At 36.9% G+C, this 144,179-nt stretch overlaps 1 protein-coding gene across 3 annotated transcripts; it reads left to right on the top strand.

Annotated features, from left to right (window-relative positions):
- Positions 1–40,417: 40,417 nt before the first annotated feature.
- FLRT2 (fibronectin leucine rich transmembrane protein 2) lies at positions 40,418–103,279 on the top strand. 3 transcript variants are annotated; one of them, XM_053981069.1, is made up of 3 exons: positions 43,252–43,265; positions 71,125–71,176; positions 94,625–103,279. In XM_053981069.1, exon 3 carries the CDS (start codon positions 95,035–95,037, stop codon positions 97,018–97,020), a length of 1,986 nt encoding a protein of 661 aa, XP_053837044.1. In that variant the 5' UTR covers positions 43,252–43,265; positions 71,125–71,176; positions 94,625–95,034; the 3' UTR covers positions 97,021–103,279. The 3 variants fall into 3 exon arrangements, with proteins under 3 accessions (XP_053837046.1, XP_053837044.1, XP_053837045.1); XM_053981071.1 differs by lacking the exons at positions 43,252–43,265; positions 71,125–71,176 and adding an exon at positions 40,418–40,461; XM_053981070.1 differs by lacking the exons at positions 43,252–43,265; positions 71,125–71,176 and adding an exon at positions 43,510–43,563.
- The last annotated feature ends 40,900 nt before the right edge of the window (positions 103,280–144,179 follow it).

Genomic DNA, 144,179 nt, shown 5'->3' with positions numbered 1-144,179 from the left:
AGATTTAGACACAACAGGACTGACACAAACAAGGTTAGCCTGTTCTGAGGCATACATATTCATTCCACCCCCTTTTCACTGCTGTGGAGGCAGAAATTGGATTAAAGTCAATCCATCCTGCACCTCCAGCAAAAATATTTGTCCCCTGGCTGGCATAAATGGAACATAACTCTTAATCATCTGTTTCTTGTCTCTGTTATAGGAACTGGTTAAGAGCACAACCCAAAGCTTTAATTACCTCCTAAATGTACAAATCATTTTAGAGAGCAACAGAAAAACTGGAATTATTGAAACTTTTCCATGTGGTAGGCCAGGGCCTTAACATATATGGGGTTGAGTTGCAGAAGAGCTGAACCCCATCTGCCCCTGAAACTGGTAGAAACAGCTTTTGGTGTCTTGAGAATTAAGTTACGGCACTGTAAGTTATCATGTAATCCTTGATTATTTAAGAAAAATGATTCTTCCTTTCCTGCTCAAGACTAAAGTGATGCACTAAACAGTGGTCTGAAGGAAAACATTTCCCAGAACATATCCCTGTCTTCCAGAGCACTGCATGGGGATCAAATGACATATATGCACTGCACCTCAGGGAACAGCAAGGACCACTGTCCTCTTAGCAGCTGAGTGCAAAGGGGAGCAGGAGCACAACACAACAGACAGAACCAGTGCTGGCAACAGGAACCACCAGTATGACAAGGAGAAAACCCAGTCAGTGACAAAAAACACTTGGGACAGAGGGAGTGCTAGAGACAACACAACACACTTAAACAAGGGGTTGAACAGGACTGACATGTTCACATCAAAAAAAGACTAAATTCACAAACCTGAGCTTAAATGAGACCATTTCAGGGGTGAATGCCTCAGGGGGCCAGTAAAACCTATTAACATGTTCTGGGCTCTAAGATATTGTTGCTGCCTTTTGCTGCAATGAGAAGGGAAGGATTTTGGAAAAAAAAATCAACAACAAATAAATCAAAAAACCTCATTTCTGTGTCTGTTTCCTCTTAAGCTTAAAGCTCTGTATTGTTCATCTTCTCTCTGCTGAGGACACAAGGTCTACAGCTCTTAGAGAAATTAAAATAAAAACATAGACTTAGTCCTTTAAAAAAGCAAAACTCAAATGAAAATAGTCCTGCAGGTCATCTCCCTAATGCCTAAATTATTTGAAGAGCTGTATATCAAAGCTAACAGAATTGTCTCCTTTAGTTAGCTGTGAATTGTTTTAGGCAGAAGTCTGAAAATGTCAAAACATCTTATATTTAGTCAATACAAGTGTAGATTCAATGGTATGTATGGGGAAAATATTTCTTAATTTCTCTCTACAGCAACTGCATGCACAGCAGCTTTTCCTCTACTTGGATTTTTTGACAATTAATTCCCAGTGGGAATAGTTTAACTGGTGATAACATCAATGAGAATGGCATTGTTGTCAAGGGTTCAGGAGCTTACAGTCTCATATTTTATGTCTGACTGGGTATGAGTAGTCTCAGGTTACAGTTTAACTGTAGTTATGGACTGTATAGCTTCAGCTTTAAGCATGAGTTCAGGCCATCACTAATTTTTCCAGCACCATCATTGCTACATGGGATTCTTGGAAGAACATGTAGAACATGAGACAGTTCACCATACTGTAAAGATGACAAATATTATCATAGGTGCTAAGATTTAAAAGACGTTTCAGGTGTGTTTTGGTTTTGATGTGTTTTCCTCTTCTAACATTCCATTTATAGCCCAGATCAAATTAGAAATACTGGCCATAACCCTTGCTTGAAATCAAAGAAACAAATACTATGATTATGCCTTTTAAAGGAGAGATCTTGGTGTAGTACTGTGTTCTCCTTTCATGAAAAACAGCCAAATGATGCCAGATCCCCAGTAATGGATCTGTAAGAGAGATTGATTGCCAGGGAGAGATGATAAAAGTGTCTGCCACTTTCCGTGAGGTGGCAAGCACCTCTGCCACCTCTTCATAACTAGTTTATTGGGTAGTACTGAAGCAGAAAAAAGCAAAATTATATTTGCCATCTTTACTTTGAAGATTTTGACATAGCCAAAGAAAGAACTCACATCTGTTGTAGCCATTCTTTGAATAACAAGAAAATTTCTGCCATTTTCTCACCTCCATGGTTCAAACCAGTTACACTCTGGCATTAAAGAATCACAGAACCACTGAATATTCTGAGCTGGGAAGGGACTCACAAGGATCAGTGAAGTCCAACTCCTGCATGAGACAGTCCAAAGAATCACACCATGTGACTGAGAACATTGTCCAAATGCTTTTTAAACTTTGTCAGTCTTGGCGCTGTGACCACTTCCCTGGGGAACCCGCTCCAGTGCCCAGCTACCATCTGGGTGAAGATATCTTTTGGGTATCTTCTGGGTGAAGATACCTTTTCTTGATATCCAAACTAAATCTCCCCCGACACGAGTACAGCCCGTTCCCTCACATCCTGTCACTGGTCACCAAAGAGAGGAGATCAGTGTCTGCTTCTCTTTTCCCCTCACCAGGAAGTTGTAACTGCAGTGAGGTTTCCTCTTCTCCAGGGTGAACAGACCAAGTGACCTCAGCTACTCTTCATGAGGCTTCCCCTCCAAAGCCTCCTCATCATTCTCCTCTAACAGTTCAATGCCTTTCTTATATTGTGGTGCCCAAAACTGCACACAGGACTCGAGGTGAGACTGCCCCAGTGCAGAGCAGAGGGGAACAATGCCCTCCCTTGCCTGGCTGGCAATGCTGTGTCTGGTGCCCCCAGGACACTCTTGTCCCTCCTGGCTGCCAGGACACTGCAGACTCATGTTCAACTTTCCACTGACCAGATCCTCCCTGTCCCTTTCTGCAGTGCTGCTCTCCAGCCTCTCCCTCCCCAGCCTGTCATACATCCAGGGTGCCCCATTTCAGATGCAGAATCTGTCACTTGTCTTTGTTAAGCTTCATACAGTTGGCAATTGCCCAGACCTCTGATTTGTTGAAATCTCTTTGCAGGGCCTCTCTTTAAGAAAGTCAGCAGCTCTTCCTAATTTTACATTTATAACAAACTTGCTTAGTATCCCTTTGAGTCCTGCATTCAATTTGTTAATGAAGATATTGAAGAGAGCTGGGCCTAAGATGGAGGCCTGCAGAACCCCACTAGTGCCTGGATGGCAGCAGCACCTATTCAGTGTAACCCTTTGCACTCAACCCATGAGCCACTTGTTCACCCATCACATGATGTTTTTGTGCAGCTGAAGGCTGGACATTTTGTCCAGGAGGATATCATGAGAAACAATATCAAAAGCTTTGCTGAAATTCAAGAGTGCATCAACTGGCTTCCCTTGATCAGCTAGGTGGGTTACCTTGTCATAAAAGGAAATCAGGTTTGATAAGGAGGACTTTCCCCTCATGAAGCTGTGCTGACTGGTGACATTGTCCTTCAGGCATTTTTCAATACCCCCCAGAATAATCTTCTCCATAACTTTACCAGGCACTGAGATGAGACTAACAGGCCTGTAAAAATAAAACCCATCTGATTTTTTCCTCTGCTGTGCACTATGACTCAGAAGTCAACCCCCAAAATATTTCATAGACTCAAAGAGAAAGATATAGGCTGCAATTTGAAGGAAATGTAAATATAATTCTTCATTATCTTTATTCACACAAAATGATCTGTTCATAATGAGATAACAAAAATAAGGACAGAGCAATGAAGAAAAATGTAGCAAGATAGAAATATCCTTTCAATTTCTAAGGAACTCCTTCCCTTCCCTTCCCTTCCCTTCCCTTCCCTTCCCTTCCCTTCCCTTCCCTTCCCTTCCCTTCCCTTCCCTTCCCTTCCCTTCCCTTCCCTTCCCTTCCCTTCCCTTCCCTTCCCTTCCCTTCCCTTCCCTTCCCTTCCCTTCCCTTCCCTTCCCTTCCCTTCCCTTCCCTTCCCTTCCCTTCCCTTCCCTTCCCTTCCCTTCCCTTCCCTTCCCTTCCCTTCCCTTCCCTTCCCTTCCCTTCTATTTTAGGACAGGACAGAATTCTCAGACTTCTCCTGTATATGCTTTTCCCCTCCTAAAAAAGCTGCAATTCGTAAAATTCAGTATGACTCCAGAAAATGTTAGGACAACTAGCAGATGTCATAAAGTCTTAAGAGTATGTGTCAGTGGATTCATGAGAAACCAAGTAGCTTATAGGGAAAGATTTTCCTGCCTAAGTAGAAGATGGTGTAGGGAGTTGTGTGACATGAGGTCCAGCATGTTGGTGGGCAGTTCCACTTCAAAGGAAGGAGGCTTGAATCAAATAAGGCAAAGACCCACTTGATTCTTAAATGAACTGACAAAAATTTGTCTTGCCTTGAAGATCATCTTAATAGTTTTCCTAAATTTTTTATATACTGCATTCATATCACTTTCATGTTACTTTTATGAAACACAAGTGATAAACTTGTTTTTTTGCTCTTCAGAAGTACTTTTGTGTCCAATTAATTTGGTACCACACTTTGTTCTAATCAGCCTGGAAATCTGCATCATAGTTAATTGCACTGTGCACCATTCGAGAGCCTGGAAATAATTAAATATGTTTTCATTACTCAACTGGCCTGGATAAAGTATACACATTTCAAGCACTAGTCCTGAAATGCGCTTTCAGATGCTGGCAGTCAGTTACAACAAAACTTTCAAAAAAGCATGAATATGTTGTCAGAAATACACAGCAACAGTGAGCCATATGAAGTAATGTAAAATTTATTCTTTCCTTAAAGGAATCATATATCCTTGTGGAACATCAAACAAAGAAAAAAACCCAAGAGACCATGTGAAAAATATAAATTTAATAGCTGTGAAGTATACTTAACATAAATAATAGTATATAAGTGGTGAAGTTAATTGAAACAATAAATACAGAAAACTTTGAAAATCAAACTAGCAATTTTTTTTTTTCAGAATTGTCAAGTAATTAAAATTCAACAGTTTTACGACAAAATAGTTCACTGTGATATCTGAACAGGAGATTATCTTTGCTAAACAACTTCATTTTTGATAGTCCTGCCCTAAATGTCCTCTGACTCAGTTGAAATTTTATTTTTACCACAGGCCTGTGTCTACAAAGGATTTAGGTGAGTAAAAAATGGGTGCACAGGTTCCTTTGCAGGGAGCATTCAGACAGCCAGAGCCCCTACAGCAGCACACTAAAAGGCAATCATGGGGCCTGGAACCCCTCAGTGTTCCCCAGCTCAGCAATCACTGGATAATAATTAGCCAAGAGGGAGACTCTGTGGTCAGGAGCATGCCAGAAATGTCACTCACACCTATGTCCCAGTGGCATGTACCTGCCATATCTCACCTCCAGCCCTGAGCATCCTCCTGGAGGGAAAATCAGTTTGCTGCTTTCTCTGAATCACAGAAAGGGCAAGGCTGGGAGGGACCATGGGGGGGGGGGTCATGTAGTCCAACCACACTTTCTTTACACTGAGGTGGACAGATTTCATGTTTTACTTTAAAAATAACCCACAGAGCCAGGTCACCACTATGGATATGTAAGCATTTCAGATTGGAGAGCCAGTTCTGTCCTAAATTTCCTGAGATGTATACCTACAACCTCCTCAGTTGGTCTGTTCACCTCTACTGCAGGGGCACCAAGCATTGGACACTTTGAGAGAGCCTCTTGTAGAATTATCACTCTTTTACATGAAATCTGAATCAACCAATAAAGAGCTTTTAGTAAATCAACCCTTAGAGCTGTGGAGGGGCTGGAAGTTCCATTCTGGGAAAAAAAAAAATTCAATGTATAACAAATCTTACAGACTCCAAACCCTCCAGGAAGGTAAGTTTTAATAGGGTTGACATAAGGGAAGGAAAATTCCTGTGGTTGGTTAAACTTTTAAAGTGTTGTAATTTACAGAGTGTGGAAAACCCCCAAAATAGAAATCAAAAATGTAAGTAGTAAAATGAGCAGCAAAATTTAATTGTTAAGAAAATGGTATCATGAGATGTTTTTAGCATTGTGGTGATATTTTTCCCCCTCAAAATGAAATTTTGCAAATTGCATCCCATATATAAGAAATGTACTCTTGGAAGAATCATTAATTTCACCCAAATATGATTCCCTCAAGATTTTTTTGATCTGGACTATTTCTTAGCTCTTTCAAGAGAATCATTCTGTAAAGACACAAAATTTACATTTAGGCCTGAATTTTTTCAGAGCATTTAGAAAGGTTATCAGGTGAAACAGAGAACTAGAAAAAAAGCTCTTTCTTCATCATGGACTTCAAACTAGCTTTTAAAACCTATGCTCTGCAATGGTTTGGGAAACCAGGAGATACTGTTACTGTGAGCATCAGCAGGGAACAGTTTGTTTCAGCTTGCCTTTACAAATGAAGCAAATCAGATACAAAATTTGTTGCTCATGGATTTGCAAATTTGAACTAATCCATTCCTTTTTTGAAGCTATGACAAATGAAATTTGACCATCTTATAAAATATTTTTCTCTTTAAAAACATTATTTGTATGATCTGACTTTTTCTCGTGACTTGACAGCTGTATTAAACAAAGAGAAATTTAAACCTGAAGCAAATATGCCTTCATTGTTGTAATTTAAACTTCAACCAGTAACAAATTCAAATGTCAACAAAGAAATGTATTCAACCTAAAACAATATCAAGATTAGAAGAGGCATTTTTTTCCTGTTCATTATGTTAATTTTAATTTCTAAACATGATTGTTTCAAATTATTGACTTACACAAATTAAACATATTTTTACTTAATTGAAGCCATTCATGAGCCACCAAACTCTTTTTTGAAATTATGCAGGGAGGAAAAAAGTTTTAAGTAAATTCTTGTTTCTATTTTACTGCAATGAGAGTGAAGCTGTGTAAAAGCCTCCTGAACCAAACCAAGCAAGTTTTGGTTAGCACATGAAAGCAACGTTGTCATGCCTTAAGGATGGTACCTTTAGCTGTAAATACTTTTGTTTATTTCTGCAGTTGAAATACACATCTGTGGTGAATAGCTACATAATACCCAGAATCTAACTGAAAAGCCCACTGAACTTGTTAACATTCTTTTCTTTGACCCCAAAGGGTCAATGCAGTCTGATGGCCTAACCTGTTGATATTCAACTGTGTTTGCTTTCACATGCCCATTTATAGCTATGGGAACATGCAACAGATTGAACAGAAGCTGCTTTACTTTTAAATGGAATAAGTAGCAGCTCATTTATGTGTACTGGATATATATCAGCTGTTCTTTCTCTGCCCATTGATATATAGCAGAATTAATAGAAAAAATAGAGATGATAGTGTCATTATTGTAGATTTTCTATCTCAATAATGATGGTGTGATTTACAATAGCAAAACCATAAACATGCTATTTGGTGATTTCCTCTTAAAACTATAACTTAACTTGACAGCAATGCTAGATGAGCTAGATATAATAAAAATCAGCCCACTACATTGGTTTCTGTCATATTATATTTAAAAAAGCCTCCATGTGACAAGAAAAATAAAAGGCTATCATGTTCTAATTGCTCCTGCACTGAAGGCACTTGACAAAACTTGCGACTTCCTGACCCAGTCCAATAGTGTCAAGCACAGCTGATTGGCAACTTTACTGAATGTCCACATTTCCCTTAATGAAAAAAAGATGAGGGTAAACTGAACATCATATTAATACATTCTAGTCCAGCAGCTCTATGCAAAGATGAAAACTTCAGGAAGGAGAGGTTCATACTTTGACCTTAGGCTGCAGGTCAGAAATTTTTTACCACCTTGGAGTCCACAGAAACAAAGGAAATTTCTGACATAAAGTCCTAGGTAAACAACAAAACTTTAACAATTCAGCCTTAAAAGAGTATTTTTCAACCCTTATTTTACTCTTAAATGTAAATAACAGTCACATAAAATTTCATCTCTTTTTTTCTCTATGTGAGGTTTAGGCTAACAGACTTCTCTCTGCTGGGAGACTGAATAGAGTGTTATTGATTTCAAGCAGTTTGGAGTGTGAGAGGCTGCTGAACTGAGGCCTCTGCAACAGCAGAAGGTGGTGTTGGTGTTGTGACAAGTAATACAGTAGCAGAAATTTAATGGAGCATTTCCTTCTGTACATTAGTTAAAAATTAATTTAGAACCTGGGAGCCTGATTCTAATTTCAAGAAAATCAATGTTTAAACACCCACTGAATTGTACAAGTGAGAGATAAACTTCCAAATTATTGACTGGTGCTGCTTATGTCATCTGTTTGCAGTTCAGGTGTCTGGTTTCTTAAGGGATTTTAGCAAGATTCAAAGTCTTTCCTTATCTCAAACACTGAACAAACTCAGACAGACTCAGACATAATCGGTACCACAGAAGGACCAGTCTGACAAGCCAATGCGATGCATCACTCCCATGACACTCTGGATTTTAGAACACACGGAATTACACTAAATAGCTGACGCTTCACCTTTGCTCTCCCAGCTGTTCAGAGCAAGCAGATCCAGTTCCAACTGTGCTAGATAATCACAGCTTCTCCAAACTATTAACAGAAGGATATCTTACCTAGACAAATAGCCATGGCTCCAGCTTCTCAGTCCTCTCTCAGTTTGCTGGTCTTTCAGGACCTCCTTATTTCAGTAGCATGATCACAGACATGATTGCTTAAGGCTAGGAAAAATCAAGATTTTGTAGGAAGAGGAAATATTTTTCATTGAAATGAATGATAGTCCAGGTTTCTGAGACAGAAAGGAAAAGGTTTCTTTTTAAAGTAAAAAAGAAAAAGTCCCAGTTTCTGTGTAACACTTGTATGCTTTTTCCAACTGCAGCTGGTTTAGATTCAGATAGTTTAACAAAATTGCTTCTCCTTAAGGGTGGATGGTCACACCTAGGTAAAATCCAGATTTTTCAAAACAAATGTGGTAATATTAGCATAAATATGAACTATTATAGCTAGGGCTTTCTAGATGTCATGTGAAATCAAATTTGCAGAATTAGAGCACCATCTTTAAAGGCAATAAAGTCAGTTTTGTTTCTCACAGTCTGAAGATCTGTGCTTTAATGTTTTTTTCTTATTTATTTCCTTTTGGTGTGATATTAGGATTAGATGTGCCCCTGTTTAATAGATCAGGGTAGTTCTGTATCAATCACCAGAAAAGACAGGCTTTTGCTTACTAAGACTTTGAAGGAGATTAGGCAATTAACTGCAAAGCATGAGCAGAAGAGATAATTTCTTTTCAGAGCTGACCATAATAAAAATTAACCTACTTTGTTTTATTAAAATATACAACTTCTAAATTGTTTTTTTAGATGACTGGATGGTGAAAGATAGGTAAACTGACTGAGGCAAGGAAAATAACAAAATAATCCCAAAATAAAATGTCACAAAAAAAATAGGAAGGGATTCTCTAATTTTTTCAGTGGAGTTGGTCCAAAACTCATAATAAAATTTTAAACAGAGTCCAATATAAAACAAGCCAAACTTTTGTATTATCTTATTCTGCCTATTTTACTACTTTAGCTGCTATATTTCTATGTAATTATATGCTTAAGTATCCTCACCAGCAGTATGTTCTTACCTGTAATGACTGCAAATAGATATGAGTAGATGTGGGAGGAAAATGAGATTTTCTGTTTTGTAAATAGGTAGTTTGCTTTTTTACTGTTTCTTTTTAACCTTAATTCACTGAAACCTGGCCAACATTTTTCTGACAATCAAAATATTTAGTTTTGCTAAATTTTGGATGTTTGTTCAGGTTTTTTGAACTCCAGAAGAAATGTAATTTTTTGGAGTAGAACAAAACTTACATGTGGTTTTTTGCTTTCGGGATTGATCAAGGGAAATGCAAGAAGAGTAGTTCCTCTACTGAACAGTACAGAAACGCAGCAAAACTTATTAAAGACCTACTTTCCTAGTACAATCTACCAGCTTCTTCTGATCTGAAGTTCAAGGTCTTCCTGAATAGCAGGTTTTAACTTATATTTATTCGCCTTTCAAAGATTATTCTTCTTTGAGTCTGCTTAATGAGTTTTTAAATTTATTTAAATTTTTGGCATTGGCAAATACTGTAGCAACAAGTTACACAGATTAATACTTTTTTAATGTAGGAAAAAACCAAAGCATGTTGTTTGGTTTGAGCCTACTATATGAAAACATAATTTGATTTCCATTGTTTCCTGTATTTAGAGAAGCAGTGAATAGTCATTGCATATAAACATGTCTTCCCCAGGCAAATAATGCTGCTTCAGATCTCTGTAATTTCCCCCTTGTTTGTGTCTTTCTGTCTTGTATAATCTTCATATATTTGTATGTACTTAATATAGAAACAATTTGTTTCCTTAATCAGCCTTCTCTCCTTTCAATTCACTTTGTCTTTTTTACTATATCCCATTTTAGGTTAAAATTATCAGAAATTACTTAAATGTTTAATCTTTTGTCACTTAAACAACATGCTAATATGGTAATACAATTATATTTTCCTTTTCATATTCAGTCCCTTTCCTAATACTTTCTAGCATTCAAATTATTTACATTTTTTGGTTTTATTTAATATCAGAACTTAACAAGATTAAATATGTCAAGACTTATAAAAGATCTTCTTTGCTTTCTAGGGAGGAGACGAGGGAAAAAGTTTAACATAAAATATTTAAAATTTAAATCTACTAGTTCTCAAAGTAAAAAAAAACACCCCAATTTTGTCAAATTAGAATCTTGCTATAAACTGAGTTATCTAAATAAATGCAAACAATAAATAAGTATTATATTTAGTTAAATTATTGAAAAGAGTTGAAAAACACTGTCTAAAATGCCCTGTGCAGAATCCCTTCCTCACACTGGCATTTTCAGGCTGACTTTTCCTATCAATATTGGATTGGATATATTTTTTCAGTTCTCATAGGAAGTTACTGTAAACAATAAACAAGAAAAAAAGCCTTTTGTGGACTCCAATCCCCCATTTTGGAGAATGGAGCTAGATGAATTAGCTCGTGCCAGCATTCCCATGTCTTTGCTGGGAAAAAACTATCTATCTCACTACCTGGCTCTCTGGAGTGCCCACTTGGCTCCTGTTCTGCCCTTCCCCACTGTGGAATTTGCACCACCAGCCTGTGCACAGGGGAGCATCACCCAGGATATCAAAGGTGCTCACATCACCCCCACACACAGCCCAACCCTGCCTTCCCGGCCATTTGCCTCTCCACACCCAAAAGCAAGAAGGAAGCATTGGCCCTTTTGACTAATCATAAATGTGACTCCTTTTTTTGAAATAACTGATGCTTTTAAAAGGATTTTTTTTTCCTTCAAAGTTTCACTCTGAACACTCTGACTTTGTGAATCCTATTTGCATGAGCGATATTTAAAAAGAACTGCAAATTGTCTTTCCATTCTTATTTGGACCACACATTTAGATGAAAATAATAAGAAGATTTTTCAATTAAAAATAGAGCGAAATTAGTTAGGTGACACTCAAGAGTTTTATCAGGTCTTCAGTGATCTGTAAAAAGTTAAATATTTATTTTCCAAAGTAAATTCCACAGCACATTCATCACCAGTGTTCAGCTCTATGAGATAAAATTCAGCTGTGGGAGCACAAGGCAGAAGTCAGGGCTCTGGCATAACGTTGAAAAATACAGGTGCTGAATCTCCTTCTGACCTAGAAAATGTCACTCTAAATCCTTCACCTACCAGATTTAAATAGACAACAATTATTGTTACCTCTATCAAAAGGAGCTTGTGGAAATCATGTTTTACCTGGCTAATATGAGGGTGTGCAAAGGAAATGGAGATGTACTATTGTTTTCCCCCAGCCTCAGCATGTTTACTCATATGACAGGGAGAGCAAATATGGTAAATGCTCATCTGCAATAGTTATTATGATTGTTATCTCTGCAGCAAGAGCACATTTTAATGCAAACTGGAATGGGACTGACTGCATTTTTGTTTTAACATAGTAGCACAAACTGAAATTGCTGGTAGAGGTACTGACTTTGGACTTGACAGCTGTTTCCCTGTCCCTTCCACCATATCACAGCCAGCATGCACATGCCTTTTTCCAAAGAAAGGGCCAGATACACCTACTTTGCTATCATCCCCTTGGAGAGGGTCTCTGCTGTTGCTGGCCGCCTAAAGGAAGGATATAGTTGTACACACACACCCACACCCACACAGAGCTGCTGAAGACAGGGTGTGTTTGAGTTCTGGGGAGACTGAAGTAGATATTTCCCTTGCACAGTCAGGGTTACCCAGTAAAGGTAAAAGATGTTTTACCTCCATGATCTTTCTGAGAGGGAAATCTCTAAAATCGGTGAACCAAGTTCTTAATGGAACAAGCTGGCTTTAGTTTGTGTTCATCCTAAAGCCTCAGCATGCTGTTGCAGCAGCATAAAAGACTATAAAATTCAAATAGGTTATATTTACAGCCACTATAAGGCCTCTTTACAGTGTGCAAGTGATAAAAACAAGAAGCAGGTATGCCTGCAAAGTACTTTGAAGGGAGCCTTCTTTTATAAATTGGAAAGCATCATAATCTTTCAACACACTGTCTCAAGAAGGTTTTTTTCAGCCTTTTCTCCTTTTGTTGTGAGGAAAGGTTTGGCTGCAATCACTTTACACTTATGGTTGACAAGAATATATGGCACTGCCACCCATGACAGTATCCTTACTAACCTGATGAGCATGCTGGGGAGGCTTGCTCTCGCCAGATCTTTCACCACCCCAAGGGCTGTCAAGTCTGTTGTCACTCACGTGTTTTGGAATGTAGCAGATCCAGCATGGGGGTTGTGTATGTGGGAAGCTGAAAAGTTACAAGAAAAGGGCATAAATTAGGAAAAGAAAGGGAAAAAATAGGATATAAGGAGGTATTTCTTAATGGTGGTATACAGTAAACTATAAACAATGATCCACAGTGTGCTAAAACTCTCTGATAAAGATATTACAAATTCTGTTGCAATGAACAGTTATGCTTCAAGCATATCTCTAACTTCCTTAGGCCAGCTTTTAAATTCTTTATTCAGTCATTAGTGCAGGTCTTGAAACTGAAATTATTTTTTTTCTTTACTCCAGATAAAGAATTGTAAATTTGGCCTTTTGTGTCTGTATGATTCATTCCAGCAATGTCAAACTGAAATCTTTAATGTTTGGGTTTGATAACCTATTGTATACAAGCAATTTATCAAAAGTGTTATTAAATTAAAGGCTAGCTGATTACAAAAGATTTTTCTCTTTGATTTACCTAAAGTGACACAATAACCAAACACACATACTCTGTTGTGTGCAATTCATCTATATGACAATTTTATCTCAAAAAAAGGAACAGAAAAGGGATAAATAGGTCAGACACTGAGCTCTACTTTCCCATCAAAAGTTAAACTGAAGTGTTGCATATGGAATGAAGAAGTGCTCATGCAAATCTCTGGCATGACAGACTTTAATCTCTTCTCACCAAAATCACTACAAATTAGAGGGCAGCTCAGGAAAGCCAGTACTCCAGTATCAAAGACTACAGAAGAAAGCCACTCCCAGAGTCCTAGTTATGTAAAAAGCAGGGCGCTATTTAGATGCCTCACCCATAGAGGAAATCTGATATGTATAAATTAACTTTCTTAAGAGAAAAGAACCTTGATAACTCTGTCAAGGAGGGCTGTAGATCTAGATGTTGGAAATAGGAAGCAAGGGTGGCTGAAACACCACAGTACAGTGGTTCACACTTCATGTTTAACCAAACCTATTTTAAGTTTCTTAAACAAGGATATGTAGCATCCAGAAGATTATATGCCCACAAATTGTTAAAAAGGCTACAGAAAAAGCCTATAAAGAGGAGGCTGAAGTCTCTTAATTTACCAAGTCACTAAGGTACTAAGATTCTACTTATAGCCACGATATTCAAGCTAAAAATCAGTCATGCATTCTCAGTCATTACCACTGGAACTTGTTGTTGTTTCATGGGCCCAGAGCACCACAGCATTGAATGTTCCCTACCAGTGGTACACCTATTTAACACTTTGCATGAATTCTGCTCCTCCAGTTTTCATTTAAAAGATCCTGATACATATTTTACTCAAGCCTTGCAAGAGAAATCAAGGGAAAAACAGCAAAATGAAAATGAATTAGATATGCAAACCTAGATTTTCTAAAATTATATAAAGATTATATATACTAAGATAATTTTCCTTCAGAAGATATGAAAGCATGATCTTGCCCTTGCTGCCATTAAACTCCATGGTCCACTGGACTAAAAATATACCATAAAGTGCCTGTAACCTTGTGGGTATTCTCAACTCAGTCAGAGAGAAAGAGAAAGGTTTTCTAACCAGGCGAGAGCCTGGGAAGCAGTTGGGAAAGAATGTAAATAATTCTCTAATCCATCTTGTTATTCACATTGTTTATAGATATGCTCTGCCACTGTGCATCATTCACTGCACACCAATGGTGTGACATGTTTTTACTGTAAGACCAATGAAATTAGTCTGCTCGATGTTCTCTATATATAGAGTGGTGCATTTGAAATAAAGAGAGTTCATTTTCTTAGCCTTCTGATGTGGAGTTCTCTGTTCCTGTCCTGCTCAACGGCGTCATAACCTTATCGTTCTGTACCCCTGGTTTTGTGCTGCTGTTGATTTCAGAGAAGTTCGTCCTTATTTCTGACCATATTGAGATGGCAAAACCTAACAGCTTTTGTCCAGAATTTCACTAATGAGCTATTCCAAGGGAGAGAACCTGAAGGGAAGTTAAAGAGAACACAGACTTGAGATAACTACATACAACCAGCTGTCCAGTGAAGCAAAAGTCCTGAGGTATAAATTGATTAAACTTTCTTGGCTTGGAGGAGAAAGGATATTTGCAGTATGGGATCACACGACCCTCTCTCTGAGCAACAGGTATCTTCCTAGGAAATCTGTGACTATGCAAAGATAGAACAGCAGCAAAAAAGCAGGTAACTTTCAGAGGACATACCTTTTAATAACTATAAAATCTTTCCCTACTGTACTTTTTGTGAGCCACAGCTCATTACTTTTTTTCAAGCCCAGTTACAAAATTATAGTGTTATTAGTTACTAAATGTTGAGCTAACGTTGAATGCACGCTAGCACAGTTTAGGAGGGTGATTCCTAGAAGACCTTCTCTGGGAGATAAGAGTAACCAGAGCTATTTAATAGCAAAATGAAGCAAGCAGGTGAAATAATTTATATAAATATCTTTTATATAATTGTCTCACTATGCTGAGGTGCTTGATAAGTTGATATTTTCTGCCTGTCTCTCTTTATCTATGCCACTGTGCCAAAAGGAGCAACATTAATATCTAATAGCTATATCCTCAAAGGTACTAAAGCAATTTTCTTCTCTTTTGTACTTCAGAATATAGTCAGAGATATGTAGAAAAGCAGAGTGGTTTATTCCTAAGCTTTGTTTAAACGTAGTATTCAGATCCCATTTTTTTACTCGTGGGCACAAAATAGAAAATTTTCTCTAGAGAAAAGATAGTGCAGAAATGGTTCTTTGGATATTACTTATAGCTTAGGAGTTCAGCAGTGCTAGGAAGAACATTATCTCTATGGGATCAGAAGTTCAGAGCAAAGTTCAAGAGACAGCTTTTGCTGGACAGAAATTTGGAGCTTATTTCATTCTTTCAGTACTTACTCACTGTCATGAGAACGTGACATGAGAGCAAAGCCATTGTCTGGGTAAGGAATAGTGACTAGAATCCCTATTTCCATCTATCTGTGGTGTCCCTTACAACTGATACCCTTTTAAATTATCCCTAGACCCAGAAACTGATGTTGCTGTGCCCATAATTAACATGTGTAGACATGCTAAGCATTGCTCAAAGACACAACAGCAAAATAAAACATTCATAGCCATAGTTTGTTTAGGAAGAATACAAAGATACTGTACTAAGAAGGCAGAAATAAAAATATGAGAAATACACAGGGCACAGAGATTATTAACCTTTCAGGAGTTTTATAAATGTGTCAGGTCTTCAAAATGGAGTTATGAGTTCTCTTTGGAAAAATTCTAATGAACAAATTTATAAATGTATTTCTAACTTCTTCCTGGAACTTATGAATTATTTCTCCATTTTTCACAGATGCGAACACTGATGAAATGGCTAATGTAGTTTGGTCTATAAAACACAACTGGAAAAATCATTGTTGCAACAGTGTAATATCTCTTTAATTTTTCTTTCCTCCTTCTCCAAGTTAATTCTTATTAACTTCACCCCAAAGAGAGAGAGTTTCAATGCTCCTGAAACTGCTGTGGCTGTTCCTGTCACAGCATATGCCTTGTGCTAGCTGTTGTCTGCTTGCATCCTTGGTAAGGGAATTTTACACTTATCCTGTCATCTTTCTGAGGCAGCTGAAAACATACTAAGAGGCAAAAATCAGAGTTCAAATCCAAGTCAAGCCAAACTCCGAACTAATGATTATCCAAAGTGGATAAACAAGGAAAGATGTCACCACTGATACTCACATCATCCCATTTAATCTTATCCAAATAGTCAAGAAGGGAAACAGAAAATAAAATAAGGACCTCCTTATATTCTATTCTTTCCTCCCCTTTATCTGGATGACCAGGTTACACCCTGAAGACAGTGACAGCATTCCGAATGGATGGCTGCCATGAGTGCTGTCAGGGTGGGATACCAGGCTACACCAACAGTCAGGCTGTACTCTGTGGTTTCCGAGGTTCTCAACCACAGCTTGAGATCTGATTTACTTGACTAGCCCACCAAATGTCTTTACATGGAATTCTGAGGATTAGAATGTGAGTTTTAATGGTGAAATGTAATGCATTTTATTTTATGTTTTGCAGATTGGTGTCACCTAGTCTTTTAATTTACTAATGCACTTATTCTTGAACGTGCAAGTTACTAGATTCATTTAACGAAATTATTCTTAAGGCTGTATTTTTTTTCCTGTGGTAACAGAGAGGTCCAAACTTCAGTCTTAAGCACCATAATCTGGATCAAATAAAACCAAAGTATGGTCTCAGAATCATGCCACAATTTGGGATAGAAAGAACATCCAGAGTCCACTAGTCTAGTCTTGCTGTGAAATCAGTGTTCCTGTAGGGAGTCAGTCACTGACATAAGGGGGGATTTGTCTGTGGTTCCATACATGTGAGATCTTTTGTTGAAAGTGCTTTGATCGACTTTGATTGTTCCTTTTAATTTTGTTTAGTAAAACAATACAGATGGAGCTCTACAAACAATGAAAAATTGCTCTTCTCTGTGCCTAAGTGAAAAATACTCTATGGAGTTTTTAATGGGATTAGCTAATGCATGTAGAAAATAGATCTTTACTGAGGACCATGTCATATATTTCAAGCACATATTACAGGCACAAGGAAAAGGGAGCTGGAGAAACTGATGTTCTTCTCAGTAGTGTATAGTTGTCCTTTGTTGCTTGAGATATCAGATAAGAGAAGAGAAGTTCAGCAAGATCATAAGTGGAATGGGCCCAAACCCAAAACACAGCCATCACAGACACGGAAAAAGATGGAGAGTAGGGAACTCAGGATATGACAGACTCATAGACTATTTCATTTCCTTTGAAACACAGACTTTTTCTGCTTTTCATTAAAGATCTCAATGAGTATTTCTACTCTGAGCAATGTTCATGAGCTCTCCTTTTGTGTGGGACAATTGATAACTTTCAATCTATTAGACTAGACCTTAGAAAAGCTCCTCTCTTCCTGGCTTGCTGTGACTATGGTCTAGGCATTTCCTAAGTAAATACGCTTCAATACACTTCTATTCTAATAGTACCAATAATGACCTTTAGAGCTGAAGCCAAAAACAGTTGGTGAGATATAACATTAATACTGCTACAGTGGATTACCTTATCTCATTCTATAGTATCAAATATGAATTTATGTGATGAACAAAATAGCAAAAACTTGACCCAAAAGAGACTTGTCAATGATCAGGGAATATGCTGTTTTCAATACAGGTAACGTCATAAAATCAGAAATAACTCTGCTTAATATAAAGATTGAGAGAACATAAACTATTCATGAACCAATCAAAAAGGTTGTAGTGTGAATTGTTCACTGATTCATATGCCATTTTTGATTTTGCTCTGCATTAGATACCTCTATCTGCTATTTTTAATTCTTGGTTGAGAAAACTGCTCACTCAAATTTCATGTGCTTCCAAAGCCAAATAAAGATATGAATTTCTATGGATTTTAGACATATGTATGGTGTTAAAATTCACAGTGATGCATGTTAAGGAAGGATCCTGTTCTCATTTCACACTTATGACAATCTGGAGCACCTCTTTTTACTTCAGTGAAGATACAGTAGTTCAGTCATAAGAGAATGTGGGTCCTAGATTTCAGTATAGCTTTGTACCTTTGAAGGTGTATTTTTCTTCACCCTAAAAATATGCATCCCCTGAACAAAAGCTTTATACACCAATCTGCCCTTTAAAACCAAACAAGAACAAAAAGTTGGGATTATGTCAATGTATAAACCTCAGGCATCAGACTTAATAAAATATTTCAAATCCTAAAAGTGAAGAACTACCTTAGAAAGATGAGGTATCTTTGACAATACTGTAGCAATTAATCTGCTCTTTAAAAACAGTTCTCAAGTAATTCAGAATCACAGTCAATAAGCAACTATGTGATAACCATCTACAAATAGCTATGCACTCTCTTTATAAGAAAGAATCCTAGCTGAAGCAAGTAGATGGATTTGGCTAATGTTGCATGTTTTTGCATATCTAGGAACTTCTTAAATATAAGGGTAATGTTTGAAGAAAATGCCTAATTTACCCATGCAAGAGCTATTAAGGCTTCTACAAAGCAGAAAATTAGTTAATGCACGCAAAACCTTGTTGTTCTTAAATTACGTAGCATTGCTAACAGTTTAAAGGCAGTTATTCAGGTTTACAATTCTTCCCATGCCTGATATCAGTGCAGATGAATTTAGTGAAAAACTGTTGAAGATGATTGCTAAAACTGTGGGGAGATGAAGGTGTTCAAATAGCTTTTCATTTTGTTTGGTGAATTCTTGTATCTTCAAATTTAATTAGTCAAAGTCTGTCAAATGGAAATGAATGAAAACCTCACCCGACAATTCAGATAGAATTTTAGTCAAAACTTCCCTAGATAATTGATTAAATGAAGCAGAAGAATTACTAAAAATTACTAAAACTAGGTAATGAATTCTTTACAAAGTATTCTTAGGGCATCATCTTACAAAAGTTCATAGCCTAAATCTACTTCCTGAGCTCCTATGTTAATATGTGTCTGGGTGGATCTATATCTCCAATGACTGTATGAAATAAATTCTATCATTCTGATTTATTTTCTGTCTTTTCTCATGTTAATTGTGAATCTTAGGGACACAATGTGGTATCCCCAGGTATCCAGTAAATAGCAAAAGTGCAGGAAGGCAAAGAAATGTAAAATGTCTCCTTCTGTACTCAGAAGAACCATGGCAAGAGAAGCATCTCCTTGGGCCACTGTCATTATCCCAGTTCTACAGCTGGCATCAAAATAGCACAGTAACTGGAGATACATAAATATCATAGATAATTATATTCCTTTAAGTTAATTCCAAAACCACAGCCATACTTTTCAAATGTCACAGTGGTGCTGGCAAATCAACACTTCCACGCATTTGACTGTGCTATGACGAGTTCTCAGGTCAGCCAGGGCTACCCTGCGCCTGGCCCCAGTCCCACCCTGCCCCAAGTGATCCTGCTGATCACAGCCACTGAAAGAGCCCCTGTGGGGGCAGGCTGCTGGCTCCTTTAACTTCATTTACACACACAAACTCCTTCTGATGCCTTGCTGGTTCACAGAAAATTGTCTCACTGACATTTGCTGTAGCTATCTGCTTTGCTGAGTCAGTTTCCCTTATGATAAAGATTTGTTCACATGAACATCAGCAGTAAGTCCAAGTGGCCTCATATTCATTATCCTCTTTGGGGATATACTATGTAAGTAAGCTAGGAGATTTTCTCTTTCTTCTAAATTTATTCCTTGTACTTCATATTTCTTTTCTAACAAAAAATAATAAACCCTTATTTCCTATTTAGTTACAGGATCTCCCAAACTTCATTTTATTTTTAAACTCAGTGCCATATTTAGCCTCAATTCTATTTTTTTCTTTTAAAACACTTGTTTTAAGATATAATGTTAACTATTTTGAAACAGAAACAGGCAGTATATTCCTTTAATTATTAATTAGGTAAATATTTGGGGGTTTTGGGGGGTACAGTTTAACAATGAGCTGAAAATGGATCATAACTGTAGCCATCAATTAGGCAAAATTTTTGATGACTTCATGACTTTATTATTGAAAGAAGGACTTAAAAGATGAGTTAGGTGACATTAATGTTCATCATTTTAGAATGAATATTACTATCTGGGAGACGTGCATGCATTAATTCAAGGTTGGTTGCAAGACTTAATTTAGAAACAAGTGAAAAAAAGGATGAAAATTATAATTCCAATCAAGAGGAAGCTAATTGTACAGAAAGTGAGTTGAATTTATCCTAGAACACATGATCATTATAGTATGTAATAAAAATTATTTTCTTAGTCTTGACTCCAGTTTGAGAAAGCATGAGCTGGATTTAGTCCTGCACCAAAAAAGCTTTTGGCTGTACTGCAAAATCTTCTTAGTATAAATCGAGATTTTAATGCAAACTGAAATAGCAATTTAATCCTAGAGTAGGTTTACTTTTTGTGGTTAGCTACCTATTTACAGTTTAGTTGTAAGAAAAACAAAATGGAATTAAAAACACATACCATACGTAAAAATTGTTGCTCATATAATGGCTAAATTCATTCTCTCTATAAAATTTAACTTTACCAATATCTAATACTAATATACTCTGCAAAAAGCTTACATATAGGTCATACCCATATGAATACCTTTATCCTCTTGTGGAATTAAATATATAACTACAATAATGATTTGATGAAGGCTTTCTATCAAAATGTGGAATTAAAGAAAAAAAAAACAAAAGAAAAGAAATGAAGAAAAAGAAATTAAAAAGCCAGTGTTAGATTTTTGAGCAAAATTAACAAAATTTGCTGAAGTATTTTTTGACCAGAACAATTGCATTTGGTTTTGTCAGCAAAGCAAAAGCTGGATACATTTCTTTGTTTTGGTTTTTTTCACACTTTATCTATATATGCTCCAAAACTTTCAGAGGAGCCCAGGCTAAAGTCTTCCCAAAGTCTTTATTAAGATAGCTTATATCTCCATTACTTCTCTTCCTTTGTTCTTTATGCTTTATCCCATTATTTTCTTTATACTTCAGATTAACTTGAAACTTGAGTCTCACTTATGTTATAACCATGATCTAAGGCTAAATATTTTGGTCAGGTTTTGGGGTTTTTTTTAATTATTAAATTGGTGTACAATCAGGAGAGGTTTTAAGGCAGTAGAAACTGAGATTAATAGGCTTATGGTTCTTTATCCTGCAGGAATTGCCTCTGTACTGGTAGTGTTTCAACAGACATGTTTCAAGTGGTACAATTCTGGGAGCTGACAAGATTTTACATAGCTCACTTGGCAAAAGAGCAACTTACCGCAGGGCATGAGTGTGAAATTACAGCAACCTGGTAACTGCCAGGTGCATGTTCTTATCCCACAGAAAATATGGTGGAGCTTTCCTCTTACCTGCCAGCTTGTCAAACAAGGCATCAGGGCAAAACATGCAGCGTGCACTGGAGGTAAAAATCTCTCCGATAGAAAGCAGAGCAAGAGCCATAGATGAGAACAATCATTACAAGTAACTACAGAACTGCTGGTTTTACAGCTTACTACAAAGAGGGATGGGAAGTGTAGCCTTTATTACTTATTTAGAAACCCCACACTCACTCCTCAGCACATAGCTTTTATCACGCTTCTTCCATTTCATCAGTGCCTTCGGCCCAGCAAGTCTCAAAGAATGCACAGGATTAAGCAGTCACACACAGACATCTTTACTCAGAGGTACAGAGGAGTAGCAAGAAAACCAGCTGAACACTAGAAAGTGCTCATACAAAGCCTATTCCCTCCTATAGGTAATACCTTCTCACTCTGCCAGTTCGTCCACATGTAAATCACATCAATTTACACTCTATTTCACTGACTTATACTCTAGTAAGTGAGTGTAAGTAGGTCTTAAGGTGTCTAACTGAGCATAGAGGACTCTAAATTACACATTTTATGCATCACCTCTGAACTTAGCCCATAGGTTTTAAACAAAAGGAGAGTAATAAATCGATAGTTTGGAGGAGGGAGGACATGAAATGTGTGTCCATTTTGTCTTCTTGAGGTTATCACTGTATTTCATCAAAACTAATAAAAAGATCCTGCCTTTTTACTTGAAGCACTATTAAATTCAAATTTAGATATGCACCAAATTCTTTAAGCAATTATTTAAGCGGGTAAAAATAAAATAGAAAAACACGAGGACATTAAATAAATCAGGATTTAGCTTGGTTTTTTGTTGGTGGTTTGTTTTCTGGTTTGTTTTTTTTTTTCATATCTCACTTTTCAGCGGTCCCTAAAAACTCTCAGAGAAATGCATGTTATTTTCTGTTTTGCACCGTGCTCGGAAATCTCTATTGTTAAACTTCGTTCTACAATGTTCTGTAGAACAGAATGGAATATGCATTTAAAGTAAATTGCTAATGAGATTTGTGGCAAAGCTATGAGGCTATGAATAGCATCTCAGAGTCAGTAAAAGAGTATTTAGAAACAGTGGAATCTATTTATTACCAAATTACTTACTCCTGAGGTCAATTATTGCTACAAACATTTAATTAAATGGTGATCTAAATTTGATGAGCCTACTCAATACAAACAAAGCCTGTTCTGCATTTTGAAAAGATGAATAACAGATCTGTCCTTCCATCATTCCAGTTAAAATTAATTGGTCCCCTGGAAGTCTAGTTATAGAAAATATGCAAACTCTCTAGTTCATCTTCCCCAGAATCTCATCTCCATTAACTTAAAAAAGTACTAAGATGAGGTTTCTCAAAGCAGAATAAAAGAACAATGTACGTTGATAATAGAAAAAATCCTGAGGGTTATATCTTGCTATGGAGGGGTTTTTTGGTATTTGTTTTTTGTTTCCTTTTTTCCTCCTGCGGTAGGGGGAGGATTTCTTTAAGGTACAGTGTAGAGCTGGAAGGGAAAGAGTAAAGCTAAGAAAGCTTTTATTATTAGTGCTCTGCCTCCACAGTTTTAAAACAGATCCTGGCACTTACGAAAATGGGGAATGGCATTGCTCTGTGACTTCCTCCCTGATAACAAGTTAATTAGATGCCAAGTGCTAAATACTGGATTCTATGCATTCAAAGAGACACTTAGGAAAAGAAAAGAATTTGGCATCTAAATCGCCTGTGTTTGCTTCTGGAAACATTTATTTATTTTAAGACTCCAAAATAATGACAATCCATAGAATATAGCACTCACATTTTAGAGTACATATTTCATCACAAAGATCTTTTATTTCAATTTGTTCTTAGAAGTGATAATTATACACTAAGGTTACCCTCAAAGTACTGTACAGCTATGAAAATCAAAAGACTCTCTTTTATGCATTTGCTGAACCAGAGATTTTCTTGAAATCCCTTTGTTGAAAGAATGCCCAGTATGATGAATGACACAATCTTTTGGTCTTCATTCAGACAACATTTTCATTGAAATAAAAGACATTTTCTGGTGTAGAGCCCATCAATTTGCCCTTGTTTCAGCTGGTCAGATTTAAGAACAGTTAGGAGGGAGACTTGTGAGTGTCAGAACCAGAAAGACAGAGTGAACTACTTGAATTCTTGAAACACTAATGTTGCATTACATATGTGTCTTGTTTAGTGTTTCTAACAATAAACTGAAGGAGATGATGAAGTGCCCTTTCTCAAGTCTGCAGGTGACAACCAGGAGGAGAGGAACAGTCAATACAATTGAGGGTGGAGGGACCCAGACTTGCTGAAGGAATGGGGTGAACAGGAGCTTTATCAAATTCAGCAAAGACAAAGGTAAAAACATGGGAAGCAGAGTCTTTTGCAATGTTACAGGCTGGGATGGATTGGTTCCAGGCAGTTCTGCTGGAAAATTCCTGAAGTTTGCAGTGGTTAGCAAGCTGAGCATGAGCCATCAGTGTGTACCTGCAACAGAAACGGCTAACTGTGTTCTGAGCTGTAGGAACAAGAGGAGAGCACATTCAAGAAGCCAAGACAATTGTTTATTCCCATTTACATGCCACTCTTTAGAATGCCATAAAGCAATTTTGTCCAGTTTTAGCCAACTGCATCTTGTAAAGACATTGAGAAAGAGCATCATAGAATCATTGAATCATAGAATGCTTTGGTTTGCAAGAGACCATGAATATCATCTAGTTCCAAGCCCTGCTGTGAGCAGGGATGTCACCCACTATATCAGGTTGTGCATTCAATCTGGCCTTGAACACTGCCAGGTATGGGGCATCTACAACTTCTCAACACAACCTTCTCCTGTACCTCACCACCCTCACAGTAAAGAATTTCTTCTAAACATCTAAGATCTCTCCTCATTTTGTTTAAAACCATTTCCACTTGTCCTATCACTATGCCTTCTATTTTATAAGCACCCTTCAAGTACCTAAAGGCTACATCATGCTCTCCCCCCAGACTTCTTTTCTCCAGGGAAATCTACTCCAGCTGTCTTATCCAGTCTCCATAGGAGAGATGCTCGACCCCTCTGATCAGCTTAATGGCACTCCTCTGGACCCGCTCCAACAGGTCCATGTCTTTTCTGTGCCGAGGACCCCAAAGATGGATGCAGCACTGCAGGTGGGGTCTCATGAGAGCAGAGTAGAGGAGAAGAATCACCTCCTTCAACCTGCTAGCCACTCCTCTTTTGATGTAGCTCGGGATATGGTTGCCTTTCAGGGCTGTAAGCACACACTTCAGGCTCATGTCCACCAGAAACTCTAAGTTTTTCTCCTCAAGCTGTTCTCCAGAACTTTGTCTCCCAGTCTGTGCTCATGTCTGGGATTGCCCCAGCCTAGGTGCAGCACCCTGCACATGAACTTGTTGAACATCAATATGTTCTTCTGAGTCCACTTCTCAAGTTTTTTCCAAGTCCCTGTGGATGACTTTCCATCTTTTTGTTTTGTCACCCCCACCACTCAGCTTCTTGTCATCTGCAAACTTGCTGAGTGTGTTCTTAATCTCACAGTCTGTGTCATTCACAAAGATATTAGAGTTCTGGTCCCAAGATGAGCTCTGAAGGACACAACTCATCACCAGCCTCCCAGGCACAGAGGTGAGGCTCACCATTTTGTAGTTCCCAGGGTCTTCCTTTTTACATTTTTTAAAAAAATTATAGTGGTGGTTCTCTTTTTTCCAGTCACCATAGGCTCTACCTGAGCACCTTGACATCTCATAATATAGGGAAAAACTTCTTCCCAGTGAAAGAAGTCAAGACTAAATGGATTGCCAAGAGTACAATTTGCATCCTTGGAAGTTTTAAAGCTCTGAGAGGATAAGGTGCATCTGAAAATGAGATGAACCTAATTTCAGCAATGTATTGAACCAGGTTAAACAGTACTGTAGTAACAGTGAGAAGAAAACCCCTGGAAAAGAAAAGATATTCTGCATATCAAGTTGTCTTGTTGAGGATTTTGTTCTGAATGACCATGTCTCTCTCTAGCACCTGTACAAGATACTACTAGAATTGATACACATCATTCTGAGTAAAATCTTCTTTTTCATACTTATATGCCAAGAAGGAAAATAAACTACTCCAGTCACATCACATTTCAGAGTGACCATGTCACAGGCATGTGTGCCAGTCAATCTGTAAATATTGACCATGCACTTCTTAATATATCTGTCCATCAGAAACATATTTCACAAATACTTGTGATCTCTGGTCTCAAGAGATATGGTTCAGTGGATCCACATTAAATATACCTCTTTCTCTCTGGTTTTATTGCATTTTAAGTGAGAGTTATCTTAAAATTTTATTTATCTTTAGATAAGTAAGCAAATTAAATTAAAGCGTTACTTATGACTCTTCATCCCGTTTCCATTAGAATCAAAGGGGACACTATTAAAGAGGTTAGCTAGTAATTGCTGAAAATTCCTATCTAGCAGCATGAGTCTCACGCATAAATATACACAAGAGACTCATTTAAATGTCCTTAATTGTAATTATCCCATTTACCCCTTAATACTATGAAAGTATCTTTGGAATGCTTTAAGAAATACATTTTATTCACCCAGTAGGCTCTGGAACCATTATTCTACATTGTGTAAATAGATATCCAGTCACATAATGATATTCTTCTATCATTATATATTTAACAGTTTTTTTGAGATCTGTTTACTTTTCAGCTACAAGTCCAGCATACCTATGAAAAGCAATGGTAAAAAAACCTGGATATGTGCACAAACGTCCAGTTGGCACACAACCACTGGATCTGCAGAGATCACTGCAGCAACTTGCTCATAATTCAGCTTTCTCTTACCAGTACCAAAACTCATCTGCATGTTTTCATGCAAGTTTTTAAAACTAATACAGTTGCTATCAATGTAAACCCTTTACTGAGATGTGGAGGATGCAGAAAATCTGCCATCTACTTTGCAACAGGTATAACCGAAACCAAGGATTACATCAGTGAGAACAACTGCTTTCTTAACAGAAATCCAGAATGAAAGGGTGAAGGACCATTCCTGAGAAAACATCAAACCTTTTGCAATATCATTTGTAAGGCTTTTTCAACTTTTAAAAGATGTTATCATCACCTGCTCTGAAAATAACTACTGCTCTTAAGTTAGAAGCAAAACATGGCAAAAGCAAGCCGACAGTCAGACTTTTATGACTTAAGAGTTTATGACTTAAGACTTTTATGACTTAAGACCTTGTAAGAAAACAAATTTTTTGAGGTTACAACGCAGTAAGACACCTACTGCCAGCCATAATGACTTGTGATTTGTATGGATCCTTTTGAAAGACTGGAGTCCATGAATATTTACCTTTAGCTAATTATATTCTTCTGAGAAGAGAGAAGAATTTCTGTCCTGATAATACCAAAGGACTCCTTCTACACCCAGCATTCAGTGATTAGCCACCAAACAAGACATCCAGAGTAGGTGCTCTGTGATTTACACTGGCTTAAAAAGGGCATTGCTCTTTCATTACTGCCCCACTAGATTTGGGGTTTGTAAAAGACTGACACACAATTTGAAAACTTCCACTAATATGAGTGGGAAACAGTCCTGTGGTGACAGGCTCCATTCTCAGAGCACTAACACCAGGTAAGCAATCAAAAAGAGCATGTTGACATGTTCATCTGGAGTAGAACACATGCCAGGAAGTGATGTTTTGTCTTCTTCACACTTCCAAAATCATCTCCCAGATGTACGGTCTGTGCAGGGTTGGAATGAAGAGTCAGATCTTTTATTAGTGTGCCAGTTTTGCTTAGTTGGCAGCTGGGGTTAAACCATGACAATTAGAAAGCTGCAGACTTGTTTAATCCAAACACACTAGAATTATATGGAGAGACAAGTTGTATAAATGTTGAATTTGGCTTAAAGATTGTATCAGTAAAGACAGATCCCTAGCTATGTAAATATATTTATTTGTGTATACATTGCACTTGTGCACTATACACTGTATATATTAAGATCTCTGCCTGTGTTAGAAAGAACTAAGGAAAAATTATTTTCTCAAAATACTATGTTGGAAAAGGTAATAAAGCAAAAACCTTAATTTGCATTTAACACTGAAAAGTGATTGGTTTGCCATGGATTTTCATGGTTTGAGAAATACATCCAAGTGAAAAAAAAAAAAAAAAAGCGGCAGGCTGCATTCAATATATTAACATATTGAATCTAAATTATAGGAAACAGCATTCAGATACCCACTGCTTCTAAACTTGCCTCCATCCCTACCTCACATATTCAGTTTTCATAACTTTTACTTTCTTTTCAGCCTCCTCACTTTCACTGAAGTGTACAAATAGTGTAAATTATCGAGTTCCCTGCATCTTTTTCTTTAAGGAGCTCTTTTTGCAAATATCTTTCAAATCACGTATGATGCTATGAGCCATCTTGTCACTCTTTCACTCTGGATAGAGGAGCTGATGAGAAGTGAGAGGTCACAGACATACAGAAAATACAACATAAGGCAGATATATTATTTGGATGTGGGAGGTGATTAATTTTAGAGGGTCATCATAATCCTTCCTCAAAACATACCCAAAATATTGCCACTGCATTCCCAAAATGTAAAACAAGTCACAAACTTCTTTTTTTTCCAAAATGCTTTTGTGCTCTGGCAGATGACCAGAAGGTATCTACTGAGTTTCAGAGACAACAGAAACCAATTGTTTACCGAAAAATAGGGAAGGACTTGGGATATGTGGCCTAAAACACTGCTGGAACCAGTTAAAAATTCTATCATCTCAATTTGACTCATGAAGAACACTTTCAGTGACAACTACGTAGAGCAGTAGACCCTCTTCTTGATCAGGAATTGTGCCACAAGGTCCCAAATATAGCTAGTCACCCTCTGGTTCTATACCTCTTCAACTTACAGCTCTCTCAGGCCTGTTATTCTCATGAACTTCCCTGGCAGTTGTGTGGCAGGAGTAGGAAAGCCAGAAACCGCTGAATTTGAGCAGTTATGGTCAGGTGGAAAGGCTGAGCAATAACTAGTTGAGCAGACAGTAGCTCTAAATTATGTTGTCAGATATTCAAGAGAAGAGAGTTTTTGCTTTCACCTGCCATTACTAAGCAGACCTGAGAATGTGGACTGCAGTTTTTCCTTGTATACCATGTGCTGTGTTTAGATGCAAAAAAACATTGGTGGTAATACATGAGGGAAAAAATTTAAAAGCTATAGCCTGTGGGGAGGAAAAAAAAAAAAACAAAACCATGTATATATCATTTCTAGATGATGTCTATGTGGTAGGGTCATTTCATCTTCCACTTCATATTGTCTCTGCCTATAAGCAGGTTGGGATGGAGTTGAAAGTTGGCATCTTTTGCTATCTGTCCTACAGGGGCAGAAACAGCTGTATAAAATGCAAGAGCAGAGATTAATGGGGGCATTTTCCCTGACCCTTTTTCATTTTCTTTTGTAAGTTATAACAGCATAGCCACTTGTGCTTATTACATTGCACTTTGTGATTTAGGGCTTGAGATTCTGTGCTAAGATAAAAGGAGGTTAAGAAATGAAACTGTAGGGGAACGAAGGAGGGAAGAGGAGTACAAGAAGAGAAAATCAGGCAAGAGGAGAAGAGTTATGTCCTTTGAAGCAATAAATAAGTCCAAGTTAGGAATTAATAGAAATAGTTAATCCACAGCATACTTCAGCTGTTTTATTCAGATGAATAAAACAACAGCCTCAATGACACAAGTGGCAGCAGTAGCACAGCCAATCTATTGGCAGAAAGGAGGTGTAAGGTAGCAAAGGGGATTAAATAGCAATGAAGAAGAGACAATAGGCCTGACTATAGCATTTAACCACACAAATTATATAGCAGGAGAAAGCAAGCTGAACAAAACAGTTAAAGACTTTTCCACAGAACACCAGAGAAGCAGAGAACATGGGAAGTCAGATATAAAGTCTCGTGTGTGGCCCTGAAGAAGAGAAAAATGGAGTTCCTTCTAACTGGTTAAGCTGGAATTTGGTTTTTCACCAGTTGCTCATGAAAAAACTATGAACTTGTTTCTATTCACATTGTGTTACTAGCTGTTTCTAGTTGAAGAGCCATGTTATATTCTATGTTGATGAAGATCACAAAATAGACTAGAAATAGAATTCCTCAATGTTTCAAACACAGGTGGCTGCCAGGAGCCTTGGATAAGTACCTATTTCTTGATTGTTTCTTGAGAATGAATGGCAGCATTGATAACAGGTGATGTATTCTGGTGTTTTGGAAGGAAAATGAGAGAGTAGCAGCTGGGATGTGTGGGTGGGTGATGCTGTAGTTGACAAGGAACCGGTAACCAACAAAAGAGTGGAGAAGAGGAAAAAAGATTTTGTTACTAAAGGAAGTTAAGGCAATTATTCCATTTTGTTTGTGATGAGAAGGTTCATATGTCATAATCTGTAGTAAGGTACAATAGCTGAAAATTCAACGTAGACAAACTCAAACATACAATTGGCATTGAAGATAAATATCATCATGATGGATTATATCATGTTTCCAAGCTATATGTTCTTCTTCAGTTAAAATTTACTAGCTTAATAAAAACATTTAAAATTCAAATTAGGCATACTCTAGGAATGCTTCATAGACCCCTTAGATGATTCCATTGCTAATTCAAAAATATAGCACCTGTTAAAGATTAGCTTAATTTCATAGTACAGTGCATGTAAAGTATTTCTAGTATTTATAAAATCAATTGAAATTAAAATAACATATGAAAAGTTAAGAAGGCTGGTGAAGTACTTGTCCCTTCTGATCTCGCTTCTGCTCTTTTTATTAAAATTATTTAATAGTTTGAACACACTATCAGAAATTTCACTTTTGGTAAAAGTAGAAAAATTAATTACAGAGAGATATTAATGTAAACTGAGTTTCAGCAGATTTCTTGTGACCTGTTATTATTTCTAGTCTAAAGAATTACCAAACACAAAATAGTGTTTTGTTCAGCTGAGCTCAAGTAAATAAAGTTCCTAGGCTTCTGAAACCTGTCTACATGAGGTAATGATACCACTGTTAATCTATCTGACTCTGCTAAATGCAAAAACAAATGAGCAAACCCATCCACATTTGTTTTCATTTTATATAAACTGCCATAGTTTCATTGACTCCATTATACCAATGTGCCTCAGTTAAGAGTCTGAAATATAAAGTATATACTATTTTATCCTTCTACAGTAGCCTTCTGTCTGATAACCTTCACCTTCTCATAAAAAGGAATTCCTTGTGAAGGAAAGGATGCTTATTTGTCCCATTTTACAGATAAGGAACACAGTATCCGTACAGCTCAAAATTAATGTTTCCACATTAATTTCTTTCAAAGCAGCCCACTGAAATTTGAGTTCTTTGTCTAATTTTTAAAACACCTTCTGTAACCCAGTTTTGTCAGGTCTTTTAAAATAAGATATAGTAAAGATGATGAGACAGGTGCCTAAAAGGAAAAGGACAAGCATAAGCAGTTGTATGAGAGGAAAAAAAAAAAAAAAGAGGGAATATTTTAATTAACTAAATAAAATATGATGCATGATAAAACCAAGAAGAAATGAAAATCATCAGTAACAGTCCTTATCTCCTTTTGGTCACCTATCTAATATTTATCAGCTGACGATTTCATAGAAATTACTTACAATAACTGCTTTTGAGTTTTAGGCTATGTCAAGGATAATGTCGAGTATAAAAGATAGATTAAGAAAAGGTGTGGAGGTTGTTGTGGTGTATAACATATCCTCAATACTGAGATTTATCCTGCTTTGCTGGAGCACCTTAGTCTTTTAGATAAATAGTAGTGTTGACTACAAATTCTTGCTAAATGAAAAAAAAAAAAAAAAAAAAAAAAGCATTACCAATATTTCTGGGTTGAAACTGCTAGAAAATTACAAAAACACCTGGTAATTAAAACAAGTAAAAGCAGAAATCAGCTAGCAAGGAGTAATGGATGGTCCAGGTGAAGTAAATGAGGAAGAATGCAGACAAGTGCAGAAAGATGTATAGAGCGTTCAAAATGCTAACAGATGACAGACAGTTCAGTGCAGATAAATGAAGTGCAATTATGACTTTGATGAGCCTTCGTGATACAAGACTACTCTTTGTTCGAGATAAAATATGAGGAATATAGATGAAAACAGATAAAAAAATGAGAGACAAGTCATTGTGCATCATTAATAAGAGTTAAGAAACAGAAAAAAATAGTCAAATCAGTGCATTTAATGAATCTTAATAGTCCAATTGTCTATGTCTCTGGATTAGTACGTGCATGCTTCATAAAATATGATCATTTAGAAAAAACTGAGAAACAAAAGGGAGCTTCTTCATGTTCTGTTAAATACAAGGTGTCTAAATAAGCACTCAACTAGAAAAAGATCATCAGTTTCCCTGACTTCTGCTTCTTCATCCATAACTTTTTTAATCAAGATATGTAACTTGAACAATTGGCCAGGTGGTTTAGGAATTTTTTTCACGTTTCTTTGAAGTGTCAAATAACGGCATGGCCAGAAGTAGCAGGGTGTTGGCACAGCTATACCAATTCTCTGATTCATTGCATCAAAAGTTGTGCAGTCAGTGTGATCTGACACAGCTGACTCAATAGAGTTTGCCCTGCAACAGCAGGAGACACTTTTTGTCCATTTATCTCCAAGTATAGAATTCCAGATTTGTGATAGTAACCAAATGGGTAGAAAGCAATTTAATGATCTGTCTCTTAGTACAACTACAGAAAAGATGTTCCCAAAGGATCTACTTCACATGTCTCCAAGAACAGATTTCCTAGAAATGATAAATTTAATATCATCCCCTGCAAACCTGAAATAAACCTAGCCAAGCCAAATAATTATATCAGAGAATATGGAAGGTGACAGTAGACAACAGCCTGAGGCTACAGGCAATGAAGAGTTCACAGGTACTCACTGCAACTGACTGCTCCTTAGCTCAGGTATCACATGGCACAAACATTATTCAGCATTTCTGCGCAGTTTAAAATATAGAATAAAAAGGGAGGAGAAATCAAAACAAACAATCCAATAAATGCAACTTTAGCAGTAACAAAAAGTGAAATAAAACTAGAACTGCTAACTCCAATATTTTCATAGTCGCAAAATTGAAAATCATGATATTTAAAACCTGCATTTGTAATAGAAATCATGACAGCAATCTATGACATGATGTGGAATTCTAACCCACTATTCACTAGGAATTCCTTTCTTCCAATAATTATCTCATTCACTTACTTTGTCTTGGTTTGTTAATTGGTTTGGGTTTTTTTTGACTTTTTTCTAGTTTGAGGATTTGCGTGCTTGAAAGATAGAGATTTTTTTTTTTAAATCTTTAAATTAGAGCTGTGACTATTACTCATTTGCAGTGGGGAATCAACACTGATTAAAGTTATTGCCTCCCCCAGTTGTCCACCCATCCCTTTCCTCATTTTCCCTCAACAGGAAGAGCTTTTTTAGACTGGCATCATCCCTTGATAGTTATCAGTTTACAGCCTAGCAAAAAAAAAAAAAGGAAGCTGGAAATCAACCCTGGTCAGTGCTAGTACACATTTTGCTGTCATCTGCAGAGGTTCAAGAATACATCTGAGTAATAACTGCTGCAAAAAATGTACTTGCAGGAGCACAGCAGAAAGTTTTGATCAACAATTGCTTAAATCTCCTCAGATCAGATGACTTTAAAAATCTGTGTGTCTCATGTATTAGCCTTACCCTATTATTGGGGTATTATTGGAAATTATCTCCATCACATTATCATCAATTATAAGAAAAATTATAAGACAACTATTCAAAATTACAACAGTGTATCTCCTCTCTGACTGTCCAATCTTATGCACAAAAATGAAAAGACTAAGAAAAGAGAAGCACTGATAGCATCTGAAAAGTAAGCTCTTTCTTACATGTAGATTAAATATTCTATCTTTCAAATACATAGCACAATAGACTATTCAGTATGGATTGCTAAAACTAACTGTTGTCGGAGGAAAGAGCTTGATCTTTTTTGTGACTTTATGAAACGGCCCTTCAGAGAACTGATGTTATGTATTCATCAAGTATTACATGTTTTCAGTCAGTCAGGTGTGCAGTTACTGGTGGCTTGTGTCATAAATCCAGAGTCCTGGGGGAACACTTGGGCCCTGACTAGATCCATCCTTCCCTGGGAACCCCCTCCTCACTCCTTCTCTCCAACTCTGCTCTGGTGCTGGGGCTTTGTGCCACCTTGGGGGTGACCAGATGCAGTCACTACTGGGTGTGTGCAACCTCCAGTCCTCTCGTCTGGATGACATTGGACAGGCATGATAGTCTTCTTTCCAGTCTTGTCTCCAGCCCTCGGTGAACACTGAACCTGAATCTCCATCCTGGCATGCCTGGGGATATTAATGAACCCTGCACCAAGCCCCGTTATTTGTCCACCCCTGTCTCCCTTCTGCGGGACTGGCTGAGGGCACTGAATTTTTCTGGGATCACCCTTGACTTCCAGCTCATCCTCCCTTTTTCTTGCTGTTCCCTACACCAAGTCCAGCAATAAGCTGAAAATTATAAGAATTCTAAGACTGGCCATAACAGTGTTCAATAGCCACAGAGAAATCCAAGGACAATGAGAATAGAAGTATATAGTTAGCCTATTTTGTTCAATAGTTGCTAAGACTATTTGTGTTTGACAAATGCAAGAAACAAACACCAAAGATGTTCCTACATCTGCAAGCTGCTCTGAGCTTGCAGAAATCCGTCTTTCTGATGAACAAATGCTGACAAATATGCATATGCTTCAAAAATAAAAAAGAAAGAGCCAAAACCTGAAAACTCTTCTTTCCCTAACTCATTGTTTGGACTTACTAAAGTTCACCAATAAATGATTGCACACTCAAGCTGTTTCATTTTCTCCAGGGAGGATTTCACTGTCTTGTCTAACCCTACCAAAAAGAATATTTTAACTTCTTAGCATTCTTTTTTTCCTGAGGCACAGAAAGGAGGATCATTTTATGATGCAAGTAAAAAGTTCAGTTTATCCTGGGGGTATATTCCTAGCTCTTCTTCATAACTACTCCACCTAGGACACTTTAATTGTGGTATATTTAACTAAATAATCTCATGGTAGATTTCAAGTGCATTTTGTCACCACCAAGTAAGCAGAATTAACTAAACAGAAATTCACCATGGACTGAGGAAGGGTTTGTTTGAGTTCAAAGCAAAGAAGAAGCAGACCTCAATTACTTAGTTATAAATTTTGCAAGACAATTCAATATATATGTATACACATGATCCAGAAAAAGAATTTTCCATGTGCTGTTATCTTTGTAAATAGCTGGGGTTTTATATCTAATTGTCAGTACTCTCTCAGAGGTTGAATGTATATCATATATATAAAAGTCAAAACTGGTCTTTCCTCATGGATTGTTCAAGGTCTTGAGAATTGTAAAGACTGCTGAATGGAAAACACAATTCCACAACAAGAATGGAATTGCCTAACAATGACTCCTAGCTGAATTAAGTTCACCCTAAATTTGCAGCCCTGGTGCAATTCTACAGATGGGCTTTCTCACCAGAAGGTTCCTTCAGCATCCCATCAGTGAAGCAAATTTAGGGTGAACTTAATTCAGCTAGGATTAATTCAGCACTGGCACTATGCATCATATTCTTCATAACATCCATTAGTAAGCAGCCTCATAACTTTTAGCACTGCATTTCTACTTCAACGTTACGTGTCACTCATAGGTGTACATCCCTTCTCTTTCTTTCAGTAGGCCATGGTTACTTGGATGGGTACCTTTCACTGGTTCAGTAGATCTAATCAGAGATCCCTGTTCCTCCTAACAACATTTCCCTTAAGTCTAAAAGGCAGTGCCTTCCTGCTCATAAAGAGATTACTGAAGTGACACAGAATCTCTTTTACCAAATCCTAAGAAAAGTTTTTGGTCTGAACAAAATTAATCTGGTGCCCTATGTTTTAAATAGTTGAAGTCGTTGACTGCTGTGACAACCTTCCTATCCCCCTCAGTCCACAAATCTGTGATGTGGGTGCTTTGCACTGCTAAAGAGCAAGACAAATGGTTTCACAAGATATTTTCACTGCCTCAAAATCCTCTTGAAGACCTGAAAGCTTACTGCCAATATATCAGGATTCAAAACAGATACCATCTGCCTAGTCTTTTTTTTTTTTTTTCCAGGTAATCGGTCTGTACCATGGTGACATATTTTTCTGCCCTCTAGGTCCCCAGGAAAGGGGACCTCTTGGTGCACCAGCATGCCAAGATTATTGCTCATTTATTTCTGAGTTGGAGGTGTAATCATGTAGCCTCTGCTTCTTGACCCTCATGGTCAGGGTAACATTTTTATAGCTTTTTCTTTAGGTAATTGAAACCAATTTCCCTTTTCATCTATCCTTTTTAAAACAATATGTTCTAAAATAAATAAACAGAAAAGACCAGAAAAAGCTTTACCAAATGATGCTACCAGTTTATCAGAATCTAGTGACTAATCCAGAAAAGGAAAAAATCAATACATTTCAATAGAAAATTTGCATTCTCCATTGTATCCTATTACACATAATTTGCTGACACTGGAATTGAAGGAGAGTTAACAGTTGTCAGATAGAGCTCGAAATATTTTGAAATACTGTAGATCAAAGTTTGCTAACCTTGTGTAAAGTGATGCATGGAAATCAAGCAAATATAAAGCTAAAGATATGCCATGAGCCTTGGGGGTCTATATTATAAACTGTAGCATTTTAATGTTCTCTCTTTAAATAATATTGAGACATTTTGATCAGGCTAATCTTTTAAAAATAATGTTCTCCTGTCCAACATCTATACATTCTCATAATTCTAATGTTCATCCATGTTTATTGGGCTGAAAGAAAACTGGCTCTTTTTCCTGGTTTAGGGCAAATCCCGGAGGAAACTTCCAAAGAGGTTCCTCTAGAAGGCAGATTCAAGTGACCCTTCCCCCTGCTGGTTCAGAAAAGGATTTCTTTGGTGAAAAGTGGAAAAAAACAGTTTCTTTAACAAGCAAAGTATTATGGAAGTTCACTTTCTGAAAACAAACTCCACTCTTCTTCTCCTCCCATCACTCTTGAAACCAGTCTTAAAGGTGCAGAACTTAATATCCAGCATAAACAGAACAGACAAATGGGGACACAGGCATCATAAAGTCACCCTAGGACACTCTTCTTTGATCATTTAGAGGCACTCGGTCATAATTATAATTACATGTATATGGAAACTGTTATGCTGTACTTCACAAAAAATAAAGCCATGTATTCATTCTACGCAAGAAGAACATCTCAGGGTGTTAGCATTTTGGCAGTAGTCACAGCTTACTTCTGTGTAAGAAACATTAGTTAACGTAGTGCTTAAACTGAACCATGGCTATTCAGTTTATAACATAGCTATGGTGATCCACATGCTATTCTACCTGATCCATGGGCACTCTGCTAGGTCTCTGCTACATCCTCTAGAAAATACAAAATTTACAGAAATTGATTTGACAGAAATAAAAGTGAAAGAATGATCTGAGCTTCCCAAACCTGTGGATAAGAAAGTACAAATAAATTTGATTTTTTTTAATCAGTAGGAAATTAGAATGAGTGAGCTCTTGAACTCCCATGGGAGACTGGAAGGATAGCCTTGCGATCAGAAAAAGATGTTTTCCCTGCAGTAGATTGATAGTCTGCCTTCTAGGTTTCTCCACTTAGAATAAAAGAAGAGCACTGAATGCAGAAGGGGCAACTTAATGAATGCTGTGTGACTTTCACTGAGGTGTTTCGGCTTCATATAGTGAAGCAAGAGTTTGTCTGATGGAAGGGTGTGGATTATTTTTTCCAGAAACATAAAGGCACAGTGACAGAACCAGAGATGGAAGATATTCCTTTATTTTAAAAGCTGACTATGACAATGAAAAGGACCTTAATGATCATACTTAGAAAATGTGAAAGAAAAAACTTATGTTGGCTATTTGTATGTTATTCAGATGGTTTTATTTATGCCTTCCACTCACTGTGGTAGGTAGTTAGGTCAATCATAAATTAATTATGTTTTTCATATAGGTGTTGATTTCAGTTTTTCTCATTATTCTATTTTCCCTTGAATTGCTTACACATCAAAAAAACAAATAACATCACAAAGAAACAACGCATAACAATGTTTAATGACTGCTGGATTCTTATATCATGATTTAGCCACTTTAATTACATTAATTTTATCAAATTCAACTAAATGTTTGTTGGATTGATCTACATTTGTGCAACTGTCGTCAGCATGAAAACTTCGGTAAGAAACATCAATATTCTATAACTATGTCTACCTGGTTCCCTTCCCCTTCCCCTTCCTTTCTGCCCCTTTCCTTCTTTTTCCATCCCTTTCCTTTCTCTTTCCTTTCCCATCCCCTTTCCTTTCCCTTTCTTTCCTCAAAACCTTTTTTAATAAGCTGATTTTCCAAAATTTGATGAAGAATATATTTAGTGATTTTTTCCCTTCTGTCAGCTGCATGAATTTAAGGCCTGAAGTAAAATTCTACATTACTGACAAAACTGAGATTATTCAGTATGATTTAGACCAACCTCTCAGTTACAAAATTATTTCCATTTCCTTTTACCCTCTTTCTTGCAAGCTGCAGAAATCAATCTAACAATATAGCTGGAAGAAAAAAAATATTAAAAAATACACTTTCATTTTTATAACATTTCTTAATGTTATCCCATCTTACATTTTCTATAAAATAAGTGAGGTTGTATTATGGATCAGTGGACCATCACTCCAGGCTCCCTCTTGTATGATCACAGATAATTTAAAGAGAATACACTTCCTTTTAGTTTCCTTTCCTTTTAGTTTACAGCTTTTCAACCATGCAAAGCAGTTTGCTAGCAAATAAATAAATAAATACATCCTTGACACATTTATAGTCTGGTGATGGTGAGGGGAAAATTGTTTAAAGTCCAAGTAATCAGACTATTACAAGATTACGTGGAGAGGGGAGGAAGAGGGGGAAGGGGTGTGCAGCAGTTTAAACAGAGCGTGTTGGAAGGAGTGAAGGGGGGGAAGTGTCCATCCTACCGCTGTGCTCTGCTGCCACCTTGGCCGCGCCGCGGGACGTGCAGGCGGCCCCGCTCCGCGCCCGCGGAGCTCCCGCTGCGCACCTGCGGCCGCGCTTCCGCTCCTGCCTGCGAAACCTCCCTCGGCCAGAGCTATTCACGGCCCCACTCGCGTCACCTGCTGTTACAAACTGGACAGGATATATGTGATGTCTAAAGGGTCAGTTTTGGGGGAGTTTGGGGTGGGGGGGGTGGTTGAGTGTGGCTGGGGGTTGCTCTTCAAATGAGGTTTATTTGCCTGCCGTGCTTAAAATCGGAAATTAGAAATGTGGATGGGAGGAGAATATTTTTTTTTTTTCTTGTCCTTTTGCTTACTGTAGGATTCATCTCCTCCCTTGTCCAGCCGTATCTTACACATTTAATGAAGAAAGCACTGAAATTCCTATTCATACACATCTACCTGCCCCTCCATCCTTCCTACAGCATGACCACAGGGGCTCTGAAAGGACCTCCCGGAATACCAGCTGCAGTCAGAGGTCCTGTGTCTCCCTCTCCTTTTTTTTTTTTTTTCTTTGGGCAGGGGGAGGTAGGGTCAGACAAGGGTGACAGAAATATCATAATGTACTGAAAATATATATAAATGAATACTAGGCAACCAATAGAGTTTGTTAATCTTGTTTCCCTGTTGTCTTGATGTTGTCTTGACATCGGGCTCTGGGCTGGTGGCACACACTTTGGAAAGCTTTCAAGCACTTCATTTCATCTTTGAATTGCACATGCTTTTCTCTCAGTTTTAAGGTTTCTTGTGCTTAGGAGAAAACGTGCTCTGACATGCTGGAGTTTGGTGATGGTAAATATTTCCTTTGAGTACAAAGTGCATGTGTGAAAAAGGCTTTTTTTCCTTTCTTTCCTGAAAATATGTTTCTTTCTCACTTGCTCCTTTCTCTGTTGTAGTTAATAACCTGTAAAAGAGCTGATTCTGGAGATCTGAGTGAAATGGCACTTTTGGAATTGTACTTTTAACCACACCACGCTGGGGAAAGTGCAGAAGCTCTGTATATGTGCATATGAGAGGAATTTGTGCCATGCAGATGAGTTTGCAGACACGGTGACAGAGAGGGACCACAGGTGAGTCCCCAGCGATCTGCTTTGCCAAGAGGATTTTTCCAGCCCCTAATCACAGAAAAGCCCTCCAATCTGCTCCCCAGAGTTGGCGGTTCTCATCTGTTTCAAGTGAAAATAACCAAGAATATAAAATGGCAGGTAAAAAAGAATTCCCAGCCAAGTAGCCGTGTTGTCCTGCATTCCCCCCAACCAGTATTCCCCGGTGCTGGCTTTCCGGTCCCTGGGCGAGTGAAAGAGCTGCAAAGGGTTAAGCCACTGACTTTCTTGCTAGGCAAAGTTTGAGGAAGAATATGTCTGAGGCTGGATACGCTGCAGCCCCGCGTTTGAAATCTGTCACCCTCACTTAGGAGCGCTGCATCTCTGCTTGTCACCGGTGAATAATGATCGCACGGCGATAAGATCGCTCGGCGGCGGTGCGCCGGGGTCGCCTGGGGGAAGAGAAGACAGGAAATTGCGAGGCGTTTAGCCGCTTCAGCGGGGTGTTCTTCAGTGTCATCGGTGGGTGTCAGGGTCAAATGACCGGCTGGAGAGCAGTTTGAGAAGATAATTTCTTTCCTCCTTTCCTTGAGAGCAACCTTGGGTGTTGGTGACCATTGGCATCTATGGAAAACAGAGACCTCGGTGGTGATCCTTAAAACAGTACCATGCTGGAGCCCAGCTGTGCGGCCACTTTCTCCCCTTTCAACCTGCCGGACCCGGTGGGCTTTGGGTGACCTACCGAGAAGGAACCCACTTCCGCAGGAGCAGGTAACGCCTGATTAAGTCACTTTCTGGATTGACACAATTGACCAAAACTTGTCCTGAGTATCATTCACTGATTTGAAGTATAGGCTGGTTGAGGGTCCAGGGACAGGGAGAGGAACAGGAATAATTTCGCCTAATCCCTCTGAGACTGCAGAGCAGGGCAACTGCCTGAAGCCTTGCAGAAGTTTTTAACATTCCCACTTTCCTCCCTGATTTGGGGCACAGAGGGCAGAAATACCTGTGATCGACAATGGCCAGCTCTGCCTTCTGTGCTGACGACAGGTTGCTAGTATCGGGGACGTGGAAAACAGAGGGACAGGTGGATTACACATGAGAAAGAAAGGGTTTTTTTCACCAGAAAATGCGCTGGCTGTCCATCAGCTTCATGAAGGAGATATAAATCATGCTCAAATAAGAACGCAGAAAAGTATGCAGAGGCTAAGAAAGAAAGAAAGATCTTAAAAAGAAAAAAAATACCTAGAATATTAGCCTTTGTACTCTACAGGGCTCCTGATCCTTTCATCCCTCGGGACCAGCTGGCAGCTGCGAGCAGACTCGACTACAGAGCAGCCCCTGCTCCGAGAAGGGGATGCAGACTCTGACCGCAGGACTGTTCGGCGTCACACCCTCTTCTTCCCGGCCGGCTGGGACCCGCGGAGGGCCCCAGGCTGCCTCCCCTCCATCCTGGGGCGTAAAGCAGGGAAAGAAGCGGGGTCTCGTCCTTAACTCCCTTCCTCTTGCTGAGTCCCCTGAGAAATACTGGCTACCTGCGCTCCCCCGTCCGTGCTCGCTCCCCATCCCCATCACTCCGCGTAGGTGAGGGCACAAGTCCTTCTCCGAGCGAGCGAGCAGGCGGCGCGGCTCGGCTCGGCTCCATACGCGGGGACTCTCCGAAGCCCCCTTGGAGGGCAGGAGGTGGAGGGCAGGGCGAGTGCGGGGGCAGGAGCTGCACCGAGCGCACGGCGGCTGGGCTGACCCTCGCCGGGGCTCCTCGGTGTGGCTTTATTGAGCCTTTGAAGTCGTGAGTGGTTTAGCCCCCCCAAGCGAAGGGCGAAGGAGGCGCGGAGCTAATAGCGAGTGATTCAGCTTTTGAGGTACGGCCGAGCAAATAGAAGCCACTGAGCAGCCAGGGGTGAGGGGGAAGCCAACCCCGAGGCATTTCGGTTCTCTTTTCTGTTTCCTCGACACATGGCATTGATCAGCTCCCTCTCCTCCATCCTTCCTCAGCCCGTTTCTTAAAGTAACTCACAGCAAAAACTGTGCTGTGCGTTTTCTTTACTAATGTAGGAGTTTGAGGCAAATTCTCTTCGTACACCCCGCGTCCTACCCTAAAGGCTCTATCCTATCGCTCAAGTGCTTCTCGGTATTAAATAGCCTTGTCATTAAGTGGACTTTCCAGGACAAGGCAGTAGCCTACTAGGGAGCTGGACGGCGGGGGAAGGGTTACTCCGAAACAAGCGCAGCCAGCCCGGCATGCACATGCACACACACACACACACACACACACACACACACACTCCTATGTACACGCACTGAATATGTACAGGAGAAATAGGGCGGTGGGGGGGGGGGGGGGGAGTGGGTGTTGTTACCGCTTTAGGGCAAAAGGCGGTTTCTCCAGAGGTTTTTAAGTCTTTATGACTGATGATGAAAATCAGACATAATACTAGAGGAGGTCCTTCTCTTCCCTGAGGGTTGGAGATTCTTTTATTCTGTGTTATATTTGTTGAATACTGGTGCTGTGTATCTAAAAGTTCGCAAGGGAGGAAGGAGAGGAAAAGAAGGGGGTGGGGGAGGCGGGCTTGTCGGCGGCTGCACATGAAATATCGCCATGTTGGTGGAGAGCACGGCTGTAATTATTGCTAGCGAGGGCATCTCCCAGAACCGCCGCTCGGGGAGTTTTTCAGCTCGCCTCCCGGCTTCCCTTCCGATACGCTCCGATACACTCCGAGAGTCCCGGGAGCAGCGGTGCGGGGAAGTCCCGCCGGGAAGGACGGCCAAACGCGCACCTTCCTCTCCCGCAGCGCCGGCCCGGCGGGCTCGGCGGTGAGGCAGGGCGGGGATCGGGGTCTCTGCAGCCCGTACGTCCCCCGGCAGCGCCGCCCGCTTGGTTCCCTTCGCTGAAAGCGGGGGAGAGGGGGAGTCCAAACAGATGAAACTCGCTAAATTGTCCTCAGCAACCCAGGAGTTAAAAGCAGCCGGGGGGGACGGGGGACGGGGAGGGAAATAAGGAAAGAAGAAAAAGAGAAAATCTAGCCTGACTTTGCCTCTTGGAAAGCTTTAGGTTGCAGCCCTGCCTTCCAAGCATTCTTTAAACCAGAAATGTGGGAGGGACTCCAGGAGAGAGAGAGAGAGATGGCTATCAACTGAATTCATTACTGTAAACATCTCCCTGGGGTGTCAGGCAGGGAGGAAAAAAAGGCACGACTTACATTAGCAGGGAATAGTGAGATGTGAGGCATCACTACTGCTAAGATCATCCTGCAATCCCGGCTGGAGGCAGGCGCAGGACTTGGAGAGAGCCAGACACACGCTCACACATATACTCACATACATGTGTCCGATGCCTTCTCCGACTTACGAGGGTCCTGGGTCGCTGTGCCTGCTCCTCATGTGATCTTTTCATCATTTCCAGAGGACAAAAAGAGGAAAAAAAACCAAAGCAAACAACCAAAAAAAAAAAAAAAAAAAAAAAAGAAACAGAAAGAAACCCCAAGACCAAGCGTAGCCGCGGTCCCCTCTCGTTTATTTTTTTACCGGAGAAGGAGGAACGGCGAGGGAAAGAGAGAGCGAATCGAGGAGAGAAAGTGCGTTGGGAATGCCAGAGCCGTGGGCTGCGCGCCGGAGGAGGAGGTGGCGGAGCAGGGGGTAGGACGATGCCGCCGCCTCGTAAGGGCGGAGGAAGGCGCGGGAGGCGCGGGGGTCGCTCGGAGCGGCGGCGGCCGGCGGGGAACGGGCCCGCGGGGCCGGCCGGGAGCGGCGCCGGGCGGAGGGCGGCGGCGGCTACTACCGAGGAGCGGCGGCGGCAAAGTTTTGGTGTGGGGGGCCAGACGCGCTGAGGGGGATTACGATCGGTGCCGGCGAGGGATTCCCAGACACCGCCAGGTACAGTTGGGATTCATTTCTTACTCTTTTCCTTTCTGGTAATTCTAGCCCCGGGCGATCTAAAGCCGCGGTGCCCTTTGCCCGCTCCCAGATGGCAAAGTTGAGGAGCCGTGATCAGGCTGTGTCAGAAATACCGCCTTCGCCACGTTAGAGCCCCGTGTCCGCGGCGCCGGGCGCACACAAGTAGGATTTATGAATGGCCGGCGGCAAGTGCTAGCAGGGTCCCCGGGCTGTTTTACGGCAGCGTGTGGCTCTAGGAGCGGGACTCGGTACTGGCAGCTGCAGCGAGGTCCCGGGTCCCCGGTCGCGTTTCACCGCCGAGCAGGAGGGTGCCGAGCCTGGCCCCCACCCCGAGGGGAGGGGAGAGCCGAGGACTACCCCTGCGACAGGGGCACCGGCAGAGCGCCCGTGTGAGCACCACCAGCGGCTCTCTTTGGGAGGTGGTTCGGAGAAACGGGACCTTTAGAGGTGAGCCTTGCTTGGCAGAGGTAGTCGGCTTAATTTGGCGCTGCCGAGTGTTGAGGAATCCACGGGGAGAGTCGGGAGCTGCGCCCGGCAGGAGGATCCATCCGATCCCCATCAGCAGCCTCCGGAGCGGGGCTGGCGGTGAGTGGGTGGGGGAGAGGTTAAGAGAATCGGATCAAGACTTGGGAATACAAAGGAGCCGCTCAGAGACCTGACGAGTTAGACGGGGATCTGACAAAATAAGAATAAATACTGCGGGGGGCCGGGTGCGTGGGGATGGTGTGTGAGCAAAAAATAGGAGATGGCAAAAGGAAGTCAAACAGCTGAAAAGACCTCTCTTGAATATGATATAAAACCCCATAAAAGATAAACAAACAATCATTAAAGTTAAGACAATAAGATTATCCACCTTCTTTTCGGAGTGGGAAGCACTCAACAGGAGCTTTTAATTAATTTTAATGGAGGAAATCTGTTTTAAGGCTTACAATAAGCTAATAAATCCAAGGCACAAATCCGTGTAAATTCCTGCACTGTGTGTGGAAGGTACTGATTATATTTCTTCAGATACTGCCTTTTGTAATGCAGCGTTAAGCCAAATAGAAAGGGAGAGGTTCCTTACACGAGGAGCAGGAAAAGATATTAAAAGCAAGTCAGACCTCTCCCTCTTTACCTCCCTCTCCCTCTCTCATTCCTTCCCTCTCCCTCTCCCCCCCGACCTCTCTCTGTGAAAGTCAGGGTGTGTGTTAGAGAGAGGTTTATTTACTGTAACTAACTTTATAGTGCTTGCAGGGAAATTAAGCCAGTTTAGAGGTTGAGATTGATTAGTTCTTGGGTTTAATAAACCCAACTAACCATACAAAAGCCCCCACAAATTTCCATGGACTAAATTCCTTGCTTCATTCACTGACATGGTCTTTCTCCAATGAAAGGCCTTTATATATTTGTAGTTTAAGACAAAGCTAATGAATTGATTTTTGATATATGTATTTTTGGAAGGAGAAAAGTTCATCCTGGCATTTTTTTCAAAACTCTTAAAAGGTACTGAACCTATATCTCTATTCAGCTTTCTTTCCTGTCTTCTTTGAAAGAGTCAGTATATGCAATGCTATCACTGAGACATAAACTTAGCATAAGTTAGAAGAGCTAAACATTGCATAATAAAAAAGACATAACAGAGGTGATTCTAAAGGCATTATTTCTATGTGACAAAAGTGATGTCAGAATGTTAGTGTTGATCTTGTTTCTGAAAATGATGTGAGGAGAGATTTCAAGAAGCTATTTCAATGGTTGTTCTGTGTGTTGATATGGTAGCGAGGCAGTTAAGAGAGTTCAGGCCTGGAGTACTGTAGGTAAAACAAGTCAGAGCACTGTGCAAATGCAGTGTCTATAAAACTACCTGTGACTAGAACAGTCATCAGTGTTTTCCAAAGTCCAAGGCTTTAGCAAGAAGTGGAGCTGGAATGCACCCAGCATTCCTAAGAGCTGCTCCTCACACACACGTACACCCTATATTTTGTATAAGGTGATGTTATCTGTGTTTGGCTTGGGGAAGTCTGGATCTAATTTGAGCCACTGTTAAAGTTACATTTATATCCTCCTGGCCTGCTGGATAGCTTGATTTAGGATGTAGGCATATCTCCTTTGCGCAACCCTACACCCTTCCAGTTGGAATCTGCATTACATAGGCCATGCTTTCCTTCAAGAATCAAGAATGCGCTTGCGTTCAACTGCTTAAAATAGCAGTATCTAAAACGTGGGATGTCATTAGGGCTGGCTTCCCTACCCTTCCCGCAGCAAAGGAGGAGAGACATAGTTTTCCCAAGTGAAGAAAACAAAAAAACAGTTAAAACAAGTACAACAATCAGGCTTTTCCTGTACTGAACTTTCTATTTAAAGGACTAGAAAGAAGACACACTTAAGATAATACTGTTTCCAGGAAGGTGAGAGCTTTATTTCTTAATCATTTCTGTTACCACTTTAATCTCAAAATGAGTTCATTTTTGTCTAGGATACTTTCATGTAACTTTCAGGTTTTCACTAGGCAGATTCAAATCTAGTCCATTAGTGACCTCTATCTGCGAGAAGGGTGTAGTCAATGATGAATTTTTCCCTTCTCCATAGTGGATAGGAAGCACAGACTAGAAATTGTTTTAGTCCTTTATACCTGCAAATCACCTAGTTTTTTTAGGTTATCAATCTTATATTCGTTGCAAACAATGTGTTTTTCAATTATTTTAAGCAGGAAAACAAAACCAAACCCCAGTTCCAAGCATGAAAGCGTTTTTAATCTGTTTCAGCTATTCCAGTGATAGTATGATAAATATTTGCAAAAATCAGAAAAACAAGAAGTAACCAGTGCTGTTGAACATCAGTGCTAAAGGAATTGCATCTATATTTGTCTGATGTTATAATACTTACTCTAAAGCAGGCTGAACCTGTGTGAAATTTTATTGCCCTCAGTGCTTACATAATTTAAACTTGAGGGAAACACTCAGATGATATATACTATGAGTAGAGTTTATAGTAGCAGGGTGTTTAAAAAAATGTAAGAAAAAAAATCCAGTGCTGTCTATATTAGGAATACATGTCAGAGATCAAGGAAAAAGGGGTCTTTATAAAACAGATGGACTCTTTTAGATGATTATTAAACCCAGCTTCCCAATACTAATTTGCCGCTTGTTTATATCCACAACTATATTCCATATTTTAGTTAGTGATTGTAAATGGCAGTTAAGAACTTGACCAGCAAAATCTTTGAGTAGATGAATACCACTGTTTGACATTTCTCAGATTGAAGCTGATTACCTCAGCGCTTGGTAATGTGATGTTTTAAGGTGTTTCCTTTCCTCCCCTTTGGGCAATTTTTTTAGGAGTCTTTCTGCAAAGCTTTTAATTTATTTCCTCAAGAAACCAAAAGAGTTGGAACTTGCCCCAGAGGTATAAAAATTGGTTTTTCTTTTCTAATTTTTTATTTTCTATTTTTTAAACAAATATTTTAATTTTTTTCTCTTATTAAAAAAAGTAGAAAAGAATAATATATAGTTGTTATTTTTTTAAAAGAAGACTAATTTGACATACACTGAAGATATGAGCCTCAGTTTCCCTACAGCTATGTGTAACCCACGCGTTTCAAGTAATTGGCTTATTTTAAAGAAAAACAACCACAAAAAGATCATAATTAAAATGATGACATGTTTTATTCATTTATTTTAAACATACCGAAACATTAATCCATAGATGATACTCAGGAAAGAAGTGTTTGAAATAAAAGCTCTTCTCTGTTTAACAAATTATATTCTAATCACATCAAATAATATGCCCCAGGAAAACTACAATTTAATCTGATATTTTCAGCCCCTGGTGAAAGGTGTTGGGACCTTCTTATACCTTTTCTTTTTTTTAATTGATGGTTTTCCCAGTTAACAGTTTGGTTGTTTGGTTTTTTTCTGTCTTTGAGTCCTTCTTCTGATGTAGCCCCTTGAACTGTATCAAAATTAAATACTAGCAGCAACTTAAATCCATCATGCTCTATTCAGCATTCCTGAAAACTTAATGATGCAGAACAAGGTCTGTAAAGTTTCCCTTTTTAAAAGAAGTCTTGTGTTTCAATTCTACCTAGAAACAGTCTTCTGTATATTTTACTTCAAGCTATGACTGCTTTATTTGGTTTGGGTTTCTGTTTTATAAACCTTTTCTAGCCTAGTTTAATGCAAGGATGTATTTTAAAAAGCATATGACACAGAAAATTGTTTATCCTTCAGAGGTCTTGTCTTTGAAACTGCTTAAGTCCTTTCAGGAAAAAAAAAAAAAAACAGATTTGGTCCTGCAAAGTGATGGCTTTACTTTGGCCCCAGGTGAGAGATGACTTGCTTCCAACAGGCCCCAGTCAGTAGATTACTGTGATGGTTTGCAATGTGTTTTTGCAAATCCTGACCCAGGCAGAGACATACTTTGAGCCACAGAATTCAGTACTTACTTTCTTTTATCATTTATTTTTGAATATATCACAGTGAAAATGTTTGGATGAAGTGACACAAGTTCTGCTCTTTGGCCAAAGTTCTTTATTGTGTCCATGTTGTCATTGGTAATCTAATTATCTTAAAAATATCATATAGATATCAAGCTAGTTCCTTCTCAATTGCTAAATTAATTTAAAGCAATTCCAAAAATTCTCTTCAGACAAAATTTTCAAGATTTTTTTAATGACTGAGATCTTGTGGGATCATTACAAACAAAGGATTTTGAAATTCCATGTCTGATTTATTAGACATTCATTGTCATGTACATCTGGGTTCAGGAAAACCAGGGCAGGCTGAAGCTACACACTTTTCTTGTAGTAAATGCTGTAAACAATATGGAAGTACTACATGACCTTTCGAGAATAGAGAAGGTGAGAGCTCTGAATGAAAAGCCTCATCAGCACCTCCCAAAAACAGAAATCAGTGTGCTGCAGTGTTACTCTCAGTTCTCACTGGCAGCTTCTGCCATTCCTTCACAAAACCAACAGGTCAAATTAAACTAAAGAGTAGAGTTTTTCTTCCAGTGCTGCACCGCATATCTGCACTAGCAGCTCATAACCTGGCCAAGCTGTTCCATAAGAGCTTGCCAAGAGACATCATCTTTAAAGGGTTGTCTGTGTGGGAAAGTGCTCCAGCAGCATATCCTTAGAGTGCTGAGGGGCTTTAGTGATGCTCACACACAGTCTTCAATCTTCACACAGGTTACAGAGGATAAAACATGGTCAAACTGGAGTCATAGGGTCATCAGCTGCAGACCTGTAGGTTCAGAGTACAAATATTTCTTTCTCTTAAGATGTCCTGTATGTTTTTCCTGTAGAGAATAAGACAATCTTTATAATGTCATTGGAAACTACTGCCAAAAAATATTTTATATCAATATCATACTGACAGAACAAGAGATGCAGTTTTGAAAAAGAAATGTAGGTTATATATATGTACGTGCACATATATAGTTTTTGTATGTGATACATATATAGGTGACTGTGACTGTCTAGTCATAGAGGACTCCCTCAGAACTTTCAAAGCATATATAATTAATATGAATTAAAAATTAAGTTTGTTGGTGAACTGTAAATCAAATTAAACAATAAGAAAAAAGGTATATTTTTCATCCAGTGTGTTGGAAATTTCTATACTGGGTAAAAAAGCTGAGGTGTGCCCAAGAGGTATTGCTCCCGAAATCAACAGAAAGAGTCCACCGTAAACCTACCTGTGCTTATGAAATGCAACTTCACAGCTGAAGAACTGCATTTTAAAATATTGTACTTGATTCCAGACTCAATCCTTCTCTCTTTCATTGGCAAGTTAATTTCACAGACACTCTTCTCATTATTAGGTAATTCTCATGTGAGTAATGATTTAAATACCCCAACGTGATGTCATTTAGCTGTAATTGAAGATGATACAACCCCAACAGCATGTCTCTGATTATACTAATATATATATGCTTTCAGTAGGAGTTCCTTCACATATGTATAGGAAAATAAGCTATGTAGGTAAAAGTAATTTAAGTTACTAGAATTATGTCTTTATTAGGACTGAAGCTGTATTTTTGTTTGTCACAGGCACAGAATACATAGGCATACTTCTGTAAAAACTATCTGCAGACCAGACATCATGTGTGCATATCATTTAATGAATTAGGGTTTTGGTAAGTGAAGGAGTTTTAGTGAGCCTGTTTCATGCCTTAAATGCTAACTGAAACCATGTCAGGTGTCTCTAAATGAAGGAGTATGTGTTAGCCAAACCTTATAATTTCATTTGTGATCTAGGAAGTTTTTCCTAGGTGGTGCTTCTTGTGTCACTGAGAGATTTGCATCCAACTAAATGCACCCTATTTAAGAGTCTTGTTTGGCTGGTTTCACAGGCCATCTCATTGGCTCTTCTAGGTTTAACCTTATTCTTATCTTTAACCACTTAGCTTTGGAGTTAATCACAAATGCTCCAAAACTACACATTATTTCTTGAGCCATATTGGTTGATAACTTGCTCTTCAGTTTCATCATTTGTTATGAAAAAAAAAAAAAAAACAAAAAACACAAAAACAAAAACAAAAACAAAAAAAAACAAAAACAAAAACAAAAACAAAACAAAAAACAACAAAAAAAAACCAAAAACACCCAAGCAAAACAAAAAATAAAAAATCCAAATAATTTTGATACCTGAATTGGTGTTATCTTAGATCCGGTGATTGTAGGACTCCCATTAAATATATTACTGTTCTATGTGCATATTGCATCATTTTATACAGATCCATTACTGTAAGCCCCCACATTATTAATTGGAGAAGAGAAAGTGGAGGCAGAAAAGACAGGAAGGGCTAACCAACAGCTCACACTTCTGTCTCTAGTATGCTCATAACATTTTCTTTATTAATTTAAACTTTTTCAATACTTCATAATTTTATGCTTTCAACTGCCCATTGAAAATTTATTTCCAAATCAAAATAAGTAAACTAAGCAAATAAAATGTGCTCTTATCCAGCCTGATAAAATTCTCCTCCTTTAAAACAGATTTAGTTGTCTAAGAATAAATTTTCTCACATTGAAGATGAGTATACAGTAAGGGACTGTTAAAATTTAACAGAACATGGTCATATACAGACAGTCATTCTCATCTGTATTGCTAAATCCTGTGTATCAAATTGGTATGTGTCTAACAGTGATTTTTGAAATAGCTCATTCTGGCCCTCTGCCATGCTGCTCAAGTGAAGAGCTGCTTCTTGAACAGTTCAACAGTAAATTGTAAAATGCATTTTGCCAGAAGTCTTTTTTTTATATTTGAGAAATTACTTTCACTGTTCAACAAAACTAATTTCAAAACCTTATTATTTAACAGTGGTGCAGCAGAATTACAATCTTTACTCACGGAGAGAAATGCCTACCACTATAGCTTTGAAAATACTTAGGAAAAAAAGAAGCATAATGGACACCTCTCATTCTTTTAAGAATGTGCACTTTGAATGCCACAGACAGAGCCAAGTCCCTTATAATTACCCAGAGATGCCTAAGCATCTGTGGCAAAGCATCTGACAGTAATGTTACTTTAGTTCCTTTATCCATGTTGAGACCCAGAAAAATATCCTTTTAATTTTTTTTTATTCATGAGGTATTATGTATTTAAAATTATAAAAATGTAAATACGTGCATGTGGGGACACACACACATAGTATAGAAAAGAAAACAAACAAAAAAGATTTTCAAGATAATTAGAGTAGCAAAAGATCATTTAACAAAATCTATTTCCTTCTGGAGCTTAGTTAGCATCTTCCTTTTTTGTTATTTAACTAGGTAGTGGGGCAAACAGTGATACTGAAGAACTTTGAAATGGAAACTGTTACATGAGTTTTTCTAGTTTGTTTGGTTTTCTACTGTAGTGCTTTCCCTCTACAGTTAATTCTGAACAGTTTTCACAAGTACTACTCCATTCAATACAGTCTTAAGAAAAATGTTGAAATTTGATTTAATTTTAAATTCTGGATACGGGGTTCTGTATCCCTTCTTGTGTGATAACCTAGAACCTTAGTTTTTAGTTATGTATAGTTCCAGTAAAATGCTGTCACTGAAAGCTAAAGACCAAATAAACAACCAAAACCCATTGGAACAAATCCAAAAGCAAAGCCAAAGGACATCCAAGACCACAATTCAGGAGCTGTGGAAATCTCAGTACTAACAAGATGGCTGTTTTCTGTTCCACACTGGATAATCTTATCAGTATCTATTTAACTTTATATTTCGTACCACCTACAGGTTTGTCTATTATCACAGAATTCAAACACTCAGCTCTATTCTGAGATCAGCACAGTGGATCTTTATAAATCTGGAATAAATGAGATGTTAGAGTTGCTGCCAGCAGCTCTGGCAACAGAACTGTTGATCTACCCAGATTCTCTTTCCTGCAAAATGTCTTATCAGCAGATCCACACATCCTACGTGGTGTGACTGTGGATTTACAGATAAGAGGACAGAATGACTGAAAGTGGATGGATGACATGATCATAAATAGGTCATGAGTTGCCAACTGTGGAGCTTGATCCTGAGCACCAGGAGAGGCAATTATAAATTTTAGAGCCCTTCAAAGAATAAGGAGATCTCTAGGTAAAAGAGTTTAACTCTTCACCCTTCATTTGTCCAAAATTGAAAGTACATAAATCAGTCCATACGAGCAGAGATGACTCTGAAATTTATAACCACTCATCTCTGTGACATTGATGGAAACTCTATTGAATCAAATGCATAGATATTCTAATTATGAACCTCAGATATTCAGAACTTCCCTTAGGCCATCAATATCTCATGTGCAATCATATTTTACAAGCTGCCGAGTGATTGTCTGGTTGTGCATGTGCTGACCCAGAGAAGGCATCCTCTAGTATAGCCAACCAGCTGCAGAAAGATGATCCTTTTTGAGCTCTAGGAGAATAAACACTTTTAAATTTCAGATAACATCAGTGTCAGTTCACAGGCTGCTTAAGTCTTGTGAAGAAATACTTGGCAATCTTGGGAAGGGGTATTTAAATATAGTGCTGTATATTGTTTTGTATTGATTGATAGCCAATGCTTGCCGAAATACATTCTTTTTAACTCTTTCACTGCAAAGCTAAAAGATTATCTCCTATTTAATACAATAGGAAATAAAAAAAGACCTGGAGCCTTGCTATGAAATTTGCCTTCCCACAGTCTGGGGTACTGTTATTGACATGGGTTTGTATTTTGGTAGCAGCATACTACTCTCTTATTTGTCTCTTTCACAGTCTTTTTTTTTAAATACACGTAGCAGCATAGGCTGAATCAGAATTTTTAGTTGGCTCTTCAGATAAGAAGGATCTTTCTTTTAAGCTGGAGTTCATCCTCTTATGCCTGTCATGTCAGGTGCATTGAGGACAAGTATCCTAAAGATACGATCACAACTAATAATAATGATCACGGAAGTTTTTATTTTCATTCAAATACTTCTCATATCATTTTTGAAAGTCAAGTATTGAAGCATTGTGACAAGGGAAGATAAAAGCTGGAGGGGGAAAGTAACTAGAAAATAACTGAAAAACAGGATGGAAGTGAGTAATCAAAATTGTCCGGACTAAATGAAGTCCGTAGATAAACAAGTTTATGTGCAACAGAAAATCAGAATGTCCTAGTTCTCACAGTTTTAACCACCTAAGCTGTTATTCATCTGCGAAGAAAATGAACTGCTATGAGAGGCAGAAGTAGGACAGTGCACCTTCTAGGACAAGCTAAGACAGGACAAAAGGATCTGTTGCATTCCCCTAATTGTTTCTGTGGTGGGCATGGCACATTTGAATTGTCACACAGTTAATGTTCTCTCAGAGTGTGTTACCTCTAGAACAGAACCCTTGCTGGTTTTGTGAGTCTGTTCTTTAGCCTATTAATATTATTCTATGTTCTCATTTTTGTGTCTTTAGAAACTATGCAATTTAATCATAAGAAAAAACAGATACAGAGTAAAGATGGGATGGATAAAGCAATTAGTGGGAAACTAGTCCTAAATTTTCCTCTCAGGAATGGTTTATTCACAGGAAGTGTGTTTACGTGGATAAATCAAAGGGGAATAATTAATATTATATGTTATTTAAAGTATATAATATAAATCCTGACAGCTTTTATTGTTAGACATCCCATCTGAAAGAGATTAGAGATCCCTTATATGACAAAAAAAAAGACTGAATTAGGGGAGCAATGGGGACAGTACCAAGAGAGCAAATGACACCAAAGTGGGTCTTTATTACTGTTGTTTATGAGAAACCTGCTGAAGGAAATGTTCACTGTGCACTATAACATTCAGAATTGTGATGCTATCTCTGCATCATCAGTGCATTCATGCTGTCCTGTTGATTAAATCACTGGTCAAACACTGATCAAACTCTGTACTATGGTCTGCAGTATGCTTTTGCCACTTGCAGCTGAACATAGGGCAGAATTCAGCGTGGATTCTGCAGTCAGGGGACAATGAGTGGTACAGACTGAGGACTAAACCAGCAATGGCTGCAGAAACTCCTTGTGCATGTACATATAGGAGGGTTGGCATTTCTCTTCCCCCAGGCACCCCAAATGCCCACAATCAGCATCAGCACCAAGTCTGAGCCCTTAATATGAAGGAAGGAGATAATTCATGGTAAAGGCTATACTAAAGATGTATGTCCTTGCTTTGTTAGTGAGGCTGTGCAATTTTTTTTAATGTGTCAGCCTTCTCCATGAGTGTTGTCGTAGCAATAATATTTGGAACTACATGCAATTCTAGTTATTTGCTTACTTATTATCTTGAAAAAAGTCCAGTAAAGAATCTGACTAGAATCCAGTTACTGTAACTGTAAAAGAGAAAAAAAAAAGCTCAGTGGAAAAATGGCACAGTATGAGTTAACATGTTAGCCCTTCATTCTTTCAGATCAAGCTTCCTGTGAGTAATAAAACACAAGGCAGATGAATTTGGCTGGTCTCAGTCAAGCCTCTCATGGATACTTGCCCACACGGGAATAACTACTGCATAGATTAGCTCTGTGAATAGTTCCAGGACAGGTGTGGGACTGAACTGCTTTGGCAGAACTGTGCCAGGGAACTTGTGTGTGATGATTCGCTCAGTGGTATCTGCCTTTCCTTTTCATGAGCACTAAAATTTAGCCAAACATGTTTTTAAGTAATTGATTTTAGGAAATTGGAGAAAACTCAAATTTTGTCAGATTAGCAAATACTTCATTGGACAATACAAATTAAGTACAAGTGGAAATTAGAATACCCTTACTATGGTAAGAAATTGTCAACATGCCATTCCTGAAAACAGAAACAGTGTTATGGTTTCTGATTCATCTTTCCTAACAGACTAAAAGAAATAACAAAAAAGTCAAATATTTAAAAGCTTACAAGGGGAGTAAATGGCACAGGGTTATTCTTGTTGAATACAAAATCTTTTTATTACTATTTGAAATCCAGGCATAGTCTTTGGTGATCTATATGAAATGAAAGGGGGACTCAGGTAAACCCACTGCTATTTACAGCCTTGTTTTCCAGTCCCTGTCAGAAGTGAAAAGATTTGTTAGGTAAGGAAGAAAAACTGTGCTTTGACTTCCATATGCTCTTCTTCCTCTCTTCTTACAAAGCAGATGTGAGCCTCAGTCACACTGTACAAGTCCTCATAAAAAGCACATTATCAGAAACAAACTCTACATTATTTTTCCTGACATAAAAAGAGGGAATGTAAACATAAGATAGGAGGAAGAGTAAAGAACAGCATTTGATCAATGAATTCTGATGCACAAGCAGATTCACAAAGCGGCTTGATATTAGATGTGTAGTAGCACTTGCGTAAATCAGGGCTCGACCAGTTTACAGCTGAATTTTCCTCAACATAAAACCGAAAACTTCTCTATTGAGCTCCTTGTTAGAGCCATGACTGTAGGCAAGCCTTCCTTCTTAAATAATAAGGGGAAAGGATTGCAGTCTGGTAGCTGACACTGCTGTTTGTGCCCTGGCTTCCTCAGAATCAATAGAGGACCCTGCTCTTCAAATCTCTCACACAAAGTAAATATTTTTTTTCTTGATTTAACTGGAAATGCTTGGGCATGCAATTGCCTAAGCTCAGGTTTACAGCACTGCTCTAGTTATTTGCCACACAGTTTGGAGTTTCAGAGTCATCTGTGGAGTAATTTATAGAGGCATCTATTTTATATTGCAGTTATGATCCTTATATCCGTCTCATAGCAATTGCTCTTCCCATTGTGACTGACATGTTTTCCATTACATTTTTCGTGCATTCCACCATTGCTATAACTAATGTAGCTTGATTTTCACAGGCATGTGACCATTTTGGTCATGTAATATGGCTTTAAAAAATTTATCGGCCTAATTGTCATCTCCTTGTGCTAGAGGACTAGAGCATAATGGCTTTATCAATGCAACAGTGGACTTTTGCCACTTGCAGTAAATTTCAGATTTACCAGTTTTAATTAATTAAATAATTTCTCCTGCTGCAGGAGCTCTATTGCAGGAGTAGGGAGAACAATGACAGAGGTCCTCTATCCATTTGCTATTTTTAAGTTTCAGTTAGCCTTATAGTTGTGCATATTCTGATGGTGGTGTTGTCTAAGAAAGATAGGAACAGCATGAGACAACTGCTGTAATGTTACTGGAGAAAATTCAGTATTGCTGCGTTGCAGTGAATATTTATCTCCAGATTTTACAGTAAGACTTTGCTATCTGGTAACCACTGATGTTTATTCATTCAGGATTTAGTGGCCTTTTTCCAGTACAAATTTCAGTAGTACCCCAGAGGCTGTTAATGGCTAATAATAAATGTGTCCTTTCGTTAGTCATTGTTTCCTTTATAGAAACTAGTACAATATTTTGCAACTAGATATAAAACAAAGTGAATAATAATGAGCTACATTGCATTCTGTTGTATGTGATCTTATTCTGCTCATCACTGTATTAACCTATTGCCAATATGTAAAGCTTTAATGAAATCTGCCATTATAAAAGTGTTCTGCGATGTTCAATAATATTACATGTCTTTATATAATGCAGAGAATTATAAATACGCAACATGAGACCTGGTCAGTCAGAATTGAAAATCTTTAAATTCCCTTCTGATCATGAAATTCAGGGCAGTGGTTTGTACACACAGTAATTTATGGGTGCATTGATCATGTTTATAACTCCACTGACTTGATACACATGCACAATCTAGATAAGTAATTAGCAAAATGACGTCAATGGTGCTGCATATTCCAACTGCAAATAACAATGTGGCAAAAATTACTCCCAATGCACTGTTCTTCTAGAAATGTTATACACAGCATTTCTCTCTCAATCCCTGCTCTCTTGCTCTCTCCCTCTCCCTCACTTTGTCCTTCTATTGTAACCTTTAATGCCTAGAGCTCTAGACGTGCTGAAACCTAGGTCTTCCCAGCAAGATTAAAGGGTTGTGTTTTCATGGTACTATGATTCCATCTATTTTAACATCTCCTATCAGAGAGGACGGAGTCCACAGGTTCACTAATAGGTATCAGTACAAAGCTGTCATTTTAGGCTGTGGAAAAATGAGATTAGAGTTGATCTGACAAGAAACAAATCTCCTCTTCCTTTCTCTCAGGTAATTACACAGGTTGAATTCATGATCCCAGTGTATTTCTTGCTCTTCAGGCAATTTCCAGGAGGAAGATTCTCCTTGTTATAAATAAGTACCCATAATCTATAATTGCTGACAGTCATTTGGGGAAGTTTTCCCTTCTATTCATTGCTATGCTACAAATAAAAAAAAAAGTGAAATAAATATCATATCTCATATTACTGCTCTTAAATAGAGAGGGATCTTACTGATAATTTTTCACTCTGTAAGTCTTCTTGTGATGTATCATTACCAATAAGGGAAAAGGAATTGTAAAACCTGAAATAGCAAAAAACTAAAGTGTAACTGGTCACACTTTCACTACAGATATTTCTCTAGTATAAATATAGGTTCATTCCTCTAAAATCTGGAATTACGTTGCATCTACATAAATGTAAATGAAGAGACTTACTCCTTGTTTCAAGTCTTTACCTGTAGGATAAAGCAGAAAGAAGATGAACATCCTTGTATCAGACATATTGACAGTGTCACAGCAAAACATATTTGGAGCTGTAAATAATCAGAAGAACAGTGCATGTACAAACCTGAAATGCCTGAAGTAAAGTAGAGAGTGCTCGTGGTTTATGAATCAATGTATAGATGTCAGTACATTGACAAATCAAATAGGCAACTACAGTCATCTGCCTGTTGTGCATGCTACCTATATCCATAGTGGTTTAAAAAGCAATTGCAAAAATCCACAACACTTTTGAAAACAGAAAACAGAATGAAAAGCACTATGTTTAGTCCAAAAGGGCATGTTCAAAAATTCATTTGTAAAAGTGTGTTAGATTTTCATTAAAAACACTAAGTAATAGGGAAATGTAAAAGAATCCTCTGGTTTTTAATACAAACTTTAAATGGCATTCCACAAACAGCAAAATTTTCACACAGTTTGAACAGAGCTTCTTGATTTATTTTGATAATTAGTATGCTATCCGGTAGAGAAACTCATGCATGTGCTTAGTATATATTGCCATTTTGTTATGTGAAGGGTCTGGGAGAATAATAAAAATAAACCCAGCAAAACAATTGTCTGCTTCCAGCCCAAGTACAAGCATTAAAAATGTTACTATAATCACATGATTCCTAATGAAGCTGCAGCTTCAAAATGTCTGATTTTTCTATATAAAGAAGTGAATTTGGAGTAAATAGGTGAAGGAGATTGTAAGGTTCTCTGTAAAGTATAGCAAAAATCTGAAGAATACTGTAACAAAGAGACCATAACTGCAATATATGCATATATATCACTTTTTACAGATATCTCTAGGCAGAAATGGCTGACTTCTAGGGGCTTTGCTCCTGGGACAATTAACTCCACATTACTTGTTTAAAAATTATTTACTTAAAAACATTACTTACTCAGCAGTATCTTTGATTGTTTTTTTTCCCCCATAGCTTAAGAATAATGCAGCTGTACTGCAGTCATTTCATGCTAAAACAATAGAAAATTTTTAGATTTCTCCTCTACCTTCCCACTCTCTTCTAAAAGTGACAAAGATATTATTCCCGTGAAATGCAGGCCTCTATTTCATGCTGGCTCCTTCTGTTTCCAGTTAGATCAAAAATAAATTTGAGAAGCAGTATCCTTTTCACAGCTGAGGTCAAGTCCTTCAGAATTCTGCATACTTTCAATCCCAGTAAAAGTCAATAAGTTTTGAACATGATAACCATTTTGCAAGGTCTCCACACATACTTAAACACATCTATTTTGGTGGAAATTTCTTTCAACTTATCTCCATTGGAAGGACCAAGAAGAACCATCTTTATATTTTTATGTTTTTGAGTGAAAAAGATTTCATTTCAAAATGTAGTATGGCCTAAAATATGAATCTGAGACAGTTTGAAATGAAAGCTCTTTATGAAGATCAAGTTTTCTCATGGTGACTTTTTTTTTTTTTTTTTTTTAATTTAAATTGTAACAATATTGCCTGCAAAGTCCACAAAACAACAGCAATAAGTAATAAAAGTAATAAGAATAGGCAGCAGGTTGTCTGGCATGCAATGAGAATTTGAGCAAAGACCAATCTCCCTTGGTACATGTTGATGTGAATAATTAAATGAAACAGAGGCAAAATACAGTCTGTCAAAACCAGTTTTCTTCTAGAGACCTAGGTGGAATTATGATTTATTTCAAGGGAAAGCTTTTATGCATGTCTCCAAAACCTTGGTTTGCACAACGTGTCTCTGTGCTAAAACTTCCCAAACTAATTTCCTTAATAAAGAATGTTGGAATAATTTTTTGCAATATGCAGTATATCCTAGCAATTTCTCATATTTATATGGAATTTTCATTGCCAATTGTTTCCTGAAGAGAAAATACTGCAACATCATACTGGGCGAGCTTCAGTGGGCTGAAATGTGGCATCCAGTTACTGATTCAATATTCAGTGTATCTGATGATGCTAGAATATATACTCTGTTTTCTGAACATGCAGCTCTGCTCATCAGTTGGTCTATACTGACATAATTTTCTTAGATTAGTTATGCTAGTTCAGGATTTGAACAGAAGAATGAACCATCAACTATATTATCTGATCTGATTAGCTTTCCAGAATAAAACAGAATATTATTCCAGAATAACAAAAAATTAAAGAGAATGTAACATATTAATGAGGGATCCATTCCTCCTAAATTTAATACAGTCATAAGTTTTCTTGCCCGTATTATGTCCAGAATTGACTGAAAATTTTAGAAATATTTAAATAAATTTCAAATAAAACATTTGGTGGAACAATGTATCTAAAGTGATGCAGAATTAGTTACTTGGTGTCCCAAACACAAATTTGAGCTCATAAACTCCTGAAATGTAATACCAGCCCATTGTGACAGGTAATTGATTAATTTGGATGTAGTCTATTTTTAGGTATTTGTGTGGCATAATAGCACTGTTATAGCTATATCTCTGTTTTAATATAAGTGACTGAAGTTCCTGGAGTAACAGACGTAGGTGATGATTTGTCCTTCAGCAAAATCAATAGAAATAGCTCCCACTGACATAAAAGAAGCAGGGTAACTTCTGATTACCCTCTCCATGTCCCTTATGGTTAATTAAAACTTCATTCAAGCACTTCATTGAGTAGTTGCTAAAACTCTTAATATGTTTTTTGAGGTCTTTATGCTTTCCCTGTCATGTAGAGGACCATCCATTCAATAAATGGCCCCATGTAAAAGCTTAAGTTGTGATTTGATTACTAGATTTATCTCTACTGTCAAGTCCTACAAGCCACCTGGAAAAAGATGTATTCCTTTTCTTCTTGTCTCAATTGAAAATGAGCACTGAGACAAGAATGCACCACAAAGGGAGATAAAAATTTATTATATGAGCACCTAGAATGTAAGCTAATACACAGGAATTCTGAGTATGATTCACGCTCAGTACTGCATCTTAGCATTTTTCATCAAAACCGTGTAAAAATTAGATTGAACCTAAATGATCTAAAGAAACTTTGTAAAATCAGGATCCGATACATCTATATGTATTTTCCATATATGCTTGCAACATTCAGGCTTGAATTCTTCACAGACCTAATAAGCTGCCTTTCTGAAACGTGTTTGTTTCCAGATATCATCCAAAAAAAGAGTGAGACATGCTGAGCATTTTTTGAGAAACTGAAAATCATTACACTTGTCTCAATGGCTGGAATGACATCTTTATTCTTTTAGCCTTTTTCTCAAATAAACAGAACATCAGGATATTTTTCTAAAAGCAAAAATTAGTACATAGTCTCCAATAAATTATGTAAGCCTCATTTCTAGGCACACGTGGAATTAACTTTGACAAAGCACTGATGTATTAGTGTTGAAAATATGTCTGCAGTGACAGAGCAGGCACTGCTGGCATAAGGAAACCTCAGTACTTAAGATAAATTAATTAACCATGTTTGGTCATTTGGAATAGCAAAATTGATTGATCAGAGTTGAGCCATACCATAGGATTCATATCTTCCCTTTTGACAGAGAGACTGCACTGACTACATCGTCTTCAATTGGAGCCTTGGGTAATTAAGAACTCGAGTCACTGAAATAATAGTACGAATCAATTGAACACTGGAAGAGTTTTTGTCCAGGCACTTATTCATAAGATCTGTTACGTATATCTTCCAGATATTATGTCATTAGGCCTTAATTGCTAAACCCCTAAAAATGTGTAAATTTCCATTCACATCAGGAAACCACATTCATGCAGGAGAAGGACCTACAGTGCAGCCAGTAGCCGAAATCACACTCTGTGAGAATCTGTAGCAAGATACTTTGTAACTTATGTTATTAACACTGAGTGCATTTGGGTCTCCTTTCTTTTCCCCGTCCTCCCTTACTCCCCTTGTGCTTCTCCTCAATCTCGTTTCCCTTTCTGACGGAAATCAGTGCAATATATCAGTTTAAAATAAAACATTGCAATAGGAGCAATGCCTTGCTGACATAAACTGCTACATGCACATTGCACACATGACAGGCAGGTATATTTCTATTTGGATACTTTCAGTGGATACTTTCGGTGGCATTAATAACAACAATATTTATATTACCATAAGGTCAGCTTGCACTAGAGTGTAATTTATATAGTGTTATGTTTCCTGCAAGGGTTCTTCCTGTCACAATAATTTCTGGCTTTTTGAAGGTAAACATGCAGGACAACTAAGCCAAGTGTATGGAATTACCAGTATTTTTAATGTTATAACTATTAAAATAATGACCTTTATGCAGCCATCTGTGGCTCTACACAACCTCTTCAAACTCAGAGGTTCTTAGAGATTATTAATAGCAATAACCTTATCTCAGCAATGTGAGAACTGTAGCTGTCCAGATTGAATGTCATTGGTAAAATTGCATCGGAAAATATTTCCATCTGAATTGGTTAAAAATATAAGTACTAAATCAAAGAATCACTACTTTGATTTCAGATATTTCTGAAGCATATTGAGCAAAATTCTGGACAGTCACTATCATCAGCAAATTAAAATTTTCAAGAAAGTATTGAAGGTGTCAAAGCTAAGCTTCCACTAATTTTTGAGTGTTGCTGCAAAAAGACTAAAGCAATTTGTCATTTACAAATTTTTGTGATAAATTTATCAAGTATAGTAATGATAAAAAAAAAAAGTTATTTTAAGGAAATATCTGAATTGCTATTTTGCTGTTGAAAGAAGAAAAAATTATTCTGATGGGCTATTCAAGGTTCTCCAGACTGCTCGAACATACAATAGTGTTGGTTTATTTTATTTTCTTTTTTTCACAGTTTCCATATATTTATGACAGAAAATGTTACCATTACCATAGTTCTGTACATGTAAACAAAAGTAGCTAAAGTGTATCTATATCAAGTTCACAAATATGGTACATTGCCATCATGTTCTTTGGTGCAAATAGCCTGACTGACATGAGATCTATCTTTCTTCAGAAGTTTTATTTATAGTTTATTTTATTCAATTTTTGCATTATGCTGTCATTCTCAATAATAAGTTAATGCTATGCTGGAACTATTTAAAGGGATTATAGTGTCAGTAAATTTTAAATCAAGATACTTCCCTAACTTATATTACTGGAATAATGATTGATGAGCACTTTAGTAAAATCATGTGAAATCAAGTACATGAGAGGGCAAAAAATATCACCAGCAACACCATCAAAACAGCCTTTAAAAGTTTAGTGACTGAAGAGCCACTTAAAGCCATTGTGCTTTAGTGATTAGAGGAGGCAGAAACATATTATAGAAACTGAAGTGAAATCCTGGCTAAGCAAAAAATGTTTCAAAAATTATACTGACCTCAAAAAAGATCAAATTTCACTCCTGGGGCTTATTCTTTCTGACTCTGCTGCTGAGTCACTGAGCTTATTTGGTCAAGTAATTTAACCTTTGGTCCTAGCTGGTTAAAAATTATGATCAGTCCCAGAAATTTTGTTTAGAGCTGTGTCGTCTTTTGTCTCTAAAACACTTAAAGATGATGTAGTGAAGGATTATCTTAGTATGAAATGTCCCATAAAAATCTAAATATCTCAAATTCTTCAGAATTGAAGTCAACAGTAAGAGAGAGATTTTTCTTGTTTTATTGCTTTTATTTTTTTTTTCATGCATTTTTTCACAATATAATCTGTTGCAATTGTAAGGAGACATTCACAAAATAGAAGTATTTAGCTCAGAAGGGAGATGATATTACAAAAGCTACTAGGTAGATAAAGAGAATATTCTTAAGGGTTTTTTTCCTTAGATCAAGGGTCTGGAAGTCACTTCTTAAAGTGATTGTATTCTCTATAGTTAGGAGCTATCCTGCTGAAGTAAGTGCTGCAGAATTTATGATCAGAATAAGTACAAGCTGTTGATATGGATTACAAGACATTCTTGTAATGTTAGGGGAAAAAAAAAGTGATTCTATGTGTTCTTGTATGGGAGTGAATACGACAGCAATTAATCATTCAGGAACTAGGCAGAAGCTCAGAAACTTGTTTACAAATGTGAGCAATTAAGAGTTTAGGATCTATGTCACTTTAATCTTCAGGACCTTCTGAAGCCTTTGGTGATGGCCACTGCTTTTGACTAGTCTGTCTTGCCCTTTTTCTCACTTATGTGATGTATAGCATATGTTTTCCATATCAAACAATTATTTCTCTACTCAGAATTGTGCCATTTACCATATGGTTAAAGAAGTTATACTATCTTCTTTTTCATGTATTTTTTAACACTTATCTTCCATTCTGTCTACTACTGTGTGCCTTTCAAACATTTACTTGCCAGGTTAGTTCTGATTAATCTGCATATATCTAAGATGCCAGCCTATGTTGCTAAGCTCTGTTTTATAAAGATGTTTTACACATAATACTTTCTATGCAACTTGTATTTCTGATTATAATTTTCAGCCTATGCAGCAACTTCTTATTCTCATTTACTGTAATGAATTATGAAGTTATTATAATAAAACAGTAGTAATTTTTGACAATGTAGGATTAGTCTGTAACAATAGTAATATTATAATAACTTACTATCACAGCACAACAGTGAATATATGGACTGCGATGATTTAATCTGGATGGACTCCTAGAAAATACCTAATGTGAGAGTTTTTCATTCAGAACAACTTGCAAGGATCCCAAAAGAGTACATTTGGACACTTAGAAAAGGAGATTGTCATTCACTGGAGATACAATTGTGGATTTAAATACTGGGGTTTATTTCTAAATCAACATATAAATACATGCAAAACAAGTGTGCTCTGAAAAATTTCATTATCCCTATTTCAGGGAAACAGATGAGATATTTTTTTATAACTCATTCCAAAGAAGTTAAATTAAGTCTTAGGCTCAGGGTTAGAACTCTGTCACTGAATTTTTAGTGGGGATGACACTAAAAAATGCGAAGGCAGAGAGAAAAGCTATCAGAGCATGTATTTAAAAACTAATATTTCTTCATCTGAGAATGCAGCAAGTATTACTTGGATGTGTAAATTTCACCTTGGAGATTTGAAACAGTAAGTCCTGTGGCATTCTTCACTAATTGGAGAAGATATGAAAAGGAAGAAGAAGGAAGAGATCATCTTTGCTAGTGTGGCTAGAGGTTCTTTTCGCTTTTCATATGCAAAGATTTAAAAACATTTTAAGACAAATGTTTAAAAATATAAATGTCAGTGTAAAATGGGATGGAGTACAATTTGCATCAACCAGAGATATAGGGGGAGTGATGCTAGGCTAGCCTGGTAGCTATGTTTAACAAGATAACTGATTTTCTTGAAGAAAACGATAATGAACTTTTTCTATCTAGACTTCAAAAGAACATCTGATCTGGTGAAATTCTTTAGCATGAGGAGGAAAGTTAGAGACTTAGAGACTGGAAGCAATTTTTTAAGTGTAAAAGAACAAAAAGGAAGAGAACTAAAAAATGCAGTAACTTGTCTCAATAGATATTATTATTATTATTATTATTATTATTATTATTGCTATGACTATCACTATTATTGTTATTAATATTATTAATATTATTATTATTACCATAGATAATATCCATAGATATTATTATTAGAATTCCTCTAATCTTATCTTTGGTTCTGACAATTGTCAGCATTTGCATCTAGAAATTTAGTTTACTAGAATAAAATTAATCAATGGCACATATATAAGATGAACTCTCATGAGAGTACTGCCATAATATCTGAAAACGCTTTCACTGCTCTAAAATAGAATTATGTTGAAATTATTAAAATACTGAAACATTTTAAGTATTGGTGCATTTATATTGTTATGTAACAAAAGTTTTAGCTTTTAGTTTTAGTTTTAGTAGGCTGGGACAACAACAGCTGGGAAGGGAGACTTGAATGTGTGAGTCAATCACAAAACACTTGAGTGGCTTTGCCAAGACGGAGGGAGGGAGGGAGGGAGGGAGGGAGGAAGGAAGGAAGGAAGGAAGGAAGGAAGGAAGGAAGGAAGGAAGGAAGGAAGGAAGGAAGGAAGGAAGGAAGGAAGGAAGGAAGGAAGGAAGGAAGGAAGGAAGGAAGGAAGGAAGGAAGGAAGGAAGGAAGGAAGGAAGGAAGGAAGGAAGGAAGGAAGGAAGGAAGGAAGGAAGGAAGGAAGGAAGGAAGGAAGGAAGGAAGGAAGGAAGGAAGGAAGGAAGGAAGGAAGGAAGGAAGGAAGGAAGGAAGGAAGGACAGATTAGTATGCTTGAAGTATCTCCAGTAGGTAATGAAATTTTGATCATTAGTATAAGAAGGGTTAAAACTATTTAGAGCATTGAAGAGAGTATTAAAAAACACCATGTTTGAACTGGAGCAGGTACATAGGCCAGCTGCTATGATAACTAGAGGAATGAAGAAGCTGCTTTACATGAGAGGACTGAAAGAGCTGGATTTAGCCTAGCAAAATAATAGCTGAGAAAAAGTATGATTGCCTTCTATAAATAAATGGGGGCAGAAGGAAGATGAGTTATTTTTGCTAAAGGACAAGGTTACACAAGAACAAATGAATATAAACCAGCTATGAATGCGTTTATTCCACAAATTCATAAAAAGGGTTTTAAGATGGAGCTCAAATGAGATGAATGGGATTATATGACATGATTATTTATGATAGCAGGGAATTGGATTCATTGACCCAGGATGCCTCCTCTAGTTCTACAGCATGTGCTTGTACAAATCACAGTTCTGTTCTCTGACTAGTAGATCACCTATTTCTGTGATTAGCTACTTCCTTTGCTGACATCTTGTAAAACTTTGATTTTTGTTTCCAGCAGTGATGCTGTCAAGCAGTTGGGTTTAGACCCACCCCCCACCCCCCCCCCCCCCCCGGCCCCCCACTTTTTTCCCCCCCTTTTTTTTAATATATAAGAGAAATAATGTTATGCTTCTGCATTTTCCAGTATTTTTGGCAAAAAATCAGATCAGGGTAAGTGGAGGCAAGAAATTATATGAAATGTAGGTGGTAAACTTTCTGAGCAGGAATTATGTATGAGTAGGTATGAACAGGTAAAACAACTAGTTTTACGCCACTCTTTTTCAAATACAAGCATTTCAAATATAAACATGCATGTTACATAATAATGTTGGTATAAAAGGTATTAACAGTTGCTTTTTTTTAACATTAAAGAAGTGTTTTATTTTTACAGACATGTAGGAAATTCAAATACAGACATGTATTTCCCTGTAGTTTTTTTTTCTAAGTTCCACTGGCTCCACAGAAATTTCTTGCTCTGTCAGATCATCAAGCTGATTTTGTGAGTGACCTGATGCCTTGAAGGGCCACATTTGCTTAGGGTGACCTAATTGGCTCAGGTGACTGAGGTGCATCTGCTTATCTTGGTTACTCACATTCCTTTCTTGATAAGTTGGATAGACAGAATTATCTTTTCAAGAACATGCATTGTTGGTAATTTGCCTAGAAGGCCATGTGTGTAAGTACCTCTATAGTCATTGGCTATGATGTTGCAAGAACTTGTTAGCCAAAGAAAATGGTAAGCAACTGGTAAAGTGGTATACAAAATAAAAATCTTTAGTAGACAGAAAGTTTCTCTTTGTCTTTTATTTTTGTTTTGAAAAATAAGTACATATATTATTGCAGTACAGCTGAGTGATTTGGGGAAGTGGTAACAGAAAGAAAGAAAATTTTGGGAAGACTTAAATGCTAAATTTTTTATTCATCCACTGTGAGTTGTGAGGGCTGTTAGTCAGACAAAATGGCTCATCAGTCATAATGTTCAGAATTTTTCTCTGGTACTGAGCATGTGCCGGATCTGACTGTGATATTATCAGGCATGCTAAGCAAATATTAAGGAGTGTGAGAGCAGCAATGCAGAAAAATTCAAACTAGTGTTGCATTATGCCCTGTCAGTCACAGTGAATGTGGCCTGACACAGCATGGTATTTGTGCCCAGATGGTCTCAAGGGCTTAAAATTCTTAAAAGGAAAGTTTCTTGTGAGCTAGGTTATTAAGAGTTTCATCTGAATAAGGAATGAAGGTTGTGGTCCTTTAGAAAAACTGTGTCCCAAGAGATTCCTATATTTTTGTCAATTGAAAATGATGGCAAGCAGTGGCATCATATTTTTTGTATAGCAATATTTATATTAATAGCCATCACATAACAGCTGAAAAACATTCCTTTTCTATCTGGGCATGTCGCCTCAGTATATTAGCAAGGGTTCAAGAACAGAAGATGACAGGCTTTCGTAGAGAATCATGCTGTTAAAATAACATTCTCTCCTGTGCCATAGCTTCTGGCACTGGAACCCACCATCCTGCTGTAAATTGCTGACATCAGTGTAGTACAGCATTAATATTATAATTTTAACCCTTTTGAAACTGTTTCTCTGGTAAGCCTTTATCATATTTAGAACGAAGAGTAGAAACTTTTGTAGGAAAACATACACATACACCTATACAGTGTATTTCCTATTGACAGATTTCAGAAAAAAGACTTCAGATTTTCTTTAGAACTCTCACTGTTTTTTCAAAATGATGGCATTAATGATGATGGCCCTTTAATTTATAAGTGAAAGAAAAACGAGATTCTGTATATTTAAAATGTTGTCTTTCAGAAATTCCTGATAAACTCTGTCAGCATCAATGTATTAATTTCAATAACTGAAGAGTGAGAAAGAGGGAAAAGGGGGAGAGGGAGAAGCACTGAGCTGTTTCAATGGCGTTCTCGTTTTGTTTTGGTGACTTTAACTCCTTTCAATATATCAATCATAAATCACAGTTCTTCTCCATTTAATGCTATGCAACTTTTAGATTACATCTGTTACTGTGAAACATGGCCTTTGTGATTTTTTGTACACATTTTGCTCTGATGTTTCTTTATTCATAAAGAAATAATCTAACTATAGATATGTCTGAATGCAAAATCAGAAGGCAAAATGGGCATCCAGTTAACCAAGGCTTCTTGATCTGCAAGAGGGAAAAAGCATTTGCAGCATCAATTTACAAGTTGTAGATAAATTTCTGAACTTCACTACAGAGAAACTGAAGTAGAAACAAACTGTGATTAGTGATTTGAATAAGTGCAGAAGGGTTTTGTACATTTTTGGAAACAGGCATCACACAAATGCTGACCAAATAACACAAATACTAACCAAATCTGAGCTTCTTAACAGAATCACAGTGTGAATTACAATTTGGAGAAGTCTCTTATATTTTAAATTAATACCTAAATTTAATTCTTTCTGTTAACTCCTTAAGAAATTGGCCTTTTCCTAGGACACATGGTAGATGAAATCTTTACTCATTTTGCCTACCCTGCATAAGTACTCTGTTCTGCAGCAAAACTCTTCCAGGTGTAAGAAATACTTTCTCACCCCACATACTAGAGATTCCCAGCTACACTGGGTCAGACTGCTTTAAATTCAACTTCTTTTCTGCCTTTCAAACAGCTATCTAATTTAAAATATGTATATATATATATATATATATATCTTTGCAGCCCCTCATGGCATGAAAATGAAACCTTCTGTCATTTGTTTGTCTGCAGTCAAATAAAAGGTGATAACAAAGTGAAAAAGTTTATTAGATTTTCTGCTCCTGTGATGACCTTCATTGGCAGAAATTCTGTTATATAGAGTTTGACCCAAAAGTATTCTTGGTATAATTCCTTTAAATCTAGTTTTCTGTTTCCATCAAATTCTACTAGTTTGTAGGGGGTCTGATTTCATGTGGAATTTAACTTACAAGATGTGGGATAAGAGAACAGAAGTTGATAAAAGGTACAACAGCTTAGATTGCCAAAATTGACATATTCATCCCTGAATGTGTCTCTTTTTTTTCAATGCCCTTACAGTGTGTAGAGACAGAGGAAAACTGAAAGAATGAACTTTTATGCTGCAAAATTGTGTTTAATATACAGACAGCTATAACGAGCTCATCTGGTTTAAAGTATTATTTTGAGGTTTTTTTGCTTGGAAAAGCACTGAGTTGTTCATATATATCTTCTTCCTTGTTGCCTTTGCTGAAGCAAGGACAGACACACTTCTTCCCATGAAGCTAATTACCCACTAACAAAACAATGCACAAACAGAAAGTATCACTTTGATTCATCCCTGGAAAATACCTTATCTTCCAACCTGCATCATCATAGAGGCATATCCCACTATTTGTGGAGGTGATGATAGGCTAGTGAGGTTCCTAAGCTTCTTGGACTTCTGTCACTCCTCTTCACACCAGCTCTATTTTTACCTCTTCATGACCCTAAATCCAGCAACCCCATTCCTCTGCAAACTATGAATTTCTGCAGTGGTTTTGCTGTCCCACGTTGCAATTCCTGTTACTGTTTGAGTTCAGCTGATTTTTTTTTTAATTTTTTTTTTTTTTTTTTTTTTTTTTTTTTTTTGTTATTTCTTATGTCTTATTCCACCATCTTTTTAGTTCTTGACTAAATTATTAAGTGTAGGTGTCTGCTGCAGGGCTTAGGGATTTAGCTAAAAGCTCTCATTAATGTTAATGGAGGTCATACATAAATCTATGTTCAACATAGAGAATTTTTTTCCCTTCTTTTTTTGGTGAAGGGTGAAATGAGTGTGATCAATTTTTCTTTGATACTATATGAAGAAGGTTGAGAATAAAGGCATTTAAATTACTTCTCAATTTGATGCAGAGTGGAAAATACACTAACATGCCTGTAGATTGTACTGTATTTTCCCATCCTGTCATTTCAGTGAGTAGAAAAAATTTAGTTTCAACTTTTTCAATTATTAATTGTTGTAGTGCCGGTTTATCAGACTGAAAGTCTCAAACAATGAATGTCTCTATTCAAAGAAGAAATACAGCAGAGGTGCTATGGAAGTATGAGCCATGCTTTCATCCTCCTTTTACACATACACATAATCTGATTCTGTCCCTCATCTTATCTCAGAGGGACCTTTCTAGGGAATAACTGGGTAGTTTCATCTCCATTACTGTTTGGGGATTTTTGGCGTCCCAAGGGCACAGTTACTGCAAATGGGAATTGTGGTTTTGGCTGTAGCCAGTGGTCGCTGCACTGGAATCTGATTCCTTATGTCACACTGCCTTATTTCAGAACTGCCATCAAGCTGGTGACAGTTGTTGGGTCCAGTTGAGATTAATTTGAAATATCATGCCAAAGTTTGAGGGATTTTGTAGTCTATTTTCAAAGTTTTCAACCAAATATTTCCTCATATATTAATTTAATACCATGTCTACAATCTGTGCTATTTTCTGGACACTCTTTCCAATCTAAACCTTTATAGGCTGAAGCTAGGAGCAAGTCATGCAGAAACTCATATAGATCTGTCTGACTTTGATGTGGAAGCTAGGGCTAATTGCATTTGACCCTTACTGCTTTGGGGTGAATCTAAACTATCCCAGCTCTAAATCCTGATTATTTTTTATTTGTAACTCAAAAACCCATGTAAAAAGGAGAACTATGTTGGATTTTATAATTTTAAAATATTTTTTTTTCTCTAATAGTAATAACAAATAGAACTCTTGATATTTTCCAAAGCATCTTACCTCAGCTTTAATAATTTTTTTCCAGATTTACCAGATACTTAATGCTATTGGTAACTATGAGACCTGAACTAGGCAATGTGAGTATGACCATGGCACTTTTTTTTTTTTTTTTTTTTTCAGAATATATGCCCAGAATATATGTTAATCCACATCTGTGTAAATCCAAATCCACCTTTACTACCTTCCTGACTCCAAGGAGCCAGGGCAATTGGTGGGAACTTGGCCAAGCAAAGGTGCGATTATCTGTTCTCTCTGTGAAAAATTGTGAGACTGATTGAAATCAACCCTCAGAGTTCAGTGGTCCCACTTCAGTAGTAGGAGGATACCGGTTTGCATGAGCACTGAAAATATCAGCAATGTCTAAATAGTACTCAAACCCAAATTGCAATTAAAAATTTAATTATAGCAATGCAGTACAAAGCTTTTTAATGTCATTGATTCAGAACTTTTCACCAGAAAATATGCACTGATGAAAAGTACATACCAATCGAGTGCTAGACATCTAAAATCCTATTAGAAACCTTGTGGTTGCTTAAAATCTTCCAAATACAGCTATTCACTTTTCTGCTTCAGCTAGTTGTTCTATAGCATTTATCTAGCCTACAGAAATGTTTGGTGAATTGTTCATGTTTACGACATGTAAATCAAGTGTCCCTGTTACTCATGCACTGCTAACAGCTCTTAGTCTGAAAAACTTCCTGATCTCACTCAGAGCTTGCCTGCCATACCTCTAAGCTTCATTAATTTTTGACAGTTCTTCATGGGTTAAGATCTTACTTTCTTTGTGTAATCATGGTGTCTAAATGGTAGGTATAATAATTTGCCATTTAGAAAGCACTCACATGTGAACATTATTAGGATTATATTCTTGAAAATGGGGAACATTAGTAAAATATTCAAACAAATATTCAAATGTAGTCCTAGCATTAGTTATATCTGTATTTTTAATCAATATAACTACAAAATTTGATTTCTTATGTCTGGTATTCCCATCTGGGTTTTGACTCAATAATTATAGTAGTAGCTAATTGCAAATTCTATATTTAAGTTGGCTAGGAATTTCTTTACAAAGGATTACATTGAGCTCTTCTTTCAGAAACTTCCATATCTGTCTTTTTTACAGCAGAAATCTGATATTAGTTAAGAGATAACCCTGTGATTTTTTTCCCAAACAATTCAATTTCTGATTTGGTTTTAATACAAAGTGTTAAACATTGCAATTTCTGTTCTCTTTTTTATATCACCAGTAAGTACACACCTTTTCTAATCTATCTGAAGCTGCTGGTAAGGTTTTGAGGACATTCTTCACTTTTGACAGCGTTTAGAATAGTTGCAGTGGGGATGAAGGCCAGAGCCTCCCCATGGACACGTGCTTTCATCCCCATTAATCCAAGAAGAGCCAGGTGTGCTGAGCACCCGTCACTGAGACTGGGGACACACTGGACATATGTCCCCATCCTGTTCTGCTCCCACTGTCAGTGAAGCAAGTGAGGTAGGAGCTCCTGCATGGCTCTAGTAATGCCTCGATGATTTTTCACGAACATATTGTTTCCCCTGTAGAGGTATGTTCTGAACTTGTCTTCCAGTCCAGCTTTTCTCTGGCAGAGAAAAATCAAGTGCCTCTAAATTTTGCAAGTACCAGAGTTACCTTAAAGTAACAGGTCAGGCATTATAGTAGAGCAGAGATATCAGAGCCTAGGTCACGTGAGGTCCAGGGATTTACAAAGCCTTTGTGGCAGCATTATGTTCAGTAGAGGTGTGAGGAGAGTATTGATTCTGCATTGGTATTGTTAGCATTGATAGAAAAATACCAGAAGGAGCTTTGCAACCATTCACACTGGTTGTTTTGCCTACTATTATAAGCTGCAGGCTAGGAAATTTGTTTTAAAGCCCAGTTTAAGATGAAAAGTCAAAACAATTCTGGCAACACAAGTAATATGGGGTTCACAAGTAAGAGCAGCTTCTTACTTGTGAATTTATTAAAGGAAACTCCCCACGTGGTCCCCCGTGTGAGCATAGAGAATAGAATACACACTAAGGAGGAAAACAATGCCTTCTCTCCAAATATAAGTGGAGAGAGAAAATGGGTTAAAACCCAAGCCCGACAATAGATTTAACTGAAAGCATTTTTTTCATCCTTGCTGAGTGTGTACTTGAGACTGTGTTGCTCCAAGGAACACAGAAGAGTGCTAAGTAAAAGAGAAGATGCATCCATTCCTTTTCCCCTTCACAACTGTTGTCCAGCAGTTAATAGTAGAAAATGTCCTAAACCCAGAATTTTTCACCTTATCCGAAGGGCAAATATATACAATAGGAGACCATCAAAACCTTTGAAACAAATTTAATGCAATCAAGAAATGTAATGTTTTCAAACCTGTGTAGGTAGTAATATACTAGATAATCAGGATTCTTATCACAAGTTTATCCTGGTTTTCTGTAGAATTTGACTATTCTTTTTTGAGACCTTATTGATGTACAATTTATCTTCTCTGTTTTGTGCATTTTTGCATTGGTCCTAATTACAGAAGGGAAGTCTACCTGAAGATATTTCACTTGTAACCATAAAAGATGTCTCATGATATGCTGCTCTTTCCATACTTTTTGAGTCCTTCATTACTTTTTAATTCCCGATTCCTGGACTCATCATCTGCAGTACTTTTTCAGTAAATTATCACTTAACAATATTTAATTGTCAATTTAGTTGATGTTTTTGCTCAACTCATTGCAAGCCAATATATTTATGTGGTGTTTACTTCCAGGTATTCCTACTCCTTTGACACCTAGCCTCCCCAAACTTCAACTTTTAACTTTAAAGAAACATTGAAACACATGTTTTATTAAAATCAATAGGTCAAGAGAACCTTTGCACATGTGGCCTTCAGGAGGGAAGTGTCTGCTAGATACTATTGTACTTAGAGATGAAATGGAGTCAGACCAAATATAATGAACTGTCCTAGCTGCATGTCAGTGATTTTATAGGTTTTCTAATATTCATTTCTTCTTGATTATGCATTTGCTGGTCTTCTTTTGGAATGGAGCATCATTACCTAATGTTTCTACTATATTTGAGAGGTGAAAAGTAATTTAGCACGGAAGTACATTTACTGTTAAGTGTTAAATGCTCTTGCTGTTTCCTATGGGTAGAGCCTGGACATCCTTAAATCCATTTATTTAGCAGAGACCTCTTTCAAGAAAGATGTATTTATTTCCATGTTTCTTTCATTAATGCTGTTTTGGAAAGATATCCGCACACTAAAGGAAACAAAATGTTCAGCTCACAAATCTAAGGGGAGCTTGGAGCTGCTGAGAAAAAAATTACTTTGATATTTAAGAGGGGTAAAAAAACCCCTTAGAAATTCTGTTTTGAAAAATTAAGAATAAAAGAAGTATTCACTTTCCAACCAAATACAATTCTTTCAGAAATCCAAATGCCATTTAGTTTATGTAAGTCATGGGAGGGAGAGAATATCAGTCAGAAGCCCGTCCACGCTTGCTGAAATCCACAGAAACCTCCTGGAGTGGATTGTGCTTCATGTTGGGGAGTGCAGAGATGAGGGAGGAAGAATGTTGAACAAATGTGCAGCAGAGAAAAAGGGAATGAAAAGGTGGAAATACAGACGTGTGTGTGTGTGAACTTAGGTCATTGCCACACAACAGGGGAAAGAACATCCAGTACAGGGTTCCAGTTGGGTTCTTCCTTGGCATCGTGCTGATACCAATGAGAGCTTCAGGGTGAGGGAGGTGGAGAGGGCATTGATTTTTTTAGAAGGATGTGTGTAAAAGTAAAATACAACAATGCCTGGAATGAGTTAAAGTTTTGGCTGGCATTAATTAGTGAGACTGCTGTTAATACACAGTGGTGTTTTTATCTCTGCTTCCAATTAAATCAAACCATGGCAGTGAGATTTTACATGGTGCAGGATGGTGCACTGCATCACCAGATGAAATTTTAGGATAAATTTTCATTTTAAAAAGTGAATTACACCCTTAAATATCCCATGAAACTGATAGAGCCCATTATCTTGTTTATTATTCAGGTCTTTAAAAAATCCCTTGATGCAGCAATAATTGCTTTCCTGAATCAACTGAATTTATGTAAAACAAAGTTTCAGCTACTTTCTTGAAAATATTTCTTTCAAGCCTATTACACTAAATGTTGTTCAGAATAGTCCCAAGAAACTTGGAGAAAATTGCCTTTTTGCTATTTTTCCCTAACACACTGAAACTACTCTCTTGCAGTTTTATGTCCTTGTCATTCCACAAAGTATTAACTGTGTTTTCCTACTGAGCCGCCACTGTTAGCAGTATAACTATTGCATAAGCTGCACAACTACATATCTCGAATTATAAAGTGGGGTGGAGAAGTCAAGTCAAGATATTGGCATTCTATGCAGTTAACAGAATATAGCACTATAAGTGATGATATTTGGACCAGCCCTCCAGGCTCATTTACTTCAGTAATTCTTTCTGTTCATGGGCATAAAAATTCTCTCAAGGTCACACCCAAGGTTAAATCATGGGAACTTCAAAATGGGAAACCTTAAAAAATACTTCTGAAAATAAAACAAAGGGCTTACTGAAACTAATGGGAAATTTTCCATTGACTTCAAAGGCATTAGAATAGAATCAGAGCCATGAAGCTTCATACATGGGAAAGGAATCCATGACTATGATTTTGTAGTAGTTTCTCAAAATTATACATTTCCTATGGACCACCTTCTTTTACCAATTTTAATAATTTCTGGCCTCTCTTGAATTAAATAACATAGTCTTGCAACCTAATGCAAATAAACCTACTTCAAAAATAGAAAATATGAGAAATAGAGCATTATAGAACTTGAATATTCAAAATTAAGCAATAAAATAACTCCCAGTAAAGTCTTTTTAACACCCTATTAAAAACACCAATATTAATTTTGTTGAGAAAACATGCAGATGACAGATGTTATGATGACATATTAGCACATGACATTGGGAAGAAAGTTATAATGGAGAGTGTTTTCTGTTGTTTTTTGGTTTGGTTTGGTTTGAGTTTTTTTAGGTTTTTTTTAAGAGAGAAAGAACATTCACATTCTCAAACTTCATTATCACATTGTGGCATCTGTTTTAAAAAAATAAATATTTATACACAACTCTTAGATAAGTTTAGAAATAAACCTGAAAACAAAAGAAAAAAAAAAAACCAAAAATACTTTTACAACTTCTTTTTACTGTTTTCTTCAAATATATGTGCCATACCTTAGTCAGACTTCAGTTTGAAGTGTCAAAATATTATGCAGTATGTTCTCAACCAGACAAGCACAATAAAATGGCTATTTTCTTCACAGGAGAATTTGGCCCTGGAAGCAGAAATTCCTGAAAATGGGAGTGATATATTTGCATTCATTTTTCCTTGCTTTTTGGGCACATTTACATGAGTCTTGAGAAGAACCTTAGCAGTGAATTGTAAGCTGTTGTGTTGAGTTTGTCTTACACCACTTTCTATGGGCATTTCCACCAGAAAAGTCAATCCTAGAAATTCTGAGCATTGAACATGAACCCAAAAACTCTTCATGTGACTAATACGACCAACTGCAATTAATGACACTTCCAATAATAAGCTGTCTCATAGCTGTAATTTGCAGACTTTATCGTACAATTCAAAATCATCCATATATTTTAGAAAATCATAATATTTGAATCAAGAGCACTCTAGGAACAGAATAAAAGGTGATTTTTTTTTGCTATTGCAATTTTTTGTCTCCGTCTGAGGTCTAAAATTGCTCATCCAATGAATAGTAAAAAGAGTTGCAAGAAGTGGTGAAAGACAGAAAGATTATTTAACTTTGTCACAAAGTTGTCCACATAGCAGAGTTGAATCAAGGATTTGGGGTAATCTGCAGCATTAGCAACATGAGGTTAATTTTTTTTCCTAATGTAGTAAAATAATTGCCATGAATTCTACCATGTCTTATTCAGGCCACATTAAAACCTGCATGCTGTATAATCCAGGCACTTTAATCCATATAATTCTCAATATGCCAAGTTTATATTTCTTTTTCTTTCTTCCGTTCATATTTGATATGTGCAAATATTCCTTCCGGCTTTCACTCTGCATAGTTACTCAAAAGCCAAGACAAATTCCTTCTGCAATTCAGAAAAGGCAGACTTGCAACTTTTCAGCATTTAAAAAGCCTTTTGTCACATACTGTCAGAAAGAACAAGGTAAAACCAGCATGGTCACTTTAATAGTTGGTGCTTAAAACAAAGATGGATTTGAATAGTTGCCTTGCTTTTCTGCAGTGTATGTTTGTGCTGTTCTCTGCACGGCACTATAGTTTCCAAGCTGTCTTAACCACAACATCAGGGGAAGTTGTGTGCTTGTTTCCCTGTATCCTTGTAAATCATACTGTCTATTTACATGCTTTCAAGAAACAAAAAAAAATTTTGAGTGCTTGTATTAAATTGAGTTCCCCACTGTGACACTGGTCTTCTTCCCTCTACTTGCTTTGAGTGACTCTGTCTGAGGTTGGTAGTAAAGGCTAAAAGGAAAAAAACAAACCAAAACAACAAAGCTGAAACAGTCAAACCTCAGGCCATTAAGGGCCATGTCTTCAAAGTCATATGTCTAAGCAGAGAGGACATGTGGTTTCATCGATTGAATGTAGACTGAGAGACAGGAACTTGTAACTTTTAATTTTACTTGTGCTCCCGTCTCACTTTGCAACCCTTAAGCAAGTTTATTCAACTCTGCCAAAGATCTAGCATTGTCTTTTGTGGAGTCACAACACCAGTCCCAAAGGCCAAGGCAGATTTAGGCCACACTTTGAGTTGTACTCATTCTGGTCTACTCCAAGGGAGCAAGAAGCCATCCTGAAGGTAGGTCAGAATAACCGCCCAAGCTAGTACAATTATGTGCACTAAATCGCAAGCTTTCATGTTATCCTCAAGCTCTTGGCCTTAGTCTGCTATATCCCATATACTGGGTCTTATTCTGTATTTCTTGGGAAAGTCTGAGCTGCTTTTGATTCCAGCTGTGCAATTGAGCAATTTCTGTATGCAGTTCGCAGCTGAACCCAGAACACACCTGTGTCTCAGTTTCTCAATCTAAACTAAAAAATAAAAATGCTTTTTGAATTCCAGGAGGAGGATAATGATGCCTGTCATGCCATGACTTTGTGAGGGATCTTTAGCTAACCCTGGGAACAAAAGCAGCTGAAGCACATACTCTTACCTCCTTGGAGAAAATAGGGTGGGATTCGCAGCAGGAAGAGCAAACCACACATCAGCTCCTGGCCAAGGTGTTGCTTTCAGTGGCAGGGCTGCCTGCGAGAGCAGGAGTCTGGGCTCTGGCCCAGGAGGTCAGCTCCAGGACCCCGTTGCCATTGCCTATGGATGAACCGGGGAATTAGCTCCACTCCTGCTGACAGCCATCTGGTCCGAAGCAAGGCCAGTGCTGCTGCTCCAGGACAGAGCTTGCAAACCCCAAACTGACATGAGTAAATGAGCACTAGGGTGAATATAACTGACTGTAGCTGCTATTAGCAATAAAAATACTTCACAAAGCCAGCACATAACCATATGAGGCCAGATCTTTTGATTCCTTACTTTGAGGAGGGAAATCGAAAACCTTAAAGTTTTCAAAAAAAGTAACAGGGGAGGAAAATGTCCTCTGTTTCTACCATGATACTGGCTAAATTAAGTCTGTGGTACTGCTCCAGATGCTGTTTCTTTGCCTGTTGAACACAAGCAGCAGAGAACACTTCATCTTGTGAATTTTTGTTACTTTTTTAGTGAGATATCTGGGACATTCTACCCACACAACTTGACAGAGAATGCTGCTTTCAGGTGCTTAGCTTCATTTACCTTTTATTATGCTCGGGAGAGATAGAGTTGTCATAAATATTTAAGTGGGAAGCTACGTAGGATAATTGAATTAATCAGTCATTTTTTTACTTAATGCTCATACTGAGTTTAAGAAACACATCCACTGGTGTTATGTCTGATTATAGGTTCTGACTTGCAACCTGATTTTACTGTGAATCTTAATATGCTTGTCATGTCTTTTATGGCATCTTCTCCTTGAACCAGTGGGTCCAGAAGTACTTAACCTTGTCTTTCCTGAGATGCAAGACTTTGTGATTATAGGTATGAGAATAAGGATTGCAAATGTAAATTATAAGGGATGTCCAGGCCACCATAGCATTTCTTAGAAAAATTAATGACTTCATTGATTAAACAGCACCATTTAGAGGTGCAGGGGTATTCTACTTGCCAAACATTAGAAGGATGGTGTCATTTTCCATCCTGTCTTTATCTACTGCTTCTAACTGTAAGGTCATTCTCATCCAAAGAGCTTGTCATAGAAGAAATCAGTGTCTACCAACAAGAGAAACTGAAGACTGGAGATTTTTTCTGTCAGTGGAGTGACACTCCAAGCTCCCCTTTTAGAGACCTGCCTGTCTGCTTCTGGCTCAGTATTTAATCAAAGGTTTGCCATCAGGAAAAAGAAACCATCGCGCAAGCATTGCCTCCTCTTCACTCCACTTTGGACTCCACTTCTCCTAAGGAATAGCCTTAAGCTGCCACCTCATTTTTCACCATACTGATGGTGACTGATGGCTGGACACTACTGTCCTAGTCTGGGTTAGAAAGGATGATGAGAAAGGTGAATAATGTTGTATACAATGACAAGTATGACTGTGCCCAACAGATCCTGGGATATAATTATGGTTTAGGAATAAAGCAGTGTTTGAACTCTCACAGCTGTGTTAACATTCTGGGATGATATTTACTATGTCCTGCAGTAATTGATGCAAAAGCTGACCTGACTCCCTGAGAGAGAGGTTGCAAATATAAAATGGAAAGAAAATCATCTTCTGGGATTACAAATTTTGACTTTATTTTTTAGAGAAGAAAATAAGCAATCTTTGTTGGCTGTTACCAAGCATTTACTAAGTGCCAGTACCACAACTGCCAAGAAAGAATGTCTGGATTTTATTTATTTATTTTTAGGACATTCAAACAGGAGGAAAATAGTGATTGTTTAGAAAACAGACTTTAAATGTTATGATTGTTATTGCTTAGGTTAACAATGGCAGAGAGTAGTGGAAGTTTTTGAAGTGTTCATCCACAAAAAGGGGAAAGTCATTGATCAGGATGGATGTTGGTGTATTATGGGTGGTGATAGAATGGAATCGACTGCAGTATCAGAAGAAAAGATGTGGTTATCCTCTGCTTTTGTTTCTTTTTATCACTATATTTATTCTGAAATTTTATTTGTGATAAGTGTCTCATTTAGAAAGGGAGACATTTTTTCTAAACTGTCCTTACACTGAAACACAAGTAAAGTTACAGATTCTGTATGTTAGTGGAAGATGAGGATATTTCTAAATATCTACCTCAAAGGAGGTGAAGTGAGATGGTGAGCAAGTCTTCCTTCAAAGGATTGTGTTTGACAACCTTCCCAGCAGTCAAAAAGGAAACGACATAACCTAGAAAGTTCACAGACTTCATATAGAGTTTATATAGCAGCTGATTGGATGACCTCTTTCACCAAAGTTTCACTGAGAAGAAAGATCCCATTTATATAATACAAAGAATACAAAGGGAATGGAAAAATAAAAAAGACATTTATACAAAAATTAGCTAAATGAAAATTACAGGTGTGTTCTAACTGAAACACTCGATTCAAAACAGTCTGAATTTCAAGTCAATGCAATTCTATATACAGATATTTTGGCTTGGCTGGGTTTTTCTATATAGGAAAGGTGCAGAGGTCATTGAAGGAAATTGTATAAAACATGATGATATGTTTCAGTTCCTTCTGTGGTCACTACTTCACTCCTTACAGTTTCCAGTCCTCTAAAGCTAAAGCAGAACATTTCTATTTAGGGAACCAGAACTTAGCCCTGGAAGCACATTTTTCCATCATCATTTTACCATTTTATTTTCTTACATGCCTTAAAAACTCATGGTCTTAAAAGCAAAATAGACCAGTAAAGTCACCTTCCTTGTTGCTTTTGAAATGCTCCTGAGAATACATTATTTGGTCAGTTTAGGTTTAACATTATATTTATGGTCATTAGCAACTATCCAGAATTTCAAAATGCAGAATTTGAGCTGTTTCAATGACTTTTAAGCTATCAGATACATTATGGGATAGCACCATATCTAATTTCTGTCTCAAATACTCTGGGAATGTAATGGACAGGTCCATGCATGCTGCATATCTGTTGCTGTGCTCAGTCCCTAGTTCAGAGCATAAGATATGATTGACCAAAACAAAAAATTCTCAGTTGAGACAGACCAACAGTCCATCTATCTCAGTGCTTTGTCTCCAATGAAGACAGGATATTATTGGAGTTGCTTTTTGCCATCCAGTTTCCCCCTGTACACATCCAGAAGTGCCTAAAATACTGGAACTAGACATATTAGAGGGTGCATCCCTTTCTTGTCTTTTTAAGGGAACCTATTAAAGACCAATAAATTGTGGAACCATTTCCACAGAAATTTTCACTTCACTATCTATTGTGTAAAGAAATATTTTTTGTTACCTGTTTTACAGATACCTTACTAATTTTAATGAATCACAGTTTCTCTTGGTATTCAAAATAGATTTTTTATGCAATAATTTTCCTAATTCCATGCTTCTTATGAGGCAGTGTGAGTCAGAAGCTTCCCAGGTGGAGAGTGGTATTTGCAGTTCATATGCTGCAGGTACCTATTCAAATCACCTCATATTTTCTTTTGTTCCAGTGCAGCTCAGTGATTTGTGGGAAGTGAACTCAGAAAGTGACCAGAACAGCCACAGTGAATGTGTTTAAACATTGACATGTGCTTAGTCAGTCCTTATCTGTGCTTTAAAAGTAGTTGTTATTAATAATAGTAATAAACACTATTGCTTTGACAAGATTTCTTCCTTCATATAAGCCCTAAGCAGAAGATTTGATTATTTTTTTTTTAAAGGGGGCTAATACTTGAAATATTTTCAGAATATTTCAAGATTTTTTTTCCTCTTGAATAGAGGATGGTTTTCTGTTTCACTGGAGCAGAGGAGGGCAATATCTCCCAAGAGACTTAAAGGCCTTGAAGGTAGTTGCTGCCAGGGTGGGTTTGTTTGAGCATGTGTTTGGATAGAGCATGTAGCAGCATCTCTCACGATGTGTGTTATTAGGAAATGCAGTTTATTTTAATCCAAATAGGAAGGAAAGAATTTTTAAAATAATACTTTACAGTAAACAAACTCAGCTGTTTTGGGCTGAACTCTTATGAGTCAATAAGTCTTATCCATTGGAATAACTGTAACTGTTTTATTTTTTGTCCTTTACTACTTCACACTACTTCTTGAATTATGGTCAGCTGTTTGCTGTAATGGGTCAGACATGTCTAGATAGACTTAAAGTGAAATGTCTGAGAAATTCTTGCCAAATCCAAACTGAAGGCATATGGGGTGGTGGTGGTGGTGATGGGTGAAGCCTCAGATGACTTCCCCCCTTCATATTTATTCTAATCACCAGTGCCTCTCTGTCGTCTAAGCTGTGTATTCTACATAACACAACACAAATGCAGTAGCCCAGAGAAAGAGGTGGAATAAAAAGGGATTTGCACTAAAAGAAAATTTCCTTTGAGCAATCAAAGCAACATCTGCAGTTAGACAAGTTCTCAAAATCCTTTTTCCAGGCTGCTTATAGGCTCTTCTGCCATTCATGTCTTCATATAAAGCAGATTTTGATATTTTTCCTCATCTGCTCTTCTTCCACATACACATGTATGTATCCAGTGTATGCAATGAAACAGGAAGGTGCAAGCCCATGCCTGCTCTTTTGCATATAGCAACAGCAATATTTCCATGGCTGTCAAAGTTGATTTGCATTTAAATTATCTTAATTTATAACCTCCTATAAAAAAGAGCATGTAGATGTCAGAGCAGATGAGCAGAGGTAATTTTGCTGAAAATACCATGGATTGCATGTACTGTCTTTGTACCCTACATCAATGGGTTATGCCAGCTATGTGCCTTATTAGCAGAAGTGTGAAGAAGAACCTGTGCATTTGGTATGTAAAATTTTGGTGTAGACATAAATCAAAATCCAAGATTTCCCATACTTACAAAGATACTTGCATTAGAGACCTACCTCAGTTTTTCATACAAAAAAAAACCCATCAGCAAATTCCCAAATCCTGTAGCAGATCTTTATATGTAGTTCATTTAAAGTACCCAGAGGTCTGCACAGAAAACATGAGTGTCTTCTTATTTGATTCATGCAGTGACCTGAAAAAATAGAGTCCTTACAAACAAAAGAAAACAATAATTGCATTTTTGAGCAGGCATATTTTGCTGCCTGCAGAATAGCTTGTAACTCTATCTCACCTTTTCTTTATATATTTCCCCCTCTGGCTCTCTCTCAGGTTTTATTGTTGTGCACTGCCTCTCTGCCTTTCTGAACTCATTTGAGAGGTCCAGTTTTGTATAATCACAAAATGCTGATAATATTTGTGATTCCTTGCAATAACAACTCTGCTGAAAAGTAGCACAAGGACACATATTGATAAGGACTCTGCTGCCTGGAATAATTTGGCACATGTCAGATGGAATTTACATTTGAGCTGGAGGCCAACTCCAGGCTTCTGCACCTCTTAGGACCCACTTAAAAGCTACTAAGAGAGTTTAAGTGGTTTGCAAGTCTCTTGTTGGCTGTCTGCACGTGGCTAAAAATCACCTACCATGAAGCATTAATAGCAGAGGACTATGGTCTTTGCTTTACTGTTGGTATGTGTCATTTTTGAGCGTCCTGGCGATTTTGATCAACTGATGCAGCTACACACAGACCTCAAAGATAAAGGGGAGAAGTGGAAAAACAAAGCAGAATTGCTTTCTGTGTTCTTTTCCATCTTTGTCAGGATCGTTCAACATAAAGGCTTTGAACTTTACAGTTGAAATAAGCTTAGATAAGCTCTTTTAAAAATGTTTTAGAGAAGTTATTTAGAAAATATAATGATAGAAGCTTCAGGAGAGAATAGCAGAGCTTTATTCTGTTCTGAGCTGCTTCTTCATAAATGCACAAAGATGGCAGACTCTTTGCTGTGTATGCACTCTGTACATTGTGGACAAAATTAGATCTATTGCCATTACTGGGTCCTCCTTTCTTGGTTCATGGTCGGAAGACTTGTGATTTGGTATATCAGGTGAAAGTATTCATACAGAATATTCAGTTCTACAGTCATCAGCATGGGGCAAAAAAAAAATTGGCTGGAGCAACACATCCAGATTCTGGAAATTATGTCTGTTTGGCTCTGCTTTGTCTTTGAGCACCTTCTGTGTTGGCAGCATCTCTGCTCCTTCAAGGAAATAGTATACCGGAAGGAAGACTGAAAAGTGACTTAAATCACAACTGCAGATGTAAACACCATTTCTTCTGCTGCTCTGTCTCTTCTTCCCCAGGGAACTGAGCTGCTGCCAGAAATTAAAGGCAGATAGTAGTTTCTTGGTTGATGTGAACTGTTGCAGTCAGTGTTTAAACATATAATCGGCACTCCTTCATCCTGCAGGCTGGCTAACACTGCCTGTATGTATTATTTTGTGATCCCTTAAGAGTTCTCAGGAGATTCTTGTGGTTTTAATTCCACAAGCTGAGAATCATTGGGTTAGAAATGTCTATTTACTATTTCTAGCTTGCTCTTATTTCTACTTAGAGCTAAAACTGAAGCTGCCCCATGTTAAATTCTGTCCCATGCAGCCTTCTTTCCTCAAAGAACTTTCAAGGTTAAATGGGAGGTCTGAATGGCTCTTGGGGAAAGGGAGTAGTGTAGCCTTTCACTAAATCAGAACCAAATCAGAGCAAAGTGACAAAAATTTTGCTATCTGTCAGAATCAGGACCTGAGGAGGACTCACATCCCCATTGCTACAAAGAAATTCTTTAATATTATCATCTTTTCTTCAATCCTTTTAATCCTCAGATGTATACATTCTTAGGATATGTGCTTGAACAGCAACACTAAAAAGAGACAACAGGACTCTCTCATTGAAAATAGTTATTATTTTCTGGAATCTTGAATGACAATTCAAGATTGGAATCTTGGATGACAATTAGCAAAAAAAAATAGCAGAACCAAACAAAAGTAAGTGAGGTAAAAAGATCTGTTGATGGTCTGTACCCTTGGTAAACTCTTCTCTCCTACTGCCTCTGGTGTTTCTTTCCTCTCTGTACTCAGAAAATCAGTGGGTTTACTGGTGTCTAGATAACCAGTGTCTGGATGTTTTTGTTTTGCTATAAGGCAGTTACAGTTGCAGCTATACCTTCAGTGTTTAACATTACTGATTTTTTTTTCTGATGAAATGTAGGAGCACAAGTTGTTTCCTGTATGAATTGTGTCGTATCTGGTGCAGTGAGATTATTGCACTTTCTCCACCTGTGCATACAGAAAAGTGCAATTGGATCACTGGGAAACGATAACAAATCCAGATCCCCAGGCTCTTGTCAGGCACTGTTGATGCTGAAATATTGTACAGTTGATAAATAATTCAGCTATTTAGCTGAACGGGATTTCAGAGGCTTAGCTGTACATTCTTCATCCATCATCTTAATATCTTTCCCCTTTACTGATAACTGACCATCTGATGGCAATGATTTAAGAATTTTGTTTGATAACCTTCTATTTGCCTGTTACAGGGAGTGTCATATAAGCAAGATTTTTTTCTATATCTGGGGAACATTTTTTGTTCACTGGCCCCATAAGTGACTATACCATACATGACAGATTCTTTGAAGCAGAAGTTAAGACTGCAAACAACTTTAATAATCCTTCTTTATAGCTCCTAAGTGTTTATGGAGTAGTTCTTAGAGCTGTGAAGGAGCAGCATGCTAAGTAATATTAAAATAGGAAGGAGAGACCTCCATCTGCCTTTGTTGGAAAGATGAACATATGATGACACTTTCAACTTTATTTATATTGAGGTGTCTAAGAAGTTGAGGGGCAGCTCCTTCCACATTTTTTTTTCCAGGCCATATGCTACAAATATAAAATACAAGAATATCACAGCCCACACCCATTTGCCTGAGATCCTAAACAAAAAATACCCCACAAGGTGAAGTGACGCCGTAGAGGATCTCATCAATGATGTAGCACCATGCAACACATTAAAAATGTGTCAAAATGTTGTCTCCAAAGCAGCAATGCTTAGCCACTTAGGTCACTAAAAGCAGCTTTCTCAAATTCTCCACAGATGTTTTGCCAGGCTGGCCACATATCTCTAGATAAAAGCAAACTGTTTGCTTCACAGTGTAGAATAATTTATGGGTACGGACCAATTTGTTTGCAAAGAAACAGCAGGTTGCCATCAGTTTTTCTTAGTACAAAATGCATTATGCTAACCACAGTACAGAATGCATGTGTTCCAAAAGGGGAATTATTTGAAATTAGTTTAGTATTAATAGTTTTTCTCAAACAGTCGTGTCCAGTTTTATCAAGGAAAGCTGTAAGCCTTCTGAAAAATGGTCAAGAAGGCAAAGAAAAATTATCTTTCTATTTCTTTCACTTAAGTGCAGCTGTCCAGAGGCAGATAATTCCACAACAATTTTCATGGGTTTAAATTGTGGAATGTAAACACTATTTTACAAATGCTTTTATGAGGTAGAATTGTGTCCAAATTTATGTTTTTGGGTAAAAAAGTATTTTTTTTATTCTTCCCCTATTGTTTTTTCTCTCTCTGTCTCTGGTCACAATGGATCAGAAAACATTAGACCTCAGGCACATTTCCCATTGAAAACATTATCAAACCTGACAAATCTACATGCAGGTTTTTTGCTTCAGTAAAATAATATATTTTAATGAAAATGTATTTTGTTGAAACATTCGGGGTAGCTCCTCATGTGAGATTCATCTGCCATTTCCAGCTTTCTCAAACCAACTTCACATCATCACAGGGTACATTCCTTGGTGAGTTTATGGAGTTCTAGATGAGATCCATCAAAACTATTTCACTTAAGATATGAGAACAGCTTTTGGGGATGAAAGACTAGGGTTTTAATATACTGCCATACTAAATAGATCATTCTCACTGTTTGACAAATTTGTTAAGTTTGGAAACACTGCGGCATTAGACTGGTGAAAAATTAAAGTAGGCCTTGGGGCAAGGTTAATAAAGACACCAATAACCTTTTTGCTATTAGGTGCAATACTCCATTTAATATGAGTCCTGAAGGTGATCATCTGTTCATCTTTGCCCACTGGAGTGAAAATATCATGATGGTCACCATCTGGAGTAGTTTTTCAGCAATCAGCAATTTTATAATGAAGGCAGGGATATTTCCCTATAAAAATATGCTTGGGCTATCAATGACTTTTGGCTGCCTTGAAGTCCTACACAACTCAGAAGCTCGCCTTGGTTAAAAACCTGGAATTCTGCACCTTTTCTTCTTCCTTGTGTTCTGCGAGGGAGTCCTGTCTGCTCATGTATAGGCAATTAAAGATTTTGCTTTTTAATTTGCCATGTGTGTCCTTATTAACTTTTATTCTAACAACTACAATTAGTTGTAATACTAGGCTTGGATGTTTCCTACATTAGAATTCAGGACTCAACAGGCAGGATATTCTTGGTGGCAGTTTTCTATTTCTAGCACTCCTAAGATGAAATTATCAATATAAATAGGTCCATGTAAGATTAATTCATGCAGACAGTCATTCAGATAAGACTGGGTGGTATGACAAACCAAAACATGAATTTGGATGGATATGTCTTCCAGTAGACCTTCTACAGTATTTCATTTATGGGTTTTATTACTAAAAAAGTCTTATTTTTAAAACTATTTAATAACTAAATTTGTATTTACCTATGTGTGTGCAAGCAAGGATTTTTCTTTTTTTTTTTTTTTTTTTTGCCACAGGCTGCAAACACAGTTGTTTCTGGGCTCAGAAGTTTGTTTGTTTTCACAGATGAGGTAGTCTTGATGAAGTTGTGCAGTGTCAAATTTTCAGAATAACTTCCTTCTATTACAATTCAGTAACTGTTAAACACAAGAATGAAGATAACATTAGTCTAGGCAGTCTCCACACCTGAACTTTGGCACTTCGACACCCATTTATGGAGAAGTGTGAGGAGCTGAGCAGGGTGTGTCGTACAGCACAGTGCCTGGCAGGGTGACTGGCAGCCTTGAATTCATGGCCCCACCACTAATGCTATTGATCTTGTAGCTGTTTCAGCTCTGCTTCCTGGAGTACTGCAGTCACTCTAGTGATTATGTCTTGTAGTAGGATCTCTCTCTTGACCTGTTACTGGATCCTGTTACTGCAAGGAAAAAATCTGTTCTACCTGAGCTTTTTCCCCCCAAAACCTATCTATTTTCCATTATTTGTTCTCTTTTCTCTCCCTCCCTCTTACATGACTCCTCATGCCTATGAAGTAATTTCACTTTGTAGTAACTCACAAGTAAAAAAGTCTTGAACAATGAAGCTGGGAATAGTGCTTTTATAAGAATACATGAACATTAATTTTCCCAGTAACAAAGTCCTGTACAACTCAGTTTGTCAGGTATGTAACAAAGATGCCATCAAACAAGTCAGTAGTCACAGACAACTTTGAGGAAGAAGTGTGTGCATGTGTGTGAGGACAGACAAAGTGGGAAGAACACAAGTCCCACATTTATTTATTTATTTGTTTATTCAGGGGAGAGAAAGTTTCCTGCTGGCTTAGCTCCCTCTCCTGGCAGTCAGGAATTGGGCTGCATCAGAGTCCTGTTGAACCTGTACACTACCCAAATTTCCAAAGACAAAGCTCTTGTTCACTATAATAGCATGACTTTTAAAAAGGGATTTCCTGAAGCCTGCATCCTTCTGGGCAATGTGTCCACATAATAATTTGCAGGAATGTAGCTAGAAAGAGAAAAAAAGCTTGGATGATCAGAAGATTACAGAAGAACCAGAAGGAGAAGGACAGCAAATGATATCTTTACACCCATTGTTGCAAGATGTACCACTCTCTAAATTTTCTCCTGTCTCCACCAAGGCAGATCCAAATAAATTTCACTGCATCCTCAGGCTGCCTGATCTGAGGTTTTGAGAATAATTATAAATGCAAATTGAGAAGTAAAACCAGAAACATCCTGATCAGAATAGAAAAAAGCACAAGAGTTCAGATGTGTACATTTGCTGAACCATTTTGCTAACAATATTGCAAAGACAGTAATGCCCTTCTCTGCCAAAATCGGTTCATATAGACTTCATGTGTCTGTAACAGTGTACAGAGACACTCTAAGGGTTCCTTCTTATACTAGCTACTCATCATTATCCTATTATCAATACTCATTCTAGAAGAGGGCACCATGGATGTTTTTTCCTCTCTCTTTTTCTTCAGCTCTTTTTCTTCCTCCTTACCTCTTCTTCTTACATAATACACACTCATAGCTATGAAGCAGCCAGAACAGCAGGCATGCAAAACAGCTTCCTATGAAAGCATTTTGATTCCTTTGGGTCATTTTCCCTATGCCTTTAATGCAAAGATTATAGACTCTTATTAAAATATGAGCACAAAGTTCAAACCCAAGTAACTCATAGAGAAATATATACAGCAAACTATCACCCAAGGCTCCTAATCACTTCAAAAAAAACAAACCAAAAAATCCCCCAAAAAACCAAAACACCAGGAAATTCATTAGTGTATGCACTCACAGATGTGAACATTACTTGCATGGAAAAAAGGCACATGTCAGGTGTTATTCTGTAATTTTTCTTGTTACCAGTTGATACACAGGGATATTTTTCTTAAGAACAAGGAACTCTGTACTAGATTTCATATGAAAAGAATTAGATTTGTTTTCTGTTTGTCATTCAATTCCAGACATAATACCCTTGTACTTACTGTGTATTATAATTATGTAGAGTAAGATTATATGACTTGATTATAACCCTGGTCTGCAGTACAGCCAAGAAAATTTATGCCAAATGGTTTAGTGCTAAATAAGAGTCACTGACTAGTAATAGTGAAAAGAGTAAGTATGACTGTTTGGTTTTGGTCTTGCTTGCCTTTCAATTTATGTTGCATGGCATTCAGGTCCAGATAAACAGATGGACTGCTGGGAAAAGTGATGCTAACTGGTTAGACTATCAGAGAAAAAAAGGCCTTGGATTCCTTTGACCTATTTTTTATTATTTTCAGTATTCCTTGAAGGAAAGAATAGTCAAGTATTCTTAATTTTATTATCTCTGAAAAATTTATAGCCTCAATGTAAACCAGGACTAGGCTAATGAAGACAGACAGCCTGGCTTTAGGAACACTTCAAAATTCTGAGCTTATAACATAGGGTTGCAAGTGTTCCAATGCAGGCTTGGTTCCATATGTTATCTTCTCTATTCTCTGTTATCTTTCCTGAATATCACTAGGTTCTCAGGTAGCCACAGAGGCCTTGACTGCATGTTTGGAAGACTGCAGAATGAAAAATGGGAAAGATGACTGCAGAATGAAAAATGGGAACGATGATTCTAAGAGCAGCTTTGGAGATTCTTTAGACAATGTAGGCAGAGCCACTGAGGCAGTATATCAGTCAGTGAGGTAGGAAGAAGTTCCACAAGCAGACTACTAGTGAGTTGATTTTTTTTTTTTCCCCCTACATGTCACAAATTTATAATTGAATATCACTTTCAGTAATATAGTAATTATTTCATGGCTATGCACAGCAGTGTGACAAAAGCTGGAAGTTGTATGGAGGATTCTGGCCAGTAAAGGTACGATTAATAAAAAACTTTCACCTTTCCAACTTGGAGCCAGATGTTTCAACCTTTAAAATATCTTTATATTTTATCCAGTACATAAAGCCAGAATTTTTCTTTTCCAGCTAGCATCAGTTATGCCAAAAGGGAATTTAAGCAAGGCAGGTTTGAAAAAAGACAGTGGGATAAAAATGTTGATCAGAAATGCATTGTAAGTTATGAAAGCAAACATTTCCATTGATTGCAGGAACTACTAAGGCAAATTTTCAGGCTTGACCACCTAAAACGTGATATTTTCTCATCTATTTCAATGCAGTTTTCTTAACTTCGTTGTATCATTCCTTAAATTCTAATGGTGTTTAATATCCTGGCTGCAGTAAGGCAGGAAATGTCTTAAACACATGGAAGATACAACTTGTGTCTAAGGAGGACATAGTGAGAAATAATAGAAACCAAGTGAACAGGGGAAGAAATAGAAACAAAAATTACCAAATTGTTGATGGACAGATGTGTTATTATTGAGACATTTGCTTGATGATTTCTTAAATTTTAAGTTAATTGTGACACTTGCCTTTTTTTCTACCTAGACTGGTTTATAGAACTTTCTGACTTCAAAAGTTACTGCCACCTGCAGCTTCTCAATCAACTCCCAAGATTTACAATCACAATAGCTAAGGAATGCCTTTAATTCCTCCACTTCCAAATTTCTACTTCTGAAAAAATCCACAAATTTGCAGAGACACTCAATTTAGTATTTGCAGTCATATTGGAGACAGAGCTTGCTTTAGGAAGCCAGAATGCCAGGAATGGTGGGGAGAGGGGAATGGAGGGGAAGCTGAATGACTCTACCTGCCTTCAGTTTTGGCAGTTTACTGAAGAAAAAACTGTTTACACTTTTCTAGCCTTTTGGAGTTTACACACAATTGTTTTCCTTCAAAAAGTTTCTTTTTTTATTAATCAAGCAGGTTTTCAACTCATCAATCTTTTTAATGTCTTTGGCCCAGAGATTTCTGACATGGAGACAGAACTCACTTTTGCATTAGGGTCCCTGAGATATGCTGAAAAGTACAACAACTATGAGCCCTATTTTAAGTTAGTATTAAGCAGTTGTAAAAGACTACTAAAGTAAAACCCTTCCCAAAAAAGTTATTTAAATACATTCAGTTTTATTCTTGCTTCCTCATTCTTTACCTCTGCCACACCACAGTCAGCTGTGAAGTCATAAATATCTAGTTAGATATGTCCTTGTGCTCTTGCTTAGTACAATCAAGAGTAGTCCCAAGTACATATAATCTGTACTGATTTTTATTGTATCAGTTTATTATGGACTGATATCTAGAGTTTAGGATACTGGCATTAATAAGAGGACTACCTTTCTTTCCATCACGAGTTAAGAAAACATTAGGAAAGTTTTAACAGATTTCTAATAACAAAATCCATGTAACAAAAAAAGGAGAGAAACTCCACAATCTGATTAAGTAACTGTCTAATCAAAGCTCTTTTTCTTGTAATATCTAATGAGAAATGCTGTGTGCTTGACCTAATTTGTTTGAATCATTACTGAAACCTTTAATTCAGGTGCCACACCTACTTAGGTGAGAGGTACACTGGGCAGAGTACTCAAATGAGGTGAATGCATAAATAATTTTTAATATGACAGTCCCTTTTTAGGAGATTCCCAACAAACCAGGAACTGCAGCTGCCTGTGGCTGCATGTTCTCAGCTGGGCTTTCTATTATACCTGGGAGTGAAATAAAGCTTAATCAGTGACTGGACTTAGAATCAGAAGCGGGCTGAGTGCAGGGTATTGGATCTGTTAGGAGGGACAGGCTGTCTCTCTCTGATGATGACGGGAAAGTGAGAGAACAACTATTATTACTCTCTGTGGTCCCAAGCAACTCAGAGGATGTTCTGCATATCCATTCTCATTTTAAAAGAAAGTGTCATGACGGATCAGAGCACTGTGATCTAGATGGGAGCCAGGCCATATTAAAGGCGGATAAACTGTCATACTCAGGCTCATGTTAGAATGTAATCCTGTTAAGAGTTTCTCTACAGCATCACGTCATCTGGCATAATTGAAAAGAAATCAGTCTTGACTGAAATATGCATGTGAAATAGAAAACCATGAACAGTGGGATACTTAACTTTACTGTTTTTATAAAAGGACAGTACATTATAGGCTGTAATACATTATTACATTTACATATCTTTAAAATTTGAATTCATACTGATAAACAGGATTTTTCAAGGTCTCACTTTTTTATCTCCAGCTGTTTGAACCTTGAGGCTGATACCTGATGATGCTCTAGATAAATACAGTACTCTGCAAGTGCAATGTTGAAGGATTATATCAGTTTGACTCCTAAGGATGCTTTCTAAACTACCAGTCCATAAGATTCCTAAAAGTAGCATCAGGGACATGTTATAAACTGCACAGCTGTATCAGACGAACAAGGTTTTATGTACCACAAAGTAATTTTTTTTTTTTTTTTTTCTGAATGACCTGGATGTTCTTAATTTGTTTAAATAAATATAAATATCATAATAAAAAAATTAAAAAGCAACCACCATTAAGAAACAGGATTTTTGTTCGCTAAAATTCTATTTTCTTGAAATCCTAGCCTGAGCTTTGATCTGGATAAACAAAATCTGGAAAATTACTGTGCTTATGTCACTGCAATTGAAGACCCTGAGATCTGCACATGCTTTGTACTTGCCAAGGTTGATATTATTAGGTCCAACTGTGCATATGGGGTGTGGGGGGGTGACAATCATTGGAAACAACATATAATAAGACAACATCAAACAACACAGTACCTTTCATTGCATGCTTTAGAGAGTGGGAATGTTTGGTTATAGAGCTGAATAATAAATAGTAGCTGGGAACATAAAAAGTATGCTTACCAGCTGAAAATACACATTAAAGAACTCAGCTACACTAAAGTTAATACACTTCTTTATGTAGCCATTCACAGATAACTGTGTAGCAAAATTAAAAGCCATATCTAACCTTTACGGTTTCAAAGGAAGTGTTCCGCAAAACTGCCATAGTTTGAGCTGATCTCTTAAAACAATAACTTAGCAGATGTGAGCTTGTTTCATTTAGTGGAAAGCAAGTTGTGAAATCTACTGACAGCACAGTTCGCATCAGAACCAATATCAGGATGACAGTTTTAGCAAGTACATATCTTACAGCAGGGTATCTTACTTTCATGGACTACCATACTTGTTTAAAAGACTCTCCTCATAAGTCTCTAATTCACTAGAGCGAGGCAAAATAATCAGGCAGTGTGTATTAATTTGGACAATATATGTAACAGTATTACAGAAATAGAAGCAGAATATTCCAGACTCTGGTAGAAAATGAAGAAAACATAGACTGTGATTAAAGAATACAGCCCAGAGTCTACTCTGTCAGACATCAGTGAATAGTAGTCATTGAAGTCAGTGGTTCTGCAAAAGAAAAATATTTACCTGAGCAAAAATTTCCCGTTAAATGGTTCAGTTTTTTGGGTTGTTTTTTGTTCTAAAATTTTAAACAGACTGTGAGAGGACAAAGACTGGAAGTATAGTATGCAAATGAAAGTAATAGATCTAGCCTTCACTGAAGTCACTGAAAGTCCTTCAGTCATTGCAATGACTTTGTATCTAATCTATTTCAAGACTATTTAGCAGTAATATTAAGCTAATGTTTAATATTAATGCCTTTTTTTTCTCTTTTTTTTTTTCCCTGAAATCCATAAAGAGCTCAGACTTAGAATAGTCTTCTAATGGGCTTGATCTTCCCTATTAAACATTTCATGATATTCAGCTTTTTCTTTTCTCTTTCCTTTTACAGGCAGACCAGATCTGGCAGATAGTGAATATGAGGACTTTGCTGACTTCAGAAAGCTGACAGAAGCCAGCAGACTTCAGTGAAATACTCCTCCAAGCACAGAGACTTTTGGTAGCTTTAAAGTAACCTGTTCTTCATTTGCAAAGACATGGCTACTGGCTCTTTCAGCGCACATGGAGGAAAGCAACAAACATTGTAATCCTGGCTAATAAGACTGTGTTTTCCTTATCAGAAGTAGGAGGTAGGCTTATTATAAAAGGATTATTTTATGCTTAGCCTCCAGGACTTTAACTCTGGCCTGAACACTGGACATAAATAGAAGCCAATTTTAACGACCTGAGATTTCATTACCTGTGCATTATTATTGTTACCAGTTCTTAAACACTTTGTTACTTTATTTCTTTAAATTAGAAATGGGTTTGTGGACTAAAATGTGGCCCGCAGATTGGGCTGTTCTCATGAAATCATGGCTTATCTTTTCCCTGGGGCTCTACATACAGGTCTCCAAAACTTTGGCTTGCCCAAAAGTTTGCCGCTGTGACCGAAACTTTGTCTACTGTAATGAACGAAGCTTGACCTCAGTGCCTCTTGGGATACCGGAGGGTGTAACCGTCCTCTACCTCCATAATAACCAAATTAATAATGCTGGATTTCCTGCAGAGCTGCACAATGTCCAGTCTGTGCACACAGTCTACCTGTATGGCAATCAATTGGATGAATTCCCCATGAACCTGCCCAAGAATGTCAGGGTTCTCCACCTGCAGGAAAACAACATTCAGACCATTTCACGTGCTGCTCTTGCTCAGCTTTTGAAGCTGGAAGAACTGCACCTGGATGACAACTCCATCTCCACTGTTGGCGTTGAGGATGGGGCATTCCAGGAAGCCATCAGCCTCAAGCTTCTGTTCTTGTCCAAGAATCACTTAAGCAGCGTGCCAGTAGGCCTTCCGCTGGACTTACAAGAACTTCGTGTAGATGAAAATCGAATTGCCGTCATTTCAGACCTAGCCTTCCAGAATCTTACAAGTCTGGAGCGTCTGATTGTGGATGGCAATCTCCTCACTAATAAAGGCATAGCTGAAGGCACTTTTAGCCACCTCTCCAAGCTCAAGGAATTCTCAATAGTTCGGAATTCACTGACTTACCCTCCTCCCGATCTTCCAGGTACACATCTGCTAAGACTTTACTTGCAGGACAACCAGATAACCCATATACCACTTACAGCCTTTTCAAACCTCCGCAAACTGGAACGTCTTGATATTTCCAACAATCAACTTCGGATGTTGGCAAAGGGAGTATTTGATAATCTCCATAACCTGAGACAACTCACTGTAAGGAATAATCCCTGGTTATGTGACTGCAGCATTAAGTGGGTCACTGAATGGCTCAAATTTATTCCTGCTTCCATCAATGTACGTGGTTTTATGTGCCAGGGACCAGAGCAGGTCCGAGGTATGGCAGTCAGGGAGCTCAATATGAATATGTTATCATGCCCCACCACCACCCCTGGTCTACCACTTATCATCACTCCAGTCCCAGCTACAACCATGCCGACTACATTAGTTCCCAGCCCATCATTTCCTCCCTCAAGTAGTAAATATAATCCTCTCACTCCCATCATAGCCACACTCCCCACTGTGCCTGACAGGGAGGACAGAGAAAGGGTGACACCTCCTTTGTCTGAATGGATTCAGCTCTCCATCCATTTTGTGAATGACACTTGCATCCAAGTCAACTGGATGTCACTTTTTACCGTGATGGCATATAAACTCACATGGGTTAAAATGGGCCATAGTCTGGTAGGAGGAATTGTTCATGAACGAATAATTAGTGGTGAGAAGCAGCAATCAAGCTTGGTAAATCTGGAGCCCAAATCCACTTACCGGATTTGTTTGGTTCCACTGGATACTTATAACAACTACCGAACTGGAGAAGATACTGTCTGTTCAGAAGCCACAACCAAGGCTTCCTTTTTCAATGGCAGCAACATCCCTTCCAGCCATGAACAGACAACTTCTCAGAACCTAGGCTCCCCATTTCTGCTGGCAGGGTTGATTGGGGGTGCAGTGATACTTGTCCTCGTGGTCTTGCTCAGCATTTTTTGCTGGCACATGCACAAAAAAGGTCGTTACACCTCCCAGAAGTGGAAATATAACCGGGGCCGTCGGAAAGATGACTACTGTGAGGCAGGGACCAAGAAGGACAACTCCATCCTGGAGATGACGGAAACCAGCTTCCAGATTGTCTCCTTAAATAATGATCAGCTCCTTAAAGGAGATTTCAGACTGCAGCCCATTTATACCCCAAACGGGGGCATTAACTACACAGACTGCCACATCCCCAACAACATGCGATACTGCAACAGCAACGTCTCAGACCTGGAGCACTGTCATACGTGATAGTGAGGGACCATGGGGGTCTCTAGGACAAGGAGAAAAAACTCTAGAAAAAATAAGCCCCCCAACAATAATGAAAAAAATTACATTTGATAAATGTTACACAGATGCATTTATGCATTTGAATACTCTGTAATTTATACGGTGTACTATATAATGGGATTTAAAAAAAAGTGCTATCTTTTCTATTTCAAGTTAATTGCAAATGGTTTTGTAACTCTTTGCTTTTTAAATCTTTAAAAAAATATTGCTGAGTACTGTACAGGGTTGTACAATAAGAACCCAATGTCATGGCAAAGGAAAGAATGACTCATTGTTCAAACATTAACCACTTTGCTGTCGAAGCAGTCTGAGGGATGTTAAGTTTCTGGGTGTCCTGGAATACAGGAAAATAAGTGCATATTAAAACAGGGTCACTAGGAACAGACAAAAGCAATTCAGATAAAATGGGCGCAACCCTTCTGACTTGAACCCAGCAATTGCTGTTGAGCTTCAAACAATTGGAAATACATCCCTTCCTCTTTGTCAGGTCTGCACTTCTCACCTCCAGCTGAAAGCTGGAGTTCTGAGCGCTGCCAAAAAAGCTACTCTCTTGTTTGATTAGTTTTCTTTCAATCTACTTGGAATAGGAAACATGGAAAGAACTCAGTGTCAAACTCAAAGTGACCTTGATTCCTATTTGCAAAAGTTGCTCTGAAAATGTCCCCAATACTATATACTTTATCTCAGAAACTGTTTGTGCTTTTCATCAGGATTAAGAAGCTTTAGGCATTCTCTGACCCTTCTCAGTGGGAGGTGAAGGTTATGTAACAGTATGTAACAGAGTTACTTTTGTCATTTAGTTGCACCTGTTAATAGAGCAGCATTTGTTGACAAAGCATGTTCAGGTAAAGCCAGAATGAGGGAAATCCTGAGTGCTTCCAGCTCTGCAGTATTCATGTATGTGTTCATGTAATTTGAAATCTAAAAGTGCATATTGCTGAAAACATGGTGCAAAATATAATGGCAATGGAAAGGTTCTGCTAATAATTTGTATGGTTCAAGCCTTGTTTAAGGGCCTGAGTTATGTTCAGTATGGAGAAATAGGGGAAAAAATGACAAAAAGACAAAACAAACAAGAAGTATATTGTGAAAAATTATTTAGTACTGGGAAGACCTCGAGGGCTATTATAAACTGAAATGGGGAAAATCGTGTACAAATCTTTGTGGGTTTTGTTTGTTTGTTTTGCTTTTTTTCCTTCCCAATTAAAGTATACAGAGACTGACCTTAGCTAAGCATTTGATTGACTGGGGAATTTTAAGAACACAGGTACACAGTGTCCCTCTGAATTACCCTTCTTTTACCTTAAGCATTTTCGAGTTTTCCATAATGATTTCTGCTTCGTAAGCAGTAGCTGGATTTAGAATTTGCTTTTTTTATACCCTCAGATTCTTCTCAGTCCTTTAGCTTTACATGCACTATGCAAAATATCATGCTTGTATTAAAACCATAATGCAGCTCTCAAAATTATGTAATATTTCAGCCACTCTACTAACTCAGTGACTGCCAAGAACTGTGTTGGAATCTAATTATTTGGGTTTTTTTCAGTTTGCTTTTTTATATTTAGGGGTTTTTTAGTTTACTTTTTTAATATAGCTAATTTTCTCCTGTGTTTGGGGACAAGCTAAACTACATCACATTGGGAAAAAAAAAAAAAAACAAAAAACAAAAACCCAAAAGAAAAAAGATAGAGACAAAACTTCCCTGAGGTAGTAGGGAACTAAAGAGAGAAAGTTTCACAGTGATCACCGAGGGGTAGACAGAAAATTGCTGCATGTGGTTTGGAAGTAAAAGCTGAAGCACTTTCACAGTGGAATGCTTAGACTTTTCACTTTATGAAACTCTTATGCTGGAAGAGAGGATTTTAATCCTATCCTTTGCTCATTTCACTCTACCCATTCTTGAAACTCAGCGGTCTATGAGCATGTATTTTCTGTAATTCAGGTCACATGATAACACTAATTTTCTGCAATGACAAAATAAACCCAGTTATGATTGATGGCAAAGTATGACCATTTTGTAAGGAACCACATCCTCCCACCAACACCTTTTAAAATCACATTTTGAAATTCCAGTCTGTATTCTATATATTAGCTATTTTCTCCAGCTGTTGCAGATATTCTAAGCAACTTGTCTGGCTACTGTAATAGTTAAGTCACTAAAATTTTGCTGATTAAAAGTTTACCATATGATTTCAAATATCATAATTCTAGGTAGAAATGTCTATGCAAAGTGGATGGGTTTTTTTCTGTCATCTATTTACTAATGATAAGGTTTATACTTCTGGACTTTGGTTTTTGGTTTTGGTGTTTTTTGGGTTTTTTTGTTTGTTTTGTTTTGTTTAACATATTTTAGATGCCACAGCTCAAAAGACAAGCAGCAAACAGTTGTGCTTCTGCATACTTCTGTTGAATGCTGGAGTTTGCTTGAAGTTAAGCAGAGCCAGTGATTCCCATTGGGTGTGGACTTCATATTTAATTTCAATGAAATAACTGGTTGTACATTTGGTTTCAAAAGGTCTCCTTTGAAAGTACTAGCTTACTAGTATTTACTGATGCAGGAGGAATCTTCTGTTCTAGACCTCACTATACCATAGGCACCTTATTTGTAGCAATTGACTTATTCAGGGAGTTTGGCCTGTACTGCAGGTGAATCATCCGCAAGCCCAACCTGATGACAACAAATCTGGTTACGTATAGAATAGGGTGAAAACAGAAGGCATTTACAAACTATTCATTTTGATCTTGAATGATGAAACATATATATGTATGTGTATATATATATGTAGACTATGACTCACCTAGATCAAAAATCATAATGATATTAAAGATAGCATACTTTATGCTTCTCTTCAGTATGAAAAAAATTATATCAAATTATAAGTGATACTGACAAAAGTTTCTTTACTACAAAAGCTCTTCTGAAAAAACATAGCTAGCACCTTATACCAAAATTTGTGGATAGAGCTGGGAATATTATCTAAAAAAATTCAGAGTTGTAGTCAACTGAAGGGTCATATCTGTAATTTGAAGAATGTTTCTCCCTGTTTAATTGTTCCATAGCTTCAAAAGAGTTAATGTATTTTAACCTACAACAGAATTTGGGACTTCTCAAAGTGTCAGCCACGTAAACATCTGAGATTTCATTTCAGTTCCCACCTAGATAAGCACTTAGCGAGCAAATTTCACTAGGTAAAGTATGTAGAAAAAGTCAGAGTTAAAAATGGACAATAATCTTTTGGCAACATAAAGTTTAAGACTAGTAGCTTTTTCCTTGGGCTTTGTAAAACTTGGGTGATTTTCACTTAGGACAAATATCCAACCACATGTAATAACTGAAGGCTATAGAGCAGAAGTGCCAAATATGTGCATGTACAACTCACTCAAAATGTTCACTTTTAAGTCCTGATTTGATCAAGTTCATTAGATCTGGGGACAGTTTTTTTCAGACAAACTCTCACCCATCTTCCATTGTATACTGCCAATAGTTGACATAGATGCGCAGAAAGATTGGTGAGTAGAATAAAATAAGCATTTAAGTGAAATTGTGTTAAAGAAGTATCACGACACTGCTGTTCCCAGTACTTGGCTTCCTTCTGAAGAACGCATATATTTACGAACAGGTCCTTATTTTCATGGATTCTGTCACTTTAATAAGTGCTACTTGCATGTGGCTTGCTGGCAGAAACAAACACCTGATTAAGGCATGTACTTTGTGTTAACAGGTTCTTATTGGAATATTATTACTGAATTTCTTTATATTTAGGAAATAAGCTACTTTGAACTGAAAAGATACTAGCAGTTTTCCATGTAACGCAATAAAGGACTACAGTGAATATAATGCAAAAATGAAATAAATTGAAAAATGAAGTAGCATATGATATTTGCTACTAGAGTAGTTCAAATATATTTTTCTCTGAATAATTTTCTTTTTTTCATGAAAATAAGTTTCTCCCTCTGAAAAATTTATTAATTTCAATTTTGCAAACAGAAAACGTTATGCATATTGATATTATTGTTTTAAGGATCTACATAAGGCACTTTATTAATGGCATTGAAGTGAAAGTTCAGTCTCAGCTTTTGACAGTAAAGTGGTTAATTCCCATTGAATTCTACATTTATAATACTTCTTCACCTTAAATTTAACATGGAGATATTAAAGTTTTTTTCTTTTGAACATGAGAATAATTGTTTTACACATGACTTATCCTTACAGCTCAGTGGAAAAACAAAACAGAAGTGAGTGCCAAAACCAAAAGTTACTGGCTCTGAGCCTCATCAAATCCTGCCTGATGCTCTCTTCTAAACACAGAGATAATCCTAGGAAGCTGATGATCACTCCTTCCCTGAACTCTATTGAACAGGGCACTCTGTATCCCAGATGATACTACAGGCAATATTGAAGCATTGGGCATTAAACTTTTGTACAGCAGAGAATGTTTTGCTCTTTAAAAGGACGCTGGCTAGTAGTCCATATGGAAAACTAGCACAGAAGAGATTTGGTAACCTTTTATTACACTGGGGCTCTGTGGAAATGTGCCTCATGAGAGCTGAATTCTGATCCTCTCAGAAACAGAAAAGCTACTAAACAAATTGTTATCATGAGTTGATCCCAAATATATGAAGATGATCTTTCATAAAATTGATTTAAACTGAGATATGCACACTTGATTCTGTTCTGTGTTTGGTATACTTTCTATCTTTAACATGGAAAAATAGATGGTTTGAAGTCTGCGTTACCTGTTTTCTGCAATCTGCCATGTTGCACGCATTGTTAACTTCAAAACCTCACTATACACTATATATTATCTTGTTGACATATTCAGTAAAGAGTTATTTAAAAAATACAACAACTTTGCTGTATTTATAGTAGCAAGTTAATTAAAATAAGTATGTGGGTATCTGAAAGGGACAAAAAATATCCATCTTTTGTAGTTTCATTCATGGAGATATTTTCAGATGTTCTACTGAAACTTCTGTTCAGTCCTCTCTTCAGTTTCTAAAAGACAAATATTATTTGTCTCTCAAAGAGTTAAATAATTTTTTTACCTCCTTTTCTCAGATTTTATCTTTTCTTTTAAAAGTTATCTCTTTCTAATATGCATATAGAAAAGCAATGTACAATGAGAACAAACTGTACTCCAGAGTTTGCAATTAATAGGTACACTTAAGGAGCTACACATGTCAATAACAAATATATATATGTGGGCGCTGTGACTCATTATATGCATAGCCATTTGATAAATGCATTTGACATTTATGACATGACAATCATGAATCTGTTTTTTAACTATTGTTATCTATTTAATCTGTTTCCTTGACATGAAATATGACTTATTTTCCAATTCTCCCTTCAAAATTGTTCTTGAATTTGCAGAATGCACAACATTCATACATAAGCCTTAATAAATTTTTTTATAAAGCAAATCTTATACATAACATATATGGTAATATATACTATCTATAAAGAGATGGTTTAGCTACTTAGAAATGGAAATTACCCCTCTTCTACTTCCATGTACAAAAGCTAATTTTTTGCTTTACCAGAAAGTGAGATGCTGAGTACTTTGTTATTTCAAAGCTTAGAAATTTAATATTGCTGAGTGTCACAGTTCCTCAACAAATTATCTTACTTTCTTTCTTAACCCCAAGTATCATGTAAGACTACCGAGGGCTGGTGTGCAATATATCCACACCTAGCCCTGCCTCTTTTCCCCTGTACTATGCCTCCCCTCATTTGGTGTTTCTACTGAAGTACATTAGCCCCTGGTAATTAAACCTACTTGCCTTACCACAGAAGGGTGAAAAATAGAGATAATGAGAATGACAAAAGCCTGCATCAGTTATGCATTTCTGACAATGAGGGAATCACTATTTTCAATTGATAATATTTTCTGTCAAAAAAAAAGGAGTTTACAACCACTGATTCATCAGGTAATCTTTTAATAACAAAAAAATTATTTATTGTAGCAAAGATAAAACTTTAATACCTCTAAGCTCAGTTATCTGGAATTTTTCATACATGTGCAATTGTGTATAAATTTTTTGTGAGTAGAGGATTTATCTACAAAGATCTCTCAAAGAAAGCACATGGAGGAGTATTTTTCATTATTGTTCAGTCAAAATTTTTAATATTCTACTTTAAAAAGAGTTCTTCCATTGAAGAAGAGTTATGGTACCACATGGAGAAACTGCATTCCACCATTAAAGTAGGTAACAAATATTTTAATTCTCTTTGAAATGCCACTGTCAACAAAGGCTGAAACTAAAAATTACTAAAATACTTCCATTATACAGAGAGAGACTTGGTGAATTTTTGACCAATAATTGCCATTCCTGAAACAAATTAGCACATTTTATGGTGAAATCCTGACCCCACTGCCTTCAACTATAAATCATAATAATATATAACAGAAGGATTATTAAAAACATGCAATATGACACATTGTATAACATATCACACTATGCATCTGCAAATGAAATACATCACCTGAATAAGGCAGTAGGCCTACGCCTCTCTTATGAAAAGCTGGGCAATCTGTGAAAAAGACTGCGCAGAAAAGGAGGGGGGAGCTAAGTATGTTCTGAGCAACACTGGCCAATAGAAAGCCATGGAAGACAAGGACATTTAAAGCCACAAATGGGCCTGTGAGCATAGCAAGAGCTTTCTTTTTTCACATAAACACATACTTTTTTTGATTACAACCTCATATTACGCTTCATTGTGACTGAAAAATGCATGCATGAATACTGAGAAAGAAAAAAGAAAAGAAGAAAGAAAGGAAAAGAGAATGTTGGTTTAACTAGAAAGTCAAACAATTCAAATGACGGTTTTGTAATCCTGACCTCATATATCTTCACAAATTCCTTTGGGCATTCACAGGTCAGGAACCAATACATAATTCATTGATCTGACTTACAATGCAAGTGTTAGGAACTTCTCCCCATTTAGGAAACATGTTAAGAAAATTTGAGAGTTGATGTGAAGTTCTGAAGTATATGCTGATGTGAACAATGCAGGGCATTAGCATGGGTTTGTAAATGAGGACTGCAGAAGCAAGGCATGCACATTATTTCATTTTCAAGGAAACACTATACCTGACAAAAAGCACATGTGGGTTATCAAGAATAGACGACTAAGAAAAATGAAGTAGAAACCTGAGTAAGGGGAGATATTCCACATTATTGCAGTTCTTTTAATAATATACAGTAAAGTACTTTTGGCAATTAAAAAAAGGGTTCATAAAAGTATTGAAGCTTTTCATATCTCCCATCCCTAGGAGGATACATTCCATTTCCAGTTCACAAGAAATTCGATTAGACAGCTTTTTACTTACAACTTTGTTGGAGGTTAGTTTTGAAGCCAGTGGGTTTTTTTTAATTGATCATGATGTTTATTTGAGGTCTTTGCATGCACTAATTTATTTTATCAGCTATGAAGAGTTTGAGGAATAGATTGTGTGCAATACTTGCTTTCATGAGAAGCAAGTAGCAAGCATATGTCTAGAGCTTTCTGATTTTGTTTTGGCTTTCTTTTTTGTAATTTAACTTTACAAAAGTTGAGCAAATTTGAAGAACAAATTTCAACTATTTTCTGGTGTAATTACAGCAGTAGGACTGTGTATTCTTTCTAAAAGAAGACAAAAGAATACTGAGTTAAAAATTATCTTAAATAATTTTGATAACAACTTTCAGTCGAATTAATAATTTTTCAACATTTAGTTACAATAGTCTTGCTGAGAATTTAAGCTAGAAGCACTGACTAACACTGAATAAACTCAGGTTTGTGGTCACAGGAACTTTGGGTTCATAGGTTCAGTTTTAGAGATTATTATTAGCAGCTGCACAAAGAGAAGGGAACAAAGGCTTCTTCTTCCTTAAAGTATCAGATTCCTTTCTGTAGAGATTGAGGAGGAAATACAGCTACTTCACAGAGATCTCCCTCAAGAAATAAGGTGGCCAGAGCAGAAGGAAAGTAAATGCAGTCATGGCATTTCTCTTTGATGACTACAGAAGCTGGCAAAAAATAGAGCTGAATCATATTATGAGGGATGCAGCAAATTACAGGTGTTCTGCATTGTTATATAGGACATCTGGTTTGTCCAGAACCCTGCTAAGGTGCCTTCACTGAGGTTCATGCTCTTGGAGTGCTTGTGTCAAAAGGTAAAACCCATGCCCATAAAATCAACGAAGGATCTGGATTTTACTTTGGTTTGTGCATCTTTATTTCCTCTTTCCTGTAAGTTCTGGAGTGCCAGCTACACCACAATGCTCAAGAAGGATGTGCAACAAGGCAGGTTGGAAAGGTCACTTTTTTGGTGACTCTCCTTTTATCAATGCAAATATTAGTAAGGTCCTTGCAGGCAAGATTCCAATCCACAGTAGATGTGATCATTGTGTTAGCCATCAGATCAGACACTACTTTCAGTTTAGATGTTTATTACTTTTCGCCCTTATTTCTTGTCACATTATTTCTTTTCTTAATATTGAAACTAAGCAGTTTGTACTCTTGCTTATTTGTCACAACACAAGGAAAAGGTTTCTGCAAAACCATTATACCTGCAAACTGTGGTGATTACCCAGCAAAGTTAAGCTACAGAAATTCTGCCAATACAGTGAACCATTTATCATGAAGTCAATATCAATTCAGTTTATATCCAGACTATGAAAAATCCAGAGGCACCAATCTCACAATTTCGTTGCTTTTGCCTCATTTCCTTTATGTTGCTTTAACCTTCTCTAGCATGATTAGAGGACAGATTGCTGCTTGATACCTTATATGGTTATCTGATTTATTAGTGTTTACATTTAAGATTAAATCAAGAAAAACTAAGCTCTTTTCTGATTGTCTGCATCTTTGGGCTGCTCCAGTAGTAATTTACTTTGTAGCTGCCCCTGCACTATTGGTTTCTCACCATTTTACACACACATAAAACACACACACACATAAACATATGCACAGTCACACTATATTTATACATTTTTTATGTTTATGTATATTCAAATACTCAAATATACAAATATATAGCCATATGGAATGCACATCTGTAGTATAATTATGGATTGAGCTATGTTGAGTCCATTATTGACCTTGTGCTCTGGATTTTTGCATCAATTCAGTTCCACTTTAGCTTATTCAAGAGTAAAGAGGTAGAGTAGCATGAATTTTTTGAAGAACTGTAGTGTCAGTATTAGCAAGAGCATGTTTTTCAACAATTTATGTGCTTTGACAGTGTTTGCACAAAAACTTGAAAATTACAGAGAAGATTATCACAGCTCCTGGAATCAGAGAGTGTACACCTTTTGGAATACACTTTGGAATGCAAAAAGCACATCTGAGGAATCATTTTCTAGCAGGACTGTTCTGTGTGGTCACTAAGTAAAGAGCAGACAGAGGAGAATGTGAGAGAAGGCAGTATGAAACTGAAACCCAGTATGAACAAGAAGGGAAAAAATCAGATATTTCTACATCAGTAACATTACTGTTGATTTTCTATGTACTTTTTTTCTCTGTGGTCTGTATTTCTTTCCCTGTATTTGACAGTTTTTCCTTATGATAGGAGCTGTCTTTTAATTCACTCTTCTGCTTCATGAAGAACCTGATTTTTCTACAGGATTTTTGTGGAATGCCCCAGATGAGCACTTCTGTTATACATGAGCAAATGCATTTGTGTATAGCAGCCCAAAGAGAGTTTTCATTGCCACTCATCCTCCTCAAGCCATTAATCTAACTGTTTGAAAAAGATCTTTCTGAGATGAGCCATGCAGCCAGTGTGCTATTACAGGAAAATTAGAAATTTGGTGGGTAATATTATTTTAGTGCTTTACTTTGGAGTAATAGTAAATGAGCTGATATAAGTAGAGCAGTTCCTTCTAGTTTATGAAGTTCCACTAACAGACTACTCTGAACATCAAAGCTGTTTTAGTATTTGGAGCAGGGGTACAGACAGAGAGACAGATTTGAAAGACAGAAATCCTGCAAAAAAAAAAAATGACTTTTAAATAGATATGGGCCAAAATATAAGAGTTCTGTTCAGACCTAGGGTACCAAACAATTGTGGTAAATATAAAGATGCAAAAATTTCTTCTATTTTTTCTTTATTTGTGGGATTAAATTCGGGTTGCTGCTTATTTTAAGTGACTAAATTAGCACACCATCAGAAAATCTTTGCCTGGGTTGAGAAAAATTCTTTGTTTCATACATTTTCCATTAAAAATCTGAATTTTCTTTTTCCGTTTTCTTTCCCAAAGAAACTAGTGTCTGCTATGTGGCAGTGAATTTGGAAAGCTGCATGCTTGTCAGTTAAAACAAAATATCACAGTAGACATTCCTCCACCTTGCTATAAAAGACAAATTGTTCAGAGAAACATTTCTTCAAGCCTTAATCCAGCAAACAGTTGGACCGGGGGAAAAAATTTAACAATGTTTGAAAGACTGATGTTAATTTGAAGTAGTAAAGAAATTCACTGTCCAATGAATCCTTTCTTTGCATTAATTCTAAAAAATGACATGAACTCATTTGAATTTAGAAAGCTGATGAAGGGTAAGTGAAATAACCATAGCAAATAACAAAATTATGAGTAAAACACTAACAGCATTAGTTTAGGGCAGAGTTTGATATGACTGAAAGAACATGAATTTCCTCAAGTTAGAATTTTCTGCTTGCTGTAAAATGCAGCTGTATTTTCTGGTGAACACTATGACCTTCAAAACTTTTTGATCAGGATATTTCCCATAATTATTCAAAAATTATGTTTCAGAAGCCATCCTGCAGAAAGATCTTTTAGTCATGCTAAATAATCTGGTGTTTTAACTGCTCCCAGCCCTGACAGGTCTTTGGTAATGCTCTGTTGGATTTGCTTGCAGGTTTTTCCCTTTTGGTTTTCCTGCTTGACTACCCTGGCTGGAGCAAATCACGTGAAGTATATGCCATTTTTCCACATGTAGGTTTTTCTCAGGGCAGCTGGACAAGAGGGAAGAGGCAAATCAGGACAGATCCTTTCAGTCCTCTGATGGTGACCCACAAGGAGTTTGCCACGCAGTGTCCCCTGCCCAGCTGGCACAGAGCCCTCAGCAGGTGCTGTGAAGAGGGAGGTGACAGCGGTGTGATGGACGATCACCGTGCCTGTCACCTCTCCTCAGCATCGCACTACCTGCCATGTGCCTCTGCAGCATTCAATCTAACACACGTGCACCAGCAAATGGATCCCTGCTGAATGACCTCTGGTGTGTTTATGAGCCTGTTGAACAACGTGAATGGCACAGAGGGGACTGGGATCTGCCCTCTGAGTGTGAGATCCACATTTTCCAGTTTCTTTTCAGCAGCTACATGCACTACATTCCTGAAAAAGTGTTAGAAACATAAATTAAACTGACAAAAGCGAAAGCTTTTGTAACTTATGGCAAATTTAAAGTTTATGCTAAAAGCTCTAGTTTTGCATATTATATAAGAATTAATATTAATATTTTTAATAGGGTATCAACATCCTTAAAGAGTACTTGGATCCATCTTTTTTAAAAAAGATTAACAAAATGTCAATTGCATGGGAATTTAAAAGGACTGGAATAATCTGTGGATCCTGTTACAAGTCTTCTTCAAAGGGACTTATTCTAAGAGTTTCACATTTTGAAATGAATCCTGAAGTATATCTTTTTAGCCTTTTTAGCCAAAAAAACTTATAAAACCACTGTCAGATTAGAATAATTTATGTAGAAGGCCATCGACATCAGTTATGATTTCTTCTGTAGATCCTCAGATAAATATCTAATCTTCAGTGTCATCTAGTGCACTGGAAAGACAAATTCTGACACTGAAATGCTAATGATCCTGAGTCTGCATACTTGTTGATTCCTATTTATAATGGGAAAAATGATACATCTTGTACTAACCTGGAGATAAGCACTGGGTAAAAGTTAGGCATTTTTCTTATTTCACAATATGCAGCTCTGCTGAAAATCAGTAAATTTACCTAGAGCCATTTTAGTAGAACATAAGAAGCTGCTTTATTGTTTTGAGAGTTTTCCTTAATATATGGACTCCACAGGAGCTCAATAACAACATACAAAATCTAATGGAATTATATCATCAAGATATCCATGGTTCTGCTTAAAAACATGATAGGTAAAAAAGTAAACAATGATTGTACATAAAGCCAGGACTTCATTATTAATATAACTTAAAAGTTTAATCAGAAAGCCAGCCAACATCTAATTATAACAGAAAATTAAGAAAATAAAGAGCATAAAGAAAGGATACCACCATTACTAAAAAAGCCCCAAACCAAAGTAAAAAAAGCAAAACAAACCTTAATAACAGTACAGTTAGAAGTTTATCATACATTTCCTACCTGCTAATGGTTTTGTTGAACCTTTCACTCTCCTTTGGGATCCTTCCACCTGTTATGGTACCATGTAGAAATCACCAGCACCCAAACTATTTCACAGGGAAGACTATAATGAAATTGTTGTTTTCTTCTTCACTTTAGAATTTGCTGGGATAATATTTGTTTCTTTTTTTAATGGTCCTTCACACATTGTTTCTCTTCATTGCTGTGCAAGTCCACAGTACATTCAAATTTACTACATATGATGCACTTGTCATACCCCCATACCCCAGTTTTGTTCAGGTCTGCGTTTCTTTAACTGACTGTTGATGAGCTGTTCATAGCCATGGGATCTCTGGTGCCAGGCTGTGACTCTGCTCTTATTTCACACCACTATTCCTCTGTCCTGCTTGCTTTGCTTCCTCTTCTCAAGGACTTCACCAACACACCAGCCTTGTAATTCTCTACCTTGCTTCATTGCATTAGGCTCACAAGTATCTTATTTTATATAGAACAACTACTTTTTACAATTATATGTGAAACTGGTTATACCACGGGAAGACAAGCCATATTAAAACAAATTAAACATGGTTATCCAGTTATGAGAGAAAAATACTGTTACAGTTCAACTAGGTCAAAGAAAAGTTGCAGGCAGATCAAGAAAAAGTCATACAAAGTAAGCTTGACAAGCCATAGTGCTGAGGCCTCATAAACTCAGTACAGATCCTGTGGCCCATTTCTAGCAATGAAAATACTGTAATACTGAACTACAGCCTAGGACACATAGTGCGCATGTTAAAAATGCTGTAATAAAGCCACTGTACATCCTCTGTACCCTAGTTTAGAGACTAGTACCTGTAAGATTGTAAGAAAATCTACTAAATATTAGAAAGCATTATCTTAGCTGTAGAAGTACCTACAAATTTGCTTAAAGAGTTTAAAAACATAAAAGGGTGGATACAAAATTTGGCTTGTGTTTTTTTTTATTTTCTACTACTATTACTCTACTATTTAAGTTTTATGGTTTAGCCTAAACAAAACCTTCTGAAAGAGAATGTATTGTGGAAACCCATGACAAAGTAATAGTTTCTGCAGTGACTCTGCAACCCTAATTTAGATAGCAAAAATTTGTTTCTGAGAAGTCTTTACAAGCTGTCAATTCCACTTTAGAAGACACTATCCTTCTCAGTGCGATGGTTGACTTCTCTGATGAGATTATTTTTCTTATAAGACTTTTCTAAAGTCTTATTCTCATACTCTGGCTTATTTTTCTTTTCTGAACAGATTCTGAATCTTTAACCTTACCAACATTTAAAGTAATTGATTAATTAATTCTCATATTGAGATATTGCTCTCTAAGTTAAACATGTAGGGAATTGTTGCTTAATCTGAAGTGGATATATATTCCATATCCCTCAATACTTCTCTAAGAAGCATACATTTATGCAGTTATATGTTACATGGTGATTGCTTGTTCATCTAAAGAGATATGGATCAGAAATCTGGCTTAAAGTTAAATGCATTACTAGATAGATATTAAAGGGATATCATATTCAAATGAGATGTTTTGGTCTATTCAATAGGGCACTTTCTATACTTTTATTACTTAAATAGAATCCTTAGTAGGCTTCCCAAAATGTCCTGATTTCTTATTTTCTTGTTTTTTGAAAGGCAGTCTTTCTGTTACCTCTTTCTTGTTTGGTGAACATCTAATTATATCTTGTCTGTCTTACAGAATAATGTGTCTACTTGATGCATTTGTAATTTTGTAATAGGATGATAGACTTTGTTTTAATTTAATTAAAGGTTATCAGATGGTTAAATCAACTTGCCTTTACAAAAATAAAATCTTCCTCTCTTAAAGGAGGAAAACCCAGTCTCAAAAGAAAACATTACAATTTCATTATTGCTATGCATTCTCACGCTTTCTGTTGTTAAATAAAACATCACTGAATAGATAGTGCTGAAATGAATAAACCTCCATAACAACTGTTTTGTTAGAGCTAATATAACTGAAGGCATATCTGTACTTCAGCTGTAAATATTTGTATATTGAATTTTGAAAAAAAATGTTAGAGAGAAAAAAAGCCAATATAAATTGATTGGAAAACCTACTGCTGTTACTTACATTCCTCAAATGATCAAATGAAACAATTTGACGTTGTTTTCAAAACAAGCTTTTAATATAGCAAAACCAAACTCCCAAATATGCTTCTTTGCCTCTGATCATTGCTCAGCTGGATGTCCTACGTATGTCTTTTCTCTTTTATTCTTGGATGTCACTTCTTTTTCCATCCCAGATATGATACAAAAATAGTTTATTCTAGCTGGCACAAATCTGTCTTTAGCTAGTGGAAGCATGTATTCCAGTCACACTTCTGTGCCTTCCTCACCCATCCAAATATGGCTGTAAACAGCATTAGATAACTTTGTCAATTTATATGGCAAAGATTTTTTCTATGATCTATTTTCTAAAGTATTTAGTCTTAAGTATTCCTTAACCATTTTTCTGAGTCTAAATGTTAGCTACCTTAGCTGTTTTGCTTTTCCTAATGAAAAGGTCTGTTTATTAGCAAACTGTTCCTCTTGATACTTCCATAATTTCCTTTACGCTTAGTGTTTACACTGTTAATAGGTAGAAGACATAGTATTCAGAGTACAAAGAAGTATTAGAAGTTTGTATCTGTATCTGTTTTTACTCCTTTTTATTCCTTTTACCCTTTGTTTTGTCACTACTTTTAATTGATTCTAACTCTGTAGAATCTTTAAGTGAACATACCACAGAATTCTTTCCCAAAATGTATCTCAGTTTGCCCAAAAGCACAAGATCCCCGACAGCGCTGTCCCGCCACAATAAAATCCATGCATGAACAAGTGATGAAACCAACATGTTATGAATTTAGTTACCATGTCCTCTATTCTTCTCCACTCTTCTATCCTTTTTTTCATGTCCACTTCCACTTTGTCCCTACATTTATTTCAGTGCCAGCACTATCTCTGTTGTGCCTAAACAGCTCTTTTAGCTCTTTCTATGTTATTTACCACCATTTAAATATGAGTCCAGCTGGTTAATAGGCAAAAGCTGCCATCGGTGACTGAGAGAAAGTAATGACGAAGTGACTTAGTGATAAGCAGTGCATGGCCATGGACTGACCAACTGGTTGAATTCTTTCCCTGAGAATGGACATTTACAGAGTTTTTGTAATTTACTTCACCATCAATTTTCACACATTTTAAAGCAATCTGGCTGCCTCTTATTTTATTACTTCCTTAAAACAACCAAAAACATTCAAACCAGGCAAAGAAAAGAAAAAGGAAACAAAAAACAAAGGAAAAAAAGAAAAAGAAAGAAAAAGAAAAAGAAGAAAAAGGAAAAGGAAAAGAAAAAGAAAAAGAAAAAGAAAAAGAAAAAGAAAAAGAAAAAGAAAAAGAAAAAGAAAAAGAAAAAGAAAAAGAAAAAGAAAAAGAAAAAGAAAAAGAAAAAGAAAAAGAAAAAGAAAAAGAAAAAGAAAAAGAAAAAGAAAAAGGAAAAGGAAAAGAAAAAAAAAAAGAAAAAGAAAAAGAAAAAGAAAAAGAAAAAGAAAAAGAAAAAGAAAAAGAAAAAGAAAAAGAAAAAGAAAAAGAAAAAGAAAAAGAAAAAGAAAAAGAAAAAGAAAAAGAAAAAGAAAAAGAAAAAGAAAAAGAAAAAGAAAAAGAAACAGGTGTGACTGGCAATTTGACCAACACAGCACAAAAAATGTTTATGTTCTACATAAAGCAATCAAAAATGGTTAAGTGATGCTGCAAGAAAATCATCAAAGGAATTACACTACACCAGCTGATTAGGGAATAACTGGGAATTGCTATGGTAAAAAGCAAGAAAATCAAACAAATTACATCTAGAGTTGTGTTTACAGCAGTGACACATATTAGAAAAAAATCAGGGTAATTGCATAAGCCTCATTTAGGGACAGAGTCTGAAAATTTAAAAACCAGAAAGGATAAGAAATATAAGAGGAGAATAAGAGGGTGTAATTTACCCAGTGCATCACTTTGTTTTTCTGTTAAAACATTAACAAATGGACAGCTTTTGTGAAAGCTTCGTTGCATTTAAAAAGATGTCTTTGCAAAAAAATTTTATAGCCTATAATTTGGCATGTGTTAAGCTAAACAGATGTGTCCCAAATGGTAAGATTTAAATGCAGATTTTAATTAACCTGTGTTTTGAGGGGCCTCTCAACAGAGGTTTGATTTGAGGCTTTGCTCTAAGCCTGTTTATTATACTATATTGTGTAATAAAGCACTGAATGGAAGCCCATTTTCTGCACTTCAGAATATGGTTACTTTTGTGTTTTCGAATTCAGTTAAACTTCAAACTAATAACAGCACTTCTAATTAACTATGTTAAATTCTTAGAATTTCTTAGGGACTAAATTGCACTTTATAATTGCTGAAGCACACTAGGAGGCTTGAAGCACCTTGATCTGGGATGAAATGTGTTGATTTAGTGAAACATTACCATAAGAGTATAAATTAAAAGAGCTATGAATCAAGACATCAAATTTCAGATTTCAGTATTAAGAAAATAAAAATTTTAAAAGTATACATTTTATCCTTTTTTTTTTATTTTGGTGTGGAATATTTGGTAATCAGACATATTTTCAAAACTTTTTGCACAATTTAAAATTTGAAAAAAATAATTAGTCTAATTATATAATTTTTCATGATTATAATTTTAAAAGACAGCAAAACACCAATATCACAAGTTATGCCACTGGTAATAAAATCAAAAGAATTAAAACCACAAACAATTTTCAGAAGAGAATACAATACTGATTTCCTTTTAAATCAGAACTCATTCCACTGAAGGAAAGCCTAGAAATGTGGAGAAAAAGTAAATTCTGGTCTCAGAGGACATATGTGAATTTCAGCACTTTGATGCATCTTAAATGAAATGGAATGATGGAACTTTTAATTTACATCAATCCACAGAAATAGCTAAGAAATATATATAAAAAAATCAATCCCACAACAACATCTTTTGATTCTGACCTTACTTCCATGTCCTACTTTCACAGCTTTCTTTGTTCCTACAGTTAGGTAAGGTGAAAATCATATTTATTTTGACTAAAAATATCTTTGCATTAAAGTTCTAAAAAGACAATTAGTAACAAGAATAGGTTCCTATGTCATGCCTTCATTATTCACACCCCTCAGCATGGTTTCACAGTCAAAAAAAAATTCTTAGTCACTGATTTTCACCTTTCATTTTTTTTCCCAGTCCACTGTGCCTTTTGCCTGGGAAGTAGAAAGGCGTTTGGTCTGGTGGCCCAAGTGATTAACTCTGAATGCATCACATGTTCTCCTAACAACCAAGTCCTGGTTTTTCAAAGACTCCATCCAGCTCTATGTACTCTTTGTAGCTGCTTCTGTAAATGACTGCTCCCAGGATAATCATGGCATCTCTCTAGTTGAATTCTGAAACATAAATTCAGCACTGGACAGACAATGTCTTGATCTCCCAAATTGTCTATGGTGAATACAGATTTGAACATTTTGAGCAGAGTCTGACAATATAAACTTACCCAACCAAATGAAAGTTTAGTTGATATAGGTGAATCAGTTCAAAGTTACCAGCAGATTATTTGTCTTGAAAAAAGAAATAGATTAAAAGTTGCCATTCTGCTCAGCCATTGCCAAATCATATGGAAAATGCATTTTCAAAACAGTCTTACTATGTCTCAAGGACTACTTAATTTTGCCTTAGTCCTTATTTATAATGTTTAAAATCCCTGACTTCATATTAGTGTCTGCAACTTTGTCTCATAGGATCTTCATCATAGCCTGCAATTTTATTGGAAATATTTTTCTATTGATTATGCAAAATGTGCTCTCATTGAAAGAGGCACCTCCCAAAGTCGAATTATGTTCTTTAAAGAGCTTCCTTTCATTGCTGGTGAGTATCTGACAGAAGAGGGCTCAGGGGTGCATCCTCTGCCCTACAAATCATATTTATAACCTCTTTACATCTGTAAGAGACTTTGAAATTATTATTGTGCATTACTTGTGGTACAGCCTGATTGTGTCACTTCCTGTCATTGTAAGTAGATTCATTAACCTCTTCATTTCCTCAAAGGTTTCTCTCCCAAGAAGTTTGCATCTTAAAGCAGTTTTCAAGGATTGAGTGTAGCACCAAGGCCTCCCCTTCAAAAGAATTCTTGAAACAATTCTGGTTGTACAACATTTTCCAGGCCCTTTGGCCTTTAGTCATATATTATTATGTCAAATGTAATGTGCATTTTAAATCATTACATAACACTCAAATATATAATCTAGTTCTGCTTCACTAAATGTATCCATTGAGATCTGAAGAATTATGTTTTATCTCTCTGTGTGGGTGTATAAACTCATGAACCACAGAGTACCTTGTAGTAGCAGGAGCAAATCAGGTAATACTATGCTGCCATTGTAATCTTTTTGGTTGCATATATTTCAATTTAGCCTTAAGCACTTTTAGCAAAAATGTCTATTAAATAATTTATTTCTGGATAAAATAGGAGATAAATGTCATAATTTTATAATTCTTTAATAGACCATAAAAATTGTTTTTTCCATTGTTATCTGAAAGGGCAAAGAACTTGCTTTAAAATGTTAGACAGCAAAATTTCTTGCCAGGTTTAGAGACAGAGTATTTTCCTCCATCTAGCCTGATCCATAAGGGCGCTCATAATGATGATGGAGACTATCAAAATGCCTGCTGGACCATTTGAGAGAGCAGCTTAGTGGGACTTTCCTGGAAGCAAATATTCTTTTCAGATTTTGAGTCCGGTTACAGAAGCTGCAGCAGTGCTTACTTCACCATGCCTGCAAGCATAAAAAAGAATAACTTTTTAAATTAGTATCATAGTGTGATAGCTGTAAAAGTATAATATGTCTAAGAGTCTACAGATCTGTCTCTGACAAAACCCCTCATCTTTGTAGTACCTCTCTGTCTACCTGTCTGCTCATTTTCCATGAGGCATTTCTATTTTATGCATGCAATGGCACATTAAGACAATAATTTATTTTCTGACATGATCTCCACACCTTAACTACTCTGACCTTCCAGTATTTGTGTCAGTGATTGTAGTCCTTAGCTTTTCTTGGCTTGCTGGCAGTAGCAGCTCTTTCTGTGCTGTCATCCACAGCTTCTCTGGTTTTAGCCATTCAACATTTATTATGGAAGAGAGGTCACAATTTCAGTCAGTGTGCTTGCAAATAAGTAGTAACTCCCACTAGCAAGAGTCCCTGCACAATTGTCACTCAAAGATAATGTTTTGCTTTTCCCCAGCCAATTCCTCCAATTGTATTGTCTTAATAACACTCCCCATTCCTCATCATATATTCCTGGATCATAATGGCTTTTGTCTATTCTAGCATTTTATTTTCCATCACAGTCCTATCTTCTATGTCTTTGTTCTCAATAGACACATTATGTCTTGTTTAGCTGTCATCAAGAGCAGCCAGTTTATTCTCTCTGTGCAGCTACAGCTCTACCTGTGACCATTGGGTAGAGCATTCCTTAGTCATGCAGAGGATTTTTTATTTTGCAAATTCCCTGTTCTATCCCTGCTTCCTGCACAAGCATACTGGGTGAACATTTGTCTTTTTCTCTTTCTTTTTCACTAAAGTGAGAATCTCTCCTTGATAGTGTCTTCAAAACTCTTATTCATGCTTATTTAATAAACTAAGATTCAAGTGGTTTGGAAAAGAAAATACCTTGGCTGCAGCACTTTTGAACAATTCTTTTGGGACCGTCAGGTTTTAGTTGTCCTGTTCACTATAGTGACACACTCTTACTACTGAGAAATACTTCTTTCTTTCTTAATCTCCTGGTATAGCCTCTTATCCATGCAGCTTAAAGAATAGATTTCTAACCTTTCTAATTTCTTGCATCAATATTTAGAGAAGCTATGAACTTGATAAAAATTCAATTTCAAGGATCACCACATCTGTTGATTTAAAATAGCTTGCTGTTAACGCTATGTATTTTAATGTCCACCATCTGAACTAGATTATGGTAAAATACAAACAAAAACTATTTATGCCTTTAAATATACAAACATGTTATGGGACCTTGTAAAGGATGGGTAACAAATGAACACTACTTTATTGAATTATGCTAACATCAGATTTTTCTATTGCTAGTATTTAGCTGAAGACTCACTTAAGATGGGTCTCTATTTTAGAGCATAATTACTTTTTGAAGGCTTCTTCCTGGACAATACTATGTTCTTTCTAAGACACACTGAACTTTGCTTGTTTGTTTTGGTTTTGTTAGTGTAAATCTTCTCTTAGGAACTGTTCAAACACATAATATTTTGGAATTCCCCAAGCCTTTCCTTCCAAAATAATTTCCTTTCCCCAAAGCTTGTTCACCTATAAGTACACAGAGATATTTTTGACATTTTTCCTGTTAAACTACAAAGGTACTCGGGTTTTATTTAGATTACTTGGAAATGAAAAGCCACCTGTTCTACAATTGGCTATTTACATATCTTGAATTCTTTTAGTAGTAAAGTAAAACTCTCTTCCCTATTTGCTTACTAAATGTCTACATTCCAATGTAAAACATCTCCACATAAAAAGCCTTAATTCTGAAACCAACCTGCAATTTGAAAAACGTACCTAATTCAGGGTTACAGTTGGAAAAAATGCCTGTCATTCATGGCCAACTCTTGACTGAAACCAGACATGGTATTAATCAACACTTTGAAATGATGATGGCTTGGGAAACACTGGACCTGTGCTTTTTGGTGAAAAAAACAGAGGAATTTTATTGGAAATATAAGATTTAAAGTCACAACCAGACCATTGCAATTATTGAGGTTAAGTGCTTAGATCAAAATTCCTGAAATGAACTTGAAATGTGTGGATATATGCACAGATATAATTATTGAATCATAGAAAATTAATCTGGGAAGTGTATTCTAAGTCCTGTAATCCTTCCCTCTCTTCTATGTGATGACATTCCAGATAGGTATCCATCCAGTACTTTATATTTAGTGAAAAATATGTTCTGGGGAATTGCATTTGGAGTTTAGTTACCTTGTCTAGCCCTTGCTGAAAATTAAATACATTATTACTTATCCTAGGAGCCCTGGACATGGACAATGAAATAGAATTTAATTTGTTTCTACATGATCTCTTTGACTGTACTAACTACTAGTTTTTCTAACCTCTGTCATGTCTTGACTAAGCAAGGTCAGATTTTTTCTGTCATTGCTGTTCATGTCTCTAAGATCTTTTCTTTCCTGATGAATCTGTCCAAGCAGCTTGTTTGATATTTTTTCCTTTGGAGTACATTACAACAAAACTACATGTAATATTGAGATGCAGCCAGTACTAAGGAAATCAGAGTTATGTTGCTCTTACAGCTGTTGCTCAAGTTTGGCATTATCTTTTTCACAACACAGCAATGAAAAATTGATTCCTGTTCTACTTGCAATAGCAATCTCTCCTCATGTTTTATCCATATGTTAAGTGGTTGAAAGACTTCTGGTGACTCTGTGAGACACAAAATTTTATTTATTTATATTGATCTTCCCATGTACATTATATTCTCAATTAATTCTATTTATTTTTATACTTTGTTTTCAAGCATGAAAGTCAGACATGTTGGTCCTTAGCTGTGTAGTTCTCCAGAAGCACTTCTTAAATTATTTGCATTTATTTCTGTGAAGTGTACTACCCGTCATAAATTTAATTTCTTAGCCTCTGTAGGACTCAAAAGATAATATTGCATGGTTTGGCTATTTACTAATGGTAATCTTATCTGTTTATTTTAAAAACTCAGTTTGATGCTCAGGGCAAAAATCTTCTGCCATATTTAAGAAGTTTCTGAGTTCACATGTTCTTAATCTTCTAAACTGTATTCTGGTCAATGTGCCCTGAATATGAATATGGACATATCCCATTCTGCCACTTCACTCCTGTTTGCATTTTGTAAGTTCACAGAATCATGGAATGGTTTGGGATGGAGGGGGCCTTAAGTAAAACTTCATAGCCCTGTTCTCTGAGCTACCTGCAAGAAATGCGTACCAGAGTGGCAGTACTGTCTCTGGAGACAAAGACCAGATGGGATGTAAGCACCCTGTGCACCTTCAGCTGACTCTTTTCAATTCTTCTAATGAGTTAATGCAATATAGCTTCTTTAGAGCACTCACTAGAAATGGGCATGGAAAATGACATTCTGTTTTTCACTCACTGCTTTGTGGAAGTCGATACAATGAAAATTTTCAAGATTCTGAGAAAATATTTTTCCTTCTGAACCCAGCTCTGGATTTAATTTCATTGAGTCACCTGGGACCTAAACACAAAAGGGCAAAATTTCCCCTGGGCAGAGTATAAAAACAGACCCTCTATTTATAAGAGTCCTTTCTAATATTTTTATAGTCCTGGTAGATGGGGTTGCCATTCAAGCTCTCCTGACCAAAATGAGGAAAAAGCATCATTTTGTTGATATGTTGTCTTATTTGTGGCAAGAACTATCAATCACAGTCTGCATTCTGGCTCTGGTTTCTGGACAAATTCCAAATAGGAAGTGTGCAAGCAGGAAGTTAGCTTATTTCACAGTGAAAAAAAAAAAAAAAAAAAAAAAAAAAAAAAAAGGAAACTAACATAGGTTTTATTTGTCTGGTAAATTCTGACACTGTAAAATGCTGAGGTGAAATCCTCACCCCATGGAAGTTAATGAGGATTTCTTACAAAGAAATGCTATGTTAAGTACTAACAGACTTCAGTAAAACTAAGATTTCATAAAGAAAACAAAATTCTGGAACTGAACTCTCTGCTAGATTCTATAAATTTGTTTTGTCCATTTCAAAGGCAAAGCTACTTTAATAAAGAATAATCTTGAAAGTAGTTTAATCTAACTCATTTTTTTTTAATCTAAGAGAGGATTCAAGTGGACACATCATCTCTTACCATCACTCAATTTTACCTTCCATTATAGACACAATATAAGACAGACATGTGGGCCATGATTGCAGCATCTAAAATTGTTGTTGTAGATGCATTAGCAAGCAATAAAAAACAGTAAGAAAAGATCTGAGTTTTTGTTGGTCATGTTAGGACTTAAATTAAGCCCCACACAGAAATGAATGCATTTGAAAATTCTGATCCAAATGCCAAAGTTCTTTGAAACACAAACTACGATTTAATTCTGTTCTTTAAGGTACAGCAGTCTCATAGGAGATTGTATTCTAACTTCCAAAACCACAGACTCCTTTCTGAGAGAGTTTTGGTTTTTCCAGAACAAGAAACACTTTGGTGAAGGTTTTGGAATCAAAGGTTTGAATGTTGGCAAGCCTCACAGACATTAGGCAGAAAGTCGACCCACTAAGCTATTTCCTAACTTTCTTTGAACTATACTAATTAAAAATTTATTCTTTTGTCTTAAAAGAATACTATTTAAAACACTCAGCTTGATCTAAAACTCATGCTTAATGCTTATAAAGTAACAGAATTTTGTTCTAGATAAGTGATTAAATTTCAGAAGCTGTTTTCAAACTGTGTATTTTTATAAATAACATATTTCCATTAAATGCAGATGCTAAATTTCCAGAATGTAGAATTAGCACAATAATTTGCTAGAGCTGTGTTAGCTTTGTCTTTTATATGGTTATATTGGGGGACAGTTTAGCAGATGTCTGAATTACAGTTTGTTCATAAAAAAGGCAATGCACGTTTTGAAGAGATGTTTTTAGGATTCATTTTTTGGATGAAATCCTATACAAACAGAACATGGGCCTTAGGCAAATCCAAGAAATAAAGTAGGAAATAAATTGGATACAAAGGCCCATATGCTGTGTACAAATCAGGTCTATTATCTTCACTTACCTTTTGGCAGAAATAAACCATCTTTTATAAACTATAGTTGAGCAGAAATAAAAACTCAGTGTTAGCAGTACATTGTATCCTATCTCTCAAAAAGAGGTGAAGAGTCAGCTTTTTCTTTAGGAAGAAATAATCACTAAAACCTACAAAATGATGTCTGTATATTTGCCATGTTTATTTAATGGCAACACAGTGTAAACACACCTAGGAAGAAACATCAGCTTCTTCTTCCTGGAATAACAGAATCTGCTCAGCCTGAACAATACCAGCTCAGCACCTGCCATATCTCTGGACATACCATATAATTCAATTTTACTGTAAATTTTTAAGTCAGAAGGGCAAAAAAGTCAAAAAAATATTCCTTGAGTTTGAAAATGTCCAGGCTAGATCAAAGTCTTTGGGTTTTTGTTGCTTGGTTTTGTTTTTGGGGTTTTTATGGGTTTGTTTGTTTGTTTGTTTGTTTGTTTGTTTGTTTTCATTATCATCCTCATTATTTAAAGTTAATCAAGGTTGGTGACATGGTGATACATTGGTGGATTATATATCTAATTTTTTTTCATTAGAAGAAGGAGACATTGTGGTTAAAAAAAACCATAACATATAAGAACAATAAGTTTAAAATGCTGGAACATCATCTTTTTCTCTTACATATTTCCTGTGTTGGTTTAGCCAAATGATTCAAATAATTGCTGTAGTATGTAATCTAGCATTAGTGTTCATAATGTATTGATGTGATAATGTTTAATGATCTTTATTATTGTCTTTGACTCAATTCCTTTTCTGTAAAATAGGGACAAGACAGTGATATGCAGTGCAAAAAGATCTACAAAGATAAATCTATTACCATTTAAATTATAACATAAAATGATTCAAGCAATGAATACCTTCATTACATCATCTGTCTGTGTATACCTTACTATACAAGTACTCCCACCATCTGCAGCTCACAGCATAATGCAATACTAACCCTGTAAAAGAAAATGTTTTACTTTGGATTAATGCATCTTTTTCACTGGGAGTTTTGGGCAAATGTCCGTCTTAATCTAAGCACACCAGTATATTGGAAAAATACCAGTAATGTTTGTCATCAATATGTAACAGTCAGCAAATCCAGCAATGAGGGAAGGTATCTGGTTCATTTGTTCTTCTTCTACAGTACATTATTAATATTGTGATCAATTAGTCAATATGACTGAAAAGCATAGAAGAAGATCACCTGTTTGAATTCTCTTTGCAGAAAAATTCTATCTCCCTTTTGGAGAAAGAAGGAGGAGAAAGGGAGGAGAAGGAGGGGAGAGGAGGGGAAAGAGAGGGGAAGAGTAGAGGGGGAGGAGAAGGGAGGGGAATAGAGAGAGATGGATGGAATAGAAGGGTGATATGGGAACATCCAGAAGGAACAGAGAAGAGGAGGCTCCTGAGAGCAGTAGAGAGCAAATATGTAGCCAAGTCAAACAAAGCACAGAGTGCTTTGTGTGTAGTGCACACTACACTGTGTGTAGTGTGCTACAGTTCAGAGGCCTTGGAAATTTCTGAGGTAAGAGAAAAGAAAGGAAGAAAAATCAACTCTGCAAAAATATATGTGTGTGCTTGTGTGTGTGTGTGTGTAGTTTTTAAATCTCTTATTTTAATCTATCTCTCCTGTGAGTATCATGTGTTCTTCACATTCTTTACCAAAAATATGCATTAGGTCTTGTCATTGGAATCCAGTGAGAGAAAAAAAGCAACTGTCATAAACTGAAACACAAAAAATTCCCTTTAAACATTAAAAAAAAAAGAGAGTGTTTGTTTTTTTCTTTTCCTATGAGTGTGGCAGAACACTGAAAGAGATTGTCCAGAGAGGCTGTGGAGTCTCCATTCTTTTAGAGAACTCAAAATACAACAGGGCACAGACCTAAACAATCAGTCCTAGGTGACTCTGTTTTGAACAGGAGTTTGGAGTAAGCCAAATTCAGCCATTCTGTATTCTATCTTGGGAGAGGTTTCTGGGGAGAAAGGGCAAAGTTCACATGTTTATTTCAATTAAAAATATTTTCCTCTTTGTTTATTTAAGGAAAAAGTGTGGTTATATCTATGCCTAACCCCCGTCTGACTCGTGCTTCCAGCAGAAATCTAGAAGTATTTAGCATCCATGTAAATATGCTGCTGCATCGGTACGTCCCAGGTGGCTTCCACAAATTGAAGTCACAGGGACACAGCAGGCAGCAAAGGCCACTAGAGGTCACACAAACTATTTAAAAGAGCATGAGCAAGGTAATTTATACTCCCATTGGGAACCTTTTCCTTTTCCACCTGTTCCCCTTGCTTGTCAGTCTCAGGTCACCTTCCTTCCTGCTACAAGGCTGTGGTCAGGTATGTTTAACTTGTTTTCTTCCTAAACTTGATTCTAGTCTAGCTGTGTGGAGATGATATCAATTTATGGAGAAAATTCCACTGTGATCACAGGCCATGAAAGTGTCAAACAGTGGTAAAAAATATAATGTCATGCTAGCTGAGAAATGTTTTTCTTGTGTTCCAAAAACAGACTCAGTGAATGAGCAAGACAGAATATGGGAGAGTGAGAGTCAGTAGCAATAGCCACAGTATTCATCTTCCCAAACCCAATTCAACTTACCAATCAGCTTTACAATTTCCAAAATCCATATCACTGGATTTTATAGCAAGAGCTGAGATGAAAGAGGTAAAAGTCTTTAATGGTACAACCACCTCACCCAAAGCTTTATCATTATTTTTGTTCTACTCTAATATCCAGTCTACTTACTCACAAATTTGCAGACTATTTTCTCACTACCACCCCTTCTTTATATTTGCTTTTTGCTTGTCACATATACATTCAGACAGAGAAATAAGGTTTCAAATACTCTCAGATTTAGGTTGTTTTTCTATTTATTATTTTCTCCCCTCCCACCTTCTCTTGTCTGTTTTGCCTAGAAAGGCTATGTATGGACTTTTATTTGATTCAGCTTGTCAAAGTGACTCCTTCACAAAGGGCAGAGAAGCATACGAGAGGAAGAAAGACAGAGCACTGCAGACTTGCCAAGAGCTGCAGTGTTCATTCCCTGCACTCAGTGTACAAAATAGCTAAAAATTGTCTTTAGAAACAAATGAAAAAACAAATAGGATTATTTTAATCCTCTACTTAATTTTAGCTAGAGTTATAATTTGTCAAGAACATCCCTGATAATTAGTTCTCTGGACATTGAGTCAAGATGTTTTTGAAAGTCAAGTTACACCAGCTATCCTCGTGTCTGGTATGCTAAATATTATGTTTTTCTACCTTTCTCTCACCTTCAATGGTGAGAGTGATCCAGTGTGTTGGTACTAATGATGAGGTTCATATAGGTAGCAGTGGATGAGATAGAGCTTTACTGTTGTATGAAAATAACTGTTTTGGAATATTGCAAATTATTCATGAGGACAATTTTTATTTCCTCAGTTTTTAAAGAGGAGGGAGAAAGAGGGCAATCACCCACAAAAAAAAAAAAAAAAAACAGAGAACAGTTACTATAGGACACCTGGTCATCAGAAAGGATCCAAAGTCACTTTTATGGCCTGAATTAATACTGGAACTTGAGTTTCCTGTTGTCCTTGACAAAAGCAAAAGCTCTAAATATCAGGCCCCTTATACTAGTCCCTTTCAAGCTTCTCTGCATTGGACTTTGTAGAAGCACAGAATAATTTGGATATAAAAGTATGTGTCTCATATCCATTAATATCTTTTGTGCTTATCAGTGAGCACAGCAAAATACTTCTTTGGCTGAAGCCTCCACTAAGAGTACTAATGATGCATTAAAACATCTCTTCTTTAATGTATGCTTTGTACTGCACCACACAAATTCCCAAAGGAAGGAGGAAGAAGCACAGGATTTAGTTTTATGCAGCAAGAAACAATGGAACATGGATTAATTTCCTTTCCCCCTATAGCAAGGGTCTTTTGGATATCATAAGAAATAATTTTAAATGAAAACCTGAAAAATGAGCTGAATGCATATGGAAGGTTAACAGATGGCTTTTAGTTAAATAGTTGGTTATGGAAGAAGGAGAAATATCAGTTATCAATTGCAGATTTGTAGTTTCCTTTGTAACCAAAACAGTTTATGACAATATAGAGTGGGATAAAACTTTTTCTTTAACAAAAATTGCTTAAAACATGAGTTCACTAGGTATGCAGTATTTATTTTCCTGCACTTTAGAGAATATATTTTGTGTGCAGATGCATGTTAGACAGCTCCTATTCACTCTTCCTTTTTTCTATCAGTTTCCCTTCCTTCCTTCCTTCCTTCCTTCCTTCCTTCCTTCCTTCCTTCCTTCCTTCCTTCCTTCCTTCCTTCCTTCCTTCCTTCCTTCCTTCCTTCCTTCCTTCCTTCCTTCCTTCCTTCCTTCCTTCCTTCCTTCCTTCCTTCCTTCCTTCCTTCCTTCCTTCCTTCCTTCCTTCCTTCCTTCCTTCCTTCCTTCCTTCCTTCCTTCCTTCCTTCCTTCCTTCCTTCCTTCCTTCCTTCCTTCCTTCCTTCCTTCCTTCCTTCCTTCCTTCCTTCCTTCCTTCCTTCCTTCCTTCCTTCCTTCCTTCCTTCCTTCCTTCCTTCCTTCCTTCCTTCCTTCCTTCCTTCCTTCCTTCCTTCCTTCCTTCCTTCCTTCCTTCCTTCCTTCCTTCCTTCCTTCCTTCCTTCCTTCCTTCCTTCCTTCCTTCCTTCCTTCCTTCCTTCCTTCCTTCCTTCCTTCCTTCCTTCCTTCCTTCCTTCCTTCCTTCCTTCCTTCCTTCCTTCCTTCCTTCCTTCCTTCCTTCCCCCCCTCTATTTTTTCTGCAAAATCTCATTTTATTCCAAATATAGAAATTAATTTTTGCATCATTTTTCAGAAAAAAATAAGAAGGAAATAATTTTGGAAACCTGGTTTGCTTGCAGCAATTATTTAGTTGATCTGTTGTGGCTGTACTGAAAGATGTGTTTTAATAGCTTACTGGACATCTTAGTTTGTGCAGACACATGAGTTTTAGAACAGAGAGGTTTGGGGAAGTGACCCTGCACAACCTGTGATATCAGAGTATTTTTTGAAGCAGGTCTGTCATTTCTGTAGAGGCAGAGCGATGAGGGGATGAATGCTATTTGTGTGAGGGATGGCTACAGATGATTTCATTAATCTTTCATTTTATGGATACTGGTTTCAAAGACAGAAAAAAAAGTTACATAGAATGTGCAAATGGCATAAAGGCTAGTCTCTGGCCATTCAGGCTACAAGTAAGCATGGTACAGAGTTTGCTTAAATGTCACACTGAGCCATTATCACTGACTCTGAAGGGCTTTGCAACTCTACTGGAGCCTGGAAATAAGGCTCACGCAAACACAAAGCAAGATGCTCTCTTCTAAGTCCAGATGAGAAATATTATTATATGCTCCATTAGTACATAATACTAGGATTTCTCCAATTACAGGAGGACGTGGACAGATGCGTTGTGACCTGATGCATGCCATAGGCAGAGGTTCAGGAACAGCATGACATGAACCTTTATGCATTAGTGACAGCATTCGACTGCTGAGGCTCAATTATTCCTGCATATTGAACACAGAATAAGTCCAGGATTTTTCATATTATTGTTTTGTAATCCTTCTCATATGCAAGTGATGAGAGCTTTAATTTTACTTTTATTCTGACCCTCTGCTTTTTTAGACCTTTGCTACCTTGATACCTTCCCTTCCAGTATCGTTCTGGACAAAATGTCCAGCACACAGTTGGATAACTGTATTGTGCAGTGGGTGAGCAACTGGCTCACAGGCTGGGCACAAAGAGTGGGAGTTGCATTGGGCTGGCAGCCAGTCACAGGTGGTATTGGGCAAGGCTCCATCCTCAGTCCAGTTCTCTTCAACCTCTTCATAAGCAACACAGATGCAGGACTCAAAAGAATACTTAGAAAGCCCAGGACATTAAACTAGGAGGATTTGTTGATTTTCTTGAGAGCAGAGAGGTCTTGCAGAGACCTTTAAAAATTAGAGAGATGGACAATTACCAAAAATATGGAGTTCAACATGGGTGAGTGCCAGATTCTACACCTAAGACCAGGCAACTCTTGTTGTGTGCCTAGACTGGGGAATGAGAGGCTGGAGAGCAGTGCTGTGAAAAGGGAACTGGGAGTCCTGGTCGATGGCAAGTGGAGCATGAGCCATCAATGTATCCTGGCAGCCAGGAGGGCCAGGTGTGTCCTGGGGGGCATCAGACACAGCATCACAAGCCAGGCAAGGGAGGGGACTGTCCTGCTCTACTCTGCTTTGGTGTGGCCTCACCTTGAATAAGGTGTCCAGTTTTGGGTACCACATCATAAAAAAGACATGAAGCTATTAGATAGTATCCAAAGGAGGCATTTAGTGTCTTGGGGTTTCATGCTCAGGGCCAGGACTTAGATCTCTGATTAGATCTCTTAGATATTCTAGAGATTAGATCTCTAGATATTCTCTGATTCTATGAAACCTGAAAATTACCTTGTACTTAAGCCTATCCTATATTCCCCTATCCTCTCCTCTGTCCTGTATGATTAAGGTGTTACTGGCTCAAGACACCTCTAGAGTTGGAGTAATCACTTTGAGGAGTCTGCATTGCTGTAGATGAAAGCTTATTTCATGGAAACACTGAGTTTTATGAAAAGTGGTGAAAGTTTCACATAGAATGCCATGCTCAGTAAACAACTTTCTTAATGAACTACTTTAATGCATCATCAAGGTTTCTAGTAGGATTTTTCCTGATCTTTACCTAAACAACATCTCTGCAAATATGCACATTTTCCGCTTCTCCAGAGTAGGACATAAACAGTCAGAGTGGTCTATGTAAATCCACTGGGAGTTCATGCTTAAAAAAGCTAAATCAGATATGGATGATGAAGAGAATTTAATGGAACAGTAGCTCCTCTTCATACCTACTCATATTCCCCTCTTCATACCTACTCATATTAGTCTTCACAAAGGAGAGAGTGAGATTTGCTACATGTCAGACTTTTCTGTGCTATTTTGTTCTGGACACTTTTGGAGGTTGTTCTGAACTTGTCATGACACGGTCACTCTACCCACACTTGCCTAAAGATGAATATGTCCAGAAAGAAAGATGTTTTCTTTGTGGTTTTCAGCATGTCTCAAAATATCTCCTGAATTTTTACCTGACACCTGAAAAATAAAGATATACTCGAAGATTTACTCTCCCAAATATCTTAATTCCATTTTAACCTTGAAGAGTCTTTTATTGAATAATGATCTTTGTTAGACATTTCCCAGTTGTTATATAGATAAAATTTGTAAAGATTTGAAGTTGCCAGAGGAGATCCAGCATATTGAAGACTTTGGTGAGAAGTACCTTTTCTCTGTGTCACTACACCCTGAACATTAAAAAACTGTGATAAATAATTATTGCCTTTGTAATCCTAACTTGACTTCCATGGAAGATTTTTAGTATCTTTTGCTTTCCTTACAGTATCACTCCAAACCCCATAAATTATTTGGGAATTTTTCCCCCACTCTACAAGCTCATCTTCCCCATTCAGACAGTACAATGTGTCTATTTATGCACAACACCACTAATGAAGAGTCCATGATTTGTATTGTCAGGTGACCAGCCCTGCATGTTTTTCTGATAGGTGAACAGAACAGAAAACACTTTTAAACACTTTTTATATTTTCCTTGATCTTCCAAGCACAGTACTTACCTGCAGACAGATAGTAGCAGTCCTTTATGTGTGTTTACAGCTTGGGAGGAGCACACAAAGAATCTTTTTACTCTGTTAAAGCTTGTGTGTCTGTATGGATTGGTTATTCTTTGTAGGGAAGGAAAGCTTCCATTTCTAAGATCTTTGAAACTCAAAGCAATCAGAGTAGAAAAAATTTGGGATTATGACCTGCCAGCAATCAGCCAGAAATATGTGATTTACCTAGAAATAATCCCCCTGCAAAGCCTAGGAGTGTTTTTTTAAAATGTCTATAGAAGCACTTTTAGCTCATATTTAGTAATTGGTTAGATACCAGGTTGACCATGTCCCCTTAATTTCATTCAATACAACCCCATTCTATGTACTTTTAAGGAGCTGCATAATTTCTATGGCCAGATAATAGATTGCAGATTTATGAACTGCTTTATTAGCCATTGGTTGAATCTCTAATACAATAGCCACCATGCCCAGTAGGACTGTTGAAAGATTTCTTCAAAGCTATCTTGGCATGTCTCATTTACAGCAGGGCTTGAGAGAGAGGACTTTTCTAAAACATAAATCTGTTCATCTTTATGATCGATAGGCAATACTTTATTATAAATCCAGTGAGGATGTGAGCTTTAATCATAATTTCTAAAATATTGAGAAAGTACTGCCTTAAAGGAAGTGTGTAAAAGTCACCCTGGCTGCTATTATGAATTCTATCTCCCTGCTGATGCATATACCAAATCTTGCTAGAATGAAATCTAGCACACAGTGAAGCAAGCAAGGCTTATTCTTTATTTCATGAATTACTCAAGAAAAAACAATATGCATTGTGTTTAATATTAATGTGTTTAGCATTTTTTTTATTTCAAAATATCTTAAAGTGTGTTTTGAAAAGTGTATTGACTGATTTTTTTCCTTAGACGTAACTAAATATCCTAAGTTACTAAGGCTTTGCTTACAGCAATGAAATTTGCAGCAACAAAACTTTGTTAAACTTATGCATACAGAAATCAGTCCCATCTCTCCTGTCCCAAAGAACCACATTGTTTCTAACCTTAATAAAATAGACATACTTCTTGTACAACTAAAAAGGAGAAGTATTTTTATCCCTTAAAGTCACCCCAACTCTTAAGCATCATTATTTTTTTTTTTTTCTGAGAGGCACTGAAGATGGGACTTTATTTTAGTGTATATCCTCAGTCAGAATCCGAGTTTTTCTACTCTCACTGTAGAGTTGTTCACTCATGGGCTGCCACAGAAGGTCCATTAATGTCAGCTGCTTTTGCAGCATGAAATCTTTGTACTGAGATAACAACTGTTGGTATCTGTCTCTGCCATCAGTTACAATACTTTAGAATCATCAGTACATGGAGCCTTTAGAGGCTGAATGGAGTAGCAGCAGCAGCTACCTGGATATATATGAATGCATACAGAATTGTGCCTAGTGCTTGCTCAGGGCCTTATGATTTTCAGACACTGATCACTGTTTTCCTGCAAAGTTATAAAGTGAAAATGACATGAATGAAATGTGAGGGAGAAAGGAATCTGCAGATAATCAAACAAATTCATAAGAACTCTGTCCTTCTTCCCCCATTTTTCTCATATGCAAACTTAGAGACATGCAGGTTACTTTTTTTTCAATTGCATTTACTGGATTATAAATTACATATATGCTCTGAAAGTAAACTTTTTTCTCTTTTTTTTAAATTGTGGTAATAGAACCTCTAAAAAATGAATTCAGAATTTATATAAATATTTATATAAATTTATTCATAGCACTAATAATGGCTTAGCATCATGCACTGTCAAAATTCTGTCAGTGTGCTTTGAATGTTATATAGAGACATCATCTTTTTACTGAGGTGATGTTTTTTTTGCAGTGTCACTGGATTTTACAGCCAAGCAGACAACCTGCAGAGAAGATTGTGTGCCCAATTAACCTCTTTTAACTCTATGCAATTACTGTTCCCATCCATTTTGCTTTTTATGAAGAACAAGCATTAACAATCACACCACGATCCAGTACAAAATTAAAACTTTAGCAGCAGTAGCGTCACAGCTGCCAGGATATAAGAAAATCATGAGAATGAGATATTATCATACCACCCAGCATAGAATTTTTACAAAATGAAAGAAGTTATGAACCACTGGGCTGATTGTTTGTGCAAGCGAAGAGGGAATGCAAGGAAAATGAGCTTCAATCTATAGCTCAGGCACAGACTAAATTGCTTGCTCTCATAAATTCAGCTATATTAAATCTAACTGCTAACTTAGATTCATGCACCGTTAGGTAAGTATTGCATTGACCCCATCAGAACCCAGAACAGTAAATGCTCCAGGACATGACTTCTCGGACATTCTTTTTTGTGATATGTTGAGCTGTTGAGAACATAGTATATCAGAAAAGCATCCTAAAAAATCCATGCCTTGTTTATTTTTCCATCACTGTTCTCAGTTTCTGAGGGTAGTGTAACCAAAAGCCAACATTTATCTAAATGCAAAGAGGACTTATTAAACCTCTTATGTAAGACAATGTTAGAAATTCACTGCTTCCACTGAAACCAGGAAGGAAATAGCAAGGAAATAGAAGTTTAGCTGGTTTTTAATGCCTTTGACAGCAAATAAAGAGATATATGACCTAAGAAAGGGAGTCCAAAAACTCTCTATGAACCCATATATTTGTAAATATATTTGCAAATATAAGATATTTGCAAATATAGCAGTTTGAGGGTCTTGGACTGAAATCTTGGGTGCTGCACACAGTGATAATAAAGAAGAAGGCAGAAAAGGTGACCAGCTGTAGGACATCTCCACTGTGGCCAGTATTTTCAATATACATCATGCTGACAAGTCAGGACCAGCAGAAGCACAGCTGACACCTTCATTGTGCTGTCAGGAAATGATGCTGCAGGAAAATCTGCAGGAAACCTCTTTGACACAAAAGCTATGCAGATTTTGGTTAAAGTTTAGAAAGACTTACAGGAACAAAAGCCATTAAGGCCATGTTGCCCCATAGAAGTACTAGAACATTTTGGTACTTCTTTTTCTGTCAAATCAGCTTACCAAACCGTTGTGCCTTGTAGCTATATGATCAACAGATCTGGCAAAAGGGAATACTGCAGTAGTATATGCTTAGGAGTATGAGAGGGAGGTGTACATTTTTTTTTTTCCTGAAAGCACTTATTAGGTATTGTATCAAATTGTATAAGGTTAAAATCTTAGAAATAAACAGAATAACCTCACTATAGCAGTCTACTATAAGCACTTTGTAAAGCAGAAATGGTTCAGCTATTGTACAGCAAACTAAAAGCAATGTGATCTACTTGGTGTAGAAAAGTTCCACTTGAATCCAGAAAATTGGTATTGGCTAAGTAGAATTATGCGTAAATATATATAATTATTTGCATGACATTTTCTAGTTATCGGAAAAAGAACTCTTAGGTTTATGGAAACTGTAGTTGCCACCAGTTGCACATTCCAGGGAACATTCTTGGTAAACCACAGCTTCTGCTCAGCTACAGCAACATCAGAGAAACAGAATGACTTCAGGAAAACCACACATGGACGTGTAATATGAGCCTGGAAAACAAAGTCCTGCTTCACTCATCTCATACAGATTTACAAAAAACAGCAAGAGCAGAGAAAAAAAGAAAGAGAAGGAAGCTTGGATGAAAAGCTAGCAGAAATAAAAAATGTTACATGTTAGGCTGTTTTTTTTTTTAAAAAAAAGAATAAATATGTGGCTTACTGGCTTGTTCAAAACCAGTTTCTGTTGACTTTGGAAGGTAGATTGCAAACTGCTGATTGAGGCTGGCTTATAAAAAAAAAAAAATGCAGAGTTGCAGTGAGGGAACTGGTCACAGCACCAGCCTGACAGTTTTCAAGAAGAATTTGGGCAATGGTCTCGGCGTATGTTGTGATTTTTGGGGATGGTGCTGTGCAGGGCTGGGAGTTAGACTGGATGGTCCTTGTGAGTCCCTTCCAATTCAGCTTATACTGTGAGTCTGTGAAAGTGAACCTAGAGAATAAGAAGTATGAACAGAAGTAGCTTATTTCACAGCTGTACAGAAATGGGCAATACTTACACTGAAATAGAAGTTACACTTCAAGCTTTCATATATTAAGCTTTTTAGGTATATTTAAAATCTCGCCTGAGTTATGTTTTGTTGTAACTGTAGGATAGGTGCACCTTTGGATAGTCTGTGTGAAGACTTGAGTAATTGAGAGCAGTGTATTTTTAAAATTGTATTGATAAAACCTAGTTATTTCATCTTATCCCAAGTGGCCCACTCTTCTGCGAGCAGGCAAACCAAAGCAACAGTTAAAATAAGATTTTTTTCCAAGGAAAAGGAAAAAAAACCCAACCATGGATAACTAGCAGAAGATAAAGTGTAAATTATTAATTAAAATTGCTTAATATTTATTCTTTCTTATTTCCTTTATTTGATTTTCAATGTACTGAAGGTGCTGTCATTCTGATAAAACCAATTTCATACCTGCAGTTATAATACAAATAAATAAATTGGCCAAAATCTTAGTAGTCAATGCATATAAGTAACCAGTTAGCTCAAAATTAAAATAAAATTTTAAAACCTGCATATGCCTTGTCAGGTAAACTTTAATTGCTCATCTCCTTCATAACTGTATCTTAATTAGATTGTATGAGCCTCGGGGATCATATTAATTATTTTTATAAATTTAAAGAACATGTCCTGCATACTAAATAGACCTTCAGCATAGTACTGTCACTTGTATTAGCAAGTGACACCAGTATTAATTACCATAAAAATGGAAGCTTCTCTTGAATTATATTTTAGAATCTCACAATCCTGAAAAAAACCCAGGCACATCAAGGTAGAAACAATGATGAGAATTTGGATGTTTTTACTCCCACTGAAATCAGCCTCTGGCAGCAGGAGGCTGTATTCCTTAGCAATTACCAAGATGTCTAACAATGCCTAACAACGTTCCTTTTTTGCTTAGACATCCACTTTGAATGTTGTTCCTTGACAAAAAAGATTATTCTGATAGATCAGTATCACCAGACTATTTTCAACCCTCAGCTAAATTGGTATTCAGGGAGCTTGTGATTCACAAGGCCAGCACAGTTACCTTGATAGTCACAGGAATGAGGCTTACATAGGTGTGAGAGAGATGACAGTAAAATGAAGAGACTCCCTCTTCCTCAGTGAACTGGACAGCAAACATGTTGTGCAGAGTAAAGTAGAAGTTTCATTGTCTCGCAGCTTACCCAGGAACTGCAAGGATAACATATGCTCCAGGTTAAAGTCTTGGTTTCTTTGCAGCTGCAGTTCTATTTTGTTACATAATTTGTACTTTGACACTAGGAAAAGATTATAAATGAACTGTTGCTTTCAAAGCTTCAGACATCAAGATTTTATTTTTTATATTATTATTATTCTGTTTGGCAAAGGTGGCTTTAATTTGACTTTCACAAGTGCAAAAACCTGTCCCCTCAGAAGTTGGTCAAACTATTAATTTTATGGCAAAGACGACAGAGTACAGTAAAACCTTTTCACAAAGCCAGACAGCTAAACCTAATTAAATGGCTGTTTTGACAGGTGGTTTAAAGTGGAATGAATGCTATTGAGAATGGCTGCAGAGTCATACACGATGAGTGTTAGTGTGTTTATGTGTGCAGGTGAAAATGTGACTGTGCGGGGGGTGACAATAGATCTGTGTTCATAAAGCATTTTTTTTTTTCCAAAAGCTGCAGCTGTTCAAGATTTATAGATTTATTTCAATTAATTGTGTTGGATATATTGACTCAGGTGAATGACTACACCTGGAATATAGTGAAAGAAAGATGTTTATGGAGGTCTGTGATGTCATACATCAAGGCATATGAGATGTACATTTTACAAGGGGAAACAAGCCTTGTAGGAAATATATAAACATTGTCATAAGGATCTGATTTCTGGTTCTGCTCAACATCACAAAAGATCTTTGCCTCCATAAAATGGTGCATTTGTAGTAGGAGTTAATGAGCATTCAGGTTTCCAAACTCATGGTGAAAGGGCTCTGAATCCATCAGAGTTTCAGCAGTTTGGACAGCAAGCCAGATTAGCAACCTTGATCCTACATGCAGAAGACGTCTCCTCATCCATCTCCTGTCTGTTTGAATTCCCAAGCCCTCCCTTCTGGAACTGCTACCTACATATGCAAGATGGGCATGAAAAGAGCTAGCCAGATGTAGTTGCAAATACAGTGAGGGACGTAGGGCCTAAACTGCTATGTGGTCTCTCTATCCAGTTCTGTTTAATTCAGATAAAATCATTATTATTTTATGTTTACAAGTCAAGCCTTGTGTAATTTCATTAAGTAATTTCATACAGTCTTTATTGTCCTTTAAAAGCATGGAAGAGATTTTGCTATACTTTCCCCTACGCGTATTTTCAAGGAAGATGAACTATTTCTTTAAAGTGATGATGATTCAGGTTTAGCATCAAAACAAACACACTGCAGCAAGGTAACCTGAAAAAACTATGGTATGATTTTGGCTGAGTTCACCTATTGTACTAAGAAAGGTGAAACTTACACCACTCACCCCTGCATCTTTGAAGTTTTTGTGTGGATTTGATGTAGTTATTTTGTTTGCTTGCTTTATATAGTCTTGCAGCCCTGAGGTTTTGCAATGGATATAGTGCAAAATATCTTTCTTTTAGTTCTATTTTTTAATATTTACCTACAAATTTACTAATGATAAGTAAGTATGAAGATAAGTAGGCTGCTTTAGGTTCACATTCAGTTTTCAGTACTCTGATTCTCACTCTGCTGATATATTCAGACTTCCCTATCTCATTCTGTATCAGCTATGGCATCTATTACATCACGAAACAGAAGAAATTCTTAGTCATCTAAACATCACTCTGGTAGGTCTGTTAGTTATTTCTGTTTTCTTGTGTGAATGTTAAGAAACAGTTCTGTCAGATAATGGGATAATTGCAATGGTGGCTGTGGCTTGTGAACTTTTAACCAGCATCTGAGAACTATTCACTCATTTGTGAATTATATGCTATATGTCTTTTAAGTTATTATCAAATTGGTAATTAAAATGGAATAAAGTCTAACTAGAGAAGTATATAGAAGTCAAGCTGAGTAAAGACATATGATCTACAAGTAATCAAAGGGAGACAGGAAAAAAAATAGACATATTAAACAAAGCATAGTAAAAACTCATAGAGGAAGAAGATTCTATATTTTAGACACTTGATTTACATGTAAATATAAAGCTACCTCATTTTTATAACTGTACCTGAATATGTTCCTCTTCGTCTAACTAATAATAATTTGTTCCACTTCACACAGCCATTTGGCTTTCCTTCAAGATATTTCAGCATTTTTTCTCAGTGTGCGAAGATAAAATAATTTGTGTTATGGGGCAAAGTTTCCATGTTCTTTTCATGATAATAGGCACCACCTATTTTTCACTCAGTGTTGTGAGACCTCTAATAATAACATCAAAAGAAAATCCAATGAGGACAATATGTTCAAGAATCTACATTTTACTATACCTTGATTAATGAAATAGATTAACACAAACCAGCAACAGGTTAAAAAGCACAGATGCTCTATTTTATTATACCTGAATCCAGGAAACTGTGTTTTCCACTTCAGGGACTGGAATAAACATTGATTTTTATTCAAATTTGGCTGAGGTTCATGAGGAACTAGTTGTCCCAAAACAATTTTTGCCAGAGCAGACTGCCTGTTAGCTATGTATGGGTTCTTAGGAGTAATGAGTGATCAGGGGAAAGCAAAAGTTAAGACAGGAAGAGCAGATAAAAAGGGAGAAAAGGCAGAGTAAAGATTTTGAATCTTTTCCAACAGGTGTACAAATCACGGTTACCAACAGGATCCCATTTTACTGCCAATGCTTGTGGAACTCACTGAAGTAATCCCTTATATTATGTATAAAGTATGAGAATGTTGCCAAGGAGTACTGAAGATCTTCAGTTTGTATAGACTTCAAACAATAACAGGGAAATTTCAGGTCAATATGGACTTGGAACATAATGCATCTAGTGACAAATTAATGCAGAAAAAAATTATCTTTTTAAATGTGTAAGCTGTCTTCTGTTTTCTATGCTTTCACATTCTACTGAGAGCAAAAATAAGAGGGTTTTACTGCACAGGGAAAGGCTGGAATCCATTGGAATCTTGGCATAAATGTAAGGAAAAACAAATTTAAAATGGAGCAAGGCCAAGGCCAGAACTGCAGGTAAGAGGTCTAAAGAAAGGACATTCAAGGAACCAATACAAATACTTGACCTTGAGCTGCATTCAACTTGCCCAGGAAATGGGCTGTAATCAAACAGAAATGTCATTTTTTGTCTGCAATTAACGTGTAAGGCCAGAGGTACTACCGTTTTAAAACAATTCACTGGATGTGTCCCTTCAACATAGTTTCAAGTGTGTCTTTTCATAGTCAATCTAAAAGAGCTCCTAAAAATTTGCCTGCATTTTCTTCAAGATAAGTGAAGAACCATCCTATACATGCCATTTCACATAATTATGTCTGGATTTTATTTTATCATTGTGAAACAACTATGACTGCTCTGTGGTTAAGAAGGGTCATAGGCTTGATTTTCTGCAAGCCATCTTTCAGTCAATCTGTTTTGAAACCTGGTCTAAACCCAACATTTCTGATGTTTAGCACGCCCCATCACAGCTTCTCAGAATAATCAAAGAAAAGTCAGGAAAGGAATTTTCAACTGATTGCTTTTCATTAAATTAACCTATTTTTTATTATTTTTAAAACAGAATAATCTTAACTTTTCTTCCCTGTTTAACTGCACAAATTCATTTCCTTTTTAGCTCTAAATTTGTGGTGTTGTCATTGTAGAAGTTACAAAGAAATGCCTTTTCACATATGCAGTGCAACAATTGAAAGAAATAATGGACCTGATTTTCTTTTACACAGTTCTGGCAGCATAAAAAAATCTTAGCGTGGGCATAAATTTTATTTAAATACACTTTAGGGTTCCTCTGTGCTGCCAGAATCTTTAAAGGGATCTTTATGTAAACAAGAATCAGGGCCAATGTGTTTGAGGATTATGTTTCTTTGGAGATCTTTTCTTTACCTAAAGACCTCATATTTTGACATCTAAGACTACTCACAGATTAAGTGTATGAGACTCTTACTGCAAATCAAGAATAAGTGAAATCACCCATATATGGCTAACAGCTTATTTCCATTAAAATAAATGGCAAAAAATTTGGCAAATAGACCTGAAACTTTCAAGGTAGTTAAAAGGAGGAGATTAATTTTAATAAAGGTAATAATCAGCAATTCTGAATTTCTTAACACACAGGCATTGACAATGTTTCTGCCATTTCCCATACTACTGCCATATTAATGTCTTCTGTCAACACTTTCATGAGGAGAAGTGGGAAAAAAGATCAATGGAAAGAACTGAAAATTTTCCCTAAACTCATAACTCTTTCTGGGAATAAGAGAAACTTCATAGTAGCCCTGGAAAAAAAGTGTGATTTTCATGAAGCATTGAAGGACACATGATCAACAACTGCAATGACTGAAATTTATCTTTCTTTATCACCTCATAATTCAAATTGTAAGGTATCCATATTAAGTTCTGAAGGTCTTTCTTCTGTCATGAGGGACAAGAATGGCCTTTCTGATAGAATGTGATATTTATTCATTTGATTTTATTTGACTTTAACAACACTTGAAAGTATTACTAATCATTTTCTTTTTGGGCTTAATCATGCATTTTGATTTTTAATGTTGATTTTTATTAATGCTGACCTTTAACGTATGCAATTAATTAAATTTTTATATTGTTTTTTTTTTTTTAAAGGCACATCTCAGCAATAGAATGAATGGGTATGTTTCTCATGCAGTAGCAACACTGATCAACCCAGTCAGAGTTTTTATTTCAAAATTGTTAAATTACAGATTTTTGTAAAAGTTTAGAAATACTTACAGGAACCAAAGCCATTGAGGGCATATTGCTCCATAGAAATACCAGAATATTTTTGGTACTTCTTTTTCTGTCAAATCCTGAAAATATCCCTGATTATATTTCATCATTAAGCCTCATTTCTGAAAGGGTACTGTAGGGAGTGACATGGATCTATCTACTCCTTGCTGCCCAAAAACATTAACAAATACATATTTAATGCTTGGCTAAATGCTTAAGGGAAGCAATCATTATTATAATTATTTCATACTGGGGCATGCAATGTGCAACTGCCTAGTTGAAGGTAAAGCTCAGTTACAGACCTGGGAGCAAAATCTTGGTTAAATGTTCTTTGCTCCAGTGGTAGAAAATATTTCTGCAATAATTGCTATTCAATCCACTCTGCATTCACATTGCAGGAAATTAAAACAAAAGTATTTTTAACTGAAAATAGACCAAAAGGTGATTGCACATCTATTTCAGGAGATTAATTTTTTTTTCATATCTGTCCAAAACAGGGAAAAGAGGCCATGAAGCCTCCTAGTGTTTTACTTGAATTGATAAAAGAAGCAATGAAATTAACTTGTCAGAGAGCAGAGAAACCCAAGGTTATTTCCCTTTGCTGATACAGAGGCAAACTAAAAGAGTGTTTTTTTAAATCTTTTTAGTTCTTAATTAAATACTCTATTCTGAGGAGGAAATTATATCCATTTTGTAATGAAAATGTAACCACTAGAGGGTATCTGCTCAAAGTCACTACACACAACATCCTGGGATTTGAGCAATGCCAAAAAACACAGACAAATGCAGATACACTAAGTTAGGTGAGGGAGGAAAATAATAAAGTGTCACTGCCTTGACTGGTTATCCTTTTCATATATTCTCCTGCAGATTCTTGACTGTCTTGCCAAAATGTAATTCTCCCTGCTAGAAGAAAAATTAATGATTCCACTATAAAAGCGCATTATAATATATTGATATTTATTGATTCTATTCTGCTGTATCATTTAGCATCATAATGAAAGATTGGCACAATTCCTACTTTTCTAAGTTAACCCTTTAGACATCCATATCTATAACCAGTCAAGACATATTACTTTTGCCTTGAAATTTAAGTCACTCTAATGGCCAGAGTTACTACCAAGTTCAAATAAATACACAGTAGATCAGATATCTTCTGCTTCTCATGTGCACTTTGATTCTGATTTTGAGACCTTGTTTGGATTCATGTTCAGCAAACTAGGGACGATCTGTGAATGATAGAAAAAATGTAACTTTCATGGTGATTTTGAACATATTCACCATCGAAAAATAGGAATGTAGCCATAATATGCACTTTCTCTGCAATTTGAAGTCTGTGATTTTTTACATGAGTCTATAATCTGCTTGCTTATCAAGTTCTCATGTCCCTCAGCCAAAAAAAAAAAAAAAATAAAAATCTGATAATGTTATTTAACTTGTTTACAAGATAGTATTATATTACCATATAATACCAAAGAACAGAATCTTTTCAGTCCCTTGAAGATACTGTCTACAAGAACACATATGTTCAATGCTCATCAGTGTTTAGAAAGCTATATAGCATCCTAGGCTCTTTTGCAAAAAAGTAGCCAAAATGTAGCTTTCTTCATTTTCTTACCATCTTTGATGTCTCAGCTCAAATAATATGACAGCTCAAATAAATGACATCTATTTGTAGATAAGCAAACTGGACATAGTTTGTAGTATAGGCATAGATCAAGGCTTAGACTCAAGTGAAAGGATCTTTCCATGGTCAGGTTGTAAACTGGGAATCTGAGTCACCTGAGCTGAACTACACTGTTGCATCCTGGGTTTGGGTTCAGATTAGGGTTTCTGATCTTTGTTAAGTTTGCCGGTTCTGTGTACCCTCGTGCATCCCCCGGGTTTTTCCCCCCCGCCCACCGTGGCTAGCTCCAAGCTGCCTGCCATCGGAGTTTCCCCCTGTCACTCTTGTAACCACTCCCTGCCAGCTCTTGAGAATTCCATGCTTGTCACCCCATTCCCACGATCCCACTGGCCCCATGTCTGCCCCCACCATGTTCCTGTTGGTCGCTGTGGCACACGTCACCGCCACCGCATCTGTGTTCATTGGGCGGAGGGCTCCCATCTTCCCCTATCCCTCCCCTATATCCTTCCACAGCTCCCCAGCCTCGCTGCCAGATTCGTCCAAGCGAGGTTGGGAGCGGGCTGCGGCTTCTCCATCGCGGTTCTCGCGGCCAATAAAGCATCCAGCCACCACACGGAGGGATTTGGACGAATTCCTGCCTCTTCGTTTCTTCCCTCGCACCGACGGCAATGCGCGGCCAGCCCACCCCGGAGCGCAGCCGCAGAAGTGCCTGGAAGTAGCGGCAAGCACTGACTCCGACGAGAAGCCGAGGTGCCCAAGCCAGGCGCTCGGGAACCGACCGGGGCCAGGAAAAGTAACGCACAGCCGCTCTACACTTTGATAAATAGTGTGTCACAGTGTTATACAAGAGGATAGGATAATCATTTTGATCATTTTGAAATTGAAAATAATTAAGCAGTGAACTATGACAAATGACACTGAATTTCTTCCTCCTTCCTCTTCCCCTCCTTTCTTCTCCAAATTATTGTTACTTAGAGAATCTCTCCTGGACAAACACAATTCTGAAAAATCTAGATCTGTAAACATAGTTTCCATGTTTTGGTGGGCATGTTCCCCAGCAAACCCCTGTTTTGACCTCTGTGCTACAGAGGGGGTTTAGTAGACAACAAATCTCAAATTCTTTGTCTGTGAGACTCCTGAGCACTCTGATTTTAATGACATTTTTTGTAACTACTTAGTGACATTTAAGTAATGAAGTTGCTGTACTTTTTTCACTGTTACATGACAGTAAATCTTTGGCTTCACTGAAGCTAAACTATCTGAATTCAAGCCCTTTCAGTACCCAAACTTAATCAGGGTTGTTTAATCTTTTGTTGCTTTATTACCTAAAATCACTTGGCTTAAAGAAAAGCCTGTAGAATAAAAAATTGACAGTTCAGCACAAAGTTCACGATGAGCAGATACTGAAGTTTATCAGCCAAGTGCTTTATTTCTTTAAATCTAAAAGCCATTGCCTCTATTTCCTAAATGATAATTATCCACAACTGATTTTTAAAAAGAAATATTGTGCAAATAATCATGGGAGACAAATGAACCATGCCAAGACCTGGATCCAGTCTTATTGAATTCCTTTATTTGATATAAAGTAACATAATTAGGATCAGGTCCATCCTGACATGGACTTTTGTCTCTGCCAGCTCTAGATGCTTCCTTTGGGTGACTGTTATAAATACTAATTCAATACATGCTGAGCATTACGGAAAGAAGAATATATAGTAAATTGCAATAGTGGTTGGTATTAGATGCATTGAAGTTAAAAAGGACTTACAGTCAACAAGACAGAGTTGTTTTAGCCTTGGATAAAACAAGCCATTACAAGCCATAACACTATAACCAAAATTAAAGACAAAGTAATAATACATAATGTTAAGAAAAAAGACTAGTGACTCAATTAAGAGTAGATTTTGTTTAGTACAGTAATATCATACTTGAAAAAGGGACTAAAACTCATGGTTCAAGACTAACTTTTGTGTTGTCACACATATATATCAAGACAAAACAGAATAGGAAACAGAAAGTATTCCAAATCATCAGTGTAAAAAACAGCATGATTTTAAAAACTGTGGTTAAGACGTGATTATTAAAATTCACTGATGATCATTTCAAACTATGTCTCATTGAGTACTTTGAAAAATCTAGAGAATTCATGTTGATGCCTATGAGACCTGAGCTTTTTTTGAAAATATGACCATTGACCTCAAAGTACTACTTAACTGAATTAAATAACAAATTAAGAAACCTTTAAGTTAGAAAATCATGACAGTTTGTCTAAGATGCTTTAGCTGCAAGTAGCCTGATTGGAGAAAAAAACAATGATTGGAGAATACAAAAAATATGGATATCTTCTCATTCCTCATATTCTAATGTCTTCATAACTGGCTTCTGGAAATACAGATCAAGGTCTAGTAATCTATGACATGCAAATGAAGAACAATTAAGTAGAAGTATATTTGCCCTTCAGATTGCTGTCACTGACTCAACAAAACTTAATTCTTCCTTCTAATATTGTCTAAATTCACTCTGCTTAGTGTTTCATGAAGATTATCACCTCTTTACAAAACAGTTGCAGAGGTCTTTGGTGAATTGGTTATATGCCTTTCTTTATTCATTTTTCATCCTAAGAAGGGTTCCAGTCTTACCTTTGTCTTTTGGTAATAAAGAAGAAAAAGATAATTAAGTGTTTACTATTTTACAAAAGGACATTAACAGCCTTGGTTGATTCCAAGAACATGAGAGAGGAGAGTGAGGTGAAATTGAGTGAAGCAAAATTTAGTTTGAGTATCGGGATACAATTACTATAATTGATATTTATGTCTGTGGAAAAATTTCCCAGAGGGCCTGATACAAATAATGCAAAACCAATTTGAGTTATTTGTGGCAGAACTAAATCAGATGACCTAATAGTTATTCACCACAAATATATATGACTTTATGAAGCTGCATTACCTGGCCTTTAAAACTAAGTGTATCAATAGTATCTTTATTCAACACCCTTTTTCTCAAAACACATACCAAGTTGATAAACAGGAAGATCCTCATCTATCAATGAAACGCAACAACCATACAGTGGTAAACAACTCTATGTAATTATTAAACAAGACTTGAAAAAGTAGTTTCTTGTATAAAAAATGTGATTGAGATTAAATTTGAAATGTGGGGAAGATACAACCAGAACAACTACTGTGAATAGCAGATTTTATTTTTAAATTTTTATTTTAAAATGTTGCCTAATTTTGTAAAAATAACACATGAAGTAAATGTTTTCTTGCCTTATCAACACAGCATAGTAACAATAGAGTACAGTACAAAACCACTTTGTTCACTATCGGTATAAAAGTTTGATACTAAGTATCAAATAATTTGATGTGGTTTCAGTTGAACATTGATCCTTTCTGTGAAAATAGTACAGTAAGTTCATTTGATTACATTGCAAATTTTATACTGATGTGATTAAAATCAATTAAACCTACAGAGAGAGAGTTTATATCTGTTTTGTTTTGGTCTTCTTTTTAATGTCTATGCATCATATTTAATAATAAAATAAAAGCTATGCTTTTTATATAGCTCTAGTGGATTTATAGGAGTGTAAACCTTTTTTAGTGTGCCACCATGTTTAGAAAAATCCTTTAAGGGAAAGTATAAGGGTCTTAAAATTGTTTTTCTAATGGTCCTTATTATTTATTAC

This window comes from Vidua macroura, chromosome 6 (assembly GCF_024509145.1).
Source record: "Vidua macroura isolate BioBank_ID:100142 chromosome 6, ASM2450914v1, whole genome shotgun sequence".
NCBI classification, from domain to species: domain Eukaryota; kingdom Metazoa; phylum Chordata; class Aves; order Passeriformes; family Viduidae; genus Vidua; species Vidua macroura.
Note: the sequence above shows the minus strand (reverse complement) of the source record. Positions and strands in the feature narration are given on the sequence as shown.

What these genes read in the sequence shown, in the direction of transcription:
- FLRT2 (XM_053981071.1), top strand. Translation starts at nt 95,035, where the DNA reads ATGGGTTTGTGGACTAAAATGTGGCCCGCAGATTGGGCTGTTCTCATG.